Below are 144,179 nucleotides of genomic sequence, written 5' to 3'. Positions count from 1 at the left end.
ATTTTGTAAGACACTGGTAGCAATAAGAATTATATTAGACCGGACTTAGTTGAAAATCCAAAAATTAACGAACATACTTTCTTTGCCAGATCTGCTAATGGCAAAATTAAAATGTCGCAACATACCCTTTTGAATTTCTCAGGAATAGATGACATCCCTTTAAAATTTTACCTACTACCAGTTTTTGACTCATTTGATGCTATATTAGGTAATGACAGTATGAAAAAACTCCGTGCAGTAATTCATACAGCCGAAAATTATTTTATTATTGGAAATGGACAGAAAATTAATATAAAACAACGTACTTCACAGAACGTAAATTATATGGAATTACGAACACAACACTTAAGTGAAAATCAGCGAACATCCCTCAGGAATATTTTTGAACATCATAAACATTTATTCGCAGAATCAGATGAAAAATTAACGTATTCGACTGTTGTAACAGGTGATATAAGAACGAAAAATATGACACCAATATATGCCAAAAGTTACCCATACCCCATGGCATTAAGAAGTGTTGTGGAAGAAGAAGTTAGTCGACTATTAAGAGATGGAATTATAAGACCATCTAGATCTCCATATAACTCCCCAATTTGGGTAGTCCCAAAAAAAGAAGATCATTCAGGGAAAAGGAAATACAGGCTGGTAGTCGACTTCAGAAAACTAAATGCGGTTACAATTGAGGATAAATATCCCATTCCGGAGATTAATGATGTACTTGCCAATTTAGGTGGAAATCAATATTTTACTGTTTTGGACCTTAAAAGCGGATTTCACCAAATTCTCCTGAAAGAGGAGGATAGGGAAAAGACAGCGTTTTCTATTAACAATGGAAAATTCGAATTCACCAGATGGTTTGAAAAACGCTCCATCAACTTTTCAAAGGGCATTAGACGATATATTGCGACAATTCATCGGGAAAATATGTTATGTCTATGTGGACGATATTATTTTTTTCAGCAAAGATGAAAAATCACACTTAGAGCACTTGAAAAGTATATTCGAAACTTTGGAAAGGGCACATATGAAGATACAGTTAGATAAATGCGAATTCTTTAAGCGTGAGGTGGAATTTCTAGGTCTCATCGTGTCGAAAAAAGGAATAAAAACTAATCCAAAAAAAGTGGAAACGATATTGGAATTCAACTATCCAAAGACATTGAAAGAACTACGTTCATTTTTGGGATTGTCAGGTTATTATAGGAGATTCATCAAAGGATACGCAGACATTGCGAAACCACTTACGAATCTTTTACGGGGAGAAAAAAAATCAATAGCAAGTCAGACTAAAATAAATTTGAATGACGCGGCAAGGAAAGCTTTTGATGATCTAAAGAATGCATTAATATCACGGGAAGTCATCAAGTTATTGAAGTCGTATCCCGATTTTAATGTGGAGTTTCAATTAACAACCGATGCATCGAATTTCGCTATTGGTGCTGTACTCTGTCAAGATGATAAGCCGATAACTTTTATATCCAGGTCATTAACAAAAACTGAAGAGAGTTACGCAGTAAACGAAAAAGAAATGCTTGCAATTATATGGGCATTAACTTCACTAAGGAATTACCTTTATGGATCAAAGAAAGTAATTATTTACACCGATCATCAGCCACTTACCTATGCCCTCAGTAATAACAACACTAACTCGAAGATGAAAAGATGGAAATGCATCTTGGAAGAATATAATTACGAACTACGATATAAACCTGGACGAACTAATTTAGTAGCCGATGCTTTATCTAGAAATCATACAGGACTGAACATGGTTCAAGATCAATCAACTCAACATAGTGCCGAGAGTTCAGCAAATAATCTCATACCTAGCGTCGAAACTCCAGTAAATGTATTTAAAAATCAATTATTTATAGGAATTGACGAAACATCTTCATATCAGTTCAAAATAGTTTTCCCAGGATATCATCGTCATATTGTAATGGAGACCGAATACGATGAACAAAAATTGATAAATACTCTGAAAAGAGTCAGTTGTAAATGGAATTAAAACTCCTGAACCTATAATGGGTAAAATTCAAACCATATATGCAAATCATTTCTCCAGTTATAAATGCAGATTTACACAAATGGTAGTTAAGGATATAATCTCCGAGGAAGAACAGGAGAGTATAATTTTGGAAGAACATACAAGGGCACACCGTAACGAGAAAGAAAATAGAACACAAATTTTGGAGAAATATTACTTTCCAGGAATGGCGAAAAAAATTAAGAGGATAATAAAACTATGTCCGACATGTAAAAAAACAAAAATGAACGACATCCAAATAATACAGAATTGGGAGAAACACCCATACCAACTTATCCCGGTCATACCATTCACATCGATATATTTTCAACTGATAAAAAAATGATTTTAACCTCTGTTGATAAGTTCTCAAAGTATGTGCAAGTTAAACCGCTTAGTGGAAAATCAATCGAGGATAAGTTAAGAAAAATAAAATTAGCTTGAAGTTAAGAAAAATAAAATTAGTTTGAAAAATAAAATTAGCTTAAGATCACAAAACTAATAGTTCATTTACCTACCTTTTAAATTATAAATTTGCTGACGTTATGTCTGCAATTAAAATTCAATTTAATAAACCAAATTTGTCAATTTACAAGCTTTATATTTATTAGGAAAAATAAATTTAATGTAAGCAAAATATTGAACAACAGAATTGTAATGTAAGAAGAATAATAAAAATAAATTTCAGTTGCAGTCAAGTACTCAAACAACAAAGTAGTTTAATTTACTTTATCTGGCGCCCAACGTAAAATCGTAATTTAAGTGAACATATTAAAATAAAAATAATTTAAGTATTGAAAATAAATTAAAACAAAACTCAATAAGTGCAAGTGAATCAAAGAAAAACTAAAATTTAAACAACTAGTAAAAAATATAAAAATTTATTAAAAAAAACAGTTTAGAAATAAAAACTAAAAATATAAAAATTTAGTAAAAAAAACAGTTTAGAAATAAAAACTAATAGTTTAATAACATAAAGTAAAGAATATTTTATTAAAAAAAAAAAACATTTCCTTGGAAAATTGTGAAAATATAACTGAAATTTTATTAAAATTTCTGGCAATTAATTAAGTGGCCCAGCAACACCAGTGCTAATTTAACAAAATAAATCCAACAACTATCACCACCACCAACAATAACGCCAGAAGACAACAAAACCAACAAGAAAAACAACAGAAAACAACAAAGCCAACAATAAAAACAACAGAAGACAACAAAGCCAACAATAAAAACAACAGAAGACAACAAAGCCAACAAGAAAAACAACAGAAGACAACAAAATCAACAAGAAACAATTATGATGCTGAAAACAATTATTTTTACGTAAGAATTATCTATAGAATTAAGTAAATAATTTAGATTTAAGCAAAAATATTAAATACTTGCAATAAAGTTAAGGAAAGTTTTAAAATAATTAAATAATATAAAAATTTGTAATCTGTAATGGCAAATCAAAATAACTTAATTCGGCCCCCAATGCTTAATAATCATCCCCCTCAACCACCCCAGGCTCAAAATGCCTTAGTACAAGATCAGGAGGCCAATATCGCAAATATAGTACGTAGAATACTGTTAGAAGAACGAGCTTCTCATAATGAACCAGAACCTAGAGTAGATCAGGGAATAGACCGTAACAATGACCTTACGGACGGATAAAATACCAGACGTAGTAAGATCTCTAAGGGAATTTTCAGGGAACAGGACGGAATTTAGTTCATGAAAAAAAAGTACAGAGAGAAAATTTATGAACCTCTTAAAGGTTCAGCGAAATATTTCGGCATACTTAACGTTATCAGAAATAAAATTGTAGGCGACGCTGACATTGCGCTAGAGAGTTATAACACTCCACTGAACTGGAAAAGTATAATCCAATGCTTGACAGTTCATTACGCAGACCAACGAGACCTCGGTACCCTTGAATACCAATTGATCTCTATGATTCAGGGTAATAATACAGTGCAGGAATTTTATAAGAGGATTTACGGTCATCTATCACTAATTTTGAACAAAATAGCCTGTTTAGATGAAAGTGAAGATGCCATTTATTTGTTGACAAAAAACTATAGGAATAAGGCTCTTGACACGTTTGTCAGAGGCCTAAGAGGCGATTTACCAAGATTACTGGGAATTAGAGAGCCCAAAGACCTACACGAAGCCTTACACTTGTGTTTAAAGTTGGACAACCAACAATTCAGAACACAACAGGCTAACGGCACTAACAGAATCCCGCCTCCAATTCCTCATAAGAAATTTAACAATACTAATCCAAACCAAACATTCTATCCACATTTGGCACACATCCCTCAGCCTTCTATGCCAAGATTTAATATGCATCCACGTAACATTCAAGGACATCAATCCCATAACACAAACGGACAAAATTTCCATAACCCATATCAACAAAATTTCCAAAACTCGTACAGACAAAATTATAATGGAAATTATAATTACCCACAACGACAAAATTTCCATTTACCACCACCAAGACCTAATCAACCAAAACCTTCAGTCCCTATGGACATTGATTCTACTATTTATTCCAAGAAAGTAAATTACATTAATCGTATTTTACCGGACAATAGATTTTCAGGTCTTAGACCTTTACCCCAATCTGCACAATTCAATCAACCTCGCAAGATGCAAAGAATAAATCATATTGAAGTTAACCAAGATCCTATACCTGTCACTGTCAATGAAACATATACATGGGAACCCTCACGTGAGGATGAAGGAATACAGGACTTAACGGACTACTTAGGTGAACATTTCAATGTTTCTGAGGACGAGGAATATACCGAATTGGCGGATATTCATTTTTTAGACTAAGCAATTCAACGTTACCTTATTTTCGGTGTAAAGACCGCAATGGCAAAATATTTAGGTTTTTAATCGACACAGGGTCAAATAAAAATTATATTCAACCTAAATTAATTAAAAATCCAATACCCAATGAAAACATTTTTCAAGCAAACTCCGTTGGTGGGAAGGTAACAATTACCCATCATACATTGATCAATTTATTTGGAGTAAAATCAGAAAACCTAAAATTCTTTCTATTGCCATCACTGAAATCATTCCATGGTATACTAGGTAACGACAGTTTAAAAACGCTAAATGCAATTATTTACACTTCCAAAAATTATATGATAATTAATAACTCTATAAAGGTACACATTAAACAACAACAATCAGAATCCGTAAATAGTCTGAACATCAGAACAAATCACTTGACAAATGAACAGACATTAAAATTGATGAGATTATGTACAACATACTCGTCACTTTTTTCGGAACCAGACGAAAAACTAACATTTACTACGACCGTAAAAGCAGAAATAAGGACATCGACTGACGACCCAATTTATACGAAAAGTTACCCATATCCTTTATCAATGAAAGACGAAGTCGAGAAACAGATTAATGAATTACTCGATCACGGAATAATTAGACCATCCAGGCCCCATCCAGGTAGAAACAAGTGGTTTTCAGTATTAGACCTGAAAAGCGGGTTCCACCAAATACCGCTCAGGGAAAAAGACATTGAGAAAACAGCATTTTCTGTGAATAACGGAAAATATGAATTTCTCCGATTACCATTTGGTTTGAAAAATGCTCCTGCAGCTTTTCAGCGAGCATTAGCTGATATGCTAAGAGAGCATATTGGGAGAATATGTTTCGTCTACATAGACGATATCATAGTCTTTGGTCAAGATGAAAATTCTCATCTAGAAAACATAAAGACCATTTTTGACACCCTACAACGGGCGAATATGAAAATTCAACTGGATAAATGTGAATTCCTTAAGAAGGAAGTAGAATATCTGGGCTTTATCATATCGACAGAAGGGATAAGGACAAATCCTGAAAAAGTCAAAGTTATTCAGGAAATGCCACCTCCAAAAACAATAAAAGAGCTCCGATCATTCTTAGGACTCTCAGGGTTTTATAGGCGCTTCATAAAAGATTATGCGAAGCTTGCAAAACCCCTAACCGTCCTTTTAAGGGGCGAGGAGGGACGCATGTCCAAAAGAGAGTCTGCCAAAATTCCAGTAACATTTGATGATAGGGCCATAGAGGCATTCGCAAAGATAAAAAACTCTCTTTCCTCTGAAGAAGTGATGCTTGCATTCCCTAACTTTGAAAAAGAATTTCACTTAACAACAGATGCATCCAATTATGCTCTTGGAGCAGTCCTCGAGCAGGAGGGTAGACCAATAACGTTCATATCAAGAACTCTAAATAAGGCAGAAGAGCATTATGCCACCAATGAAAAGGAGATGCTCGCAATAGTATGGGCTGTAGTGTGATTAACTGTGCGACCCATACATATTGAACATATGTAGGGTACTTCTCAAAGTCGACACACACAACATAGTTGTTTGGCTATGGGAAAATGCTTAGCCAGCAGAATTCGTACACATGTGTCTCTGATTAAATAAACTTCTTCATATTTCATGGTGGGAAACATGAAATATGAAGAAGCAAAGAATAATCAATGTTAGCTAGAGTTAGTAGAATTTAAGTAAGTAAAATTATCATCATTATTACCATTTAATAAATAATAAATACAAATATTACAAATATTACATGGCGATCCTGGAATCTTCTGATACTACAACATTAAAGACAAAAGTGCTCTAGACAAAAACAATAAATAAAACAAACACACTAGTTTGGAAACGGTTTAAATATTAAAAAAAAAGAAAATGAAACAAAACAAAAATATACACAAATCTCAAAAATAGTTAAAACTTTAAGGAAAATACATTAAAAAAAAAAAAAAAGCCCACCAAATTAACAAGAAAAAACTAAATATAATACAATAAAAAGAAGACATTTTTCTAAAAAAAAAAAAAACCCCAAAAGACTCAAAATAATAAAAGATAATAACAAACAAAAAGGCTTTTTCCACAAAAACAACTTTAAAAGGAAGAGACAACAACTAGAAAATATTACTCTTGCCCTCCCCACACTCTCTTTCGAAGGAAATCAACAAGGAGTAAACACAGCAACCAATGAAAGCCTTAAAATCTTATAAAAACAACAGACAGCTTTTCAACATGTAGAGCCTTAACTACAATAACAAGAATAGCAGAAACAACAACAAAAACAAAAAAGGACATTAGCAGGATTTTCAGCAGCAGAATGAATTCAACTTTAAAATACTTAAATTATTATAAAAACATATTTTATTTTTGTTTAAGATAATTAAGCCTTATTTCAAAAAAAAATATTGTAAATGGAGCGGTGAATAACACCAAATTTTAAGTAATTATAATTATACTAAAACTGCATTACTGCGACACTTACGAGTCCCTCCAGTACTGCATAAATTTAAGGGTTAAACCTAGTTGGGTCTAAAATTGGTTCTGACCCATGGTTGACAGTGCCTGGTACGACGGTACATATGAGTGTACAGTATGCCACGCGGTGCCATCCATCCCCTTAATATAAGCACTAACACGACCCCAGACTACACAACTTATTAACCTTCACGTTACTATCTAGGAATTGTTACCTATCATTTTTAGAAAACTTTGTAAACATTAACGTGAAAAACGAACGCTGACATTTCTTGTATGAACTTATTTTTTTTTTTTTTTTAAATCCTTTTTTTTCTCATCGTGAAGAATCACAACATGGGTAATCACGATTCTAAAATCACAAACCCTAATGCTAATGTGATCAATGAGGTGAAAGTCTCAATAGAATACCCAATAGTATATCTGGGTATCATAATAGGTATCCTAGCGCTACAACTAGTAGTCACATTATACCAATTACATAAAAAATCTCTAAAAAAAAGTTATTTAAGACGGTCTATGGGTGTAGATTTGGACAAAGTCTAAAAATCAAGCTCCAAAGCAATGAATTTTTACATACATAATTTTTATCTTATACCTCGTTCGCTTAATTCTATATTTGAGCCTTATTATATATCATAATTAGCCCATTAACATTTATTAATAATTATGCGTTCCTACCTAAGTCTGAAAAAAATTTTTTTTTGTTTGATTATAGAAATTTACTTACATAATTTCAATTAAAATCTGTCTCATGTTAATTCCCAAAAGGCTAAATGGAATGGGAACAAATTATTTATAAAGCACGACTAATAAAAGAAAGATTCCAAAGGTCTTATAAGTGTATAAACACTGATAGAAACACAAAACAAGAAACTGTGAATAAACACTTTAACATTCTTGTGCAACAATTAGAACTAAGAGTCTTGTTTAATGTCAACTATTCACGACTGACACAGGCTCTTTTTATCTGGACATACGTGAAAAACTACTAAACGTTGCAACACGTAAAGGTCTAAAAATACAAGTACCCTAGAGTATACATGAACAAATAGAGTTTGTACCTCTACCCGAAATTATTGAAGTGAAACAAAATCAAACATCTTCAGTCAAAATGACACAGACAGTAGTTGAATTTCTAAACACAGCCTCTAAACTTATACCAGACTTTGATGGCTCGGCAGAGAACCTTCAAAGCTTTCTGGACGCGTTAAATCTAGTAGGAACTATTAGGGAAAACCATGAGGCCGTGGCAATTCAGCTAGTTAAAACTAAACTACGTGGTACAGCCCGTAACCTAATTTCTGACGAAACAACTCTATCGGAAATAATAGCTAAACTTTCGAATACAGTCAAAGGTGAATCCGTGGATGTGGTAACTGCAAAACTAATGAACGTAAGACAACTGGGCAAGACTGCCACAGCTTACGCCAAGGAGATCGAAGATCTCACTAGGAAATTAGAAACATCCTATATAAAAGACGGATTACCAACCAACGTTGCAACAAAGTACGCTACAAACACAGCAACAAAAGCTATAATAAAAAATGCCTCCAATGACAGAGTAAAACTCATTATGGAGTCAGGAACATTCCATGACCTTAATGAAGTAATGTCAAAATTTATAAGCAGCTGTACCGAAGCTTACGGTCAGCCTAACTCTATTTTAGCATACAGTAGAATTCAAAATAGACCTCCAAGACAAAGACAAAATAGTCAATTTCCCCAGGGATATAATAATAGGTTAAATAATACTAGAAATTCTAATCAAAATAATCCTGGGAATATAAGCCAAAACTATCGCCGAAACAATAGCAATAATAATAATACTGGCAATCATACGGGCAACCGCAACAATAATTATCGCGGTAGAAATCAAAATAATAGAATCAATACAATGGTCACTGAAAATGAATCTGAAAATGATTCGGAAAACGGGCAAGACCCCCAAGATACTCAATAAAGATTTATAATATAAATATCAACTCCTACAGCTATTTGAAACCACGTTCAACAATGAACAACTCTATGTCGACACTTTTAGTAGACACTGGCGCGGACATTTCGGTAATAAAACGCAGTCAAGTTCTTTATGATCCTATAACGGAAAATGAAAAAGTGAACATCAACGGAATAGGACAAGGTTTAATAACCACGATTGGAAAAGTTAAAACCGAACTGCTATTACGAAATATCTCAATTAAACATGAATTTCATGTAGTTGAAGACAACTTTCCGATACTCGGAGACGGAATTATAGGTATGGATTTCATCAGGAAGTATAAATGCATATTGGACTTTAGCGGTGAACAAGACCTATTAATCTTGACCGACGAAGTACCATGTGAATATAATATTACCCTGTATGATTGTCCTGAACATCTCACGATACCTCTCCCAGCGAGATCTGAGGTAATTAGACCAATCAGTTTTGATACTGAAGTAAAAGAAGTGTTTGTACCACAACAAATGCTCCAAAACGGTGTGTTTATAGCAAACACCATAACAACAAAGTCTAACCCTCTAGTGAAAATCATTAACGTAACTGACAGGGATATTATGATACAAAACTGCAAAATTAAAGTTCAAAAACTTAGTGACTATAGAATAGCCAACGTTAGTTCGGAAAATAAAAATAATAACAACAGTGAAAAACTGAAGAAATTATCAAAAAAAATTCCAGATTTCGTAAAAACGGAACTAACACAGTTATGTTCTGAGTTTATGGACATTTTTGCGCTTGAGTCGGATAAAATAACGACCAACAACTTTTATAAACAAAAATTGCGCCTTAATGATAAACAACCAGTTTATATTAAAAATTACCGAACTCCTCACTCTCAAAAGGAGGAAATCAATAAGCAAGTCCAAAAACTGATAGATGACGACATAATAGAACCATCTATATCTGATTATAATAGCCCATTACTTTTGGTGCCTAAGAAAAGCCTACCAGGTAATAATCATAAAAGATGGAGATTAGTAGTTGACTATAGGGGAGTTAACAAAAAATTAATGGCCGATAAGTTCCCATTACCTCGCATAGATGACATATTAGATCAATTAGGTAGAGCAAAATATTTTTCATGCCTAGATCTTATCTCTGGGTTTCATCAAATAGAATTAGAAGACGAATCAAGAGATATCACGTCCTTTTCTACTGATAATGGTTCGTTCAGGTTTAAAAGATTGCCTTACGGACTAAAAGTGGCACCTAACTCATTTCAAAGGATGATGACACTAGCATTTGCTGGATTGTCACCCATCCAAGCTTTTGTGTACATGGATGACTTAATTGTCATCGGATGTTCTACTGCCCATATGATGCAAAATCTTAAAGATGTATTTAACTTGTGTAAAAAGTATAACCTAAAACTGCACCCTGACAAGTGTTTCTTCTTTCGTCAAGAGGTAACGTTTTTGGGTCACAAGTGTACAAACAAGGGTATTTTACCAGATGACGAAAAATTTTCAGTAATTAAAAACTATCTTACACCGAAAAATGCTGATGAAGCTAAACGCTTTATAGCATTCTGCAATTATTATAGGAGATTTATTCCCTATTTCGCAGAATATTCTCGTCATATCACTAGACTATCTAGAAAAAACGTAAAATTTGAATGGACTCATGAATGTGAAAAAGCATTCAACTATTTCAAAACTCAACTTTTGAGCCCACATATTTTGCAATACCCAGATTTTTCAAAACAATTTTGCATAACAACCGATGCAAGTAAATTTGCATGCGGATCTGTTCTAAGCCAAGAAACCAATGGCATGCAAATGCCTATTGCCTTCGCCTCAAAAGCTTTTACAAAAGGCGAATCAAATAAATCAACTATAGAGCAAGAACTTACCGCCATACATTGGGCAATACAATATTTTCGACCATACATCTATGGGAAAAAGTTCTTGATCCGAAGTGATCACAGGCCTCTATCCTATTTATTTTCTTTAAAAAATCCGTCATCTAAATTAATGAGGATGAGACTTGACCTTGAAGAATACGACTTTGTCGTAGAGTATCTTAGGGGAAGAGATAACCATGCGGCAGACGCACTGTCCCGCATTGAATTTAATGATATAAAAAATATAGAAGTCAAAAACGTCTTGAAAGTAACAACCCGACTTCAAGCAAAAAGGAACAATGTCAATAATACCACTGATTCCGACAGCATTCAAGTACCACAGCCGGTTAAATTTAAAGTATATGAGGCAATAAATGCCCAGGAGCACAGTAAAATGCCCATTTTGCATTTCACTCAGGATAAATTAATTATCCTCAAAGGAAAGACAAAACTTTCCGAACATATGTTGAATGAGATAGTTATTAATGGAAATGTCGATTTGGATCACCTCTTTCCAAAGCTTGAAAAAATAGCTAATAATCTTGGTCTCACAACATTAAGACTTTCACTAGGTGATTGTATTTTCAATATCCCGGGAATAAATATAGAATCCTTTAAAAATAAAGGAAATGGTCTCTTAAAAAGATTGACCTTGGTGCTCACACCCAAATTAAAAAAAACAAAACCGCTGAAAATAAACTAGCCATCATGCAAAAATACCACCATGACCCGATTTACGGAGGACACATGGGAATAACTCGAATGACTAGGAAAATAAGACTTCTTTATTACTGGAAAGGCATGACAAGAGACATTACCAAGTATGTCAAACAATGTAAAACATGCCAATTAAATAAGCCCGCTAATAAAGGAAAGGAATCATTTATCATAACTCCAACACCAGTCAAACCTTTTGAGATTGTCATTATAGACACTATAGGACCCTTGCCTAAGTCCAATTCTCAAAACGAGTACGCAATAACTATAATGTGCGACTTAACCAAGTACTTGGTAGCAGTACCGATAAGTAACAAATCTGCAAGATCAGTCGCAAAAGCAATCATGGAGAGTTTCATGTTAATATATGGCCCTATGAAAAAGATCATCACAGATATGGGTACTGAATATATGAATCGAATTCTAATTGAGCTCTGTACTCTGATGAAAGTAGAAAAATTAAACTCTACTCCCTATCATCATGAGACACTAGGTACGGTTGAACGATCACACAGAACCTTTAACGAATATTTACGATCCTATCTTTCAGAAGATAAATCCGATTGGGACGAATGGTTAAAATTCTTTGTGTATTGTTATAATACAACTCCGTCCACAGCACATGAATATTGCCCTTTCGAGTTAGTCTTTGGAAAAATGCCACCAGTTTTCGAACCTTTCAAAGACAATCACTTCACTCCATTGTACAATATAGACTCATATGAAAAGGAAGTCAAATTTAGACTTCAGATTGCACATCGCAGAGCCGCTAGCCTAATAGATAATGCTAAACTAAAAAGGCACCAAGACTCTAACGAAACTGCGAAACCAGTCAGTATTACTCTAAATGACTTAGTGTTAGTGACAAATGAAGCCCGACACAAATTGGAACCCTTATATAAAGGACCCTATAAGGTCATCGGGGTATCCGACAATAACAATGTAGAACTCCAAACTGAAAATGGACAATCATTCTGTGTTCATAAGAACAGAATAAAAAGGTTCTACAATTAAGATATAAAGTTCTTTTATTTCCATAAGAAAAATATTGTTCAAATGGAAATTTATTTGACTATATATAGATATATATTTTTTTTTTCTTTTCTTTTCTGTGTAAGATTTATAAATCAATCTTTCCAAAAAGGGAAGGAATAGAGTAAGATTAAAAAGTTCGAGCTTATATTTATAATTTATAGAATTAAAAATAATATAATTTGTAATTTCAATATTTAAGTTAATTTAATATTTTTTTATATAAATGATTAATTCAATTAATGAACTGTCTTATATTTAACCGTTATTTTATCATTACTTAAAAATTATTAGAATTAGAGTAAATTCAAGACACATGCGTAAAGAATAATCAATGACTTAATATTGATTATTCTTTGGTAAAAAGGGAGGTGTAGTGTGATTAACTGTGCGACCCATACATATTGAACATATGTAGGGTACTTCTCAAAGTCGACACACACAACATAGTTGTTTGGCTATGGGAAAATGCTTAGCCAGCAGAATTCGTACACATGTGTCTCTGATTAAATAAACTTCTTCATATTTCATGATGGGAAACATGAAATATGAAGAAGCAAAGAATAATCAATGTTAGCTAGAGTTAGTAGAATTTAAGTAAGTAAAATTATCATCATTAAGAGGACTTCATTCAAAGAGAACGGACACAGAAGTGTCCGTTCCATTTAATAAATAATAAATACAAATATTACAGGGCTCTCAAATCATTGAGGAATTATTTATATGGTCCAGTATTAGTGAAAATCTTCACTGACCATCAACCTCTGACATATGCTCTTGGGAATAAGAACACCAATAGTAAATTAAAAAGATGGAAAGCCATCTTAGAAGAGTACAATTATGAACTAAAATATAAGACCGGTAGCAGCAATATCGTGGCTGATGCATTGTCAAGACCTCCACAAATTGTTGAAGTGAATTCACTTACAGCCACACAGCACAGTCATGAAAGCTCGGCGCAAAATCTAATCCAGTTCACAGATTCTCCCCTTAACGTCTTTAAGAACCAAATTATAATCTCAAAAGGCGAGTTGCCTTCTTATAACTTTGAGATAATATTCCCCACTTACCACAGACATACAATAGTAGACACAGAGTTTGATAGTGACAAACTAGTAAAAATTCTCAGATCATACTTGAACTCTTTCGTAACTAATGCTATTATGACCGAAGACCAGATCTTAGGGAAAATACAAGAGTTATGGTCAACCTACTTTTTTAAATTTCGCACAAAGTACAGCAGGACAATGGTTAAAGACTTGACATCGGACATAGAACAAGAGACTGAAATTATAAATGAACATAGACGAGCACACAGAAACCCAAAGGAAAACAAACTTCAATTACTTACTAAATTTTACTTTCCGCAAATGCATGCAAAGATAAAGAAAATAGTTAAACAATGCAAAATATGTTGTGAGAACAAATACGACCGTCATCCAAATAACATAGCCTTAGGGAAAACTCCTATTCCACAATATCCAGGACAATACGTACATATAGACATTTACCATACAAACAATAGAGTTATTTTGACCGCAATAGATAAATTTTCCAAGTACGCACAGGCAAGGATAGTCAAGTCGAGAGCAACGGAAGATATAAAACTTCCTTTACAAGAGTTGCTGACTTCTTTCGGTACCCCCGAAAATATTGTTATTGACAACGAAAAATCCCTAAATTCGGCTTCTGTAACCTTTATGTTAGAGAATCAACTTGGAATCAAAATTTACAAAACACCACCTTACACTAGTTCTGTAAATGGTCAGGTAGAACGTTTCCATTCGACTCTAACGGAAATTATGAGGTGTATGAATGCGGAAAAGGTTTATAATTCTTTTGAGGACCTTTTAAACAACTCTTTAAACAAGTACAACCATTCTGTTCATTCTACAATAAATAGAAAACCAATTGAAGTATTTTTCGGTAGGAACAAAGACCCAACATCCTTAAAACAAGACAGACTAAAAATTATACAGTGCTTGACGGAAAAACAGGAAAAAGACTTGGACCATCACAACAAGAAGAAAACTGAAAGAAAGACATATAAGAACAATGACGTAATTTTTGTAAAGAACAACAAAAGACTAGGTAACAAACTGACGCCTAGATACAAAATTGAAACAGTAAAAGAGGACAGAGGAGGAACTATTTTGACAACAACTAACCGTATAGTTCACAAAAATTTAATAAAAAAATAATATTTTGTTTTCCAGATTAATGATAACACTAATTAAAACGGAAGTACAGATTTTGGATTACACGAACGCGCAAATTGTGACAGTAGAGACCGGAATGACAAAACTGGTTGCCGGAGACTTTAAACTAATCCATATAATAGATCTTGGACAATATGAAAGGACAATTGATGAACTCGAAACCATTATAAGACGAGATATAGGGAAGAAAAATAACAGTTATGAATTTTTACTGCATCAAATACAGGTTTTATATGATTTAATTGCTAATTTGAGACCCAGACGCGAATTGAGATCAATAAACGCTTTGGGAACATTATGGAAGTGGGTGGCAGGTTCGACAGACCATGAGGACTTCAAAATAGTAACAGACAGCATGAACAAACTTCTAGAAAACAATGACAAACAAATCGTAATAAATAGAGCAATAGACACAAGAATACAGGAGATAACCAATATAACAAATAGCATAATAAATAACATAGGATCAAACGATGCATTTCAACGTGAAATTGTAAAGGACGTGGAAAGAAAATTGGAGATAGTTAAACATGAACTTACAAATCTTGGGTATTCAATTCAGTGGGCAAAGGCAGGAATTATAAATTCTTTTATTTTATCTGAATACGAACTGAATATGACTAGAAGACATTTCAATGAACTTAATATGCCCTATATAAATCTAATTGAAGCTTTAGAGTTCGGGGAAGTGAAAATAGGGATGAACACAACTACTATCCTCTACATGATTGATTTGCCTATAACAGAAAAAGAAACATGTAAAAGCCTATTTATAAAATCTGTAAAAAATAATTCAAATGTAACAATTAAATTAGATAATGAAAAGTTCATATTATGTAAAAATTCTGTTTTTGAAATTAAAAACCCTTGCAAAATGTTCAATGATATTTCCATTTGTAAGAAACATAATATAGAAGATATTACAGAATCAAATTGTTTACCAAAACTATTACATGGCATGCCATCCAAATGCTCTATAGAAAACCATCAACATCTACCATCAGTAAATGAAAAATCACCTGGAGTAATACTTCTAAACGGTTATAATGGGTCAATATTGGTACAAAATAAGGAAGTCTTATTGCATGGAACCTATATCGTAAATTATCACAACGCCACGATTACCATAGATAAAAAGTCATACGTCAATATGGAAATAACTATGATGAAACCTTTGCCGGCTGTAGTAAAAGCACCAAATACTATAGAAAGATATGAAGAAATGTTATCACTAGAAATGCTCAAAGAACTACACATCAACAACGTTGACGAGATTAAAAAGCTAGTTACAAATCATAAAATTGGCATTGGATTGTTCGGACTTTTAACAATGATATTAATATTTGGCATAATGTTAAAATTGATAAGAAGAAAATCTACTTTGGAAATTAAGACCGACGTAAAGCTGGAAACCCCGGTTGAGGCATCAAGTACTTACACGCATTACCCCTCCAACGCGGACGTTGGAATTTAAGAGGGGAAGAGTTAAGAAAAATAAAATTAGCTTGAAGTTAAGAAAAATAAAATTAGCTTGAAAAATAAAATTAGCTTAAGATCACAAAACTAATAGTTCATTTACCTACCTTTTAAATTATAAATTTGCTGACGTTATGTCTGCAATTAAAATTCAATTTAATAAACCAAATTTGTCAATTTACAAGCTTTATATTTATTAGGAAAAATAAATTTAATGTAAGCAAAATATTGAACAACAGAATTGTAATGTAAGAAGAATAATACAAATAAATTTCAGTTGCAGTCAAGTACTCAAACAACAAAGTAGTTTAATTTACTTTATCTGATATTAGAAGACCACTTAGAGAAATTTTATTTTTCTATGGAGTTCCAAAGAATGTGGTTATGGACAATGAACCTTTATTGAACTCACCCTCGATCTTATTCATGATGAAAGAAGATTTGAAAATAAATATTTTTACCACCCTTTCCTAGAAGTGAACCAAACGGACAAATAGAACGTTTTCATTCTACCTTGTCGGAGATAATCAGGTGTCTTAAGGAAGGAGGAATATCACGAGATTTTGGAGAGCTACTGGTAAGATCAGTAAATGAATACAACCATTCTATTCACAGTACAACGAACAGAAGACCAGTAGACTTATTCTTTGGACGTACAGTTGACTTTTCTCCACAAAACTATGAGACAACAAGACTCTCAAACATTGAACGACTCAAAGCTAAACAGAAAAAGGACCTTGATTACCATAATGGAAACAGAACACCAGCCAATGAATATGTTCCTGAACAATTAGTTTACGTAAAGTGCAACAAGAGACTAGGAACAAAATTAAGTAACCGATTTAAAGAGGAAATAGTAAAGGAAAATCATGGTACGACTATTGTGACGGAAAGTGGTCGTGTTATACATAAATGCCACATCAGAAATTAACATTATTTTGTATTTTATCTCTAGGATAATTTGTTTTTGTACTTATTTTGCAGACTACCCTACATAGCAGTTATAGCAGACATTAACATTCTCGACTACTCTAACGCAAGACTTGTAACGATTCACACTGGAATAGCAAAAAGACAAAATGGAACATTTAAAGTTATACATTCTACTGACATAGATAAATATAAGGATTTGGTTGATCATCTAGATTATCTTCTAAAAACAAATATTACATATAGTCATCCGCTCCGTTCGTTTCTAACACAACAAACGAATGACATAAATGGACTTATTAAATGTCTAAGTCCAAGTAAGGTAAGAAGATCCATTGACTTCATTGGTTCCGCATGGAAGTGGATTGCCGGTACACCTGACAGTCATGATTTTGAGATTTTAAATCAGAAAATGACAAATGTACTGGAAAATAATAATAGACAGTTGATAGTAAATGAACTGACCATTAATAGAATACAAGAGATTTCGAATATCACAAATCAAATATTGAAAGTTAGAAAAGATGATTGGAATAATGAACTATCAATTGAATTGGAACATAAATTAAATTTAATAGAAAAAGAATTGCAAAATATTGAATACGCCATACAATGGGCAAAGGTTAATATTGTAAATTCATTTATTTTTTCCAAAACAGAAATAGAAATTTTAAATAATGTCTTAGTAAATTACAACATACCTATATTTAACGTAGATGAATTGTTAACTTTTGCAAATGTAAAAATTGTGTCGAATGATAAGGAAATTTTGTATATTTTAAGCATCCCAATTACACAAAATGATACTTGTGAAACATATTTAGCAAAACCTATAAAATTTGGTAATTTAATAGATAAAATTGAATTTGATAAAATTTTGAATTGTAATAATGATTTATTTGCCATTAAGGAAAATTGTAAGAAATATAACGATTTAACTATATGTAATAAGAATAATTTAGTATCCTTAAGAGATGATTATTGTATAACTAGCCTATTTAAGAACAGAGTAGGGAACTGTACCCAGGTCAACAGCGAACACGTGGCCACCATAGAGAAAATTGGAAGCAATATGATTTTACTAAACCAAATCTACGGCATGATTACAGCAAATGATGAGGAAATGAAGCTGAATGGAACGTATTTGATAAACTATTTCAATTTAACAATTACGATTGATGGACAAGAATATTTTTCACATGAAATAAGCGGCAGCAAACCACTACCAGCCTTTTTACAACCTAGGGCAATTGGTGACAGAATAGAAGAAGTGCTATCGTTAAAAAGATTACAGAAATTAAATATTGGAAATATTAAAAGATTGGAACTTTTGGAAATAAGAAATAATATACTTACAATGGTAATTGTGATGATCATAATTGCTATTCTTATAATTGCTATTGGTATTAAGATATGGAAAAAAATTAACTATCAAGGAAAGGAAATAAGAGAAGATTCTCCTGAAACAATTCAAACAGCGGATATGAAGAAAACGTCTGAGAAAAAAAAACAGACAAGCATCTATGATCTACAGTCATTTTAAACAATCGGGACGATTGCACTTAAGGAGGGAGGAGTTAACAAAAAATATGTTGAAATATCTAAATGCATAATTAACAAAACTAACGTTTTGTTTAAGGTGTATAAAGTTACAAACTTTGTTCCCATGAGAAATGCTGACGCTATGTCTACAAACAACACGAGCTGCATTTTCAATAATAAAACCTGTGGTGACAAGTTAGGGTAGAACGTAAGAATATTTCACTGTTAATTTGGAACTTGAACAATAAAGACAATTTAGTTGCAGCCGCAACTAAATTAAAAAAAATATTTTTTTAACAGATTTAAATCTGTGTATTTTAATTTATATACTTAGATGCCAATTTTGACACAAATATAGCTTTTATTACAGAAATATTACTGTAAAAACAATTTAACCGCATATAATTAATTGTACCTAATAAATAATAATGGTGCGAAGAAACTTGCAATTGTAACAGATTTAAAATCTTTAAATCTTTGCTTGTTCTATTAGAAAAGATGAGAAACCCTATTTTCACAAATATTTGATTAACTAATATAAAAGTAGCTGGTGGAGGGTATTTAAGATTCGGCTCAGCCGAATATAGCACCAACTTGTTATACTTTTATACTGATGCTTTTGTTTTAAATTGTAATTTATATTGTTAAATATTAGACATAAAATAAATAACCAAATAAATTTTTGGATTTGCTTTTTTACCCTCCAACACCATCAGTGGTGATAGAGGGTATAAATAAGTTTGTCGTTCCGTGTGTAACAGCAAGAAATATTCATTTAAGACCCAACAAAGTATATATATATTCTGGGTCCTTATGAAATTCTGAGTCGATTTAGCTATATCCGTCTGTCCGTCTGCCTAAGACACGCTCACTCAAATTCACCCAAAATATTTATTATTATTCTAAGCAGTTTGGTATTGAAAATCAGCAAAATCGAATCACAACGTAAAAAGTTATGAGTACAAATTTCAGACTACCTCGAAAAAAATTAAGCTTTTTTCCTAATTCTTAACAAGTTTTCTCAGAAACTATCAGAGATATTTCGATGAATTTTGTCACACATTATTTTTTCAAAGCAGTGATCAATTATGTTCCAAATCTTTGCAATCGATCCAATATTTCCCATAGCCCGCATACAAATGTGTATATTCCCGGAAATTAGTTTATCGTAAATAACTCCCTTAAATATACCGGTATCAACACAAAATTTTGTACATGCAAATATAATATGAACAGAAATCATACTATCAACGTAGATCTCAGTCGGTCCACACTATCAGACAAAATAAAGTGCAAAAGTACTCATGCTATATTCTTTCAGCGAAAAATCGGTTAAAGGATTATTGAATATGGAAACTTTTTTCAAAATCATTTAGATTATAACAATGCTACAAAAGTAACAATAAAACTAAATTATTGTACTTAAAATTTTTCTGTATAACATCTAAAATTAAAATAAATACACTTTTTTGTCGGACAAAATGTTCTTCATTATTATTCGCAATCGCCTTCTCTTCCCCTTGCTTTCCCCATATGATAATTTTCAAAAGAAATCACTATTTCATCGCAATTTTTTGATCACTTGTGGTCCAAAATTAATCTATTGGATTTCGGGCGGTGCTCTGAGCAACTTATTCCGATTTTTCAGTGTTTTTTCCTACAGTAATGTTATTTTTTAACTTTATAAAGTGCTTAAGCTTATTATCTTGCCGAAATATAAAGTTGCCCAAGTCCATTTCAAAGGCACTGATCTTAAGATTTGACTGTAATAGGCTCACATAGTGTTCATTGGAGCTTTTTGAATAAATTTCACCTAGGTTCCCCACACCTAATGTTAAAAATTGGACACATACGAAGAGTCAACTGACCCATACCTTCAATCTTTCACTAACATATTTAAAAGCATGAACATTTTTTTCGATTTTAGTATTTAATTTCGTATTTTTTAGCTCAAATTTAGTCCCAGATGAGTCCCAATTGCTACAGAAAATTTTAAAATGTCGACAATGAGTGTGAGTTAAACCCTTCAATATACAATATTTTAAAAACAATACCCCAGGTTTTAAACATTATGGTGGAGGGCTATCGGTATTGTTACATTATTCAACTTTAAGAGCGGGAATCTTAGTGAAAATGGAGTAAGCAATAACAAATGAGCAATTCACGAGCGTATTTAATAAAAATTTTGAAATAAATGCCGTAAAAATGGGTTTGGGAGACTTAATGCCTCAACCGATTCATGACTTCAAACACACGACTAAGGTTAAAAACATTATTGTAAGAAACACAAGTAAGAACTTAAAATCGGGCGAGGCCGACCATATAATACCCTACACCTGTTACCAAAATGAAATGTGATTATGTTTTCATAATAAAGCATTGTAGTTGAATTGTACCTTGCCTCAGATATACTTAAGCCACTTATTGTTGAATAAATTTGTGGACATTTAAGTCAAATTTTGAAGGTGGCTTTGTATAGATGCTATGGTCAAATGAGACCCTATAATTATAAATTCATGAGAGTCATCAAGGCTAGTATAGCACTTGGTTTTGCAGCTTTTTGTTGAGATACGAGTATATTAAACATAATTATGAATTTAAAAGCCCTATTCGTCGGGTTGAGGGCTAGGTGAAATAATAGACCGATGTTAACCATTTTCAATAGGCTTTATCTCCGGTACTATAGAAAATCATGTGCTAATTTAATTGAATTAGCATCAAAATTGCGACCTGTAGTTTGATTACAGGGTTTACAAGCCCTATTCAGGGGTTCAGATGTATGGGTGCTAGGTGAAATAATGAACCGATATTAACCATTTTCAATAGGCTTCGTCCCTGGGACAATAGAAGATCATGTACCAAATTTCATTGAATTATCTTCAAAATTGCGACCTGTAGTTTGATTACAAGGTTTACATGGACGGACGGACATAGCTAAATGGAATCAGAAATTGATTCTAAGCCGATTGGTATACTTTAAGGTGGGTATAGGACCAATATTATTGTGCGTTACAAACATCTGCACAAACCCAATATACCCTCCCCACTAGAGTGGTGTAGGGTATAAAAACACTGAAAAATTTTAATGGCCTGCTCAGAGCATCGCCCTAAATCTAATAGATTAATATTTGACCACCATTGATCAAAAAAATTCCGCTGAATTAGCGAACAAAAACGGATTTCTTTTGAAAATAGTATGGGGGAAAGCAAGGGAAAGTGAAATCGATTGCGAATAACAATGGTTAAAAAAATTACAAAAATGGCTCCATATATACAGATATTCAAATCAGAACCAAAATAGATAAAAAATTTTGATATACATAAAATTAAAATAATGATATATAAAATTTACACTTTATTTTGTCCGACAAAAAAGTGAATTTACTTTAATTTTAAATGTTATACAGAAAAATTTTAGGTGGAATAAATTTGTTTTATTGTTATTTTTTTAGCATTGTATAGAAACTAAATGAATTAAAAAAAATTCCATATTCAATAATCATTTAACAGATTTTTCGATGAAATAATGTAGCAGGAGCACTTTTGCACTTTATTTTGTCCGATAGTGTAGCTCCCATATAAGGTCCACTTCCGAAAATCACCTAAACGCACCTATTTCATTGATAAATAAAGCTATTGTGACAAAATTCGACACAGATATGTTTTGTGTACATACCAATCATTCTATAAAATTTTTAACCGATCGGACCATTATTGTTCTTAGCTCCCATATAAGGCCCACTTCACTTAAAAGCACACATTTAATTGTCAAATAAAGCTATGATAAAATTCGACACAAATATGTTTAGTCTAAATATGAATCACTCGACGAATTTTTTTCCGGATAGGCCCATAATTAATCATAGCTCCCATATAAGGTCAACTTCCGAAAATCATTTAAACGCATATATTTCATAAAATTCTAAAGCTATAAAGATAAAATTCGACTTGAATATGTTTAGTGTACATATAAATCATTCTACCACTTTTTTCCCGGATCGGTAAATTATTGGTAATAGCTCCCATATAAGGCCCATTTCCGAAAGTCACTTAAATGCACATATTGTCAAATAAAGTTATCATGATCAAATTCGACACAACTATTTTTTGTCTTTATATGAATCACTCTACGAATTTTTTTCCGGATAGGCCCATAATTGGTCATAGCTCCCATATAAGGTCCACTTCCGAAAATCACTTAAACGCATATATTTCATAAAATTCTGAAGCTATAAGGATAAAATTCGACTTGAATATCTTTTGTGTACATATAAATCATTCTACCACTTTTTCCCGGATCGGTAAATTATTGGTCATAGCTCCCATATAAGGCCCATTTCCGAAAATCACTTAAATGCACATATTGTCAAATAAAGTTATTATGATAAAATTCGACACAAATATATTTTGTCTTTATATGAATCACTCTGCGAATTTTTTTCCGGATAGGCTCCCATATAAGGTCCACTTACGAAAATCACTCGCATATATTTCTTTGAATAATAAAGCTATCGGGATAAAACACGACTTGAATATGTTTTGTGAGCAAATCACTTAAACGCATATATTTCTTTGAATAATAAAGCTATAGGGATAAAATACGACTTAAATATGTTTTGTGAGCATATAAAACATTCTACGGAATTTTTTCTGGATCGGTCCATAAGTTGTCTTAGCTCCCATATAAGGTTTACTTCTGAAAATCACTTAATACCACTTAATTCGTTATTGAATGATTATATCCGGATAAAGTTCGACATGAATATGTTCAGTGTATAGAGAAATCATTATATTAAAATGTTTTCGAACTGGCCTATTGATATAAATTTTTCTGGACTTAATTAAAATAAGATTGACATATACATTTTTCACTATATATACAAAATTACATGTTTCTTGCTTCAATATTATAGAAAAAAAAGTACCTTTTGGAGAACGAAAAAGTACCAAAAGTTCCCTTTTTATAAGTTCTCACCTAATCCGGGCTCTACATGCTTAATTTCATGATTCTAGGTTCATTATTATAGAAAATTCGAAATGTACCTTTTGTAGAACAAAAAATCCCCTTTTTTGTGTTCTCAATTAATCCGGGCTCTACATATTTAAGTTCAATTTTATAGAAAATTCAAAAAGTACCATTTGTAGAACTAAAAAGTACTAAAAATTCCCCTTTTATAGGTTTTCACTTAATCCAGCCCTACATGCAAAATTTCATGTTTCTAGGTTCAATATTATAGAAAATTCAAAAAGTACCTTTTGTAGAACGAGAAAGTACCTACTATAAAATCCCCTTTTATAGGTTCTTACCTAATCCAGGCCCTAAATACCTAATTTCACGTTTCTAGGGTAAATATTATAGAAAATTCAAAAAGTACCTTTTGAAGAACGAAAAAGCACCAAAAAATCCCTTTTTATAGGTTCTCACCTAATCCAGGCCCTACATACTTAATTTCATGTTTTTAGGTTCAATATTATAGAAAAATCAAAAAGTACTCTTTGAAGAACGCAAAAGTACCAAAAAGTCGTTTTTTATAGGTTCTCACCTAATCCAGGCCCTACTTACTTAATTTCATGTTTCTAGCTTCAATATCACAGAAAAGTCAAAAATCACCGTTTGAAGAACAATATTATAGAAAATTAAAAAGTACCTTTTGAAGAACGAAAAAGCACCAAAAATCCCTTTTTATAGGTTCTCACCTAATCCAGGCCCTACATACTTAATTTCATGTTTTTAGGTTCAATATTATAGAAAAATCAAAAAGTACTCTTTGAAGAACGCAAAAGTACCAAAAATTCGTCTTTTATAGGTTTTCATGTTTCTAGGTTCAATATTATAGAAAAGTCCCCTTTTATGTGTTCTCACCTAATCTGGGATCTACATACTTAATTTCATGTTTCTGGGTTCAATATTATAGAAAATTCAAAAAGTACCGTTTGATGAACAAAAAAGTACCAAAAAAATCCCCTTTTATATGTCCGCACCTAATCCGGGCTCTACATACTAAATTTCATGTTTCTAGCCAATACAACATACTGCTTCGTTCGTAACGTGACGTCATGCTTAGCTTTGTTTTTATAAACAATAAAAAAATGTACCGTATGATTATGTGTTTTGTTGTTGTAGTTTACAATTTCTGTCTGAGCATGAATAAAAAATCTAATTTTTTTATGAAATTTTCAGAGGTTGTCTCGGATTTTTGCTCATATCTATGGACCGATTTTGTTGATTTTAAATAGCGATTTTCTCGAAAGTATGTCTAACAGAACTATTGAAGACTCGGATCTCGCCGATATCTGTGGTCCTTTAACGGACAGACGGACTTATCTTAATCAACTCCGCTACCTATAAGGATCCAGAATATATATATATATATATATATATATATATATATATATATATATATATATATATATATATACAATATATATATATATATATATACTTTATGGGGTCAGTACCACAATTCTGTAATTTTAATTACCGATAACGTAAAGTAATGACAAATATCGGTTGCATTAACGAATTTTCAATTCTCTAACTTTTTAACGACCTTCGAATATTTTAACGACAAAGATCGGAAAAATATGAGAATATCAAAAGTTTTGTATTGAAATATTTTTAAAATATAAAATTATTAACGTGAACTTTTCATTTATCGTTACATTGCCGATACTTTTCGTTAACTAATAATTATGTTTAACGAAAAAAATCGGTGAAATAAAATTCAGAATACCACATAACGACAATTATTGTTAACTTACGAATTTTTACTATTTAACGACAAATTTTTGTAGTTAAAAACTTTTTTTTTAATAAAAAGTTACTGAATTGTGGTACAAAAAATTATATTATAGAAATTACAAATGGAATGATATACTTATATATACCCTTCTGAAAGGTATAAAAAAGTAAATTTTTCAGAAATAATTAGTACTATTTCACAATTTTAATTTCCAATGCCTGATATCAATGATTTTGGTTTTATATTAGCTGTATAACTAATCCGCTAGTTTTTATTTATTATACCCTCCACCACCATCAGTGGTGATAGAGGGTATATATAACTTTGTCATTCTGTGTGTAACACCAAGAAATATTCATCTGAGACCCAACAAAGTATATATATTCTTGGACCTTATGAAATTCTGAGTCGATTTAGCTATGTCCGTCTGTCCGTCCGTCCGTCTGTCCGTCTGTCTGTCTGTATAAAACATTCTCACGTTAACACGAAGCAACAAAAATTAACGAAATTCACCCAAAATATTTATTATTGTCCTAGGCAGTTTGGTATTGAAAATGAGCAAAATTGTTTTTTCCATCGGTCCATAATTGGTCATAGCTCCCATACAAGGTCTCCTCCCGAAAATCAATTAAACGCGCATAACTCATTACTTACATAAGACATCCATATAAAATTTGGTACAAGTATTACTCATCTGCACAGAAATATTATTGTGAAATTGTTTTCCGATCGGTCCATTATTGGTCATAGCTCCCATACAAATCACTTAAACGCGCATAACTCATTACAAAATTAAGATACCCATATACAATTTGGTACATGTATTACTCTCACATACAGAAATTTTACTGAGAATTTCTTTTCTGATCGGTCCATAATTGGTCATAGCTCCCATACACGGTCCCCTCCCGAAAATCACTTAAACGCACATAACTCATTAACAAATTAAGATATCTATATAAAATTTGGTACAAGTATTGTTCATATGCACAAAAATATTACTGTAAAATTTTTTTCCGATCGGTTCATAATTGGTCATAGCTCCCACTCAAGGTCCCCTCCCGAAAATCACTTAAACGCACATAACTCATTACTAAATTAAGATATCCACATAAAATTTGGTACAGGTATTGCTCACATATACAGAAATGTTACTGTGGAATTTTTTTTCCTATCGGTCCATAATTGGTCATAGCTTCCATACAAGGTCCCCTCCCGAAAATCACTTAAACGCACGTCACTCATTACTAAATTAAAATATCCATATATAGTTCGGTACAAGTATTGCTCTCACATACAGAAATATTACTGTGAAATTTTTTTCCGATCGATCCATAATTGGTCATAGCTCCCATACAAGGTCCTCTTTCGAAAATCTCTTAAATGCACATTACTCATTACCAAATAAAGCTATTGATACAAAAATTCTATTTCAAGATTTTTGCACGATCGGTTCATAACACACATTACTTATTACTAAATTATGATATAGATACAAAATTTTACTGAAATATAGCTTTCATGTCCAGAAGTTTTGCTTAAAGAATTTTTTACGATCGGTCTATAATTGGTCATATCTCCCATACTAGGTCCTGCCCCTAAAACCGTATTTAACTAGTTGCATTATCAATTTGTGTAGAAAAAAAATATATATATGTATTTTGAAAATCCTTAAATCTTTCACACACATGCATACATGCAAATTAATAAAAATCGCCAAGCGTTGGTAATGTTCAATAAATCTTGGAATTGTAATAGATTTGAGCTGTTTGAATCTAGGGATTTTTCTATTTAAGATATGAGAAAACTTATTTCTACAAATATTTGATCAATTAGAAAAGTATTAATATAAAAGTAGCTGGTGGAGGGTATTTAAGATTCGGCTCAGCCGAATATAGCACTCTAACTTGTTATTTAATTAAATCTGCTGAATATTCTCAGAAAATAACTATTTTAAAACAGAATCTTTATTAGATCTTAAATGAATGTCTACGATGCCACTTTTGTATGCAGAATAAAAACTACTGAACAAAAATCGCTTCTAAAATAGGGAAAATAATATATTCATATTACATTTTCACTTAAATTCGATTTTTAAATCGGCTGTGGTTCCTTCCTTTAACACCTAAATCTATCTAGAAAATCATTCATATCTCCCCTTAAAATTTCTATTTATATAACTCTTTAAAAAATTACTTTAAATAACTTTCAATTTGATAAAACAATAAAGATCCGTAATCACTCATATTTTCCATACAAATCGAGTTTTATATCAAAAATAAAAAAATTTAAATTTATTGTTAATCGAGATAACAATAAAAATCTATGATCAGGTAAATATGCCATCAAAAAATGATTTTGATATAAATTCGGCTGCCATTTTTCAAATGCAGCTCAAATCTAAAAAACCATGAAGATATGTATTTGACTACTCATTAGAGTGTCCCGAAAGACAGCACTTTTGCAAATCTTATATAGGTAGACCTCTCAAACGATGCATAGAAAGCATTGTTCATATAAAATTTGGATAAATTGATCTTTTGATATCTCTTTATATTTTCAGAAAATTATCAACCAAAAATTCTGCACAACTTTTTCTGTATGTAGCGCCGTATTTATTCTAAGCTTTTCAAATTAAATTAAATTAATTAAATTAAATTAAATTAAATTAAATTAATTAATATTAATTATTAATTAATATTAATTATTAATTAATAATAATATAAAACAGACTGTTTGTTTGTTTGTTTGTTTGTTTGTTTGTGTGTTCGTTTGTTACGCTTTCACGGCAAAACAACTCAACCGATTTACATGAAATTTGGACAGCTCTATTAGCTGTAACCCCAAAAGGAACAATAGGCTATATAAGATCTTGATCGGATGCCACGCCCCTTTTTACGCCCACTTTTTGTAAAACTATTATTACACCAATTTTACAATTACAATATGAAAAACTTCTAAACCGATTAACCTGAAATTTTGCATACCGATAGGTATAAGCTTGGAAAGAACGATAGGCTATATATAAGAACTTAATCCGATGCCACGCCCTTTCTACGCCCGATTTTTATAAAACTATCCTTACCTATATCTTATCCTATAATTATATGAAAGAGAATGTCTGTTTGTTACGCTTTCACGGACAAACTACTGAACCGATTTACATGAAATTAAAACACTAATAGTTCTATTCTAAAGTAGAACAAGACCCTATATAAAATAATGATTTGACGTCACGATTCTTCTTATGCTCACTTTTTTCTATATAATTGTTATACAAAATTTTCATTCGAGACTTACAGAAAACTACTGAACCGATAGGTCTTATCTCAGGATCGCCATGCCCATTATTACACCAGCTTTTTTTAAAACAATCATTAAACCAAATTTACGTTCAGGCATACAAAAAACTACTGATCCGATTTTCATGAAATCTATTATAATGGATGTTGTGGTATGAACAGTACGACACATTACATCTTCAAAACCTATAATATAAATATAATAATAAATATATATGAAACTCTTTTTATACTCTTTCACTACTTAACTAATAAACTTATTTACATAAAATTTGGCGTTTAATAGGTCTAACCTCAGAAGTTAACAAGTTAGAGTGCTATATTCGGCTATGCCGAATCTTAAATACCCTCCACCAGCAAGCTACTTTTTATTAAAAACCATTTAACTATCTTATTATACCCTCCACCACCATCAGTGGTGATAGAGGGTATATATAAGTTTGTCATTCCGTGTGTAACACCAAAAAATATTCATCTTAGACCCAACAAAGTATATATATTCTGGATCCTTATGAAATTCTGAGTCGATTTATCAACCAAAACACTGAGAGTATTCATTGTTTTCCTAAGCAGTTTGGTATTGAAAATCAGCAAAATCGGTTCACAACGTAAAAAGTTATGAGTAAAAATTTCAGACTACCTCAAAAAAATTAAGTTTTTTTCCCCAATTCTTGAGTAGTTTTCTCAGAAACTACCAAAGATAATTCGACAAATTTTGTCACAGATTATTTTGTCCATCTATAGATTATGTTTAAAATTGTAACAATCGATCCCAAATTTCCCATAGCCCCCATACAAAGGTACATATTCCCGGAAATTACTTTATCGTTAATAACTTCCTCAAATATATCGGTATCAACACAAAATTTTGTACATATTGACTTTCTATGGACAGGAATTAAAACTACCGACTTAGATCTGTATCGGTCCACAATTGGTCATAACTCCCATATAAGGTCCACTTTCGAAAATCACTTAAATGAACATATTTTATTGAAAAATAAAGCTATCGGGATAAAATTCGACATGAATATGTTTTGTATATACATAAATCATTCTATGGAATTTTTTTCCGGATCGGTCCATAATTGGTCATTGCTCCCATATAAGGTTCACATCCGAAAATCACTTAAACGAGCATAATTCATAGATAAATAAAGCTATCTGGATAAAATTCGACATGAATGTGTTTTGTGTGTATATGAATTACTCTACGAAATTTGTTCCGGATCGGTCCAAATCCGAAAATCACTCAAATGCGCATAATTCATTGATTAATAAAGCTATCAGGGTAGAACCCGAGGTGAATATGTTCTGTATATAGATATAAATCATTCAGTGAAATTTTTTCCGGATCAGTTCACAATTGGTACTAGCTCCCATATAAGGTCCACATCCTAAAATCGCTTAAACAAGCTAATTCATTGATAAATAAAGCTATAGGGATAAAATTCGATATGAATATGTTTTGTGTATAAATATTAATTATTTTACGAATTTTTTTTTTCGGATCGGTCCATAATTGGTCATAGCTCACATATAAGGTCCACATCCGAAAATCACTTAAATGCGCATAATTCATTGATAAATGAAGCTATCAGGGTAAAACTCGACGTGAATTTGTTTTGTATATGTAAATCATTCGTGAAAAATTTTCACATCGGTCCATAATTGGTTACATTCCATATAAGGAATTTTTTCAGCATCGGTCCATAACTAGCTCCCATATAAGGTTCACTTCTGAAAACCACATAATACCACATAATTTATTATTAAACTCGACATGAGTATGTTCTGTGTATAGATAAATCATTTTGAATTTTTTTTTTCGAATTGGTACATTATTGGTCATAGTTCCCATATAAGTTATTGGCAGGATCGGAACATAATAGGTCGAAGAATAATCGGTCGATATCTGAAAATCACTTAATACAAATGTTTCTTGTCCTAATCAAAATTAGTTGCATACATACATGCATAAATAAGTTACAAAATGATAAATAGTATCTTAATTACGGAAACAAAACATGTGCCGGGTTTACAGTTCTCCATAAGGAAAATAAAGTACTTAGTATGTACTTTAATACTTAAGTAAAATTTATTTCTTTAGTATAAACTATAAATTCGGCCCTATAACATATTTATTTTGGGTTTTAATAAAAAGTAGTTTGCAGGTGGAGGGTATTTAAGATTCGGCAGTGCCGAATATAGCAATCTAACTTGTTTTTTATTTATATACATATGGATTCTGCTACAAAAGAACAGTTAATTGTTTAAGATCGAATCAAGACAAGAGAGCATTCTGCATTGATTAAAGTAAAGCTATGGTTGTTAGATCTTACATCGTTGGCAGTAAAATGTGCAGAAAATGTCTAACAACAGTATCAACTTACAAATTTTGTCTTACAACATTGTCAATAATGCTTGTTTTGACAACGTTGCAAAATAAAAATTAAGTTCACACGATTGTTAGACATTTTCTGCACATTTTACTGACAACGTTGTAAGATCTGACAACCGTGTATCACCGCTTTAATAGTAGTCGGACGGGACAAATCATTTGTACAGGTCCCGTGATTTTCTGGCAGCTCTTAATATATGGGATCTTTTGGTTGTATCAAATACAAATTAGTACCTTGCCTCCATGGTCATTCGAATTTTGCATTGCTTCAGCGGCCGGGCTTCACATACAATTACTGGCGTTTCATATGTGAAATTATTCGATATAAAAAAACTTCTATTTATGGCGTTTAAGACGCTTGCCGCAAATTAAATTTATTTAGAACCAAATCAGTGAGAATAAATGTCACGATATTTATGCTCCAAAATGCCTTATGTGCTATTAAATTTACAAACCATGTGAAAAAGAAGCACCATTCGATGTAAATTCCGCATTTTTTAATTATGCACCAAATAAATAATAATTAAAATCTGTGTTAAATAAAGTGCAGTGTTTTAAAACATCCAAACCATTTTACTCAAAATTGCACTTTTTCTTTTATATAAAACAACCGATTTTAAATCATTCCTACATTTCACTTCATTTTGAATTTGTCAACATTGTGTATATTTAAAAAACAAATTATGGAATCCACTTTCGATCGGAATTAAATTCTGGTATATGTACGAACATTTTATATCATTATAGGTAATAACTTGATTTAAAAATATATACTTGAACAGAGTCATTTACTCCTGTAATGCCCATAAGTTTTACGGCTGTTATTTCTTGAGCATACTGTTAAAGAAAATGTTATGTGTAATAAATCACACATAGGACATTGATACTAATTTCAGATATAAACACCATATCATTTAGCATAACTTTTAAATAATTTTACCATTCCATCTTTAAATTGGTTACGTAGAAATTACAAATACATAAATAAACTATTAGTTGCAAACGTATTTCATTAAAAATCACAATATCAAGTTCAAAGCGTTATCCAGTACAAATTGTTCTCATTACATTTGATAATTTTTTTTTTTTTTTTTAATATTTAACATGATTTACAATATGTCCAGTTTTGATAAATATTACCGTCTCTTTTTGTGGATCTTTTGAATTTTACGTCGTTTTAGAATCATGTCATATAAAGCTTCAAGTCCTTCTTGTAATCCTTCGCCAGTAATAGCACATGCAGGTTGTATATACCAACCCTTGTATTGGGTTGAAATGTTGCTTGTATTACTGCATGACTTTTGTAATATTGTAGAATTATTTATATTTGATGATGTGGCAGATGAAGTCAATTTAGAAATATTGTCATTGTGATGGCTAGTATTATTGGTAATGTTACAGCTGCTGGGTATACTGGATGAGGTTGGAGTACATACTAGTGAGGATGGAGAAGACTGGTGAGTTACTAAATTTGTCTGCAATTCGTGCGTTACTAGCGATTTTTGAGAAGTGTGTTGTTGGTTTGATTTAAGCTGCTGTTGTTGTTGATAATGATAGGAGTCTAGCAGTGAAGTCGATGAATAATTTTTTAATGAGGGCGCTTTATTTTGCATATCATTAATTACGCGGGTGCTTTGTTGATTGGATGGTGACGATGAAGACAGTTTTGAACTGATAACTGAAGAAGATGTATTCCCAACACCAATTTCCCCATAACCGCCGTCTTCTACGTTTTCATTTTCTGTGGCTTTTGTAGTAGCTACAATATTGCCAGTGGAAGAGGAACACGATTTTAGAACCGTACTTATATTGATAGAATTTGGTGTCAGCAGTTCATGTAACCCTAGCAGCTTTTCCAGTTCTTTAGGTTCGCGAGCACCAGGTAAGTCTTGTTTATTAGCCAATATTAGGACTGGAACCCCCTGAAAACACAATATAAAATATTATATAGTTTTTGTATATGACTTGCATTAACAACTAACTTATTCAGTTTTTAATTATAAGGATATAGTTTGCTCTCTTAATTTTAAACGATTGTTATTTTTTTAATTTCAAAATTATATAGTTCGGAATACCAGAAATAAATTATTTAAACCACAGAATTTTTAAAGACGCACAATTTAAACCATACATAAAATTTCTTTAAACGCATTTTTATACACTACACCTTGGGAACAATTAAAGATTGGGGAATATCAAAAATGTTTATAAAATATAGTCAATATAGTCAAACTCGCTTATAACGAAGTCGGTTATAACGAATACTCGGTTATTACGAACAACTTTTTCAGTCTCTATATTTGGTAACTATTTTCATAAAACGAACTACTTTTTCAGTCCCTCAATAAAAATTTCATAAAATTTTCCCCTTTTATAACGAATTTCAAAATTATGTATTGAAATCATATGAAATATTTAGCTTTGTTTAAACAAAAAAACTTAAATTTGTTAAGAAATATACATATAAACAAATGAAACCAATCGCTGTATTATGCAAAGAATATGAAATAAACTATAAAGCAGAGACTGAAAATAACTCGGCCACATAACCAAAGTGTTTGAATTGTGATTTATTTTTGTTTTTTAAAGTAAATCACTCAGAATAACAGTTATAAAATGATTTTTACTTAAATGGTTTAGTATAACCTTTACCAGTCTTGTTTTGTTTTTGTTTATGTTTTTGGCTGATCACTTGAAAGTGGGATATGTTGTTGTTTGCTATGATTTGTGAAGATAGTTTGTGTGTATGTGTGTCCTATTCATGCATTTAAGGGTGACCCTGCAGTTCGACAAAGAGTCAATGCATCCGAAAAAGACCGTGATTTCCACTAACTTCTAACCATCTGGTTGGCTCTAATTCGTCTTTCGTCACGGATGTACTTTGTAAACGAGGGTGAAGATAATCGTCACTTTAGTGTCCCCTTTGTAAGCGAGAGAGGGGACACTTAAAAAGCACTTCGTAACCTACGGGGTGACGATTGACTTCCTCGTAGGACAAGCACATGTTAAAATAGCTAGTCACCTGGACAGTTGGTGGCTTGGTGTAACCCTATGTGGTAGGTTAAATAGGGAGTTCGGGACTGTCCGACCGAACTGCTGGGGATGGCAACACGTCAAAATCTGGTCTAAACTTGTTTATGTGTTAGTAATTTATTCCAGCAATCATTGAGGAAGAAGAAGCATAAATTTCATTTTTATTTAGATTTTGCTACGGCAACATCATTTTTTTACCGCATGGTGATAAAAAAAATGTATGAAAAAATTGTATGCGCTATGTGTCTATACTGTTACGCATACAATTTTTACCATTATTATAGATGTAATTTTTGCTGTAAAAAGCAATTATTTATTTTTTTATTAATGAAAAAATGTTTTATTAAAAAACTGGATATTTTTCTTGGTATATTTCAAGTAAAATTTGGTACTGTGCGAAATTTCCATATTTCCATAATCCATATTTCATTTACCTTGCGGCAAAAAATGTGATGTTGTCTCACCAAAAACTAAATAAAGATGGACTTATACACTGATCCCCAATGTTAATGTATGGTGTAATAGAAAGCATGGGTATATAAACTTCTACCTTACGCAATTTGTAAGTGGTCATGGTTGTTTTAGATCATATCTGTATAGATTTGCACTCGACACTTCACCGCTTTGTCCTAGATGTGTCGAAATAGAGGAGAATGCAGAACATGTGTTCACGATTTAGCTCCGGAAGAGAAGCACTTGAGCAATTATTGGAAAGTAGAGTGTACCCAGACCATAGACTAGACCATAGACTACACTATAGACTAGACTATAGACTAGACTATAGACTAGACTATAGACTAGACTATAGAATAGACTATAGACTAGACTATAGACTAGACTATAGACTAGCCTTTAGACTAGACTATAGACTGGACTATAGACTAAACTATAGACTAGACTATAGATTAGACTATAGACTAGACTATAGACTAGACTATAGACTAGACTATAGACTAGACTATAGACTAGACTATAGACTAGACTATAGACAAGACTATAGACTAGACTATAGACTAGACTATAGACTAGACTATAGACTAAACTATAGACAAAACTATAGACTAGACTATAGACTAGACTATAGACTAGACTATAGACTAGACTATAGACTAGACTATAGACTAGACTATAGACTAGACTATAGACTAGACTATAGACTAGACTATAGACTAGACTATAGACTAGACTATAGACTAGACTATAGACTAGACTATAGACTAGACTACAGACTAGACTATAGACTAGACTATAGAATAGACTATAGACTAGACTATAGACTAGACTACAGACTAGACTATAGACTAGACTATAGACTAGACTATAGACTAGACTATAGACTAGACTATAGACTAGACTATAGACTATACTATAGACTATACTATAGACTAGACTATAGACTAGAATATAGACTAGACTATAAACTAGACTATAGACTAGACTATAGACTAGACTATAGACTAGACTATAGACTAGACTATAGACTAGACTATAGACTAGACTATAGACTAGACTATAGACTAGACTATAGACTAGACTATAGACTAGACTATAGACTAGACTATAGACTAGACTATAGACTAGACTATAGACTAGACTATAGACTAGACTATAGACTAGACTATAGACTAGACTATAGACTACACTATAGACTAGACTATAGACTAGACTATAGACTAGACTATAGACTAGACTATAGACTAGACTATAGACTAGACTATAGACTAGACTATAGACTAGACTATAGACTAGACTATAGACTAGACTATAGACTATACTATACACTAGACTATAGACTAGACTATAGACTACACTATAGACTAGACTATAGACTAGACTATAGACTAGACTATAGACTAGACTATAGACTAGACTATAGACTAGACTATAGACTAGACTAGACTAGACTATAGACTATACTATAACTAGACTATAGACTAGACTATAGACTAGACTATAGACTAGACTAGACTAGACTATAGACTAGACTATAGACTAGACTATGACTAGAACTATAGACTAGAATAGACTAGACTATAGACTAGACTATAGACTAGAGACTATAGACTAGACTAGACTAGACTATAGACTAGACTATAGACTAGACTATAGACTAGACTATAGACTAGACTATAGACTAGACTATAGACTAGACTATAGACTAGACTATAGACTACTATAGACTAGACTATAGACTAGACTATAGACTAGACTATAGACTAGACTATAGACTAGACTATAGACTAGACTATAGACTAGACTATAGACTAGACTATAGACTAGACTATAGACTAGACTATAGACTAGACTATAGACTAGACTATAGACTAGACTATAGACTAGACTATAGACTAGACTATAGACTAGACTATAGACTAGACTATAGACTAGACTATAGACTAGACTATAGACTAGACTATAGACTAGACTATAGACTAGACTATAGACTAGACTATAGACTAGACTATAGACTAGACTATAGACTAGACTATAGACTAGACTATAGACTAGACTATAGACTAGACTATAGACTAGACTATAGACTAGACTATAGACTAGACTATAGACTAGACTATAGACTAGACTATAGACTAGACTATAGACTAGACTATAGACTAGACTATAGACTAGACTATAGACTAGACTATAGACTAGACTATAGACTAGACTATAGACTAGACTATAGACTAGACTATAGACTAGACTATAGACTAGACTATAGACTAGACTATAGACTAGACTATAGACTAGACTAGACTATAGTACTAGACTAATAGACTAGACTATAGACTAGACGATAGACTAGACTATAGACTAGACTATAGACTAGACTATAGACTAGACTATAGAACTAGACTATAGACTAGACTATAGACTAGACTATAGACTAGACTATAGACTAGACTATAGACTAGACTATAGACTAGACTATAGACTAGACTATAGACGAGACTATAGACTAGACTATAGACTAGACTAAGACTAGACTATAGACTAGACTATAGACCTAGACCTATAGACTAGACTATAGACTAGACTATAGACTAGACTATAGACTAGACTATAGACTAGACTATAGACTAGACTATAGACTAACTAGACTATACTATAGACTAGACTATAGACTAGACTATAGACTATACTATAGACTAGACTATAGACTAGACTATAGACTAGACTATAGACTAGACTATAGACTAGACATAGACTAAGACTATAGACTAGACTATAGACTAGAACTATAGACTAGACTATAGACTAGACTACTAGACTAGACTATAGACTAGACTATGACTAGACTAGAGACTAGACTATAGACTAGACTATAGACTAGACTATAGACTAGACTATACTAGACTATAGACTAGACTATAGACTAGACTATAGACTAGACTATAGACTAGACTATAGACTAGACTATAGACTAGACTATAGACTAGACTATAGACTAGACTATAGACTAGACTATAGACTAGACTATAGACTAGACTATAGACTAGACTATAGACTAGACTATAGACTAGACTATAGACTAGACTATAGACTAGACTATAGACTAGACTATAGACTAGACTATAGACTAGACTATAGACTAGACTATAGACTAGACTATAGACTAGACTATAGACTAGACTATAGACTAGACTATAGACTAGACTATAGACTAGACTATAGACTAGACTATAGACTAGACTATAGACTAGACTATAGACTAGACTATAGACTAGACTATAGACTAGACTATAGACTAGACTATAGACTAGACTATAGACTAGACTATAGACTAGACTATAGACTAGACTATAGACTAGACTATAGACTAGACTATAGACTAGACTATAGACTAGACTATAGACTAGACTATAGACTAGACTATAGACTAGACTATAGACTAGACTATAGACTAGACTATAGACTAGACTATAGACTAGACTATAGACTAGACTATAGACTAGACTAGACTAGACTATATACTAGACTATAGACTAGACTATAGACTAGACTATAGACTAGACTATAGACTAGACTATAGACTAGACTATAGACTAGACTATAGACTAGACTATAGACTAGACTATAGACTAGACTATAGACTAGACTATAGACTAGATAGACTAGACTATAGACTAAGACTAGACTATAGACTAGACTATAGACTAGACTATATACTAGACTATAGACTAAACTATAGACTAGACTATAGACTAGACTACAGACTAGACTATAGACTAGACTATAGACTAGACTATAGACTAGACTATTGACTAGACTACAGACTATACTATAGACTAGACTATAGACTAGACTATAGACTAGACTATAGACTAGACTATAGACTAGACTATAGACTAGACTATAGACTAGACTAGACTATAGACTAGACTATAGACTAGACTATAGACTAAACTATAGACTAGACTATAGACTAGACTATATACTAGACTATAGACTAAACTATAGACTAGACTATAGACTATAGACTAGACTATAGACTAGACTATACTAGACTATAGACTACTATAGACTAGACTATAGACTAGACTATAGACTAGACTATAGACTAGACTATAGACTAGACTATAGACTAGACTATAGACTAGACTATAGACTAGACTATAGACTAGACTATAGACTAGACTATAGACTAGACTATAGACTAGACTATAGACTAGACTATAGACTAGACTATAGACTAGACTATAGACTAGACTATAGACTAGACTATAGACTAGACTATAGACTAGACTATAGACTATAGACTAGACTATAGACTAGACTATAGACTAGACTATAGACTAGACTATAGACTAGACTATAGACTAGACTATAGACTAGACTATAGACTAGACTATAGACTAGACTATAGACTAGACTATAGACTAGACTATAGACTAGACTATAGACTAGACTATAGACTAGACTATAGACTAGACTATAGACTAGACTATAGACTAGACTATAGACTAGACTATAGACTAGACTATAGACTAGACTATAGACTAGACTATAGACTAGACTATAGACTAGACTATAGACTAGACTATAGACTAGACTATAGACTAGACTATAGACTAGACTATAGACTAGACTATAGACTAGACTATAGACTAGACTATAGACTAGACTATAGACTAGACTATAGACTAGACTATAGACTAGACTATAGACTAGACTATAGACTAGACTATAGACTAGACTATAGACTAGACTATAGACTAGACTATAGACTAGACTATAGACTAGACTATAGACTAGACTATAGACTAGACTATAGACTAGACTATAGACTAGACTATAGACTAGACTATAGACTAGACTATAGACTAGACTATAGACTAGACTATAGACTAGACTATAGACTAGACTATAGACTAGACTATAGACTAGACTATAGACTAGACTATAGACTAGACTAATAGACTAGACTATAAACTAGACTATAGACTAGACTATAGACTAGACTATAGACTAGACTATAAACTAGACTATAAACTAGACTATAGACTAGACTAGACTATAGCGTCTGTTTCCCCATGTAAGGGGCGGCTGCTATCAGAACTCCTGGCGGTTAGGACAAAAACGCTACGGGTAGGATCCCGGAATAATAAAACAAAAAAAAGTCTGAGAAAGATAATACAGTTACGGTGGGAGTAATGCCCCCAGTACCGGCGGCTTTGGGTAGTGCGCAAGCTGGCTACCAGTCGTCGTCATCCAGCGCCTGCAATGTTACCCCGGTTACTTGGCTGGAGTAGCAGATAATGCTACAAGCAATGAACAACAGACGACGAAAAGACCATCTACTAAAAAATCCGCTAAAAAGAAGAAAACTCCAACAATATCGTTTCCCGATGCAGAAGTGGCATTTCTTAAGCCATCTAATAATACGTTGGCATTACTAGGTGATTTAATTGTCGACTTGATGAAATATGATAAGCCACGTAACGATGTTCATTATGACATTAAAGCGAAAATGATATCAATTAGAGCTACCTTCATTAAAATCTGTAATGAAAGAGAGAATCGTGCCCCCCGAGAATACAACAGTCAAGCTTCCCAAACATCTCCTATTGTCCTTCCCAATATGGAAGATGCGAAGGGAAGTGCTCCTCTAGAATCAGTCAGTCAAGCTTCCCAAACTTCCCCTATTGTATGGAAACGCCGAAAAGGAAGAAACAAAATACACCCAAAAGAAGTGAATGTGTACGTCCACAAAAAGAAAAGGCGATTGAAGCCAAGCCAGAAGATGCTCCAAATACAGAAGGAACGTGGATGGTGGCAGGGAAGAAGAAAAAGAAGAGGCTACGTAGACCAAAACCGGATACTATGATCATATCAGCCAAGGGTGAAGTAACTTATGCGGATATTCTTAAGAAGATCAGAACAGATCCGGATCTAGCTGAACTAGGGAACGAAGTGAGTAAGGTTCGTAGAACCCAAAAAGGAGACCTAATGCTAGAACTAAAAACAGCAAGTTCAAAAAATGCAAGTAGATTCCACGAAAGAATCGAAAAGTGTCTTGAAGGACGCGTTGCAGTAAGAACACACAAAGAGGAAACAATTGTAGAATGCAAAGACTTGGACGATATCACTACGAAACAAGAAATTTCTGATGCCTTCGGAAAAGCATTAGAAATCCCGGATCTTGGAGAGTCATCAGTGAAGTCACTTCGAAAATCATACGGAGGCACCCAGAGTGCAAAAATAAGCCTTCCAGCTGAGGCGGCGAGAAAAGCCCTAGAACTAGGCAAAATAAAAATAGGTTGGTCACTATGTCGCATAAGAGAGACGAGGAACCTTACTTTGTGCTACAGATGCCTCGAATATGGCCATATATCAAAGTCCTGTACAGCAGAAGAAGACAGATCACACAAATGTAGAAAATGCGGAGGCGAAGGACACATATCAAAAGACCTTGTATGGGAGCTATGACCAATTATGGACCGATTGGAAAAAAATTTCACAGTAATATTTCTATACATATGGGCAATACTTATACCAAACTTTATATGGATATCTTAATTTAGTAATGAGGGGACCTTGTATGGGAGCTATGACCAATTATGGACCTATCGGAAAAAATTTTCACAGTAATATTTCTGTGCATATGAGTAATACTTGTACCAAATTTCATATGGATATCTTAATTTAGTAGTGAGTTATGCGCGTTTAAGTGATTTTCGGGAGGGGACCTTGTATGGGAGCTGTGAAAGTTTTTTTGTGGCGGAGCCAAACTGTATACTGTGCAAGTCCTATGGTAGTACTGACCTAAAACATATTGCAGGCAGCTACAGATGTCCTGTTTTTAAGAAGGTGCTAAGTGCCAAGTATAAATGAAGTTAATTCAACTCAACATTAATCACTGTGCAGCAGCCCAGGATCTCCTCATACAGACTATCTGCGAATCTCAAATAGATGTTGCCATAATAAGCGAACAATATAAAGATTTAGAGAAAAATATATGGGAGAAAGATTCATCGGGAAGAGCCGCCGTCTGTGGTAACAAGGCTATTGAAGAGGGGATGAAACATCAATCTGAAGGTTACGCTAGGATTAAAATTTGCGGAATATACGTACATAGCTGCTACATGTCACCAAACTCTAGTCTTCAACAGTTTGAAAATACAATTGAAAATCTAGTGCTAGATGCAAGCCAGCACAAGCCAAGATGTACAGTGGGAAGTGTGTGAGCACTATACCCACAGTGACTATCAGGCAATACTATTTACAGTAAACAAAGGAAATACTCCTAATGTACCTCGAGAAAAATCCATCATTCGCGGTTGGGCAAGCGATAAACTTGACTCAGCAGTCTTTGTAGAAATATTTTCCAACCAAACTATAGAAGAGAGGACTTCCAACGACATGGCCGAGAGAGTAATTAATTCCCTAAAGACGGCATGCGACGCGTCAATGCCAAGAAGAAGACACTGTAACAGAAGAAAACAAAACTACTGGTGGAATGAGGACATAGCAAAGCTAAGGAAAGAATGTTTAAAATGCAGACGTATATACCAAAGGGGAAGATCGCGTCCCTTCTTCGAAAGAAAAAGGGAAGCATATCACCAGGCGAGAATTAACCTACAGAAAGCCATAAATAAAAGTAAATCAGACTCCTTTAAACAACTATGTAACGATGCTGACTCCAATCCCTGGGGCAATGCATATCGCATAGTTATGTCCCGATTGAAGGGGAAAAAATCAGCCCAAGTAACGTGCCCCATATTAATAAAAAAAAATAGTCGCTACGCTTTTTCCGCAGTGAGAACCATTTGTAGACATGTTACCATGCAGTAATATGTCAGAACCATTGCCAGTAACTGAGGACGAGATCTTAAAATTGTGCTCCAAAATCGGTGACAAAAAAGCACCAGGACTGGATAATATTCCAAACAAAGCACTGAAGATTGCATTAAAAACCACGCCACAGCTGTTTGTCTCATTATTTGATAAATGCCTGAGAGATGGTGTGTTTCAATCGCGATGGAAGAAGCAAAAGCTCATCCTGATACCCAAACCCGGGAAAACTTTAGGCGAACCTCAGTCTTATTGACCGATTTGCCTTCTGGATACATTAGGCAAGTGCTTGGAGAGGTTGATATATACCAGAATACTGAACGCTGTAGAGGAATCAATAGGCTTATCAAAGATGCAATACGGCTTCCGAAAAGAGAGATCCACAGTGGACGCAATAAATTTTGTTGTCAACATTGCAAAAAAGGCCATGAGGCAAAAGAAGTGCAAGAAAATACTGCACGATAATAACATTGGACATTAAGAATGCCTTTAACTCGGCTGAATGGTGTAATATAATAACCGCACTGCGCAAACTAAATATTCCGGAGTATCTTATAAAAATGGTTAAAGATTACTTTTCAGACAGAACCCTGTGGTACGAGACGGACAATGGCATCGAGTCCCAAAACATTTCTGCTGGCGTTCCGCAAGGATCGGTCCTAGGCCCGCTACTATGGAACATCATGTACGATGACGTTTTCAGGCTCAATGTTCCGGAAGAGGTACAAATTGTAGGCTTTGCAGACGATGTCGCAGTAGTAGTCCAAGCTCGAAATCAGGAAGAAGTACAGCTTTATGCAAACGAAGCAATTAGATCCATTAAGATTTGGCTGGAAAAATCAAACCTGAAACTAGCAGAACACAAAAAAGAAGCTGTGCTAGTAAGCAGTAGGAGAGCGAAAGAAGTGTTAACGGTCCAAGTTGGAAGAAGTGAAGTAGTCGGTAGGAATCCGACATACCCAAAGGGACTTATAGAAGGTTTCCACCTCCACTATAAAAAAAAAGACTAGACTAGACTAGACTAGACTAGACTAGACTAGACTAGACTAGACTAGACTAGACTAGACTAGACTAGACTAGACTAGACTAGACTAGACTAGTATAGACTAGACTATAGACTAGACTATAGACTAGACTATAGACTAGACTATAGACTAGACTATAGACTAGACTATAGACTAGACTATAGACTAGACTATAGACTAGACTATAGACTAGACTATAGACTAGACTATAGACTAGACTATAGACTAGACTATAGACTAGACTATAGACTAGACTATAGACTAGACTATAGACTAGACTATAGACTAGACTATAGACTAGACTATAGACTAGACTATAGACTAGACTATAGACTAGACTATAGACTAGACTATAGACTAGACTATAGACTAGACTATAGACTAGACTATAGACTAGACTATAGACTAGACTATAGACTAGACTATAGACTAGACTATAGACTAGACTATAGACTAGACTATAGACTAGACTATAGACTAGACTATAGACTAGACTATAGACTAGACTATAGACTAGACTATAGACTAGACTATAGACTAGACTATAGACTAGACTATAGACTAGATAGACTAGACTATAGACTAGACTATAGACTAGACTATAGACTAGACTATAGACTAGACTATAGACTAGGCTATAGACTAGACTATAGACTAGACTATAGACTAGGCTATAGACTAGACTATAGACTAGACAATAGACTAGACAATAGACTAGACTATAGACTTGACTATATTTTGCGTGCAAATACACCTTTAATGTATATAAACATACATTAATAAATTATTTCAATAACAACGAAGCGTCAGCAGAATTTTCAGGCCTATACACGCTAGCATTTGAATCGCAATTCTGCTCTTGACTGCTCTAAACGATTAAAATATATCAAAAAAATAAAGTTTTGCACAAAATACTTAAAAATTTAATAAAACTTAAAAATTCGTTCAGAATCTCAAGGTATTTGAACATTCGAAAGTGAGTAAAATGAATTAAACATGATGTAAGAAATAAACATCGTTAGTGAAACCAATATAAAATTGGCATTTTTAGTGGTTCTAAAGAAATAAAAAAAATACAGTTCTGATCAAAATGTGGTGGATCTGTTTTTTTTTTTATTTTTATAGAGCAGGATACAAGGTAATAAAAAAGGAAAAAAATAATATACTTTTTTTGGGTATTTTTATTCAAACTAAGGTAAAATCAATATTTTTTGCTCAAAATTACGCAATTTCGAAAGGCTGTAAGTCAAGGATTTAGCAAAGAAATGTAAAAAATTTTATGTTTTTGGTTAAATTGAATATTTACAAATTTTAATCAAAAACAAGTTAGAGTGCTATATTCGGCTATGCCGAATCTTAAATACCCTCCACCAGCAAGTTACTTTTTATGCCCTCCACCACCATCAGTGGTGATAGAGGGTATATAACTTTGACATTCCGTGTGTAACGCCAAGAAATATTCATCTGCGACCCAACAAAGTATATATATTCTGGGTCCTTATCAAATTCTGAGTCGATTTAGCTATGTCCGTTCGCCTGTCTGTGTAAAACACGCTCAAGTTAAAACGATACCATGTAAATTAATGAAATTCGACCAAAAGATTCACTACCCAGTAAAAATTGGAGCTTACATGCAAGCAGGTTTGTAAGGGAACGAAGCTATTTTCTCCCTTACAAACCTGCTTCGATAAGGCATGATTTTTATATAGCGAATTCCCACTTGGAAGCATTCCCACTAGAAAGCTTAAATATTATTTAAATACTTCACTTACAATCTGCTTCTCTGTAAGGGATAGTAGTAAGCTTTTAATTTTTTTCAGTTTACATTATAAAAAGGCTTAATAGTAAGCGAATACAGATGCAGTTACTTCCCTTTTTAGCTTCCTAAAGTCTAAAAATTTTTTACTGGGTATTGTCCTAGGCAGTTTGGTATTGAAAATGAGAAAAATCGGAGAAGTTATGAATCAAAATTTAAAATAATTAAAAAAACAGAAAAATTTACACTTTTTTTGCACCTTCTAATGGAATTTTCACAAAAGCTGTGCAATATAATTCCATGATAATCACCACACTTTTGTTTCTCCATGAAAGCTTGACAACGCTTGAAAATAAGCGGAATCGGTTCACAACTTAATATACCTCCCTTACAAAGGTACATGTTTCCGGAAAATGTGTTTATTGTTAATAACTTCTGTCAGAATGCCGATATATTCACAAAATTTTACAAATTAAAGTTTAATATCAATAAAATTTATACAAATTAAAAACTTTCACGATCGGTTTATATTTAGTCACAGCTCCCATACAAGGCCACCAACACGAAAATCAGATATTTATATTTAAATTTACATTATGATATTTATATAAAATTTACCACAAATATTACTTTTGTATACAGAAATGTAACCATAAAAGTTTTTTCCGATGGATCCAAAATTGGTCATAGCTCCCTTACAAGGTGCCCTCCCGAACATCACTTAAACGTACATAACTCATTACTTATACAAAATTTATACAAAATTTGGCACAAATATTACTTTTTTTATACAGAAATGTTACCGTAAAAGTTTTTTCCAATCGGCCCACAATTGGTCATAGCTCCCATACAAGGTCTCAACACGAAAATCACTAAAACGCACATAACTCCTTACCTAATTAAGACATTTATACAAAATTAGGCAAAAATATTACTTCTTTACACAGAAATTTAACTGTAAATTTTTTTCCTATCGGTCCACAATTGATCATAGCTTCCGTACAAGGTTCTCTTCAGATATACACTTTTAAGTGATTTTCGGAAGTGGGCCTTATATGGGAGCTATGACTAATAATGGACCGATCCGAAAAGAAATTTGGTAGAATGATTTGTATGTACACAAAACATATTCAGCTCGAATTTTATCACAAAAGCTTTATTTATCTAACTTGTTATTTATCAATTTATTTTTTATTTTATTTATAAATATGTGCGTTTAGGTGATTTTTGGAAGTGGAATTATATGGGAGCTATGATTAATTGTGGACCGACTGAGATCTACGTTGGTAGTATGATTTATATTCATATTATAGTTGTATGTACATTTTTTTTGTTGATACCGATATATTTGAGTGAGTTATTAACGATAAACGAATTTCCGGGAATATACACCTTTGTATGGGGGCTATGGGAAATATTGGATCAATTGTTATGAGTTTGAACATACTTGATCCCTGGCACAAAAAAATAATGTGTGACAAAATTCATCGAAATATCTTTGGTAGTTTCTGAAAAAACTACTTAAGGATTGGGAAAAAAAACGTTATTTTTTTCGAGGTAGTCTGAAATTTTTACTAAAAACTTTTTACGTCGTGAACCGATTTTACTGATTTTCAATACCAAACTGTACCGGATAATAAAGAATGTTTTTTGAATTTCTATTGCTTCGCTTTAACGTGAGCGTGTTTTACACAGACAGACGGACGGACTATGACTATGCTAAATCGACTCAGAATTTTCAACCGGTTTTAAAACCGGTTTTTTCTGCTTTACTAGTGTCGGTTTTTTCTTAATGTTGATTTTTCGAATATCGAATAACCCGGTTTGTTCACTTTTTAAAACCCGGTTTCGAATACTTTTATTTGCTTTGTATTCAAAGATTATTTAAATGAAATTTTTAAGTAAATAATAATACAGCCCGCCTAAATTTTAAAAATATTCGAGTCGAGGAACTAACGTATATTTTTCTACAGCTCCTTTGGTTAAACTTTTTTGATTTTCCTAATTAATTAAAAAAATTTATTTGTAAAATTGATAACTGTTTGATAAAATTTTATCAATCTTAAGATTATATTCCAATTACCATAATTAATTTACGGCTGAAATTTTATGGAAGTGTTGGAATGCCTATGCAAATTTCCTAAAAAGGCTTTTAAAATAAGCTAGGATTACATAGTACCCTATGTTTAACAGAAGTGTACCACTTTTTTCCTAATTTTTTTATATTAAAGAAATAATGTAAATCAGACGACTAGATCTAAAGTTATAATCTTTTAAACTGTTAAAAATCATTTCGGCCCATGTTTTATTAATCAAATTTAAACATAAACATTAAGTTTTTCAAATTAATATATATTTTTTTATTTATAATGAAAAACCGGTTAACCGGTTTCTACCTATTTAACACTAGCTGCGCGTACCCGGCGTTGCCCGGGTTTCTTCTAAAATAAAGAGAATATTATTCTATCTGTAATGACTATACTTTTTTTAATAGATGTCAAAATTTAGCTTATAACAATAAAATAGTTATTATATTTTTCTGCATTTTGTTTAATACTTAAAGTCAGTTTCTGGACAAAAATGTCCCTTAAAAATTTAAAAATTTAAAATTAGCTTTAATTGGGAAATTTTTACTAATTTGTAGAAACATTTAGGAAACTTTTTTTTGAGAAATTATGCTGAAATCAGCATTCTCAATCACTGGTAGGGAACTAAGGACACTTTCAAATTAGTTGTTTTATTTGTGCAGTTGATTTAAAGAACTGTTCAGTTTAAATACGGTTACACTGTACATTGAATTGTAGTGCCCCCGGTGTATAGAGACAAAAGGCTTCGGGGCGTTTTATTGACTACAAAAATACGTACCATTAAACGTACAAAATTTCAAGCGATTTTCTTTCTTTTTGAAAAAGTACAGGCAATTGAAGAAACTCTGAAACGATTATGAAACATTCTGCACAAAATTATGAAAAATTTGGAAGATTTCAAATTTCTTTAAAAATAACAAAATTAAGTTTTTTTCTGTTCTAAAAAATATGAAGAATCCTTGAATCTTGACAGAGAAAACAAAACAACTTTTTATTTGAAAAACAATTTTGAGTAATTCATTAAAAAGTAAAACCACCGTTTTTATACCCACCATCAAAAAAGATGGGGGTATATTGATTTTGTCATTCCGTGTGTAACACATCGAAATATTGTTCACAGACCCCATAAAGTATATATATTCTGGGACCTCGTAAGATTCTAAGACGATTTAGCTATGTCCGTCTGCCCGTCTGTCTGTTGTTGGCACGATAGCGTCCTCAAAAAAGAGATATTGATTGATATTGATTTATTGATCAGAAATGTTTGGTATTGAATGGGCAAAATTTGTCAACGACTTCACATAGCCCCAATACAAATGTACCCTCGGAATATTGTATAAAGAGCTTCAAACATTCACAAATTCGTTGTTTATGAAGCAAATACCACAAAATTTCGCATAGATCAGTTTTTTGACTTCTTAAATAAAATTCTGAATTATGGCGGATATAGGACCATAATTGGCCCTACCCCCCATATAAGGTCCCCTTTAGAAAATGAATAAAAAGCTGATTACTGGCTTCAAAATACGAATATAGCGATGAAATTCGACACACATAAGTTTCATGCGAGCCAATATCTCTCTACCAAATTTTATGTGAATCGGTCCGTAATTGACCCTACCCCCCATATAAGGTCCACTTCAGAAAATGACTTTAACGCTCATTATTCGCGTAAGAATACGAGTATAGCGAAGAAATTTGGCATAAGTTAGTATCTTAGGAGTCAAAACCTTTCCACCAATTTTTACGTGGATCGGTCCATAATTGACCCTACCCCCATATAAGATCCCCTCCATAAAATTACTTTAACGCTCATTACCGGTTCTATGAAATTTCATATAAGTAAGTTTTATACGAGCCAAAATCTCTCTACCAAATTTTATGTTGTCCATAATTGACCCTACCCCCCATAAAAGGTCGCCTTTAGAAAATGACTTTAACGCTCATTATTGGCGTAAAAATACGAGTGTAGCGAAGAAATTTGACATAAGTAAGTATCTTAGGAGCCAAAATCTTTCCACCAAATTTTATGTGGATCGGTCCATAATTGACCCTACCCCCTATATAAGGTCCCCTCCATAAAATTACTTTAAGGCCCATTACTGACTTCAAAATACGAGTACAGCGATGAAATTCGACACTGATAAGTTCTATAGGAACCGATATGTCTCTACCAATTTTTACGAGGATCAGTCCATAATTACCCCACCTAAAATGACTACAACGCTCATTACTGCTTGGAAATTATACATAAATATGATTTGTATATATACAAATCGTTCTAAGGTCCCCTTAAGAAAATAACTTTAACTGGCTGAAAACACGAATACCCCAATGCTATTCGACATAAACTAATTTTAAGCTAAAATATCTCTACCATATTTTATGAGAATCGGTAGAACTATAAAATTTGAAATAAATAAGGAACTGAAATCTTCCTACCGTCAAATCCGAAATCTTCACTGTCAATTGTTGAACCCCCATTAAGACAACATTATTTATATGGCAGTGATTTGATGGTGGGTATATAAGATTCGGCATAGCCGAATATAACACTCTTACTTGTTTGTCTCATCATTGTTTCTCAAAAATACATCCATTTATATAAAAGTATGTTTAAACATATTATTTTTATTCATTAGCTTTTATGCATCCACACTAAAGTTTTGACTGAATTTAGACACCACTTATTAAATCCGAAGAAATACATGTCAAATAAATGTAATAATTTCACTTTTTAAAATATCCACGTCTTCCTTTAATTAAAAAAATTTTCGGAATTTGTAAATGGTAAATGGAAAATGTGTGCTGAGTTATTCAAAATTATTATTTAATTTGAAGAGCTTAGAATAAATACGGCGCTACATACAGAAAAAGTTGTGCAGAATTTTTGGTTGATAATTTTCTAAAAGTATAAAAAGATATCAAAAGATCAATTTATCCAAATTTTATATGAACAATGCTTTCTAAGCATCGTTTGAGAGGTCTACCTATATAAGATTTGCAAAAGTGCTGTCTTTCGGGATACTCTAATGAGTAGTCAAATACATATCTTCATGGTTTTTTAGATTTGAGCTGCAATTGAAAAATGACAGCCGGATTTATATCAACATAATTTTTTGATGGCATATTTACCTGATCATAGATTTTTATTGTTATCTCGGTTAACAATAAATTTAATTTTTTTATTTTTGATATAAAACTCGATTTGTATGGAAAATATGAGTGATTACGGATCTTTATTGTTTTCCCAAATTGAGAGTTATTTAAAGTAATTTATATAAATAAAGTTATATAAATAGAAATTTTAAGGGGAGATATGAATGATTTTCTAGATAGATTTAGGTGTTATAAAAGAAACCACAGCCAATTTAAAATTCGAATTTTAGTGAAAATGTAATATGAATATATTATTTTCCCTATTTTAGAACGTTTGTTTTGACCCAAGCCTATTGAAAATGGTTAAGATCGGTCCATTATTTCACCTAACCCCCATACAACTGAACCCCCCGAAAAGGGCTTTTGAGCTCATAATTATGTATAATATAAATGTATCTCGATGAAAGTTCGCACAAATAAGTTTTATACAAGCCTTGATGACCTTGCCGAATTTCGAAATGATCGGACTTCATTTGACCCTAGCCCCCACACAAAGCCCCCTTCAGAAAGTGACTTGAATATCCGCAATTCATTTATTAGCACTGTTATTGCAATGAAATTTAGCACAGACAAATATTATATATATTATATAAATACAGATCTATCCAGCCCATTTTATCGGAATCGGTCCACATATGCTCCTATCCCCCATATAAAGCATCTTTTAGAAAATAAGTTTTTCGCCAATAAATTGCTTTTTTGGTCAATTATGGACCGATCTTCATCAAATTTTCTAGAACGATTTTAGTTGAGGCAGTAATGAGCGTCAATGTCATTTTCTGAATTGGACCTTATATGGGGGGTAGGATCAATTATGAACCGATCCTTATAAAATTTTATAAAGCGATTTAAGTTCCTGTAAAATATGTTCATGTCGAATTACATCGCTATAGATGCTTCTTTTAGACAGTTATGAGTCATTTTCTGAAGGGGAACTTATATGGGGGATAGGGTCAATTATGGACAATTTTACAATGATATTAATACCCTTATTCTATAACTTAAACGTTCGTTCTGTTAACGTTCTTAACATGAATTTTTCAATTTTTGTATTCTATAAATATTTTCTGTAAAATGTTATGTTTTTGACATAAAAGTGCTCTGTTAGTAACGAAATGAAGTGTCAATTTCAACGATAGGTTTTTTGTAGTGATAGTTTCTTTAAATGGTAGAAGAAAAGAAATTTTTGCAAATTCAAATATTTAGGGGTAAAAGTGGGTAAAACAGGTCTTATAGTACACGGGTCTTATAGTAAGGGTATTAGAGATACAAGAAAATTTGCATTCATCTGCATCTGCTTCTAAAAAAAGCAGATCGATGTACGGTTAGGATGTAATAATGTGTAAAAAATAAGATTTTGGTACTTTTTTGGCCGTTTATAACATTTTAACTAATAAACGGCTGGACCGATTTTATTGAAACTTTCACAGAGACTTTCTGTATGTCTAGAAGGAATACTGTTTATTTCCAAATTTCAAGTAGGTAGGGTGCTACTTGCACATACATATAAAATAAATAGTAAAAAGTCACATATTTGAGAAATTGCAACTGCAAGAGTCATCAAATTTTGTATGGACAATTTTAAGATAAGATTTTATGAATTTTGACACAGAATTTTGAGAACTCAAGCATAACTCGAACATGTTTGACATCCATGTGAGTTTTTGAGGTAATAATATTCGCGAAAAGTATAAAATAAACGATATTAAAAGAAAAGAAAAAAGTTTTTTCCCAAATGCTAAAAAAATTAATAAAATAATTGTAATAATTTTGACAAACAATTTTTGTTACCGTATTTACTAAAATTGAAAATATATTAACACATCAAACTTTTTTTTAAATTGTTCTAAACTTAAAAAAATTGGGCATCTGGTAATTTTGAATAGTTTATCAAATTCACAAACCAATTTTAAAACTGTTATTTTTATAGAATACAAAATATCCATGTTAACGTTTTTGTTTCTGTACATTTACAGAAACGAACGAAAAATTATAGAATAAGGGTATAAGTTTCCTATAAAATATGTTCGTGTCGAATTTCATCGCTATAGATTCTTCTTTAAAGCAGTTATTAGCGTTAAAGTTATTTTCTGAAGGGGACCTTATATGGGGGCTAGGGTCAATTATGGGCCGATCCTTATAAGATTTTATAATGATATTAATGTTCCTATAAAATATGTTCATGTCTAATTTCATCGCTATAGATGCTTCTTTAAAGCAGTTATTAGCGTTAAAGTCATTTTCTGAAGGGGACCTTATATGGGGGAAGGGTCAATTATGGACCAATCCTTATAACATTTTACAAAGGTATTAAGGTTGCTATAAAATATGTTAATGTCGAATTTCATCGCTATAGCTGCTTCTTTTAGTCAGTTATGAGAGTTAAGTTCATTTTCTGAAGGGGACCTTATATGGGGGCTAGGCGAATTCAAACAAACTGCATGAATATAAAATGTCTGTGCAAAATTTCAGCCCGCTAGCTACTTCCATTTGGACTCTATCGTGTTTTCAACAGACAGACGGACGGACATAGCTAGATCGTCTTAGAATTTAATAAGGATCCAAAATATATATACTTTTATGGGTCTTAGATTAATATTTCGATGTGTTACAAACGGAATGATGGTGGGTATAAAAATAAATCACATTAAATATTTATAACTGGTGTAGGGTATCATATAGTCGGCCAAGCCCGACTATACTTTCTTACTTGTTTTTTTTTATATTTAGCCTAGAAATTTGGTGTTATAGCAGTTATTCTAAAAGTGAACATAAAAATGTGCGAATCATCCAATCAATATCATATAGAGTTTTTTTATACCCTCCACCACCATCAGTGGTGATAGATGGTATATAAAACTTTGTCATTCCGTGTGTAACACCAAGAAATATTCATCTGAGACCCAACAAAGTATATTTATTCTTGATCCTTATGAAATTCTGAGTCGATTTAGCTATGTCTGTTCGTCCGTCTGTCTGTCTGTGTAAAACACAGTTAAAACACGTTAAAACGAAGAAATAAAAATTCACGAAATTCGCCCAAATCATTCCTTATTATCCGGTCCAGTTTGGTATTAAAAATCAGTAAAACCGGTTCACGACGTAAAATGTTATGATTAAAAATTTCAGACTACCTCGAAAAAAATAAAGTTTTTTCCCCAATTCTTAAGTAGTTTTCTCAGAAACTGCCAAAGATATTTCGATGCATTTTGTCACAAATTATTTTTTTGTGCCGGGGATCAAATATGTTCAAACTCGTAATAGTTGATCCAATATTTACCATAGCCCCCATAAAAAGGTGTATATTCCAGGAAATTAGTTTACAGTTAATAACTCCCTCAAATATATCGGTATCAACACAAAATTTTGTACATACAAATATAATATGAATAAAAATCATACTACCAACGTAGATCACAAATGTGTTTCGTCTATATATGACCATAATTGGTCATAGCTCCCATATAGGGTCCACTTCTGAAAATCATTTAAATGCATATGTTTCATATCGGTATAAAATTCAACTTGAATATGTTTTGTATACGTATAAATCATTCTAACAATTTTTCCCCGGATCGGTCCATTATTGGTCATAGCTCCCATATAAGGCTCTCTTCCGAAAATCATTTAAACTCACATATTTCATTGTTAAATAAAGCTATCTTGATAAAATTCGACATAAATATGTTTTGTGTACATACATATGAATCACTCTACGAAATTTTTTGGAGAGGCCCGTAATTGGTCGTAGCTCCTATATGAAGTCAAGTTATCTAAAAATTCGATGTTAAATGGGTTTTAATAAAAAGAAGCTTGCTGGTGGAGGGTATTTAAGATTCGGCATAACCGAATATAGCACTCTAACTTGTTAACTTCTGAGTTCTTCTAAGTTTATTAGTTATGTAGTGAAAGAGTAAAAAAAGAGTTTCATATATATTTATTATAGGTTTTGATGATGTAATGTGTCGTACTCTTCATTCATTACAAAAAGTTGGTGTAAAAAGGGGCGTGGCGTCCGATCCTAATCCTGAGGTCAGACCTATCGGTTCAGTAGTTTTCTGTAAGTCTCGAATTAAAATTTTGTATAACAATTACATATATAGAAAAAAGTGAGCATATGAAGAATCGTGACGTCAAATCATCATTTTATTTAGCATATTGTTCTACATTAGAATAGAACTATTGGTGTTCTAAATTTCATGTAAATCGGTTCAGTAGTATGTCCGTGAAAGCGTAACAAACAGACTTTCTCTTTCATATAATTATAGGTAAGGGTAGTTTTATAAAAAGTGGGCGTAGAAAGGGCGCGGCATCGGATCAAGTTCTTATATATAGCCTATAGTTCTTTCCAAGCTATACCTATCGGTATGCAAAATTTCAGGTTAATCGGTTTAGTAGTTTTTGCATACTGTGATTGCAAAATTGGTGTAATAATAGTTTCACAAAAAGTGGGCGTAAAAAGGGGCGTGGCATCCGATCAAGATTTTATATAGCCTATTGTTCCTTTTGGGGTTAGACCTATTAGCGGTCCAAATTTCATGTAAATCGGTTCAGTAGATTTGCCGTGAAAGCGTAACAAACAAACAGTCTGTTTTGTATATATATAGGATTACGGATCTTTATTTTTTCTCGAATTAAGAGTTATTTAAAGTAAATTTTAAAGAGTTATATAAATACATAGATGTTTTAAGGGGAGATATAAATGATTTTCAAGATGGATTTGTAGATTTAAATCCACGATCGGCAACTCCTATACACTGTGTATTTTGGCCGTTACTAAATTTACACAGACTACTCACACGCATAGAAAACACAATTCAATCTCATATGAGCTGTCATTGAAGGAGGTTGTGTTGTGGCTCGTTTCTTGCTTTTGCAATGAAAACGAACGAAAATATATGAATGCAGGGATAGATAATTCTAATTATTGTTGTACTTTTTTTAGCATCTATACTACATATTAAGTAGTTTTTACAATTATAAACTTTTTTAAATGTTTTTTCTTACAACTAAAGTAGCAAATTACAATAATTTACCAAAATACATATATATACAATTATGTTAAATCTTTTGACTTAATACGTATATATTTTATTAAAAATTTAGTTTAAAAGCTCATATTTTTATTTAAAATAAATATGTGCAAATAAGCCCAAAAAAATATTTGCTACTTTTAAACTAAAAAAATATTAGTTTTGTTTTAGATTAAATTATTTCTAAATTTCAGTTTAACAAGCATTTTTTCGCTCTTATACTTATACAAGTGCAAAATGTGATAGTATATGTCTGCCGATCGCTGATTTAAATTTAAAATTCGAATTTTTGTGAAAAATGTAATATGAATATATTATTTACCCTATTTTAGGAGCGGTTTTTGTTCAGTACTGCATACAAAAGTGACATCGTAGACATTCATTCAAGATCTAATATAGTTAAGTTTGTTTGTTCAGTACTGCATACAATAGTGGCATCGTAGACATTCATTCAAGATATAATATAGTTTATAGTTTTCTCGATCGTAGGAAACTACATCCGATTCTCTTTTAAAATTGTTATTTTCTGAGGATATACAGCAAATTAAAGGTTTTGAAATAAAAACAAGTCAGAGTGCTATATTCGGCTGAGCCGAATCTTAAGTACCCTCCACCAGCTACTTATACATATATTAATACTTTTCTAATTGATCAAATATTTGTAGAAATAAGTTTTCTCATGTCTTGAATAGAAAAAATACAAAGATTTAAAAAGCTTAAATCTATTACAATTCCATGATTTATTGAACATTACAAACACCATTTTCTTTATATTTTTATAGCGCTTAGCGATATTTAGCAATTTGGATGTATGCATGTGTGTAAAAGATTTAAGGATTTTCAAAAAAAAATATATATAATTTTGTTCTACACAAATTGATAATGCAACTAGTTAAATACGGTTAAAGCGCTTTTAGGGGCAGGACATAGTATGGGAGATATGACCAATTATAGACCGATCGTAAAAAATTTTTTAAGCAAAATTTCTGTTCATAAAAGCCATATTTCAGTCAAATTTTGTATCTATATCGTAATTTAATAATAAGTAATGTGTGTTTAAGTGATTTTCTGAAGCGAACCTTGTATGGGACCGACCGCACCTATGTTATGAACCGATCGTGAAAAAATCTTGAAATAGAATTTTTGTATACAAAATTAATATTTGGGCCAAATTTTTTATCAATAGCTTTATTTGGTAATGAGTAATGTGCGTTTAAGAGATTTTCGTAAAAGGACCTTGTATGGGAGCTATGACCAATTATGTATATAAAGACAAAATTTCAAAATTCTGTATCTATATCATTATTTGTTAATGAATATTGTGCATTTAAGTGATTTTCTGGTGGGGACCTAGTATAAGAGCTACGACCAAATATGGACCGATCGTAAAACAATTTTATAGTTTAATTTATGTATATAAGAGCAATATTTTTGCTAAATGTATGGATATCAATATTTTGTAATGAGTTATGTGCGTTTAAGTGATTTTCGGGAGGGAACCTTGTATGGGAGCTATGACCAAAGGTGGACCGATCATGAAAAAATGCTCAAATAACATTTCTGTGTACAAAAGTAGTATTTATACCAAATGTTTTATGGGTATCACTATTTGATAATGAGTTATGTGCCTTTAAGTATTTTTCTGAAAGGGACCTTGGGAGCTATGATCAATTATGGACCGATAGGAAAACAAATTCACAGTAATATTTGTCTGTATATGTGCAATGCTTGTGCTAAACTTTATATAAATATCTTAATTTAGTAATTAGTTATGTGCGTTTAAGTGATTTTCGGAAGGGGACCTTGTATGGGAGCTATAACCAATTATGGACCGATCGGAAAAAAAATTCACAGTTATATTTTCGTGCATATGTGGATATCTTAATTTTGAAATGAGTTATGTGCGTTTAAGTGATTTTCGGGAGGTGACATTTCACAGTAATATTTTTGTGCATATGAGCAATACTTGTACCAAATTTTATGTGGATATCTTAATTTTGTAACGAGTTATATGCGTTTAAGTGATTTTTGGGAGGGGACCTTGTATGGGAGCTATGACCAATTATGGACCGCTAGGAGAAAAATTTCACAGTAATATTTCTGTGCATTATTTTATGTGGATATCTTAATTTTGTAATGAGTTATATGCGTTTAAGTGATTTTTGGGAGGGGACCTTGTATGGGAGCTATGACCAATTATGGACCGCTCGGAGAAAAATTTCACAGTAATATTTCTGTGCATATGAGTAATACTAGTACCAAATTTTATATGGATATCTTAATTTAGTAGTGAGTTATGCGCGTTTAAGTGATTTTCGAACAATTATGACCAATTATGGATCGATGGAACAAAAATTTCAAAGTAATATTTCTGTATGTGAGAGCAATACTTGTACCAAATTTTATATGGATGTCTTAATTTAGTAATGAATTATTTGCGTTTAAGTTATTTTCGGGAGGGGACCTTGTATATTAGCTATGTCCAATTATGGACCGATCCAGAAAATTTTTTCTCTAAATGAATTCTATTCACATAAGATTTTAATTTGTAAAATTTTGTAAAGATTTCGACATTGTGACGGAAGTTATTAACAAAAACCCATTTTCCGGGAATATGTACTTTTGTAAGGGAGGTATATGAAATTGTTGACCGATTCTGGCAATTTTCAGCAGGAGTCAAGCCCTTGTGTAGAAACGAATGTATGGTGATTTTCATGGAATTATTTTGCATAGTTTTCGAGAAAATTACATCAGAATGTGTAAAAAATGCTTATTTTTTTCGAGGTTGTTTCAAATTTTGATTCATAACTTTTCCCGGTGTGAACCGATTTTGCTTATTTTCAATACCAAACTGCCTAGGACAATAATAAATATTTTGGGTGAATTTCGATAATTTTTATTGCTTCGTGTTAACGTGAGAATGTTTTATACAGACAGACAGACAGACGAACGGACATAGCTAAATCGACTCAGAATTTCATAAGGTCCAAGAATATATATACTTTGTTGGGTCTCAGATGAATATTTCTTGGTGTTACACACGGAATGACAAAGTTATATATACCCTCTATCACCACTGATGGTGGTGGATGGTATAATAGTTTGCCGGTGGAAAATATAAGTGATGGGTGTAATATATACAGATCTACAACAATAAAACTTTGATAACAAATTTCCGATTCTGTTTTAAAATAGTTTTTTTTTGAGGATATGCAGCGGGATTTGAAATAAGTATAGTTTTCGCGTGGAAAATATAAGTGATTGGGTATACGAATCCACAACCGAAATTACGCTTTAGATGAAAATCGATTTTTGATAATAAATTAAATTGAATACAGATTTTTATTTTACCTAATCGTAATGTTAGTTAAGGATCTACAAACAATTTAAAGTGTTAAAATTTTTGATTAAAATTTAACTAAATAATAATTCTCATATACTATGGGAATTATATATCATGATCTTTAGCATTATAAATGTAACAAAAAGTGGACGGAAAAAGGTCATTGCATTTCATTAAGATCACAACAGGCCCGAAATTAGTGCTACGGGTGTATTTATTCGGATTTGGTGTATTAAACATTCTCTTCCTCAAACACTGTAAGTTAAAATTTCTTAAAAATCGGTTCATGTTTTTTTATATTTAGCCAAGAAATTTGGTGTTATAGCAGTTATTCAAAAAGTGAACATAAAAATGTGCGTATCATCCAATCAATATCATATAGAGTTTTTTATATCCTCCAGCACCATCAGTGGTGATAGATGGTATATATAACTTTGTCATTTCGTGTGTAACACCAATAAATATTCATCTGAGACCCAACAAAGTATATTTATTCTTGATCCTTATGAAATTCTGAGTCGATTTAGCTATGTCCGTCTGTCTGTCTGTCAGTCTGTGTAAAACACGCTCACATTAAAACGAAGCAATAAAAATTCACGAAATTCACCCAGAACATTCCTTATTATCCGGTCCAGTTTGGTATTAAAAATCAGTAAAACCGGTTCACGACGAAAAAAGTTATGATTACAAATTTCAGACTACCTAGAAAAAAATAATTTTTTTTCCCCAATTATTAAGTGGTTTTCTCAGAAACTACCAAAGATATTTCGATGAATTTTGTCACACATTATTTTTTGTGCCAGGGATCAAGTATGTTCAAACTCATAGCAATTGATCCAATATTTCCCATAGCCCCCATACAAAGGTTAAATTCCCGGATAAAAATTTATCGTTAATAACTCCCTCAAATATATCGGTATCAACACAAAATTGTGTACATACAAATATCATATGCATAGGTAGGTAGGGTAGGATAGGTCGATAGGAGGATGTATACTACATCAAATCCGAAGAAATACACCTAGGCCACTGTCGGGCCTGTTGTGCGCTCCTTATAATGAAAAAAAAAAGTGAAAGAATTATTTTTCAGTGTTCAGAAACTCAGTTTCCTGAACGTAATTCCTAAGAATCTTCCAATCAGTGTTAGTCAGGAATGTTATTTCCGGAATAACATCACTTCCAAGATACTTGGATCTAACTTCGACGAATGCCTGGCAGTGGCAAAGAAAGTGCTCCAGAGTTTCACTGTGCTCTCCACATGCTCTACATTCGTCTGAATCCGCACGTCCAATTTTGCATAGATGTGCTCGTAGTCCTGTGTGTCCACTCAGAATACGTACCATCATACTAACTTCAGACTTGCTCATTTTGAGGAGATTTTTCGTCTTGCTCTCATCAGGGTCACCCCATAGGATCTTCGTGGTTCTACCCACTGTTTCATTATTCCAAGAGGCCTTATGGAATTCTCTCACCCATATTTTTAGTTCAGCTTTTGTTGCGTCGAATGGTTTTGCGTTTGTCAGGTTAACTGCCTCGAGCTCCCTTCCCTTTAAAGCTATTACATTCGCCCTTTCGTTACCGACTACTCCCGAGTGGGCTGGTACTCATATGATGTGAACCTTACCTCTGGGAGAGTATTCAGTTAAAGCTTTCTTACAATCCAATACGGTCTTAGATTTAGTTCTATCGCCTGATATCGCCCTAATTGCCTCGGTAAATATATTAAGCGCTGTGGGCGCCATCTTTATTCTAATCCAATTTACGCATTCCGTTATTGTTCGTACTTCTGCCTGGAAGCTTGTGTTATTATTTGGCCAGTTCGCCTAAAGTAAAGAGCCGTTCGGCTGTAAGCGCCGCCTCATATCTTAAATATGTTTCAATGGGTGGAATATCTAGCAACGTTTCCAGAGCCTTGGTTGAAGTAGTACACATGGCACCACTTATACTCAAGCAGCATGTACGCTGAACTCCCTGTAGTAGTTTGATATTGCACTTTTTGTCTAAAGCAGTCCACCAGATTATTGAAGCATAAGCTGGAATTGGTCTAATTACACTTTTATAAAGACAATTTGTCATAGTAGGACTAAGACCCCATTTCATGCCTTTAGTTCTCCTACATATCGCACAGCACCGATGTGCCTTATTGATCCTATCCTCTATGTGGTGTCTACATTTTAATTTCCAGTCGAGGATTACACCTAAGTACTTAACTTTGTCTGTCACTGGTATCTTCTTGCCCAGGAAGCAAGGTTCAGTATATGTAGAAATTGTTGTCTTTCTTGTGAAAAGACAGATTTCCGTTTTTGCCGGGTTAACATTGAGGCCTCTCGGTTGAGCCCAGCTCAAGGCTGTATTCAGAGCCACCTCAGCTCTTCTACACAAGTAATTTGGATCCTTTCCCTTTAAAAGTATTACGACATCGTCTTCATAGCAGACAGGTCTAAATCCTTTCTCAGTTAGGGTCCTTAGGAGGCTATTAATCGTGGTAACCCAGAGTAAATGTGACAAAATGCCACCCTGTGGTATACCGCGAAATACCTTTTTCCCGATAGTTATATCGTACATCTCGCAGCTTATCCATCTGTTCCTTAGCATGTGGTTGATCCAGTTACGGAGCACCCGGTCAACATAAAACTGGTCTAGGGAGTGGATAAGGGTATCAGTGTGCACGTTATTGAAGGCGCCTTCGATGTCAATGCATACCGCCAGTGTATACAGTTTGCTATCAAAGGATGCACCTATGTAGTGGACAACTTCGTTTAAAGCGGTTTCCACCGATCGTCCCTTTACATAAGCATGCTGCTTAAATTTAAGGTCTTTGTCGGGTATACTGCTTTTCACCATACTATCAACTATCCGTTCCAAGGTTTTAAGTAGGAAGGACGTAAGACTTATCGGTCGATAAGACTTAGGTGTCGAATAGCTAGGTTTCCCTGGTTTAGGTATAAATATTACCCTTGCATCCTGCCATTTAATGGGGGTATATGTGAATTTCAAGCATGCAGTGAATATCTGAGACAGATGTACGGAAACCAGTCCCGCCTCCATCTGTAAGAGTGCCGGGAAAACGCCATCCGGCCCTGCAGCTTTATAGGGAGCGAAGCTCTTGATTGCCTCTTTAACCATATCAGATGTAATTACAATTTCCGTGTTAGCCTCCCCTTCCTCCAATATCGGTTCATCTATGTTATTCGATATACCGGGTGGAAAATGAGAGTCTATTAGGAGTTTCATTGTCTCCTCCATATCCTCCAGCCCGTATCATCGACCATAGATTCTGGTTGGACATGAGTTTTGGATAGGAATTTTTTTATCTTCGATGCGTCATTTACGCTGTCTACCTGTTCACAGAAAATTTTCCATGAGTCTCGTTTGGCTTTACGAACAATTTTTTTTATATTCACCAAGTTTACTACGATACTCATCCCAGTATACTGCGGTCTTTTTACGCCGTGCCGGTTAAATAGTTTGCGAAGAGTCTTACCAAGGATCCGGATCTCCCCGGTTACCCAGGGTTTCTCCTGGGCAGATCTCCGCTCTCGCAGAGGGCAGCTGTCCTCGAACGATTCAACCAAGGCACTTGTGAGCATTTCTACTTTGGCGTATATGTCCTCTTTATTTCGACATTGAAAAGTGGTCTGACTTAAACGGTTCTTTAATAAGGAACCGAACATTGTCCAATTAGTTTTAGACTTATTCCGAAACATTATCGGCTTTGGTGGCGGCCGTAGTATTTTGAATCTTATGTACCGATGGTCAGAAAAGGAGTGCTCGTCCGAAACTCTCCAATCCTGAATTTCGTTTATAAGCTCTTCTGAACATATAGTTATATCTAATACTTCTTCTCTGATTCTATTGACGAAGGTAGCTTTATTACCTAAGTTCGATGTGATCAAGTCTTTAGTATTAAGGAAATTCATAAGGGCTTGTCCCCTGCGATTGGTGTTTGTACTACCCCAAGCTACATGGTGGGAGTTGGCATCACAACCTATTACAATTTTCTTATTTTGCCTTTGTGCCTCTTCGACTAGTTTCATCAGCTCCGACGTTATTGGTAGTGTCGGAGTATCGAAAGGCAGGTAAACAGATGCAAGGTATATGTTGCACGCCCTTGCTTCAGTACCGATGTGGATAATCCTGTTGAGAGGAGAAAACATAAATTCTTGTGACATAAGATACATGTTCTCGGTCGAGACCCTGTATCAGCGTAGAAAAGTTGGAAATTTACGTGATTTAATCCAGAAACCTTGTTGCGAATCGTCCAAGGTTCCTGGATTAAAGCTATATGTATCTTACCTGTGTTAATTTTAGCCATCAGAGCGTTGGTAGCTGTCTCGCTCCGATGGAGGTTTATTTGGATAACTTCAATCATTGTCATCCATTTAAACTGTCTTCCAACGAGCTAGTGATCACATCCCCGCTCGTTGGATTTGACTCCTCCGGGTAACCTAAAGTGGCTATTGATGCAGTGGGTACCATTGATGGCACTGCGGTGTCCTTATCAGGCATAGGAAGAGCAGTCTTTTTAATCGACACTTTCCCAATTTTGGACAGCACTGCTGTTCTGTCTTCTGGCGAGTGAGTGATTTCCTCCTCGCTTTTAGGATTTGACTCCTCAAAATTACCAGTACTTGCTAATGGTGCTTTGGGTACCGTCTTAGGTGTTTTAGTGTCCTTATCGGGGCCGGTATTGACATCCCTTTCAATCCCCAATTTTGGAAAGGGCAGCTGCACCTTCTTTTGGCGAGTTAGTGGTATCTTCCTCGCTTTTAGGATTTGACTCCTTAACGTTATCAGTAGTTGCTACTGGTGCTGTGGTCTTAGGTATTTTAGTGTCCTTTTCGAGGCTTGTTGTAACAGCCCTTCCAATCGGCACCTTCCCAATTTTAAATATGACAGCTTTAGAAGCGAAGTAAGCCCTACCTTTATTCTTGGCAAGACCAGCCATAGATTTCTGGTCGATACCTATTACAAATAAAGTTCCCTCAGGTTCTTCTTTCCTGTAAAAGACGTCCCATTTTTCCACGGCCAGCTCAGCCTTTTATGTAGACAGTGGACTTTAAGAGCACCGGAGGCTCGCCCTTCTTTGCCAGTCCCAGCTTAGCGCCGTCCCAGGGAGGAGGGATACTTTCCACCAAGTTCTTTAGGGTGCTCACACATTGGTGAGATGCCAACCTCATCAACATCACGCCCATTCTGAACTCGCAGCTCACGCTCTCTATTGGTTGTTGGCCCTTTGAAGCGATTGCGTGGTCCACTATCTTACTGTTCACCAGATCTTCTACCTTACTCTGTTGGTCTATTGAAATTTTGCCTGTCGGATTACCGGCATCGTAAACTGCATAACAGAGATCGTCCCGGTGTCTTCTTTTGGCAACTTTGGCGTAAGATGGCGGCTCTTTTCCTTTTCCACTGTCAAGCCTATCTTTCCTCGCTTTTCGGGGCTTCTTTTGAGATACCCTTACCTTCGAGGTTGATTTCGCCGACGTCGTCGTCTTCGGGATATCTATCTTGGCGTTGTCACCCTTACTCTCAGTATTCTGACTTGAGGTCCCTTTGAGTAAAGTATGGCTTGGCTTCGACTGTGTATTAGAAGACGGAGAGAGATCCTCTTTGCCTCAGATCTTGTGAGAGAGTCCGATTTTTTCCTTTGGAGTGTCGTTGGATTGACTAACTATGATTTCCTGAAGCATCTTTTTCAGCTTCCTCCTCTGTGCTCCAGATAGTCTTTTCTTAGTAATAGGTAGTTTAGCTATGCTATCACTCACCTGTTTCACCATTTGCCCTACTTCATCCTTTTTGGGATTTGCTATAATGGTGTTGTTATTATCTTCTGAGGATTCAGAGTCGGAACCCTCACCTATATTTAAAGGCTGAGGTAGCTTAGAGCTCTCTCCGAGTACATCCTTCTCTTTCACCCCTATTTTTTTTTTTTTGCTAATGACATGCTGTACACTTGACGCATTGTCCGCCACGGAGGCCAAGGTACCCACCCCCATAGTAGTACCCACCTCGTTAGTAGATTTTGAATAGAAATCATACTACCAACGTAGATCTCAGTCGGTCATAGCTCCCATGTAAGGTCCACTTCCAAAAATCACCTAAACACAAATATTTCATTGACAAATAAGGCTTTTGTGATAAAATTCGATCTGAATAGGTTTTGTGTACATACAAATCATTCTACCAAATTTCTTTTTGGATCGGTCCATTATTAGTCATAGCTCCAATATAAGGCCCACTTCCGGAAATAACTTAAACGCACATATTTAATTATCAAATTAAGGTATCTTGATAAAAGTCGACACATATATGTTTCGTCGACTATATATGAATCACTCTACGAAATTTTTTTCGGATAAGACCATAATTGGTCATAGCTCCCATATAGGGTCCATTTAAACTCACATATTTCATTGTTAAATAAAGCTATCTTGATAAAATTCGACACAAATATGTTTTGTGTACATACATATGAATCATTCTACGAAATTTTTCTGGAGAGGCCCGTAATTGGTCGTAGCTCCTATATGAAGTCAAGTTATCTAAAAATTAGATAGTTAAATGGATTTTAATAAAAAGTAGCTTGCTTGTGGAGGGTATTTAAGATTCGGCATAGCCGAATATAGCACTCTAATTCGTTAACTTCTGCGGTTAGACCTATTAAATGCCAAATTTTATGTAAATAAGTTTATTAGTTATGTAGTGAAAGAGTAAAAAAAGAGTTTCATATATATTTGTTATTATATATAGGTTTTGAAGATGTAATGCGTCGTACTGTACATTCCACAACATTCATTATAACAGATTTCATGAAAATCGGATCAGTAGTTTTTAGTATGCCTGAACGTAAATTTGGTTTAATAATTGTTTTACAAAAAGTTGGTGTAAAAAGGGCCGTGGCATCCGATCCTGATCCTGAGATCAGACCTATCCGTTCAGTAGTTTTCTGTAAGTCTCGAATTAAAATTTTGTATAACAATTATATAGAAAAAAGTGAGCATAAGAAGAATCATGACGTCAAATCATCATTTTATTTAGCCTATTGTTCTACTTTAGAATAGAATATTAGTGTTCTACATTTCATGTAAATCGGTTCAGTAGTTTGTTTGTGCGTGAAAGCGTAACAAACTTTCTCTTTCATATACTTATAGGATAAAAAAGGTAAGGATAGTTTTATAAAAAGTGGGCGTAGAAAGGGGCATGGCATCGGATCAAGTTCTTATATATAGCCTATAGTTCTTTCTAAGCTTATACCTATCGGTATGCAAAATTTCAGGTTAATCGGTTTAGTAGTTTTTGCATATTGTGATTGCAAAATTGATGTAATAATAGTTTTACAAAAAGTGGGCGTAAAAAGGGGCGTGGCATCCGATCAAGATCTTATATAGCCTATTGTTCCTTTTGGGGTTAGACCTATTAGCTGTCCGAATCTCATCTCAATCTCCAAATTTCATGTGAATCGGTTCAGTAGTTTTGCCGTGAAACCGTAACAAACAAACACACAAACAAACAAACAGTCTGTTTTATATATATATAGGATTAACACACTGTCAAGCACAACAAAAGGCATGCACATCTAAATGTTAAATGAAATAATTGTTGATTATTTGAAAAACAATAACAAAATGTATAGCAATCATAAATTGATCATCCTGGTGTTTAAAATATGATGGTTTTAAAAACTTATTTTGTGATCATATTTCGAGCAGTTGGAAGATCAAAAATTGTTTCTTGTGTAATTGTTTTTGTTTACAATGGAATAGCAACACTTACACTTAAAAATGACTCAAAAACGATTCAAAAATGAGTCGAAACTGATTAGAAAATGGGCTCAGGAAAGACTCTTTTAGAAGAGTTGGCAAAAAATTTTGTGTGGCCTAAAATAAGTTGATATAATTCTCATTTCGTTTATAAAATTAAATGTATAGTTATTTCAATTTGTGTGATACTTATAAAGTCGATTTTCTGTCAAGGAAATTTAAATTATATTATGCTTTAATTATAATAATTTTATATGTTTAATGATCTTCTACGGAAGATAGTTGGGTGACTAATCACTAAACTAAGTCTAAATAATTCCGATTAATGTTTAAAATCTGATTTATTTGAAAAACAAGTTTGAGTGCTATATTCGGCTATGCCGAATCTTAATACCCTCCACCAGCAAGCTGCTTTTTTATAAAACCCATTTAACTATCTAAGTTTTAGATAACTTGGCAAAATTTTTGTTTCCGTATTGAGGGTACTAACATTTATGCGTATGTCAAACTAATTTTAATTAGGTCGAGAAAAATTTATATTAATAGGACAGTTTGAAAACATTTTAATATAATGATTTATCTGTACATAGAACATACTCGTTTTGAACTTTATCTGGATATAATCATTTAATTACGAGTTAAGTGGTATTAAGTGATTTTCAGAAGTATACCTTATATGGGAGCTAAGACAACCTATGGACCGATCCGGAAAAAAATTCCGTAGAATGATTTATATATCAAAATACACATTTATGTCGAATGTGTAGTGACCAATTGCATATAATGATTTATATGCCAAAAAAAAATCAAGTCGAATTTTACTGCAGCTATGACCTTACACAAAACATATTTGTGTCGCATTTTATCAAGATATCTTTATTTGATAATGAAATGTGTGTGTTTAAGTGATTTTTTTGAAGTGGACCTTATATATGAGCTATCACCATATATGGACCAATCCGGAAAAACTTTGGTAGAATGATTTATATGCTCACAAAACATATTCAAGTCGTACTTTATCCCGATAGCTTTATTATTCAAAGAAGTATATGCGTTTAAGTGGTTTTCGTAAGTGGACCCTCTATGGGAGCCTATCCGGAAAAAATTTCGTAGAGTGATTCATATAAAGACAAAACATATTTGTGTCGAATTTTATCAAGATAGCTTTATTTGACAATGAAATATGTGATTTTCGGAAGTGGGCCTTATATGGGAGCTATGACCAATAATGGACCGATCCGTAAAAAATTTTGTAGAATGATTTGTATGTACACAAAATATATTTAACTCGAATTTCATCACAATAGCTTTATAATTCAATGAAATATGTGCGTTTAGGTGATTTTCGGAAGTGGTCCTTAATGGGAGCTATGACCAATTGTGAACCGACTGAGATCTACGTCAGTAGTATGATTTCTGTTCATATTATATATGCATATACAAACTTCAAAAGAATTATGAAAAAATTTTAATTTTTTTCGAGGTTGTCTGAAATTTTTACTCATAACTATTTACGTTGTGAACCGATTTTGCTGCTTTTCAATACCAAACTGCTTAGAATAACAATAAATATTTTGGGTGAATTTGGTTGATTTCCTTTGCTTAGTTTTAACGTGAGCGTGTTTTACACAGACAGACATACATACGGACAAAGCTAAATCGACTTAGAATTTCATAAGGGCCCAGAAGGTGGTGGAGGGTATAACAAAACAAAATGTACAGCAATCACAAATAGGTCTTCCAGGTGTTCGAAATTTGATTGTTTATAAATTTAGTTTGTAGTTACATTTCGAGCAGTCGGAAAATCGAAAAGTGTTGTCTGTTGTATTGTATTTGTCTGTAACAAACATAAAAATTTCTCAGAAAAGTCTCAAAAATTAATATAATATGATTCGAAAATAATTATAAAACGACCAGTAAGTCGGCTCATTAATGACTCGAAAAAGATTAAAAAATGAGTCAGAACTGATCAGAAGTGGGGCTCATAAAATACTCGTTTAGAAGAGTCGCGGGTAGGGTACCATTTTCTCCCGACGAATGTATCATTTATGATCAGAAAATGAGCGCATATATGATCATTTTAATCGTGCAGAAGAGTCATAAATGACTCGAATGTGATCAAAAATTTCAAAAAATGCTAGCTGTCTCATGTACTTATTCTTTGAAAAGTTTATTGTGTGCAATAAAATGAGTGTTTATTACTTTAAAACCGCGATCGTCAGACATATACTACCATATTTTGCACTTGTATAAGTGTAAGAGCGAAAAAAAACAAGAAATGAGAAATAGTTGTACTCTCATCTTCACAATAAGGCATGCGTGGAAAACTGAAATTTAGAAATATGTAATATGTAATATTAATCTATAACAAAACTAATATTTTTTTTATTTTAAAAGTAGCAAATATTTTTGGGCTTATTTGCACATATTTATTTTAAATATTGAAATAGAAATAAATAAAAACTAAGTTTTTAATGAATTATATACCCATTAAGGGTAAAGATTTAACATAATTACATATATATTTAGGTAAATATTTGTTATTTGCTACTAAAGTTGTAAGAAAAAACATTTAAAAAGTTTATAATTCTGAAAACTACTTAATATGTAGTGTAGATGCTAAAAAAAGTACACGATAATAAGAATTATCTATCCCTGCATTAATATATTTTCGTTCATTTTCATTGCAAAAGCAAGAAACCAGCGACAACACAACCTCCTTCAATGACAGCTCATATGAGACTGAATTGTGTTTTCTATGCGTGTGAGTAGTCTGTGTAAATTTTGTAACTGGCAAAATACACTGTGTATAGGAGTTGCCGATCGTGGCTTTAAAATAATATCGTTGAAAAGTGATGTTAAAATCTATAGAACTAAATGAATTTAGGTAAATTTATGTTAAGGAGTTCATTCATATACATAAACGATATGATAAGTTGTATTATATATGAACATTAAGGGGCCTCGTTTGTATAAAGTAAAAATAAGGTGTCAATGTTCCCAACTAAAATTAAAGTTTAATTGATTCTAACCCAGCAAAAACTAGGTAATGGGTTGTACTTCCATAACCACTTACTTTTCAGTGACTACTACCTACCGCCTGCAGTACTTAGAAGTACTCTAGTAATGACTTTCGTATAATCTGATATAGAAGTACTTTATTTTTGGCTTTGCCATTTTGTTTGCACATTTTATTTAATTGCGTGTTAGGAATTGTGTTTTACAACAAAGAAAACAAAATTAGATTTGTATGTGAAAACCATTATTTGACGCACAATAAAATAGCTAAGCAGTGGTGCAGTGAGTAGAACATTTGACTAACAAACCAAAGTCCTTGGTTCGTATTCTAGCTTTTCATTATTAAACAAGTTAAAGTGCTATATTCGGCAAAGCCGAATCTTATATACTCTCCACCAGCTACTTTTATATTAATACTTTTTTAATTGATCAAATATTTGTAGAAATAAGTTTTCTAATGTCTTAAATAGAAAAACCCCAAGATTTAAACAGCTTAAATCTGTTACAATTGCAAGATTTATTTATTACAAACTCCATTTTCTTTTATATTTTTAAAGCGCCTTAAGATATGATTCAGCGATATTTAATAATTTGTGTGAAAGATTTAAGGAAATTAAAATTTTCGGGTCAGGAACTAGTATGGGAGATATGACCAATTATGAACCGATCGTAAAAAAGTCTTTAAGTACCATTTCTGTATATAAAGGGTATATTTCAGTCAAATTTTGTATCTATATCGTAATTTAGTAATAAGTAATATGTGTTTGACTGATTTTCGGAAGGGAACCTTGTATGGGACCGCACAGTGGTATAGGAAAAAAAAAAGAGGGAAATAATTCGGTAACTTCTAAACGGTTAATCCGATTTTAATGAAATTTGGTATGCACAAAGAGGAGGTGTTATCGAGTTTAGGTTTTGAATTTGGACCTTATAGGCCAACCAGGGGCCCGGCGGGGGGTCCTCAAATTAGGACACCTCGGCTATGTTAAATTTTTAAAACGATCCTATTTCTTCATTTGAGTTCCGATTTAAAAAAAATTTCGTATATAGAATCTCCTCATCGAGCACTATAAAAAATGTCGTCATAGCAGTAAATTATCTCTTATAGTTTAGGAGATATTCGCATTTGAAAATTAAAATTTTAAAATTTTTACCGTTCTTACTTTAGTTTTTTGATAATAGCGGGTCCAAATATTCCCGATTTTCGCCATTTCTTTTTTTATTCGCTTAACAACAAGTTTATATATCATGCAGTGAAAGAATTATGTAAAAATCATGACTGAGTCCAAAGTTATAGGCATTTTAATTTAAAAAATTAAAAAAGGCGATTTTTTGCCATTTTTTTGGGAAAAAAGTATCTTTTTCTTTTTAAGTTATCTAAAAAGTTTCTAAGAAGATGTATATAGAATTTATACTTTTTGAAAAGCTGACTTTACATAAAATACGATAAATGAAACAAAACCTAAAAATTTTTGATACCGAGGGGACCAGGTCCATCCAAAAAACCCTATTTTTTTATAGAAAATTCAATTTTGAGCAAAAATTCTCAAATCGCATAGTCGATATCAAATTATAGTGACCTGTTTTATATGACCCAATATGTTCTTAATCATTTTGTAACGGGTTTCGATAACCCCGCCCCTGGTATGGATATAATAGGCAAAAAACCAAAAAATCCCATTTTTGGGATTTTTTAAAACTTTTTTGGGAATTCCGGGATTTCTAATAAGAAAATTCGAACTTTTTATTTAATTTTAGATTTTGAGTAAAAAAATCTACCTAACTGTAAAATTTCATCAAAAAATATTCATAAATAAAATTTTTATTGCAATTTGAAAAATTTGTATCTTCGCAAAAACTGAATAAAAAACATTTTTTAATTTTTTTAAAAAAAGTATTCCGCGAATTTTTTAATTTTCAAAAATTATATACAGTTTTGAAAAATTACCTTTCCATTGATATATAACATGCCTACCTAATGTTTTTTAAGTGACAAATTAATTAGGGAAAACTCAACATCTTTTAGAAAATTTACCTAGCACTATTATTTTCATCCATAACGTTAACTCTTAAATTTGTTACATATATTAAAAAATTTTCAGGTATTATTTTTTAAACTGTAATGATTTTTACCCCTATAGGTCACTTTAATAGGTAGCTTATTAAAGTGACCTATTGAGGAAAAATTCATTACATAAGGATACGTTAGACATATTAGGTAGAATATCATAACCCTTTAAAAAATAATTTAATTTAAGTACCTGTAATTAATATATAAGACAGGTTTATATCTGTTTGTAATTATTTGTAATTTTCTAACCATGGCGATCGTACTAAAAAAAAATGATTTGTGCTCCATTTTATTTGAACACTCTTCAGCTCCTTTTCAAGATAAAGTGAACTTCTTATTGAAATATATTGAAACTGCACATAAAAATAAAGTGGATAAAACTGATATATGTAAAATTGAAAATTTTATAAAATCAGTTGATATAAAACTGAAGAGTGTTCGGTATTCCATTGCTAAATTTCGATCGAAATTTTCTGATTGGCTGGATGAATGTGTAGAAGTTGCTATTTGCGTATCAACTGTTGGTGCTCCCTGTAAGCAGTATGAGGATTTGAGCTCAAAAACTAAGAGGAAAAGGTTATCAACTTCACTAGAAACCTTATCTAACGAAGAAGTTTCGGACACTTTTAAAGCAATGTTAAGAAAAGAAAAACAGCCTTTGGATGCCATAAAAATTGCAAATATTCTTCCAACCGCATCACCAAGACGACTGAAAAGAATTGTAAAGAGTATACCCACACCATCATCTGATACAACGTTCACTGAGGAAGAAGCTATTGCGCTTATGTTGCAGCTGGGATTAAGTCGTGATAACTACATAACGTTAAGAAAGGCGCTATCTGAAAAAGGAGTGGATGTTTTACCATCATATGACAAAATAAATGAAAAGAAGAAAAGCATTATACCACCTCCTATTGAAATAACTGATCGGAAGGCTGTTATTGGACTCGGCGCTCTACTCGAAAATACTGCTTTAAGGATTGCTTCTGACTTTTCTTCAGACCAACTAAAAAAAATAAATTCTTGTGATCTTCAACTCATTTGTAAGTGGGGATGTGATGGATTATCAGCACTCTCGGAATATAAACAAATCAACACAAGTGAATCATCTTCCGAGTATAAAAGTGTATTTATGGCATCGCTAGTTCCATTAAGAATTCGAAAGTATGCTGACAGCGATTCTCCATCAACCAGTTTCGATGATATTTGGAAGAATTCGACTCCAGGATCCAAAGCTTTTTGTAGGCCAATAAGCTTTGAGTATATAAAGGAATCCAAAACAACAACGCAAGATTTGATAAATCGTATTGAAGCAGAAATTAAAAACTTGGAACCTATAACAATCGAAATAGAAAATTATTCGTTTAACATGTCCTATGATTTAAAACTTACAATGATTGATGGGAAAGTTGGAAATGCCATTACAGGAACATCATCTACTTGGTACTGCTACATATGTGGTGATAAAAAATCAGAATTTTCGAATATTTCCAAGCAAAGATCAATAAATGAGGAAACATTACAATTTGGAATATCCCCCCTACATGCTCGCATACGATTTCTGGAACATTTTCTACATTTAGCATATGATTTAAAGTACAGAAGCATACCGGAAAATGCAAACAAAAGTGCAAATAACAATAAGGAGTTAATGGAAATGAGAGCCAGTGAGAAACGAAGAATTCAAGAGGAATTTAAAAAGCGGATGGGATTAAATATTGATAAACCACTCACAGGATATGGAAGCACAAACGATGGTAATACCGCTAGACGTTTTTTTAAACATTTTGAAACTACTTCCGAAATAACCGGAATTAGTATGGATTTACTGCAAAAGGTCAATATTATTCTAATGGCGATAAATAGCAAGCATAAAGTGAACGCAACAAAATTTGGAGAGTATTCTACAAAAGTTTCTAAATTACTTTTGGAATTATATCCCTGGAAAGAAATGACACCTACAGTTCACAAGATATTATGTCATGGAAAGGTCATCATAGAACATAATATTCTGCCTTTAGGAGAGCTTACAGAAGAACCCCAAGAATCGAGGAATAGAGACTTTAAGCATATTCATCAGTTTAGCTCAAGGAAGTGTTCTAGGCAGTCTCAAAATGAAGATATTTTTAATAATCTGATTCTATCTTCTGATCCTGTTTTATCTACTATAAGGAAACGTTGGATTTGCTACAAAACGTTAGCATTTGAAAATATTCATGAATTTAAAGATTTACTTTATCTTTTAGATATGGACTACTGTGATACCGATTATTTTACAAAATTATATTAATTTATAAAAAAAAAAATAAATAAAGACTATTTTTATATAAAATAAATACTTGTTAATTTTTTTTAGGGATAAAGAATAAAAGATTAATCGTAAAAAGTGGCTGTAAAAATTCATAAAAATTTAGGTAGTAAAACATGCCTAACAAATGTATGGATGAAAATAATAGTACTAGGTAAATTCTCTAAAAGATGTTGAGTTTTCCCTAATTAATTTGTCACTTAAAAAACATTAGGTAGGCATGTTATATATCAATGGAAAGGTAATTTTGTCTATTTTTCAAAACTGTATATAATAAATTAAAAAATTCGCGGAATACTTTTTTAAAAAAAATTAAAAAATGTTTTTTATTCAGTTTTTGCGAAGATACAAATTTTTCAAATTGCAATAAAAATTTTATTTATGAATATTTTTTGATGAAATTTTACAGTTAGGTAGATTTTTTTACTCAAAATCCAAAATTAAATAAAAATTTCGAATTTTCTTATTAGAAATCCCGGAATTCCCAAAAAAGTTTTAAAAAATCCCAAAAATGGGATTTTTTGGTTTTTTGCCTATTATATCCATACCAGGGGCGGGGTTATCGAAACCCGTTACAAAATGATTAAGAACATATTGGGTCATATAAAACAGGTCACTATAATTTGATATCGACTATGCGATTTGAGAATTTTTGCTCAAAATTGAATTTTATATAAAAAATAGGGTTTTTTTGGATGGATCTGGTCCCCTCGGTATCAAAAATTTTTAGGTTTTGTTTCATTTATCGTATTTTATTTTTTCAAAAAGTATAAATTCTATATACATCTTCTTAGAAACTTTTTAGATAACTTAAAAAGAAAAAGATACTTTTTTCCCCAAAAAATGGCAAAAAATCGCCTTTTTTAATTTTTTAAATTAAAATGCCTATAACTTTGGACTCAGTCATGATTTTTACATAATTCTTTCACTGCTTGATATATAGACTTGTTGTTAAGCGAATAAAAAAAAATGGCGAAAATCGGGAATATTTGGACCCGCTATTATCAAAAAACTAAAGTAAGGACGGTAAAAATTTTAAAATTTTAATTTTCAAATGCGAATTTTTTATAGTGCTCGATGAGAAGATTCTATATACGAAATTTTTTTTAAATCGGAACTCAAATGAAGAAATAAGATCGTTTTAAAAATTTAACATAGCCGAGGTGTCCTAGTTTGAGGACCCCCCGCCGGGCCCCTGGTTGGCCTATAAGGTCCAAATTCAAAACCTAAACTCGACAACACCTCCTTTTTGTGCATACCAAATTTCATTAAAATCGGATTAACCGTTTAGAAGTTACCGAATTATTTCCCTCTTTTTTTTTTCCTATACCACTGTGGACCGATCGCACCCATATTATGAACCGATCGCGAAAAAATCTTAAAATATAATTTTTGTATACAAAACTAAAATTTGTGCAAAATTTTGTATCAATAGCTTTATTTGGTAATGAGTAATGTGCGTTTAAGAGATTTTCGTAGGAGGACCTTGTATGGAGCTATGACCAATTATGATCCGATCGTAAAATAGTCCACAGTAACATTAATGTATATAAAGACAAAGTGTTGGCTAAATTCTTTATCTATATCATTATTTGGTAATGAATATTGTTCATACAATAGATTTTCTGGAGGTGACCTTGTATGGGAGCTATGACCGTATATGGACCGATCGTGAATAAATTTTAAGGTGTGATTTATATATATAAGAGCAATATTTGTGCTAAATGTATCGATATCAATATTTAGTAATGAGTTATGTGCGTTTAAGTAATTTTCGGAAGGGAACCTTGTATGGGAGCTATGACCAATTATTTTCATGCAATTATATTAGGTACATAGTTTTCGTGAAAATTACATCGGAATGTGTAAAAACTGCTTATTTTTTTCAGAGTTGTTTTTAATTTTGATTCATAACTTTTCCCGATGTGAACCGATTTTGCTCATTTTCAATACCAAACTGCCGAGGATAATAGTAAATATTTTGGTGAATTTCGTAAATTTTTGTTGCTTCGTATTAACGTGAGAATGTTTTATACAGACAGACAGACATACGGACGGACAGACGGACATAGCTAGATAGACTCAGAATTTCATAAGGTCCAAGAATATATACTTTGTTGGGTCTCAGATGAATATTTCTTGGTGTTACACACGGAATGACAAAGTTATATATACCCTCTATCACCACTGCTGGTGGTGGAGGGTATAAAAACAAAAAGAAAATGTCGTTTGTAATGTTCAATAAATCTTGCAATTGTAACAGATTTAAGCTGTTTCAATCTTGGGATTTAGAACATGAAAAATCTTATTTCTACAAATATTTGATCAATTAAAAAAGTATTAACATAAAAGTAGCTGGTGGAGGGTATTTAAAATTCGGCTCAGCCGAATATAGCACTCTTATTGCTTATAATCAGCTCTTATGCCCCTGTAAAAGGACCTTAAAGTTTAAAGGAGATAAGTTGTTATTTCGGTCTTGGCAACCAATTTGGAAACAGGCGACCAAATTTCTGATCGAAAGATCAATTAGAGGAGCATCTATTCGAACTTGGTGTGCGAAATTGGAGAAGAAATTTATTTCACGTTTGGCTTAAGATCCAAATGGATTGTAAAATAAATATTATGAATTTAATGCAATTGTAATATTTGCCAATAAAGAAAGAAGATATCTCTCTGTACTTATTTATCTTTTACCTCGTAGAAGGATTTATGCAATAAATACGTAGTGCTTATTTTGACGATCAGAAACGCTGTAAATAAATCGGAACTTAATGAGATTCTAATGATGCAAAAAATAGAATTTTTGTATGTTATCAAAAAAGTGTGAACCATATATCGATTTTAAACATTTATTTTTTAATTTTGTTAAAAAAAATGTTTTTGTGTATAAAAACCATTAGTGAACGCTCAATAAAATAACTAAGCAGTTACTTTGTGAGTACAATAGCGGATCAAACCCTAATCGAATATCGAAAATTGAAATCGAAATTGCTTTTTATACCCTTCACCTTCGTGAGAAGGGTATATACATACATATAAGTTTGTCATTCCGTTTGTAATTTCCATAACATAGTTTTCCGACCCTATAAAGTATATATGTATATTCTGAATCCTTATAGATAGCGGAGTCGATTAAGCCATGTCCGTTTGTGTTTCTGTTGAAATCTGTTTTCTGAAGACCCCAGATATCTTCGGGATCCAAATCTTCAATAATTCTGTCATACATGCTTTCGAGATGTTTCCTATTTAAATTCAGCAAAATCCGTCCATAAATAACGGAGATATAAGCAAAAATCCGAGACAACCTCTGAAAATTTCATCAAAAAAAGGAAAGTTTTTACATGCTTTGATAAATAAACAACACTGCTTATTGGAAAAATATTTTTGTTTGGATGTATGATGGTTTCATTGCGTTATGTATTTTGTTTTTTTGTGTATTTTAAAATTGGTTGGTATTTTTGAATGTATGTATGGATGTGTGTATGTTGGTTTCATAGCGTTGTGTATTTTGTTTTTGTTTTTTTTTATTTTGTATTTTGTTTCATATGTTTGTATGTCTGTCAATTTCATTGCATTGTGTATTTTTTGTGTTTTATTTCGTTTAGCGTTGTTGTTGTTTCTTTTGTTTTGCATTGGTAAAGTAATGAAAGAGTTGGGAAAATTAAATAAATTGAAATTTTATAAAATTAATATTTTTTTATAATAAGATTCAGCAAAGGCGAATATAGACTTCTTACTTGTTTCAGATATATTTGAAAGTACTTTATTCGAAGAGTTCTAGCCATTTTAATTGCTTTAAAGTCCTTTATATTTAAAAACAATATAATACTGTTTAAGGTAAGCACTATAGGCAAATTGTTGAAATAATTCTTTGGACCAAGAAAATAGTATAAATTGTAGTAATACATAAGTTTAAACCAGAAAAGATCAAGAAAAAATAAGAAATAACAGCTTTTTGGAGCAAGAAATAGAGGGCACAATCCGAAATAGAGACCATGTTCCAAACAAGAAAAAACAACACCATACCATTACGTATCTGCCAACATGTTCAATGATATTCATAATACATTGGGGACAAAATCTAGTGTTGGAACGTTACGTACAGCTATGCGGATCATATCAGAATTAAATAAATGGAATTTTTTATATCTGACCACAAAATATTTCGATTCCTGCTCAAGGGTAGATTTCAAATGTTCTTCGGGAAATTTTGTTTTTTTACTTCAGGATCTTTAAAGTACCATATAATACTTTTCTACTAATTTTATCCTTTAAATTATTTTTATACGTGAGATATTTTACTATTAATCTTGCAACATATAAGTTAAGGGTGCACACAAAAGTGTCATCCTTTGCATGACTCAGAATTTTTCGCTTCAAAAAAGTTGTAATTTTTCATTATTTCTCTATATTTTTTGGCTTAAACTTATATTTTACAGCAGCTTCTTTCATTTTCTTGGATCATTTCAGGAATTTGTATATAGCCCTTACCTAGATCAAGGTGTGTTTTTATAGTTTTTCTGCTGTCTCGCCTGCATGTTTGCCTCTGCCCCTTTTTGGACTCAAAATTATATTTTTTTAATAAGATTGTTTTTAGAATTATAATAAAAAGCCTTAAACTTACTGTTTAAGTGAGTTTGTTGCGAGCTGCATTTTGGTAATTGCTCCTTTTAATGAATAATACTATTTTTAACAACGTTAGAATCTAATGCCAGTTTTATACATCTTTGCTGGAAGATTCTAACGAGTAAACCGTTAACGGTACTTAAATATTGTTTGTCACCAAATTAAGCTTGTTCGTTTTACACAGTATTAAGATATTGCTTGTGCTTGTCGTAGACAACATGTCTACGACAAGCACTACGCGCACTTATCTTTACACAAGAAACCTATAAACGTACGAGGTAATCTTTTGGTTTTTAATAATAAAGAGATCTACGTCTCATAAAATTTGAAATTTATTTTGTTTTATTTCATATACAAAAATTTGGACAAATTGGATTGATGCCAAACATTTGGTCCTAGCGAACCGGATTCCTGAATTGAGTACTGGATTTTGTTGGCATCTTTTGAAGTCCATCTTTCTCAACAATACAGTCCACTGGCAATATATTTATTATTTATTTCCACGAAATAATAAGTGAACGTAAATATATTTTGTGAGCAAACGTGAAGTGATAAAAAACTCGGTTGTTTTAACGCGCACACATACACGAAGTTCTTTTGGTATTTTTTTCGTCATTTTTACTTTTAATATTTAATATCCTTTAATTAACTTTTTGGAAATTTTACTTTCTTTTTTGCTCCGGCTGACAATAAATTAAAGTTATTTTTTATTTTCAATTAATTAGTGTTTTTATATTTTCTTTTTACAGATTTACACCTGTAAATATAAAAACAAAATACATACACTCAAACCTCGTTTAATGCGATTAATTCGTTTCGCAAAAAAGCGCATAATTCAAATTCGCACAAAACGATACACTAGCTTCATACAAAATCCACTAATTGGGTTTTAGATAAAAAAGCGCATATTTTCAAATTATTCCCTTAAAAGTCAAACAAAATCGCATATAAAAAATCAACAAAAATTTAATTCTTTACTGAAACCATAAAAAATAAAGAAAAATAAAGGAAACAAACAACAAAATAATACCAATTCCTAATAATGAAGAAAATATACAACATTTCTTAAAAATAAAACTTAATATTTCTTCATGTACAAACCGAACCGGAATTGGTAAAAAATCAGTAGTACTTTGTTGATCACTTTTTTTTTTGGATGTATGTGGACCAAAATTTTCCTCAAAATCATTTTTGCAAAGAAAAATTTTAGAATTTTGAAACCGCACTAATTCAAATTCGCATAAAACGAAGTTTGAGTGTATACAGTTAATTCTTGTTCTTCCATTATATTGGTCACCCTACGGTCGGTCAGTTTAGCTATTGTCACGTTTGTTGATTGACATTTAAAACTAATTATAATATTTTTGTCGTGAATTAGTTCTGATTTTTTATTTCCTTACATTTTATTAAATTTTTGAATATTAAACATGTCTGTTACGCCGCAAAACGAATTTATTAGAGCATCGGATGCTCATGTTACTTTCGGCGCGATGTTTAATGATTTAGGTGAGGAAATTCATAGAGATACAAGGCGAGGAAATAAGACGATTGTCCCCAGTGAATCTAGTGATGTAGATGTGGCAGCGTCTAAATATCAGACCACATATATGGCTTATTTTCAATGTTTAGGCTCTATTAATCAGAAAATGGACATATTTAAACATGATTCTTCAACGGTAAATTTGAATTCCGGTAATTCAGAACACAATCTGACTCTACGCCCTTGTGATGCAGACACATTCAGTGGGGATTATGTTTCTTGGCCAACCTTTAGAAATTTATTTACGGCAATTTGTATAAATAGCACGCGGCTTAGTAATATAGAACGACTTTGCCATTTAATACATAAAACCGAGGGTGAAGCTAAAGATATCGTAATTAATGAAACGAGGAGTTAATAGTTACTTTACTGCTCTTTCTATATATAAAGTGCCCACTGATAATTGGAACCCAATTATCATTTTCATATGTATTCAGCGTCTTCCTAAATCTACAGTGATTTTATGGGAGCAGGGTGTAAAGGACAAATCAGTGTTGTCTACTTGGCATGATTTTGATAACTTTCTGACGGAAAGAATTCAAACATTGCAATGTCTTCACGACAATCTCTTCTGAAGTGGAATCTTCAAAAAATTCTTACAACGCTACTTCCACTAAAATGTCGTGTATCGTGAGTTCTAACCAGTCCCATTATTTGCAAAATTGTCTAAGTTTAAAAATGGATAGAATTTCTACCGTAAACAAATTTAACTGCTGTTCTAATTGCCTTTCGAGGACACATAATATCAGCAGTTGTAAATTTAATAGTAATTGTTTTATTTGCAATAATCGCATCATTCTATGCTTCATATTCAGCATACGGAAATGCCTTCTGTTTCTACTGAACGGAATTCAGACGCGGTTCTACGACCCACTAACTTGCCACAAAATTCTCAACCGCCGACTACGACGAATAATACCGTCAAACCGTCAAGTATTTCATACTCATCATAATCAGTCCGTACTCTTATGGACAGCGTCCGTTAATATATTACATAATAACAAAAAGTATCAGGTTCGTGCTTTAATTGATCCGGGTTCGGAATGTTCGTTTATCACAGACCGATTACGGGAAAGATTTAACATTTCCGCGCGATCTTCGAATGTTGAATGAATTAAGTGTTTGTGTGAATGAATTAATTGTTACAATATGCTTGAGATATTGCAAGGTGGCCGGCAATATTTAAGTGAGTTTGTTGCGAGCTGCATTTTGGTAATTGCTCCTTTTAATGAATAATACTATTTTTAACAACGTTAGAATCTAATTCCAGTTTTATACATCTTTGCTGAAAGATTCTAACGAGTAAACCGTTAACGGTACTTAAATATTGTTTGCCACCAAATTAAGCATGATATTGCCTACGACAAGCACTAGGTGCACTTATCTTTACACAAAAAACATACACTATCGGACAAAATAAAGTGCAAAAGTACTCATGCTATATTCTTTCAGCGAAAAATCGGTTAAATGATTATTGAATATGGACATTTTTTTCAAAATCATTTAGTTTATATACAATGCTACAAAAATAATAATAAAACTAAATTATTGTACTTAAAATTTTTCTGTATAACATCTAAAATTAAAATAAATTCACTTTTTTGTCGGACAAAATAAACTGTAAATTTTATATATCATTATTTAAATTTCTTGTATATCAAATTTTTATCTATTTTGGTTCTGATTTAATTAATTTTTAATTATGTTCTTCATTATTATTCGCAATAGTCTTCCCTTCCCCTTGCTTTCCCCATATGATAATTTTCAAAAGAAATCCGTTTTTGATCACTATTTCATCGGAATTTTTTGATCAATTGTGGTCCAAAATTAATCTATTCGTTTTAGGACGGTGCTCTGAGCAACTTATTCCGATTTTTCAGTGATTTTTCCTACAGTAATGTTATTTTTTAACTTTATCAAGCTTATTATCTTGCCGAAATATAAAGTTGCCCAATTCCATTTCGAAGGCACTGATCTTAAGATTTGACTGTAATATGATCACATGGTGTTCATTGGAGCTTTTTGAATAAATTTCACCTAGGTTCCTCACACCTAACGTTAAAAATTGGACACATACGAAGAGTCAACTGACCCATACCTTCTCTCACCAACATATTTAAAAGCATGAAATTTTTTTTCGATTTTAGTATTTAATGTTGTATTTTTTAGCTCAAATTTACGTAGTTGGTCAGTGAGTCCCAATTTCTACTGAAAATTTTAATATGTCGACAATGAGTGTGAGTTAAGCCCTTCAATATATAAAATTTTAAAAACAATACCTCAGGTTTTAAACATTATGGTGGAGGGCTATCGGTATTGTTACATTATTCAACTTTAAGAGCGGGAATCTTAGTGAAAATGGAGTAAGCAATAACAAATGAGCAATTCGCGAGCGTATTTAATAAAAATTTTGAAATAAATGCCGAAAAAATGGGTTTGGGAGACTTAATGCCTCAACCGATTCATGACATCAAACACACGACTAAGGTTAAAAACATTACTGTAAGAAAAACAAGTAATAGTGTTATATTCGGCTATGCCGAATCTTATATACCCACCATCAATCCTCGTTTGACTCGAATGAAAATTACTTATGTAGAATCATCTTTATACTCGTATTTTTTAGGCCAGTTATAAGCGTTAAAGTAATTTTCTGAAGGGGACCTTGTATAGTGGGGTAGGGTTAATTATGGGTCGATCCTCATAAAATTTGGTAGACAGAATTTGGTTCGTATTAAATTTATTTGTGTCGAATTTCATCGCTACTCTCGTATTTTTAAGCTATTAATGAGCGTTGCTGTCACTTTCTGAAGGGGACTTTATATGGGGGGTAGGGTCAATCATGGACCGATCCTCATAAAATTTTGCATAGTGATTTTTGATCATAAGAAACTTACTTATGTCGAATCTCATCGCTATATTCGTATTTTTAAACAAGTTATGGCTGTTAAAGCTGCTTTTCGAGGGGCCACTTGTATGGGGGCTATCCGAAAACGTGGACCGATATTGCCCATTTTCAATACCAAACAAACCTTGCCTATAAGAAATATTTATGTGAAATTTCAACCCTCTAGCTCTTTCCATTGGGACTCTATCGTGCTTTCAACAGACAGACAGACATGGCTAGATCGTCTTAGAATTTAATGAAGAACCAGAAATATATATACTTTTGTGGGTCTATGACCAATATTTCGATATGTTACAAACGGAATGACAAAATTAATATACCCCCCATCTTTTTTGATGGTGGGTATCAAAAAAAAAATATTTTATTTCAATTCTTAAACCGAGAGCCTCAATTATGAACCGATACTCATAAAATTTTGTACATTCAGGGCTATACTCGTATTTTAAATAAGGAACACTCGTAGTTTATTAGCCAAAACTCTTTCCTGAAGGGAACATTTTGTGTATTACCGACACATTCCGCATGAAATTCGGAGCGTATTTCATAACCGTATTTCATAACTCATATTTTTAAGTTCAAGTAATTTTCTGAAGGGGACCTTATATGGGCGGTAGGGTAAATTATATACCGATCCTCCCTAAATTTGGTGGAGAGATTAAACTTATGTGCGTCAATTTTCGTCACATTCATATTTTTAAGCCAGTAATGAGCATTGTAGTTATTTGTAGAGGAGGCCTTATATGGGGGAAGGGTCATTTATGGGCCGATCCAAAAAAATTGGTACAGAGGTTTTGGCTCGTAAGAAACTTACGTGTGTAGCATTTCATCGCTTTACTCGTATTTTTAAGACAGTAGTAAGCGTTTAAGCTATTTCCTGAAGTGGACCCAATAGGGGGAGTAGGGCCAATTATGGACCTATTCACATAAAAATTATTAACAAGATTTTGGCTCGCGAGGAACTTAATTGTGTAAAATTTTATTGCTATATTCGTATTTTTTAGCCAGTAATGAGCGTTAAAGTCATTTTCAGAAGGGGACCTTATATGGGGGATAGGGTCATTTATGGGCCGATCTTAAAAAAAATTCGTAGAGCGATTTTGGTTCGTAAGAAACTTACTTATACCGAATTTCATCGCTATACTCGCATTTTTGGACCAGTAATGAGTGTTAAAGTAATTTTCTAAAGGAGACCTTATATGGGGGGTAGGGTCAATTATGGACCGATCCTCAAAAAATTTGGTAGAAAGATTTTGGCTTACATGAAACTTATTTATGTCGAATTTCATCGCTATACTTGCATTTTGGGGCCAGTAATGAGTGTTAAAGTCATTTTCAGGAGTGGACCTTTATGGGCCGATCCTAAAAAAATTGGTTAAAAGGTTTTGGTTCGTAAGAAACTTACTTATACTGAATTTCATCGCTATACTCGAATTTTTGGGCTAGTAATGAGTGTTAAAGTCATTTTCTAAAGGGACCTTACATGGGGGGTAGGGTCATTTCTGGACCGATCCTAAAAAAATTTTGTAGAGATATTTTGGTTCGTAAGAAACATACTTATACCGAATTTCATCGCTATACTTGCATTTTGGGACCAGTAATGAGTGTTAAAGTAATTTTCAGAAAGGGACCTTATATGGGGGGTAGGGTCATTTATGGGCCGATCCTCAAAAAATTTGATAGAAAGATTTTGGTTCATATGAAACTTATTTATGTCGAATTTCATCGCTATACTTGTACTTCTAAATCAGTTATGCCCGTTAAAGCTGTTTTTTGGGGGTCCACTTGTATGGGGGCAATCCGAAAAAGTGGACCGATATTGCCCATTTTCAATACCAAACAAACCTTAACAATAAAGAATATTTATGCAAAATTTCAACCGTTTAGCTCCTCTCGTGTGGTCTCTATCGTGATTTCAACAGACAGACGGACGGACGGACATGGCTAGATCGTCTTAGAATTTAATAAGGAGCCGAAATATATATACTTTTATGGGTCTATGACCAATATTTCGATGTGTTACAAACGGAATGACAAAATCAATATACCCCCCATCTTTTTTGATGGTGGGTATAAAAACACTGAAAAATTTGAATGACCTGCTCAGAGCATCGCCCTAAATCTAATAGATTAATATTTGACCACAATTGATTAACAAATTCTGCTGAAATAGCGAACAAAAACGGATTTGAAAATAATAGCATGGGGGAAAGCAAGGGAAAGTGAAAGCGATTGCGAATAATAATGGTAAAAAATTACAAAAATGGCTTGAGTAGATCCAGATATTCAAATCATAACCAAAATAGATAAAAAAATTTAATATAAATAAAATTAAAAATTTACACTGTATTATGTCCGACAAAAAAGTTAATTTACTTTAATTTTAAATGTTATACAGAAAAATTTTAGGTGGAATAAATTTGTTTTATGATGAAATAATGTAGCATGAGCACTTTTGCGCTTTATTTTGTCCGATAGTGTACATACGATATTTTTGCAAACTGGTTCTCTTTTTGTCATATATTTAATTTAAAATTACATTAAAATTACGAATAGCGACGCGTAAATTTTTGCAAAAATAATGGTTTTATGTTCATAACAGATCAATAAAAAATTTCAGTTAGTTTTTAAAACTCTATTCTTTGTAGGAGAGATTATAGGTGGAGAGGAAATTTGAACATGATGATATTTTATTGAACCTCACTGTACGTTTCAAACACCACTTGCCAGAAAGTCCTACATGATTTATTGGGACTGACTGTCGAGAGTTTTAACGTGAGCACCTGCCCTGACGGCCTTACCTCACGGTGGTCTTTTTCATCCACTGGGTAGACTTGAGAACGGTCTACCATCGCCCCTTTGCTCTTCAATGAAGAACTCAGGTGGCAAATTTCGTACATTGGCTTTGACCGGTCCATGCACAAGTACTTCGCTGGAGTACTCGAGCTATCTAATCTCTTGCCAAAGTAGTCACGTTGGGGAAAGACAGGTGTCATGAGCAAGCTCAATCTACCCCGACATAATGTCGCCCAACCACACTACTATGGCTCTGTTGATTCGGCAACAGCACCTAGAGACGTAACCGGTTTACCGAAGCACGATCCATCAATAAGCCGTAGACATTGTTCTTACTCACAGTGACACGCTGTGGTAATTCTGATATGAACAGAGTTTACTCTGAACATATCTGGACAAGGAAGGAAAATTTAATGGTATCACTTGTATATGATACCTTTCATCCATCATCATTCAATCCAGCACACTTCTCATTTATCCAACACATTCATAAGAGAAAAACATACGACATACTCATTTAGATATACGGGTGGACGAGGCCCGCATACCTCTACATTCATCCCGTATCATATACAATTGACACCAACCCATTTCCAACGCTTAGTCCCACAGTCACTCCTCTGAAAAAGTAAAATTTTTGACATCTCAAAATTCACCCACTTTGTTTCTTATTTGTTATAGAAATATTCTGTGCTCATAAATATATATCAGATATATATTTGTTTATTATTTGCTATGCTATGTAGATTCAAATATTGCAGTTTTTATAAAATGCAGTCTTTTCTTAGCATCATTTTTGAACTGATCGTAGTAGCAAACAATAAAATATCTTTATTTTTCTCTTTTTTTACTGAATAGTACAAGATATGTATTAGCTTCAACGCAAATATGTGTTTAATTAAAATGTTTTTAGTGTGAAAAAATTGTGGTCGAAAATATGTTATTTGTGTAATAAATAGTTTGGATAGTCAGACATTTAGTGTAACTTTCAAATGAGATTCCCGCGGATTCCCGTATACTGTTTTATTGTATATTTATATGTATAACTAGCTAAAACCCGCCGTGCTTTGCTACTCCTGTCGATATAAAATAAAAAATACTCAAAATATATTGAAATACATTTTTTGTTTAGGAAAATTTTATTAATATTTGTTTGTCACTCTCCAAAACCATAATATTTTTTACCCAGATTTTGAAATTTTGAAGTAAAAAGTAGCATATAGTTCCTTCCAGACGTACAGGAAGACACTATGAAAATTAATCGCTCCAGCCGTTTAGCTGTCTATAAAGGCCAAAACAAACAAAAAATAAATAAACGTACAAACACACACGCAAAGAAAAAACATGGTTGTACATTTTCATTGCGATCAAAATATTTTCCTAAATGTCTCATATGACTATTACAATAAAACCTTAATTTATATAACCATTTAACATGTCATATTATAAAATTACATGATCCTCAATTATGAAATTTATTTTATTTTTCTACCAAACATTTGAAATTACTCCTATAAAAATTAATTTATTTTTCAAATTTGTAAACATATTTTAATTAAAATTTACTCTTTTAGAGAGTAAACAGTGTGTGTGTTCTCAAATTAATTTAATATTAAAAATAAAAATTAAATAAGAACAAAATATATGTTGTTAAAGGTAAGTATAAATGTGAATTTAGAATAGCAATTGCGTTTCCTATTCCTTTCATTTGTTTAGTTAAATATACTTAAAAGGGCACCTTTTCTTATTTGAAGAAAAAAAATTAGATGTATATTTGAGTTTAATTGACATTTTTACTGTGACGTCATTGTTAAAACAAAAAAAGTTGAAGTTCAAACATGTATTGCTTACTGTTTCTATGTATTTTCAATAATAAACTTTCAATATTTATACGAATCATTTAATTTTTGAAGGTACAACATCATTGTTGAATATGCCATTTTTCTCTCTAAAACGCCACAGAGCGTCATTTGATAATAAGAACTTGAAGATTAAAGAAGTGTAAGAAACAAGTAATTGAAATTAAAATAAAAAAACTAATTGAATTAAAAAAAAATACATTTTCTTATAAAACTATGTGAGTGTAAAATATGTATAAAAAGTGATTATTTAATTAATAAAGTATAAGAAATTTTCTATTTTTACATATTTTATAATTTTTCTTTTTAATTGTTGTAAACATATCTTTTTTGTGAAATGTCACAAAATTATTTTTTTTAATATCCATAGTCAACGAGTAATTCTAATTTGGATATATTTTTCGTGTCCGCAGAACAAAAGAATCGTATACCAGACTCTACACCGTTTGATCACCTGTAATCAGTTTTTAGCAGAAGTACCACTTAACTAGGAATAGGTATATCGACATTACAAATGTTAGCAGATCTTCCATCAATATATGTAAGTAATAATGTACGTATAAATTACGTAATTAAAATCATATTGATTTTTCTAGGATATTCTTCAATTTATACTAGCTGATGGAAAATTGTAATTTTGATTTATTGTTATTTTAATTAAAATTATTTTTTGTTGGTAATAAAATGATTCCCTTAAATATTTGATGTTATTAATGGGGATAATATAATGGTAAATTAAAGAACAAATTATGGTATTGTAGGAATCATATTATAATTGTTATAGGAACAATAATATGTTAACTTATGACAACCTACAAGAATCATATTATGATCTCCAAAGTGAAGTATTTTATATGGTTGTCCTAATTATAATTCCAAACATTAATGATAGTTTCAGTTTATGGTAGCCCTAACCATATTTCTTCTTTGCTTGCACATTCATTTTTATACATATAGATACATTTAAGAGGTACCAAACCCCCCATTTTTCTCATAAATATTCACGTGGATGTTAAAGGTCCTTGTGGAAAATTACGATTAAGATTCTATCTCCAATAGTTTCCCAGATCAACGACGGGGGAGGTACCACGCCCCCTTTTGCTAGTCCGCCCATTTTTTGTCCTAAACATTCAATTTGATACTAAAGTTCCTCCGAAAAAAAATGAGGAATCTAGTTGTTATATTTTCTCAGATATTCTAATTTAAGATTTTCTTTATATATATAGCTAGGCTGCCCATTTTATTCTCATGTGTTCATATGGATGTGAAAGTTTGAGGACTGTAATATTTTGTAAATTTATGCATATGAATAGGAATAAGAAATAATTATTTAGAAATAATATACATAAATATCAATAAATCAATAAAATACTTTAAATATCAAACTTTCTTTGTCTTATTACTTTATGGTTTTGGATAGTGACAAACAAATATTAATAAAATGTTCCTAAACAAAAAATGTATTTCAATATATTTTGAATATTTTTTATTTTATATCGACAGGAGTAGCAAAGTACGCCGGGTTTTAGCTATATCCATATATCTCATATGGGAGGTACCACGCCCCCTTTTTCTAGTCCGCCCATTTTTTGTCCTAAACATTCAATTTGATACTAAAGTTCCTTCGAAAAAAATGGGGACTCTAGTTGTTATATTTTCTCAGATATACAAATTTAAGATTTTCTTTATATGGGAGGTGCCACGCCCACTATAGCTATGCTGCCCATTTTATTCTCATTTGTTCATATGGATGCATACAAAATTTGAGGACTGTAGCTCTAGCAGTTTCTGATATATGCGACTTTTAATACTTATTTTGTATGTGGCCGTTGCACGTCGCCCACTTAAAATATTGAAGTAAAAGTAGCCTATAGTTCCTTTGAGACATACAGGAAGAGACTGTGAAAATTTCAGAAAAATCGGTTCAGCCGTTTAGCTGTTTATAAAGTCCAAACATACAAACACACATTCATTTTTATATATATATAGATGTCCACATTAGAAGGAAAAAAGATTTGCTCTTAATACCTGCAAATATATTTTCTAGATGCAAATATAGATTACATATCCATAAGTCGGGGAGAGCTTTGTAAAATGTGCGAAACGTCGAAATGGAAAACAATAAATGAGATTCCCGCGGATAATGTTTTATTGTATATTTATATGTATAATGTCCACTGTAGAAGGAAAAAAGATTTGCTGCTAATACCTGCAAATACATTTTCTAGATGCAAATATAGATTACACATCCATAACTCGGGGAGAGTTTTGTAAAATGTGCGGAATGTCGAAATGGAAAGCAAAAAAAATCCGTAGAATAATTTATATGCTCACAAAATATATTCAAGTCGTATTTTATCCCGATAGCTTTATTATTCAAAGAAATATATGCATTTAAGTGATTTGCTCACAAAACATATTCAAGACGTATTTTATCCCGATAGCTTTATTATTCAAAGAAATACAATGAACTCGCGGTAAAGTGAACATCCAATATAATGAACTATCCACTAATGTGAAAACTCAGTTTTTTATAGGGGCGCTCTAAATAGTGAACAAAGTTTAATGGCTCTAAATAATGAACAATTTTTTTTTTTAATTTTAGGGATTTTTTAATTTGTAGAAGCATTTATTTTTAATGTTGGGAATCCCCGAATTAATAAACGCCATAGTATGCCATTATTTTAAAGGTATTTAATGCTAGTAGCTTTATGTAACTTGTTGCGGTAGGTTCGTGAATTTATTTTTAAAATTAGTGATGTCTAAAAACAGTCGAAAGTTTTTATTCTTAAATGAAAAATGCGAAATTTTGGAATATTTAAAAAAAATGATCGAGTGTTACAGTGTTAAGTAAAAAGTATAAAGTTGCAAAATCAACGATATGTTTAATAAAAAAAATAAAAAAGATAATATTTTAAAATATGTGAACAATACTTTAATGGACGCAAAACATTACGATCTTCAGAGCTTCCAAAAATGGAAAAATAGTTTATTTGTATGCGGAAAAAAAACCTCCCTGTAAGTGGGTTGATGTTGAAAGAGAAAGCCAAACAAATTCACAAAAACATAAGTGAAAACGGAAATGACTTCAATGCTAGCGATGGGTGGCTACAAAAATTTAAAAAGAGATACGGAATTCGGCTCCTTCAGATAAGCGGTGAAAAACTTTATGAGCAATCTCAGTTCGTAAATCCTTTTAAAATTAAATTGAAAGCTAAGATAGAAGATTTGGGTTTATCCAATGATCAGTTGTATAATGCCGATGTGTCTGGTCTATATTGGAAACTTCTCCCACAAAAGACATATGTAACGTCATTGGAGAAAAGCGCTCCAGATGCAAAAATGGAAAAGCAAAAGAATAACATTTTTATGCTGTGCAAATGCGTCAGGATATCATAAAGTAAAACTTTTAGTAATAGGAAAATCGAAGAATACCTATCTGTCCCGTAAACTACAGAAATTCAAAGTCTGCTTGGATGACTTCTTCCATTTTTAGAGAATGGTTTCACAACTGTTTTGTGCCAGAGGTAATTCTTACTGTTTTATTTTTCATTAAGGTGACAGATTTTTTAAAGAAGAAACGATTACCAGTAAAAGCTTTACTCCTAATAGATAATGCCCCATCCCATCCACCAGAATCCGACCTTAAATCCGAGGATGGTTCCATAGAACCTATGTTCATGCCTCCAAATGTAACGGCTCTAATCCAGCCAATGGATCAAAATGCTATTAGAATCACCAAACTTCATAATGGGAACAGTCTTCTGGCAACAATTATTGCAAAAGAGGGGGATTTGCTTGAATCGATGAAAAAAATCACACTTAAAGAAGGAGTTTCTATTCTAGGGGCATCCTGGAACCGATTTGGTAAAGAAACTTTATCTAACTGTTGGAAAAATATTTTGAATATGGTAAATGATGAAGACGATCCTAAATTTAATGTTCCCTTGAGCGTTTTAAAAGAAAAGTGGCAATCAGAGGTTAGATCTTTAGAAAATACTGCTGCAGATCTTCTACAGACATTGCGCCTTCAGGTAGTATTTACTGCTGTAAACATTAGAGATTGGATCAATAATCCTTGTGAGGACGTCACGCCATTTAATGAAAATTATTTAAATGAAGAGTCCGACGATGATGACGACTGTTTTATTGAAGCGCCTGAAAACAACATTAAAGCCAAAGAAGCTGTCGAAATTCTTAACAAAGCTGTCCAATGGGCTGAATTTCAAACGGTCGATCAAACTGACATTAAAGTATTGAAAAAAATCAGGGAATTGCCGGTAAATAAGCTGGTCGAACAAAAGAAAAAACAGAAAATAATAACCGATTATTTCCATATTTAATTATATATGTATGTTTCTTTTTTCATTGTAAATTTTATTTATTTTTTTTTTTTTTTTTTTTTTTTGTCGTAATATTTTGTTTGTTTTTTATGTACATACTATACGTATGTACTCTTTATAAAATGGATTTTTAAAAACTTTTTATGTTCAAATAAATTACAAAAATTTTTTTTAGTAATCTTTGCATTTTCATTCCTTGCAGAAATGATTTTTAGAAAGAATAACTTAGTAATATATATAAAAAAATCACAATCGAAAATGTGAACAATTTCGAAAATATGAACTACCCCGACATTAATTAGTTCACATTATCGAGAGTTCACTGTATATGCGTTTAAGTGATTTTCGTAAGTGGACCTTATATGGGAGTTATGACCAATAATTTACCGATACGGGAAAAAATTGGTAGAATGATTTATATGTACACTAAACATATTCAAGTCAAATTTTATCCTTATAGCTTTAGAATTTTATGAAATATATTCGTTTAAATGATTTTCGGAAGTGGGAGTTATGATTAATTATGGGCCTATCCGGAAAAAAATTCGTCGAGTGATTCATATTTAGACAAAACATATTTGTGTCGAATTTCATCATAGCTTTATTTGACAATTAAATGTGTGCTTTTAATTGATTTTCTGAAGTGGGCCTTATATGGGAGCTATGACCAATAATGGTCCGATCGGTAAAAAATTTTATAGAATGATTTGTATGTACACAAAACATATCTGTGTCGAATTTTGTCACAATAGCTTTCTTTATCAATTAAATATGTGCGTTTAGGTGATTTTCGGATAGGAGCTATGATTTTATATAGGAGCTATGACCAATTGTGGATCGACTGAGATCTATGTTGATAGTATGATTTCTGTTCATATTATATTTGCATGTACAAAATTTTGTGTTGATACCGATATATTTTATATGGCAACCCAGCCTGAGTAGACGTATTTTTTTGCAGCTGGTCTTTATTTGCTTCTTAAAATAAAATTTAATAGTATTTTTATTTAATAAATTTACTTAATTAGCAGTCATCGACTAACAGCCGACGGTTACACAAGTGCTTTTGATCGATTACAATTTCTCTTTAAAAATCGTTTACAAATCATTTACATTATCTTACCTCTACTCTCTCTCTCTCTCGAGAAAATACTAGTGAAATAAAATAACTATTTACAATAAATAAAAACGTAGACGACCCTCCCCTTTGGGGAATAGGTTTAGCCTTCTGGACGAAACCTTAAAAAGACCGAACAAAAAAAGAAAATCTAATTCAAGCGCAGAAATTTTTCCAACAATTAAGGAAAAAATGCGGGAGCTGATCCTAAATATGTTGCCATTAAATCAACAAACGAAAAAAAACCAATAACTTCATTCAGCCATGGGGATCACTCTGCTTCGTCCAATAATTGCCCAAAATATTTACAACAAAAAGAAACACTTAAAATTAAAACACAAAATAATTGCAGTCTTGGAGAAGCAAAGAGAATTTATAACCAACGGTTCCCCAACCAACAAAAAACAACTTATGCTAAAATAACAAAGTCCAATGATAATAACAAAAATCAAAACCTTGAAGAAAGTACAATAATTGTTAACACTACTAAATCTGAAACAACAGAACAAAACAACACAACAACACAGTCGAAAAAACTCTCAAACTCCGAAAACCAACCAATTCTCAACCAACAAAATCTACCAAAACATCTCACCAAATAATCGATTTATCTGAATCAATAAATACAGTTAAAACTTCAAACCAAAATTCCACCACAAAACCAACTCTCTCAACATTAAAAAATGTATCGAACAAAACATCAATACAAACTCCCACTATAAAACCAACTCTCTCTACATTAAAAAATAACTCAAACTCTCAAGTAGATCTTTTACCTAGAGAAAAGGGTAATAAGTAAACATCATGGGTATTCACGCTCTTTTTTAAACAATTATAAACTCACAATTTCGTTCTGTAAATATTAAATATGGCTAATTTTACAATAATACAATGGTACATGAATGTATTCATCAACAATTTCAATGAACTTCAACTATTAATAAAAGAGCGCAATCCTGATTTTATATCTATACAGGAAACTCACTTTAAACACAATTATAATCCCATACCCCCAAAAGGGTATACTTCTTATTTCTATAATATCCCTTCTAACACTACCTCAAAACAAGGTATATGTGTTCTGATAAAAAACAATATCCCCCATAAACATATATCCATAAATTCATCACTGCAGACAATAATAATTGAAATACATCTAAAAATTAAATTTACTGTAATATCACTATACATTCCACCTACCCAACCTTTTTCCCAGCAGGACCTTATGATTATATTTAATTCTGTTTCCCTACCAAAATTAGTTATTGACGATTTCAACTCCAGGAATTCTTCATGGGGCTCACCATCTAATAACCACAATAGTTGTACACTAGAAAATGCTATTTTATCCAGCGATTTATATGTACTAAATGATGGTCGCCCAACTCACCTTTCTACTCACGGAACTCTTACTCACGTCGATGTATCCTTCTGTTCACCAACTTTGTTAAATTTAATCTCATGGGATATTTTGAATGAAATGTACAGTAGTGATCATTTCCCCATTATCATCACAATACAATTAGGAAACAACGGGAAAAAACAAACTTTAGGCGTAAATTTTTGACAAATTTTGCTGACTGGTATAAATTTTCAATTACAGTTGATTCTGAATTACAAAAAAGACCGGAGTCCTTAAACATTAATAAAGAAGCATCACTTATAACAATGGTTATAAAAGTAGCTGCAAACGTTTCAATACCACAATCGTCTACAAGGATAATCAAAAATGTACCTTGGTGGAATTCCCTATTATCTTCCCTACGTAATAATAAAATAAACGCCTGGAAAAAATTTAAAAGAAATCCCACCACTACAAACCTTTTAACATATAAAAAAGAAAACTCTATCTTTCGAAGAGAAATAAAAAAACAAAAAAGATCTAGTTTTGAAGATTTTACTAACACTATAAATAGAAATTCAAAAATTGGAGATATTTGGAACAAAATTCATCGACTTTCCAATAATGACACCAACAAAAAAATTCTTGCTATTGAATATAATAACCAAATCATAACAGATTCATCTTTAATAGCTATGTCGTTTGCTAATAAATGGTCTGAATACTCTTCCGATCAAAGTTTTTCCCAATTGTTTATACATTCAAAAAACACGACTCGCAACACTAACTCAAGTAATAGAATTAACGCTGATGCTTCCTTAATAGAAAAGGATATAACTCTTGTGGAATTACAAAGTTGTTTATCAAAGGTAAAAGGATACACTCCTGGTTTTGATCGTATTTCCTATATAATGATAAAAAATATTAGTCCTGATGCGAGGAATCGATTATTGCAATTATATAATAACATATTTCACACTAGCATGATACCTACTGACTGGAAGATTGCATCTATTATCCCTATTCCTAATCTGGATATTAAATCATACAGGCCTATTTCGTTATTACCTTGCGTTAGTAAAATACTCGAAAAGATTATTGCGTCACGTTTATATTGGTATACTGAGAAAAATCGCTTAATTTCACGTAACCAAGTTGCATTTAAAGCAGGTAGAGGTTGCACAGATGCTCTTTTACATATCGACTTCTATGTCAATAAAGCTCTTTCCTCCCGAAATCATGTATCAATTCTCTCTATCGACTTTGAAAAAGCGTTCGACAGAATCGGAGCTCACATCATTCTGGATATTCTCAATAAATGAGGGTTGGACCAAAAATCTTTAACTATGTAAAATCATATTTAAGCAATCGTAAAATTCGGGTAAGAATAAACGGAATATACTCAGCAATACGTCCACTATACAATGGTATTCCTCAAGGCTCACCACTCTCCGTCATGTTATTTTCTATCGCATTTAGCGAAATTAACAAAATAATTAATAATTATAAAAACCTTGATCACTGTATTTACGCTGATGATTTATACATCTTCTGTAAAAAGAATAGTAACTCTGAAGCTAATAACATATTGCAAAATGTATTCAACAAAATTAATGACTGGTGTTCAATATCTGAAGCCAAAATTTCTACGGAAAAGACCAAAAAATTACATATTTGCAGGAAAAAAGTTTGTGACAACCAATCCTATAATATAAATTTAGAAAGCACTGCTGTTGAAAATGTCGATAAATTAAAAATTCTAGGTATTATTTTCTCCAAAAATTATTCCTGGAAAGAAAAGTATTTGTCACTAAAAAGATCACTTACTGAAAGAGTAAATTTAATTGCGTATCTATCAAGTAAAAGAAGCTGTATACATATAAATACCCTAACGTATATTACTAGAACTCTGATTTTCAGCAAAATTGATTACGGTCGTTTTCTAACTGGAAACACACCAAAATCTAATATCAACATCATAAAAGGTCTATATCATCGTGCTATAAGATCAACCATATTTGCATTTCGTACTACGCCTCTAAAACACATATTTGCAGAGTCTGGATTACCTTCAATTGAAGATCGTATTCAGGAGATCCAATCTAAACTAATTACAAAGCTAATCTTTACCAACAACTCAATAATTGATGAAGATGTTCGTAAACATGCAACGGCAAAAACAATATATAGATACAGATCAGCTATACACGAAATATATCAATTGGCTATTTCACTTAACATAAATATAATAACAAAAACCACAACAAGCAAATACCCATCCTGGTTTTTCAATAATGTATCATGCGACATATCACTATCTAAGTTTGTGAAACAATCCACCTCAAATGACGTCTTTCTAAAACTATATTTGGAGAAACAACATTATCTTCTAATTGAAGGATGGAACTTCTTGTTTACAGATGGATCAAAAAGCACAAATGATTCAACATCATATGCTGTTATTGGTTATAGTGATGATAAAATTATAAGTTTAAAAAATCTTCCCAATTTCACATCAATTTTTGTAGCTGAGGCCGTAGCTATATTAAATGCAATCTATATTGCAAGCAAAATGGAATTTAAGACAGTTATATGTACTGATAGTCTATCGGTGGTTAAGTCAATATGTAACACAACCTCATTCAAATGGAAAATTATTAATGAAATCCGTGATCTCTTAATAAAGTATGGGCACAAAGTTAAAATTTTGTGGATCCCAGGTCATGCAGACATAAAAGGCAACATAAAAGCTGATGAAGCAGCAAAATTTGCTAATGTGGCTCCTATAGTTATGGAGTACAGAATGGAAAGGACAGACATCCGCAATATCAATATGACTACATTCGTAAAAAACAAATCATATCATGGTGCGGTTATTATCATCCCCACTATAAAGAACTCAACATAAATTATGTCCCACCCCAATATTCCACCAATGTAAAAAAACATCAAATTCAAATCTTTTGCCGTCTCCGTCTTGGACATACTACTGTTACACACAACCATATCCTTCGAAATGAACCTGCTCCCTCCTGCAACAAATGTGGACTTCTTCTCAACATCAATCATATCCTGTCTGAATGTGCCTATTATCAACCTCTAGGAAATAATATTTTCGGAAACAATCACGCCAAAAAACTGTTGGAAATACCAAATAAGGATAATATAAAAAAAATCAGCTATTTCATTAAAAAAATGAATATAATCATTTGATCCTTCATCATCATGCTTCTTAATCTTTTGGTTCTTCATCATATACCTTAAAGTAATAAACAATGTATAAATGTTATAATAATGTAATTATTTTATATAATAATGTTCATCAAAGAGCTGATGGCCTTAGTTGCTAATGCTCCTAAATTTTTAACATATTAGATTCTGTAATTTACTTATAATTCTAATAAATAATAATAATAATAATAATAATAATAATAATAATAATAATAATAATAATAATAATAATAAAATTTACTTAATTATTTGCTGTGTTAATTGGAATTGTTCAACTACATATTTGAGTAAATAAAAGTTTGGCTGAGTTTAACTCAATAAATAAATATCCTGATAAGTTGCTGCTGCTGTTATTAGTTCTGTTCTACATTTATATTTTGTTGTTGTTTGACTTTGCTTTTACATACTTTTGCTGCCATTTTATACACAGATTTTTTATATTTTTTATATCAAGTAAAAGAAGCTGTATACATATAAATACCCTAACGTATATTACTAGAACTCTGATTTTCAGCAAAATTGAGTACGGTCGTTTTCTAACTGGAAACACACCAAAATCTAATATCAACATCATAAAAGGTCTATATCATCGTGCTATAAGATCAACCATATTTGCATTTCGTACTACGCCTCTAAAACACATATTTGCAGAGTCTGGATTACCTTCAATTGAAGATCGTATTCAGGAGATCAAATCTAAACTAATTACAAAGCTAATCTTTACCAACAACTCAATAATTGATGAAGATGTTCGTAAACATGCAACGGCAAAAACAATATATAGATACAGATCAGCTATACACGAAATATATCAATTGGCTATTTCACTTAACATAAATATAATAACAAAAACCACAACAAGCAAATACCCATCCTGGTTTTTCAATAATGTATCATGCGACATATCACTATCTAAGTTTGTGAAACAATCCACCTCAAATGACGTCTTTCTAAAACTATATTTGGAGAAACAACATTATCTTCTAATTGAAGGATGGAACTTCTTGTTTACAGATGGATCAAAAAGCACAAATGATTCAACATCATATGCTGTTATTGGTTATAGTGATGATAAAATTATAAGTTTAAAAAATCTTCCCAATTTCACATCAATTTTTGTAGCTGAGGCCGCAGCTATATTAAATGCAATCTATATTGCAAGCAAAATGGAATTTAAGACAGTTATATGTACTGATAGTCTATCGGTGGTTAAGTCAATATGTAACACAACCTCATTCAAATGGAAAATTATTAATGAAATCCGTGATCTCTTAATAAAGTATGGGCACAAAGTTAAAATTTTGTGGATCCCAGGTCATGCAGACATAAAAGGCAACATAAAAGCTGATGAAGCAGCAAAATTTGCTAATGTGGCTCCTATAGTTATGGAGTACAGAATGGAAAGGACAGACATCCGCAATATCAATATGACTACATTCGTAAAAAACAAATCATATCATGGTGCGGTTATTATCATCCCCACTATAAAGAACTCAACATAAATTATGTCCCACCCCAATATTCCACCAATGTAAAAAAACATCAAATTCAAATCTTTTGCCGTCTCCGTCTTGGACATACTACTGTTACACACAACCATATCCTTCGAAATGAACCTGCTCCCTCCTGCAACAAATGTGGACTTCTTCTCAACATCAATCATATCCTGTCTGAATGTGCCTATTATCAACCTCTAAGAAATAATATTTTCGGAAACAATCACGCCAAAAAACTGTTGGAAATACCAAATAAGGATAATATAAAAAAAATCAGCTATTTCATTAAAAAAATGAATATAATCATTTGATCCTTCATCATCATGCTTCTTAATCTTTTGGTTCTTCATCATATACCTTAAAGTAATAAACAATGTATAAATGTTATAATAATGTAATTATTTTATATAATAATGTTCATCAAAGAGCTGATGGCCTTAGTTGCTAATGCTCCTAAATTTTTAACATATTAGATTCTGTAAGATACACTGAAAGTATTGAAGGAAATAAAGTCAATTGTTTTCTTGTGTGACAAATGTGGTTCTAATCATACATTAGGGTTACATGAGATGGAAAAGAGGCTACGAGATGAAATTGTTGTCATTGACAGGAAAATTGAAAGTTATATGCAAAGAAAGGAGGACAATTTTGATAATCTTAAGAGAACTTTCTCCGAAGCCATACATGATTTTAAACTGGAGATGTCATCCTATCGTGAAGAGCTTCAATCTGATATTATCAGTTGTAGCAAGCTTATAAGACAGGTAGATGTGTCAACTAGTTCCAAAATTGCTGCTCTTGAAGATGAAAATAATGTACTTCATAAACGACTCAACCGTGCTGATATAGTTGTAGTTGGTTTACCTGCAGGCTTGGAAGATTTATTGGCTGTTGTGATTAAAATTTGTTCACATTATGTTCATATGTTTCTCGTAATGATATTAATCATGTTTGCTATATGCACAATCGAAAGGCTATGCTTGTGAAATTTAATAGCGTACATCTAAGGGATGGTTTAATGAAAGAGTATTTCAAAACTCGTTTGCTAAAAGTGATGTTGTGGGTGGAGACGTGGATATTCGTGTTTATCTAAACGACAATTTTTCGCCTGCTGCAGCTAAACTGAACTTAATGTGTTGTCGTTTACTTAGCTTGAAGATTATTTCAAAATTCAAGATTCTTAATGCAGATAAGGTAAAGGCAAAATTGACTCTTTCGGATGGCGACAATGTTACTTATGACACTTATGAATGTGCTGCTCTACTGAATTCTAATGTTGCAGATGAATAGAAGTTTTTTGCATTTTGTTGTTTTATGTAGATGCTTATTAGCGTATGTATTTATATTATTCCATTACTTTTTTTATATAATCAAATTTGTTATTGTTAATAATTTTATTTTTAATTTATTATATTTGAATTTAAAAATGTTCAAGTATATTTGTAGTTGTTGAGCAAATGATTATTTTATACAAATGTGTGAAATTTTATATGAAGCTCTTTTGTTGTATAACGGTTTTTTTCTCATTGGACTATAACGATTTTTTCCATTTGGTAAAAGAAACTGTCAAAAGATTTGTATTTAACATTTTTTTAATTATTCTTTCTCCTTTATTTTTTTCTATATCAAATAGAGTTTTCACTAAAAGGGGTTTTACACTACAATACTTTGTATTCTTATCAGAGTTTCATTGTCTTTAACACAAAATCAATTTTCTCGTCGAAATATATTGAGTAATTTTCATTCATGTATTATGAAAATGTTTTTTTTTTTTTGGTTTATTTTCGTTTTCAAACGGCTGTTATGGTGAAAATTAGAATAAAATTTAAATTCAGAAGAAAACTATAAATAAATATAAATAAATTATGTGTTTCATAAAATACATATTTCGAAGAATTTTCAAAAGCTCTATACATTTAAATTACGGAATAATACTTTGTAATATTACAAAAGTACATAGTGTGGAGCACCCTTATGAACTTAATAATGGGATTTTGTATAGATAATTGTTATTTGTTCTACAAGTACATTAGTTTTGCTAATGAATAATTATAGTTTCTGAAACATTTTTAATCGTATTGATTATAATTTAACTGTTCTAGTTACTTTATATCTTACTATATTTTAAAATTATTTACTATTTCTTGATCTCATATTTGCTTTAGACCGGCTGTTAGCCAATTTTTATTTAATTTACAAGTTCAAAAAACCAAGCCCTTGGGGCCAAATATGGCTTACATACTACTCCATAACAATACTTTCCAAAGTTATTTAAATAATGTAAATTGTGACAGAATAATAAAAGTTAAAGTGTGATATACATATATAAATTATAAAATAATTGTTGAAACGAATGTAGCGATAACAAAAAAAAATTATTATTTTTGAGTAATGAATTATGAATTATAATAATTAAGCATTATGTTCATTAAAATGTTTAAATATTTTTTTCTTAAAAATCTGATTAGAGTAAGACAAATTTTTAATTTCCCTAGGTAGCGTATTCCACACTCTCGAAACTCTCACTTGAAATGACTTTTCATATACTGCAGATGCAATGTGGGGAAATATTAATTGAGGATTCCTCAACGATTTAGAAAATTTAAAAGTGTCAGCGATGTATATAGGACAATTATTCTTGATAATCTTATAAAAGAGTAATAAAATTCTTGTATCTACTAAATTTTCAAATGGAAACCTGATAAATCTTGACACATATTCAGATATGTGATCCCTCACCCGCAATCTGTAAACATACCTAACAATACGGTTAAATGTTAAGTGTAGTCGTCTAAACGTTAGTGCATTAGTTCCACTACAAATCTCGATGCCGTAAAGCAAAAGGGACATTAGGAGAGAGCTAGCTATGCATTTCCTTATATTAGATGTTAAATATAAGTCCAAAGACCACAAACGCCTCAAGGTGCAATTTACACGGGCACATACATAATCTATGTGTTTTGAAAAATTTAACATATCATCTATAATAATTCCTAAACACTTCATATCAGATACAAAATTCAGTCCTACACCACCCAACTGTATATTCAACTCATTGGAGTTAAATCCAAAACAAATAGCTTTTGTTTTATGAGGGTTTATTTCAAATCCATTTCCACTCATCCAACCTATAACATTATCAAGGTAGAACTGAATATTGGCTTTCAAGACATCAATAAAATATCTTTCAGCGGTAAATAACATTTGAATATCATCTGCGTATGAAAAAATTTTAACGGAGTTATCATCTACTATATTCAATAAATCATTTAGATACTGCATAAAATATAAAGGGCCTATAACGGACCCTTGCGGGACACCACTTGTAACCTCCAAGGTACCGGAATCTCTACCTCCCAAAGATACAAACTGAGATCTTCTATGTAAATAGGAGTAAGTGAGTTTACAGGCAGATAAAGAGAAATTAAAAGTATTATATAGCTTCATGATTAAATTTGAGTGAATTAGTTTATCAAAGGCTTTTGACAGGTCCAATGATAGCAAAACACTACATTTCATATTATTAAGGTTGCTCCTTATGGAATCAGTTACATTTATTAAAAGAGTAGTAGTACTGTAATTCTGTCGGAAACCTGATTGATTCACATGAAGAAGATTATGATTATTAATATAGTACATCATTTGATCCTTAATAATATATTCAAATATCTTTGAAAGAATAGGAATCACTGATATTGGTCGTAAATTCTCCAGCAAGCTAGAGTTCCCATCTTTCTTTACTGGAACTACCCGTGAACATTTCCAAGCTTTGGGGAATTCAGAGGTCATAATTGTGGTATTAATTAAATGTGTAAGTAGGGTAGATATATAAGGAAATATAATTTTAATGAACTTAAGATTAATACCATCATATCCAGCTGCATTAGATTTAATTTTGTGTAGAGCATCATATACGTCAGATTCATCTATTGCATGAAAAGAAAATGAGTTTACTCCAGCAAAATGTAAATTATTAACATGAAAAGTTGTATCTTCTTTCAATTGATTAGATATAAAATATTTATTAACAAAATCAGGATCTAAGTCCGTAACTTCTTCATCTGCATCAATACACCCATTCTTTCTAAGGAAATTCCACATTTGTTTTGTATTTAGACCCTCTAAAAGAAGTGCATGTGCTTTTCTTTTAGCATTTCTGATAATTGTCTTTGTTTTATTCCTTATTTTACAATATATTTTCCAATTCTCTGGGCTGTGGTTTTCCATAAATGCCTTATATGCTAGGTCACGAATTGAAATGAAGTACCTAATTTCCCTAGATTTAAACCATGTGTTATCACTCAACTTTCTAATTCTCTTGCGAACCGTTGGTACAAGCTCATGTAAGGTGTTTATGTATGACATTAGGGTGTCTATTTGAATATTTACATCATTTGTCTGAAATATTTGTGAGTTATCAGATAAGGAGGCTACTTGCTCTAGAGTTAACTATTTAGTGTATTTAGGTATGTTTAATACTTTATTGTTAATAATTTTTAATCATAATTTACTTTATTTTTTTAAGTTTCCCTACCTAATGTTTTGTAAATATTTCGATGTTTTCTGATGTTGATATTGGTCCGTTGATTAATGGTAGTACTCACCTGAAGAATATTTTGCATCCTTACATAAATAAATTTAAGGTCGCACATTTAAACTGTCAAAGCATTAGACCTTCGGCTAATTCTTCAAAATTTGATGAGTTCAAATTTCTTCTAAGTGGATCACTTTTAGATATCTTTGCAATTTCTGAAACTTGGCTAAAACCACACATTTCAACTCGTTCAGTTCATGTCCATGGTTATACCTTCTGTCGTAATGATCGCCTTGGTTCGAGAGGTGGTGGTGTTGGTATATTTGTATTTGGTATATTTGTGAATCTTTATTTTTAGAAATTTGCTTTAATGGTCAGAAAATTATATTTGGTGTAAATATTGATATTTTTGAGTCTGAGCATTTTCAGCTACTCTCCACTATTCCCATGTGATTATTGTTGGTGATTTCAATTATAATTTATTTGTTGCCTCGATCTGGGTTTGAGTATTAAACATAACTGTAAGCCTACTCATTTTGGTTTATTGGTTCATTTATTTAACTCTGTCTTTATGACATCTAAGTTTCCTACTTTCCTACATACTTCCTGCACTTTCTAAAGTAATGGAACACCTTTTAAAGGACCAAATTTCGTCAGGGTTACAATACCACTTCACTTCTTCTAGATTTGACTGATTCAATCAGAGAGGATATTAACAATGTTAAATTTAGTGTACTTATCTTATTAGATCTATCGAAAGCATTCAATTCTATTAATTTTCGAAAAATTATTGAAAAGCTTAGAGTTGAGTTCGATTTTTCTATGACGGCCTGTAAACTTATACTTTCCTATCTTTGTGGAAAATTTCAGTATGTCAGTCTTAATGGTGTCGATTCAAGTTTATTACGCGTTCATTCGGGTGTTCCTCAGGGTTCGGTTCTGGGACCGGTGTTGTTCAATATGTATGTTAATGATCTCCCTTCTCATGTTAGTACGAGTATATGCAAAACATTTCTGTATGCGGATGATGTTGCCCTGCTTTTCAGTTGTAGTCGTGATTTGAGTGACGTTTTACGTTCTAATATAGACTTTTGTCTTCGTATTATCTCTGAATGGACTGTTAATAATTGTTTATCAATTAATCCTTTGAAATCGAAGGCGATTGCTTTCAGTCCGTTTAATAGATTTAATATAAATTTTGATATTTTTATTAGTGGTGTGAGAATTGAGTTTGTTGAGCAAATTATTTTGGATAAAAGGCTTGATTTCAGTTCATACATTGGTAATACAGTTTCCAGAATTTAGCAAACAATGCGGAAGATTATTGCTACAAATGTGTATTATCCTCCTCAAATTTTTAAAATGTAGTTTCTTTGATTTCGTTAAACTTCGATGTTTGACTATTTTCCATAAGATAATTAAATCTGAGAGACCGCAACTCTTGTTTGATGGATTTATTTTCAGTAGATCAACTAGGAGACCTCAAGTTTTGGTGCCTAGAATTGTTAATTTATTCTATGTAAGATCTTTTTAGTACGAATTGCTCACTGGTGGAATTCATTGCCGTTGGAACTGCGTCTTTTCTCTCACTCTAATAATGTGTTCCGGCTTAAACTTTTGAACCTATTCATGAGCAATTAGCTGTCTTAGTCAATAAATAATTTTTTTCTTTACTTTACTGCTTTTCCTTTTATAATGAAAGAGAGTATTGCAAGTAAATCTAAATAGGTCAGTGTTACTATTAATTTAGACCGTTATTATTTTTATTTAAATACTAGTGCTTTTTAATATTTTTCCTTACTATTATTTGCATTAGGTTTGTGGAACTCTTAAAAGAATTTGTAAGTTGTAATTAAATTTTATTTTTTAATATTTGCAACACTTTGTATTTTATGTTAAGTTTATATACTTAGGTGTTATGGCTTAATAGTACGTAAGATTGGCCTTATAGGCTTTGTATTACTTCAATGAATAAATAAAATAAATAAATATTCGAGGGAGTTATTAACAATAAACTAATTTCCGGGAATATATACCTTTGTATGCGGGCTATGGGAAATATTGGATCGATTTCAAAGATTTTAAACATAATTGATCACTGCTTTGAAAAAATAATGTGTGACAAAATTCATGGACATATCTTTGGTAGTTTCTGAGAAAACTTGTTAAGAATTAGGAACAAAACGTAATTTTTTTTGAGGTAGTCTGAAATTTTTACTCATAACTTTTTACGTTGTGATCCGATTTTGCTGATTTTCAATACCAAACTGCTTAGGATAATAATAATTATTTTGGGTGAATTTAGTTGATTTCCTTTGTTTAGTTTTAAAGTGAGCGTGTATTTGGCAGACAGAAGGACAGACGGATATAGCTAAATAGACTCAGAATTTCATAAGGACCCAGAATATTTATACTTTGTTGGGTCTTAAATGAATATTTCTTGGTGTTACACACGGTACGACAAACTTATATATACAGCTGTGGTCAGCTAATTGGAAACGCTCTCTTTATATTACAGCTTGACATGATTTGTATAATATTATGAAAATATTATGTTAGATTTTCAGTTCGAAACTCATGTATTTTATAAATTGATGTTGTTATAATAAAATGAAATGCATTTTGTTGTGGAACATTTCTTAATTCCTTTTCAATTTTGAATTTGGTGAAAATCGCCCAAAGATACATCAAAGAAATTGCGACAACTAATTAGAAACGACAATTTTTTATTAAAATTTTTTTAAGTTAAATCTAATTTTGATAAAAAATTTAATTGTACTTTGGTAAATATTATTATTAATTTAATTTATAAGAAATTTTACATCATTATTTTTAGGACTAATAATGAAAATAGAACAAAGAAATATTCCTTCCCTGGGTAGATCCATTTTTGAACTTCATAAAGCTTGTAAATCGTAAAAAGATATAGGAGAACAGCCCTTTTGTTCAAAAACATATATTTTTGATCGTTTATAGCATTTTAAGAAATATGACACTGATACTAACGCTCTACGTCAAAAATTTTCCAGAAAAACATCAGCCCACCCCCAAACCGGATGATAATACGAATCTCTAAAGTTGGCCCAAAGGAATCATCCACGGGCATCCAGCGGTAAATTTGAGAAAAATTAGATATAACGTTATCTTAGCCAACTATTTCACGATGTTTGGTGGAATCGGGGCATATTGGAAGAGAATCGCGAAGGAAACCTTTAGCAGCTAAAGTTTAAAGAATTTGCCATATCTCATTCGAAAATCTGCCACACCTTTTACCATTTATTGTACCTTGTATATTGAGGTATAATACGATTAATCTCTGTTTCAAAGCTCCGAAGTAAATAATTCCACTGATTAACCGTCTAATTTTGATAAGATCAGGTCAATTCAACACGATATTTCATATACAAGAGATATTGCAAATTCTTTGAATTTTAGTTGGAAAAGGTTTCTTCCGCCCTTTCTCAAGATGCCCCGATTCCGTCAAAAATCGCGAAATAGTTGGCTTAGATAACGTTATATCTAATTTTTCTCAAATTTACCGATGGATGCCCGTGGATGATTCCTTTGGGCCAGCTTTAGAGATTTGTCTTATTATCCGGTTTGGGATGGGCTGATATTTTTTCGGAAAATTTTTCACGTGGAGCGTTAGTATCAGTGTCATATTTCTTAAAATGCTATAAACGATTAAAAATATATTTTTTTGAACAATAGGGCTCTTCTCCTATATCCCTTTAAGATTTACAAGCTTTATGATGTTCAAAAATAGATCTACCCAAGGAAAGAGAATTTCTTTGGCCTATTTTCATTCTTAGCCTAAAAATAATGATGTAAAATTTCTTATAAATTAGAAACAATATATACCCAAATGCAATTACATTTTTTATCAATTATTATTAACTTAAAAAAAATTTTAATAAAATATGGCCGTTTCCAATTAGTTGTCGCAATTTCTTTGATTTAGCTTTGGGCGATTTTCAACAAATTTAAAATTGAAAAGTAAATAAGAAATGTTCCACAACAAAATGCATTCCATTTTATTATAACAACATCAATTTATAAAATACATGTGTTTCGAACAAAAAATCTAACGTAATATTTTCATAATTTTATACAAATCACGTCAAGCAGTAATATAACGAGAGCGTTTCCAATTAGCTGACCACAGCTGTATACTCTATCACCACTGATGGTGGTGGAGGGTATAAAAAGCAAATCCAAAAATGTCTTTTGTGATTTATTTTATGTCTAATATTTTATTTATTTTTATTTTATTTATTTATTTGTGTATTTTATTTAACAATTTAACAATTTTTTTATACTTTGATTATAGATTTAGGGCCTTATTCATAAGCGAATTTTTGTTTTAAAAGGGTTTGTAAATCAAATTTTTTATAGAAATTTTGTTTTGTAAAACTTTTACAGGGTAAATGTTGCTTATGAATAAAGGGATTAATTTATTTTATTACTGTATTATAGAGTTATTCAGTAGAATTGTTTAACTATAGATGGCCTTTTAGGCTCGGTTATAACGTTCAATAAATAAATAAATAAACAATATAAATTACAATTTAAAACAAAAGCATCAGTATAGAAGTATAACAAGTTAGAGTGCTATATTCGGCTGAGCCGAATCTCCACCAGCTACTTTTATATTAATAAACTTTTAGTTAATCAAATATTTGTGGAAATAGGGTTTCTCATCTTTTCTAATAGAACAAGCAAAGATTTAAAGATTTTAAATCTGTTACAATTGCAAGTTTTTGCGCAGCATTATAATTTATTAGGTACAATTAATTATATACGGTTAAATTGTTTTTACAGTGATATTTCTGTAAATAAAAGCTATATTTCTAAAAAAAAAAAATTGTATCTAAGTATATATATAGATATTTGATAATAAGTGATGTGCATTCAAGTGATTTTCAGAAGAGGCTTTGTATGGGACCGATCGGACCCATATTATGGACCGATTGTGAAAAAAATTTAAAACAACATTTTGTATACAAAAGTAATGTCTGTGTTTAATTTGGCATGGATATCATTATTTGCTATGAGTAATGTGAATTTAAGTGATATCTGAGACGGGACCTTATATGGGAGCTATGACCGAATATGGACCGATCGTGAATTTTTTTTTTTAATAAAATGTTGGTAAACTAAATTAATATTTGTGCCAAATTTTGTAAGGATATCATTATTTGGTAATGAGATTTTAAATCTGTTACAATTGCAAGTTTTTTCGCAGCATTATAATTTATTAGGTACAATTAATTATATACTGTTAAATTGTTTTTACAGTAATATTTCTGTAAATAAAAGCTATATTTCTCTCAAAATTTGTATCTAAGTATATACAGTGAACTCGCGGTAATGTGAACATCCAATATAATGAACTATCCACTAATGTGAACACTCAGTTTTTTATATGGGCGCTCTAAATAGTAAACAAAGTTTAATGGCTCTAAATAGTGAACAATATTTTTTATTTTTAGGGATTTTTTAATTAGTAGAAGCATTTATTTTTATTGTTGGGAATCACCGAATTAATAAATACCATAGTATGCCATTATTTTAAAGGTATTTAATGCTAGTAGCTTTATGTAACTTGTTGCGGTAGGTTCGTGAATTTATTTTTAAAATTAGTGATGTCTAAAAACAGTCGAAAGTCTTTATCCTTAAATGAAAAATGCGAAATTTTGGAATATTTAAAAAAGGATCTAGTGTCACAGTGTTAAGTAAAAAGTATAAAGTTGCAAAATCAACGATATGTTCAATAAAAAAAAACAAAAAAGATAATATTTTAAAATGTGTGAACAATACGTTTTATAGACCCGGAAAACGCAAAACATTACGACCTTCAGAGTTTATTGTATGCGGAATAAAAACCTCCCTGTAAGTGGGTTGATGTTGAAAGAGAAAGCCAAACAAATTCACAAAAACATAAGTGAAAACGGAAATGACTTCAATGCTAGCGATGGGTGGCTACAAAAATTTAAAAAGAGATACGGAATTCGGCTCCTTCAGATAAGCGGTGAAAAACTTTATGAGCAATCTCAGTTCGTAAATCCTTTTAAAATTAAATTGAAAGCTAAGATAGAAGATTTGGGTTTATCCAATGATCAGTTGTATAATGCCGATGTGTCTGGTCTATATTGGAAACTTCTCCCACAAAAGACATATGTAACGTCATTGGAGAAAAGCGCTCCAGATGCAAAAATGGAAAAGCAAAAGAATAACATTTTTATGCTGTGCAAATGCGTCAGGATATCATAAAGTAAAACTTTTAGTAATAGGAAAATCGAAGAATCCCTATCTGTCCCGTAAACTACAGAAATTCAAAGTCTGCTTGGATGACTTCTTCCATTTTTAGAGAATGGTTTCACAACTGTTTTGTGCCAGAGGTAATTCTTACTGTTTTATTTTTCATTAAGGTGACAGATTTTTTAAAGAAGAAACGATTACCAGTAAAAGCTTTACTCCTAATAGATAATGCCCCATCCCATCCACCAGAATCCGACCTTAAATCCGAGGATGGTTCCATAGAACCTATGTTCATGCCTCCAAATGTAACGGCTCTAATCCAGCCAATGGATCAAAATGCTATTAGAATCACCAAACTTCATTATAGGAACAGTCTTCTGGCAACAATTATTGCAAAAGAGGGGGATTTGCTTGAATCGATGAAAAAAATCACACTTAAAGAAGGAGTTTCTATTCTAGAGGCATCCTGGAACCGAGTTGGTAAAGAAACTTTATCTAACTGTTGGAAAAATATTTTGAATATGGTAAATGATGAAGACGATCCTAAATTTAATGTTCCCTTGAGCGTTTTAAAAGAAAAGTGGCAATCAGAGGTTAGATCTTTAGAAAATATTGCTGCAGATCTTCTACAGACATTGCGCCTTCAGGAAGTATTTACTGCTGTAAACATTAGAGATTGGATCAATAATCCTTGTGAGGACGTCACGCCATTTGATGAAAATTATTTAAATGAAGAGTCCGACGATGATGACGACTGTTTTATTGAAGCGCCTGAAAACAACATTAAAGCCAAAGAAGCTGTCGAAATTCTTAACAAAGCTGTCCAATGGGCTGAATTTCAAACGGTCGATCAAACTGACATTAAAGTATTGAAAAAAATCAGGGAATTGCCGGTAAATAAGCTGGTCGAACAAAAGAAAAAACAGAAAATAATAACCGATTATTTCCATATTTAATTATATATGTATGTTTCTTTTTTCATTGTAAATTTTATTTATTTTTTTTTTTTTTTTTTTTTTTGTCGTAATATTTTGTTTGTTTTTTATGTACATACTATACGTATGTACTCTTTATAAAATGGATTTTTAAAAACTTTTTATGTTCAAATAAATTACAAAAATTTTTTTTAGTAATCTTTGCATTTTCATTCCTTGCAGAAATGATTTTTAGAAAGAATAACTTAGTAATATATATAAAAAAATCACAATCGAAAATGTGAACAATTTCGAAAATATGAACTACCCCGACATTAATTAGTTCACATTATCGAGAGTTCACTGTATATAGCTATTTGATAAAAAGTGATGTGCATTAAAGTGATTTTCAGAAGAGGCTTTGTATGGGACCGATCGGACCCATATTATGGACCGATCGTATGGATGACCAACTTTTATATACCCTCTATCACCACTGATGGTTGTGGAGGGTATAAAAAACACATATGGAGGGTATAAAAAACACATATGAAAACTTTCAAGTTTTTCATTTTAATATATGCGCAAATGAAGTCTTCACTCCAAAAATGATCAAAATAGGTTCAAGGACCTCTAAATGTATAATTCCGTCAAACTTTCATTATTTAAACAAAACAAAAATTATGAGTTTCTTTGGGAAGTGTTCATTTTAGAAATTAATTTGAAACCCTATTTTCTATTCCCTTTATACTACGTTAGGATTTATCTAACTACTTCTTTTTTCATCTTTGAAAAAGTGTAGAGATAAATTCTAACTAGTAAAACCGCTAACGGTATAAAGTAATTCGCAACTAGTTGCATAGTTTTTTTTTGTTTTTTAAAACACTTGTTAAGTGAACGCCATTACAACCACTTGGTTTAGTGCACAACCCCTTTTGAGAATCTTTAAGGTAAATATAAATTTAATAAATAAACTTTTTTTATTGAAAAAACTTAACTTTCTTGTCTTTTTATTTCTTTTTTTTGCACACACAAAAACATTTGGTCCGATCGAGCCGGATTTTTGAAGCCGGATTATTTGAAGCACTCAAATTAATTTCTTGTGTATTTGGTTTCTTTAAGATCGCCATCTTTTCTTCGAAAGAAAAAAAAAACCACCACCATTTCATCCACCAACATTAATAAAAAAAATTTTGGATTTTTAAGGTGCGTAATCTTTGAATTTGAGTGATTTTATTACAAAGAAATTTAAAGTGCATATAAAAGAATAAATATAAAAGAAAGACAAAAGAACAAGTCTTGTTTATTAAATTTATATTCACACATACACAGAAAGCTTTCTTGTGTATTATTGTGATTGATTGCTTTGCCAACTGCCTTTTTTTGTTTGACATTAGTGACTACCTTTTTGTCAGTGCTTAATATATCTACCGTGCATTTGTTTACATAAACGGACAGACATAGTGAAGATAAAATAAAATTAAAAGAAAATTTTTAAGAAAGTGCGAAAAATAAATTTAATAAAATCGGGTGTGAAAAAATATTAATTAAATAATAAAAATAAAATATAACAATAAATATAATAACAAATAAAACAAAGAAGAAGTGAAATAAATAAAGAAATTTATGTTTATGTACCTTGTACATAATCTTTATATACATACATACAATTATCTGCTTCTTCTTCCGTTTTGAGTTGTTACCCTACGGTCGGTCAGTTTGACTAATATTAAATTTGGTTATTATTTAAATATTTTTTCAGTTTTTAATAAAATTTGTATCAAATTTGCAATTTTTATTAAATTATTTGTTTCCTTTGTGCAATTTAAATACGTTACGTAATAATAAATCGTGATAAATTGAAGTCTTTTAAATAAAGATAAAATTAAATTGAATTAAATTATTAAATTTATTTTATTTAATCGCATTTATATTAAAATAACTATGTCTGTGCCTGCTCTTGCTCTCTTTATTAGAGCTTCTGATGCTCTCATAAGCTTTGAAGCTAATATGAACAGTCTTAGGGAAGAAAGACTCACTGTTTTTAGCTTAGAGGTTCATTCCGATGAATTGAAGGTTTTAATGAACGAGGTTAAGTCAACCTATCAGACATATCTAGACTATTTAGCTACTTCGGACACAACAGAACCTGATGATATAGATGTCGTATCATCAAAGTATCAGGCGACTTATAATGCATTCGTTAACTGTTTATCGAATATTAAAGAACGATTGCACACCTATGCCCAAACTCAAAAGACTAGTGATTCTCCAGTAGTTAGCCAGAACAATACGGAAACTCACCATAGTTTAGTAGTACCGCCCTGTGATGTTGAGACCTTTGACGGAGATTATCTCTCTTGGCCCGCTTTTAGGGATCTATTTACTGTGTTATACGTAAATAATACTCGTCTCACCAACATAGAAAGGATGTGTCATCTTATACGTAAGACTAGTGGTGATGCAAAGGAAATAGTAGCTAAATATCCTATTTCGCATTTAGGATTTGACATGGCGTGGAATAGCCTTAGGGCTGCTTACGAAAATCCACGTATGTTGGTTAACAACCAACTTAAATCTCTTTTTAATCTTCCTATTATTGAAAAGGAAACTTCTGAAGGTCTCAAGACCATACAAAGAGGTATAAACAGTTGTCTTTCGGCCTTATCAATATATAATGTTTCGACGGAAAATTGGGATCCGATAATTGTTTTCCTTTGTGTTCAACGACTACCCGATAACTCTGTTACCTTATGGGAACAAAGTATAAAAGACAAATTCGTATTGTCTGTTTGGAAAGATCTGGATGCATTTCTGACAGAAAGAATTCAGACCTTAGAATGTCTACGTGACATTAGGGAAGTCCCACAATCTAAAAAATTATCGACTCCAAAGGTGAAGGCGCACCATGCCACTTCATCTTCTTCCCTTTCTTGCATTTTATGCAAGAATCAAAGCCATTTTCTGCGGGATTGTAAGAGATTTAAAAAACTTTCGGTAATGGACAGATTCTCGACTATTAAGAAACATCACTATTGCATTAATTGTTTGTCACGAAATCATGAAGTGAAAGATTGTAAGAGTCTGCATTGTTGTTCTATTTGTAAAAAGAAGCACAATACTATGTTACATAGAAATGTGCCTACTTCAGAGGATTCAAATGGAAGTTCTAGAACTTCTAATTCGGGTCCGAGCACAAGTGCTATATCACAAGCTGCTCTATCTATACCCACAGATTCTTCTCAAGTAGCAACATCTAACAGCTCTAACACCTCAGCTCCTATTAATAGACAGGCGTTTTATACTTCGCAAAACCAAACCGTATTGTTAGGAACAGCGATGGTGAATATTCATCACCAGGGTATGACGTACCCAGCTCGTGCTCTCATTGACCCTGCTTCGCAATCATCGTTTATTTCCGAAAGAGTACAGAATCGTTTAAGAATTTTGACGCAATCGACGAATGCTCAAATATCTGGTATCAACCAGGCGAATTCTGTAATATCAAGGAAATCGTGTTCCATTTATATTGGCACGCCCTTGGACTCTTCAATTGTTTTGAGTACAGTAGCTCTCGTTTTGCCAACGATCTCTGGTGATTTACCCTCATTTGTTATATCGAATGAGTATCGAAATGATTTGCCAAATATACGTTTGGCAGATACTAACTTATTTGATTCTAAACCAGTAGATCTACTCTTAGGGGCAGATTTATATCCACGAATTATAATGGGTTCAGTTAGAAAGGTTTTAGGGACATTAGTGGCTCAGAAAACTATTTTCGGCTGGATTATTACTGGTCCAGTTCCTCAGTCTTCAATTCAGGTATACAGCACTAGAGTTGAATTTTCTGAAGAAGATAATATAAATAGTACCTTACTTAGATTTTGGGAAATAGAGGAACCTCCTAAACGGAAACTTATGTCAGCACATGATCGTATGTGTGAGGACAATTATAAGAAAACTACTCGTAGGGATTCTACTGGTAGATATGTGGTAACATTACCATTTAAACCTGAATTTCCCGAGACGTTAACTTTAGGTCAGTCTAAACAGAATGTTAGGGCGCAATTTATACGGACAGAATCCTCTCTCTTGAGAAATCCTGTCATCAAGAATATGTATGATGACGTCGTTAAGGAATATTTAACTTTAGACCATATGCGTCCAGTTAAAGACTCTCCTTCATCTTCTTGCTACCTGCCTCATCATCCAGTTATAAAATTGGACAGAAAGACCACAAAATTACGTGTGGTTTTCAATGCGTCGAATAAAACGTCTAACGGCAACAGTCTTAACGATTGTTTATTTGTGGGACCCACATTACAGGCAGATCTCGTTCTCCTGATTTTACGTTGGCGCTTTTTTAGGTTTGTGTTTAATTGTGATATAACACAAATGTATAGGCAGATTAGACTTGATAGTTCTCATACTCCATTTCAACGAATTTTGTTTCGTGATTCTCCGACGGAGGAAATTCAAGAGTATGAGTTACAGACTGTTACCTTCGGTGTTAATTGTGCACCTTATCTTGCCATTCGTACCTTGGTACAATTGGCTGAAGATTCCGAAGCAGAGTACCCTCTAGCGGCGAAAATACTTCGGAAATGTATGTACGTCGATGACGTATTAACTGGGACTCACGAGATCTCAACCGCTTTGATCGCTCGCGATCAACTTATAGCGGCTTTAGCATCAGCGGGTTTTGTTCTTAGGAAATGGACTTCGAATGAGAAAGCCATCCTATCTGGTATACCCGTTGAGCATTTAGTAGATGCCAAACTATTGACATTTATTGAGTCAAGTAGCTCAAAAACTCTTGGGTTACGGTGGAATGCTCATGCGGACTCTTTTTATTTTAATGTGGATCGTATTTCGATGCGATCAAGTCACACGAAAAGGGAGGTACTATCTATAATAGCTAGATTATTTGACCCTGTTGGATGGTTAGGACCAGTCATTATTGTCGCTAAGATGATAATGCAGAAGGTTTGGCAAGACCAGATAGATTGGGACGCAGCTCTTAAGCCCGCTACTGAAGCCGAATGGCAAAAATTTGCTGCTTCATATCATGAAGTAAACGACATCCAGATTCCTAGATGGGTTAATTATATACCTAATTCTACAGTGGAGCTTCACGTCTTTTCAGATGCATCTGAAAAAGCTTATGCAGGGGTAATTTACGCTAGAGTCGAAAGACCTAATGGCGAAATTTATACCCATCTGTTAACTGCTAAAACGAAAGTAGCTCCCATCAAATCAATTTCTCTACCACGACTTGAACTCTGTGGTGCACTTCTTGCGACGGATCTTTTAAAATCCGTATTATTCGAAATTGACATCCCATTATGTCAAATATATTGTTGGACTGATTCTACAATCGTCCTTGCTTGGCTGAAAAAGGACCCTTGTTAATGGGCAACCTTTGTAGCCAACAGAGTTTGTAAAATTCAGGAAGTGGTCGGAAGACATAATTGGCACCATGTCAAATCTGACGACAACCCAGCAGACTTGGGAAGTCGGGGTATCTCACCCTCTGATTTGATACAGAACAATCTATGGTGGCATGGTCCAAATTGGCTTCGGGAAAAAAGCACTACCTGGAATCTAGGAAATTTGGCTTTATTAGATACGGACTTAGAGGCTCGTGCTTCATTTTTTTCGAATTATGAGGACATTCTTGAGAGATTTTCTTCTCTTGATAGGGCAATTCGAGTGTTAGCCTATGTATTTAGATTTTTCTATAAAACTCACTCGGCTCATAAAAATCAGAATTCCTTTGAGTCTACCATCGTGACAAACATTGAGGTTAAGAAAGTAAAACTACGATTGGCCATTTTGGCTCAAAAGGTAAATTTTGTCGAAGAATACCAATGTCTTTTGGATAAAAGACCACTATCTTCGAAAAGTCCTTTATTGACTTTGAATCCATTTCTGGATAATGAGGGTGTTATGAGACTTAATGGTCGTTTGACAAAATCACCTTCATTAGTCTATACCGAACGGCATCCCATATAGTTGCCATATTCTTGTCGCTTTACCCGTCTTTTGATTGAGTTCGTACATACGATTTCTATCCACGGTGGAAATCAGTTAATGCTCAGGATCTTAAGGATCGAATATTGGGTACCTCGACTGAAAACACTAGTTCGTGCTGTTATTAATCGGTGCAAAGGGTGTATTCTTGACCGTAAGCGCACCTGTACCCAAATAATGGCAGCATTACCCCCCGAACGAACTCAGATAGGCCGACCGTTTACGACAACTGGAGTCGACTTTGCTGGGCCTTTTGACATAAGAAACTTAAATAGTAGATCGTGTCAAACTTTAAAGGCCTATGTTTGTATTTTTGTCTGTTTTGCGACTAAGGCCATCCATTTAGAAGTCACTTCAGATTTATCAACTGATAGATTCTTGGCCGCTTTTAATCGATTTATATCGAGACGAGGTTGTCCCACTACTATGTTCTCTGACAACGGAACGAACTTTGTGGGAGCTTCGCGTGAACTGGAAAGGGATTTTAGAACATTTTTGTCAGAAAGTCGTGCTCGGATGTGTTCCACTTACGGTATTAATGGACTAACTTGGCGATTTATTCCAGCAGGCGCTCCTCATATGGGAGGCCTATGGGAAGCGGGAGTTCGAAGTTTTAAACTTCATTTCCGTAAAGAAGCTAAGTCCGTGAAATATACCTTTGAGGAACTATCGACGGTTCTCGCAAGAATTGAGGCTTGTCTTAATTCGAGACCGTTGTGTCCAATGAGTGATGATCCGAATGAGCCAGTAGCTCTTACTCCTGGTCATTTTTTGATCGGATCACCAATACTAGCTCCCCCGGAGCCTTCTATATATGAATCCTCAATCAGTCTCATAAATAGATATATGAAAGTCAAAGCGCTATCCCATCACTTCTGTCGACGATGGAAGGAAGAATATCTATCAAATCTTCATAAAAGATATAAATGGAAATACCCTGAACGAGACTTATCTGTAGGTGACTTAGTAGTTATAAAAAATGAACAAATGTCTCCGACTTCCTGGAAACTAGGTAGAGTTGTTAAAACTTATCCGGGAAGTGATGAACATGTTCGCGTCGCTGACATACGAACAGAAAATGGCATAATAAAGCGACCAATCACAAAATTAGTCGTTTTGACTAATGAAACATTATAAAATTAAAAATATTAAATAACTTTCCTTGTTCCTAGTACCATGGACGCTTTAACCATTGCGATGGAAGATGCTCTCTTGGAGTCGGACAAGGAAGTGATGGAGGTAGAGGACCAGGGATCTAAGGATACTCCAGTGCCGGATCCAGTACCTGTTTCAATAACTGTTCCAGTAACTGCTCCAGTAACTGCTCCAGTAACTGCTCCAGTACCTGCTCCAGTACCTGCTCCAATACCATCTCCAGCCCCTACTCCAACACTTGCTGTGGCATCTGCTTCGGTACCTGCTTCAGCACCAGAGTTGCTTACATTAAAGGTCGCTTCGGTTGAGAATTCTTCTGAATCTACCGATCCAGACCCGGCAGCAGCTCCCACAACCGCAAAGGCGTCAAATGTGGAATCCTCGGGCTCGAATGTGTGTAAGCAATGTAAAGGAAGACACCCGCTGTATAGGTGCGCTAGTTTCCGAAAGTTGTCTCACGAAAAGAAGCTCAGATTTGTCGTTCTACATCGACATTGCTACCGTTGTTTATCAACAAAACACCTGGCTAATGAGTGCAAGTCGTTGGTGAAGTGCAACATATGCCACGACAATCACCACTCTCTTTTGCACTCACCAGGAAAAGGTCAAAAGAAGAAAGACGCGAAACCTAAACCCCATACTTCAGCGCAGTCAAAAGCGAAATCGATTCCCTATCCCGTCCAGGCTTCTAATGTGCCATTAAGACATGCTATTAACCTGTCTCCGACCTTAAAGGTAAATTTGTTGATAGGCAACCGTCGAATTTTGGTCCGAGCGGTTTTAGACTTGTGTTGTCCGATGTCTTATGTTTGTGAGTCCCTAGTCCAGCAGCTTAGGCTGCCTGTCTCGTCTGCGAACGGCGTTAATATATGTCGTTTGACTATCGGCTCAATATACGCGCCTCACCCTCAACTAACGTTGTCTGCAACAGTGAGGAAAATGGTCGGTATTCGTACTCCACCGGAAAATATTTCCAACGACATTTTAACTTTATTTGACGGGATTCAGTTAGCTGATCCCACATTTAATCAGTCGGGACAGGTCGCGTTGGTTTTAAGGCCAGAACTAAGTGCTTCCATTATTAAAGGAAAAATCCATTCTAGCCCGGGTCTTCCACTTGCCCAATACACATTATTTGGATGGGTCATTTCCGGCCAATCCCCTTATTAAGAAAATAAAGCCATATTAAATTGACCTGTGAATGTTATTTATTCATGGGAACAGTCGAGAGACTGAAAAAATCCACCTGTGGGACTTCGGTTCTATGGGGAAAGTCGAGAGACTTCTTAAAAATCCACCTGTGGGACTTCGGTTCTATGGGGAAAGTCGAGGGACTTCTTAAAAATCCACCTGCGGGACTTCGGTTCTGTGGGGAAAGTCGAGAGACTTCTTAAAAATCTACCCAGGTCCTTTGACCTTTCGTCGATATTTTTAAAATTTGAAAAAAAAAAATAATAATTATGAAAAAAAAAAAAATTGAAAAGAAAACATAATATAAATAGATATATAATAATGGAAAAAAATGTATATATGTATAAGTTTATCCTAGATTTATTAACCTTTATTTCTCATTTGTTGTTGCAACTAACTTCGTCGTTGCAAGGTGGCCGGCAATGTTCATTTTAGAAATTAATTTGAAACCCTATTTTCTATTCCCTTTATACTACGTTAGGATTTATCTAACTACTTCTTTTTTCATCTTTGAAAAAGTGTAGAGATAAATTCTAACTAGTAAAACCGCTAACGGTATAAAGTAATTCGCAACTAGTTGCATAGTTTTTTTTTTTGTTTTTTAAAACACTTGTTAAGTGAACGCCATTACAACCACTTGGTTTAGTGCACAACCCCTTTTGAGAATCTTTAAGGTAAATATAAATTTAATAAATAAACTTTTTTTATTGAAAAAACTTAACTTTCTTGTCTTTTTATTTCTTTTTTTGCACACACAAAAACAGGAAGTGCCACGCCCACTTCACCCATAACGCCCATTTTTGGCACAAAGAAGATTTTTATCAAGAAATACAAAATTCCAAAATTTCATGCTTCTAGCTGCTTCCAAAAAGAAGTCATGAATTTTTTCCAGCTAGATTGGCTTTTGGCAACACTGTGTTCGAAACTTAAGCCATTTTTTTATCTTCTTATGAATATTATTAGTTACTAGTGTAGTTCGCAATGAATCCCAATCGAATTTTAAGCTATTCGCCACCTGCAATGTTTTCTAAAACTGCGAGTTCCTACCAAGCGCTTCAGAACGCCGAACAGCATTTCTAAGGGATTTGAGTCAGGAGATTTTGATGGGCAATCATAGAATTTGGGTCATATTACCCGATAACTACTCTTAGATTATCTTTGCCAAAGGTTTTGGTTCATTATTATGCTGAAAATCGCAATAAAGTAAGTTGTTCTGTTCGGTGTACTCAATCATATGATTCATTTTGTTGGCCTCCCAGAAAGAAAAACAGTCTAACTTTGTCATCAGGACTAACTCTTCTCTTCAAAAAACATGGCCACAGCCTTAAATTATTGCTCTCCATTCTTTATTGTACCTTTACTAAAAGGTATCTTATAATATTTCGTTCAGCCTTTGAGCCTCGCATACTTTGTCTGAAATTAAGAAGGAAAATGTGGACCCGTTTGTAAATAAAACTGGTTTTTATTAGTCTTGCATAATCTATTTCAATAGTCTACCTAAAATTGTACAAAATTTGTGAAAAAATCGAATTTATTTAAGTAAACTTAAAAGTAAAGTCCCACGTCAATGCGGGATTCATATGCGGTTCGTACATTAAAGACTAAAAAAGCATGGAGGTCAAACAACTAAGGTTGTGGTGAAGATTTTTGATGAGTAGAGTAAGTCCTGATATTGAAATACAAATAAAATTGGACTGTTTTACTTTCTGGGACATTTTTGGCCAACAAAATGAATCTATGATTAAGTACATTGGACAGAACAACTTACTTTATTGCGATTTTAAGCATGATAATGAACCAAAACCTTTGGCAAGTGTGATCTAAGAGTAGTTATCGGGTAATGGGACTCAAATTCTTTAATTGCTCATTAAAATCTCCTAACACAAATCCCTTAGAGATACTGTTCGGCGTTTTGAAGCGCTGGGTTGGAACTCGCAGTTTTAGAAAACAATGCAGCTGGCGAATGGCTTAAAATCCGATTGGGATTCATTGCGAACTACACTAGTAACTAATCTATTCCATAAAGGTGTTTAGAACTCAAAAGGACCACAGATTTTCATAAGATAAAAATGTTGCTTAATTTTCGAACATCAATTTATGGAGTTAATTCAGTTATTATATTTTTTTGTAACACACAGCGAAATGGAATTAAACTTTTGTTGTTATTATAATGTAGTCACATAAAATTATACAAATCAATTACATAATTTTGAATAAATCAATTAAAATAGAAAATATAGCACATTGTATGTAATGCCAAAAATAGTTGCTTAGGTTTCGAACAATACTGTACAGTGAATCAATTAAGTAATTTGCCTATGTAAAATTTTATAAATTTTAAGAAAAAACTTTGTGTTTGTTGTGTTTTTTAAAGAATATCTTATATTTTAATTTTCTACCAAAAAAAAGTAAAAACGTGATATTAACTAAAGAGATTTTTGATAAAATGTAAACGTATTGTTAATTTTTTAGGTCAATAAAGTATTTTAATTTATTTATGTTTTTTGCTTATTTTTTTAATATTGCTATATAATTTTCTACAATTTTACAGTTAGTGGTACGACTAAATTTGGACATTTCTTTAACCGATTTATAATCCTATATACCTATAAGAATTTATCAATATTTGACTTAACATGAAATCTATCGTTTCTTTGATTTTATATCGAAAATAATAAGTAATTTTGAAAAGGATACATGATATACTAGAAAATCAGTGGATTTGGACCTAGAAAAAATGTTTGTTTAGTGGGGTATAAAACTACATATTATAACAAAATAATCTGGGTTTTTGGTCATTTTGTATTGATAAACAAAAACTTCATTACTGAAACCCCATCTATTTTGGGGAGTACTATGTGAATTTTATTTAGAATTGTATAATATTGATTCTTATTCAATAAAGCTAACGCTAAGTACCATCCAAGCCACTCTAAGTATGGGGATATCACCGTATACCACTATTACATGCTAAAATCTTGATTTTCTACCTCATATTTTGAATGCTTTATTTAAATAAAATAAAATACAGTAGGCGTAGTTGGATCTGGATAGTTATTCTAGATTTGGGTTCTAACTATATATAAGTGTATGTTTTAGCTGAAAAATATTGCTTTTGTGGATTTTAGTTGATGAGAACCGCCTCTATTTGTAAATATCTAAATTAAGTATATTTCCTGTACCACACGATAGTTCACTTTATATTGTTTCCAAGCATCATAAGGTCTGTTGAGAGGTCTAAATTTAAACATAATGTTCTTGTTCAAGTTCGATTTATGGTTTACACTTGTTTTGATAACATATGCAAATACTATTTTTTGCAACGTTAGAATCTTATTAAGCTCCGCTTTATTTACAACTTTGTTGGAAAATTCTAACGAGTAAACCGTTAACGGTACCTAAATATTGTTTGCCACCAATCTACGTTTTGTAAATTAAAAAACACTTCTTTTCTGATCGTCAACATAAGCACTACGTGCTCTTGGCGTTATTGCTTCTACGAGGTAAAATAATAATAATAAATAAATACAGAGAGATCTACGTCTCATTAAATTTGCAAATATTTTGTTTTATTTTCATAAAATCTTGGGAAATTGTGGTGGAGCTGAACATTTGGTCCTAGCGAACCGGATTTTTTGTGTATCATATACGGATTTTTGGCATCTTCACTCCATCATCCCTTGGAAAACATACAGTCCACCGAAGATATATTTTTTATTAATTTTTACGAAATTTCTACGAAATAAGGTACGTAAATATATTTCAATTGTGAGCAAGTGATAAAAAATTCTATAGTTGTTTCGCGATCACACACACATATTTTTTGTGATTTTTCAATTGGTTTAACTTGTTGTATTTGTGGATATTTTGCACTAATTTTAACTTTAATTTATATCAAAAAATATTTAAATTCTTTTGATCTTACGGACAATAATTTAAAGCGATATTGTTGATCTTATTTTATTATAAATTAGTATTTCATTACATTTCTTTTGTGCGTTTGTTTGTTTACAGATTTACATCTGTAAATTCTACCAACAAAATACATTACGGTGTATTCTTGTTCTTCCCTTATATTGGGTACCCTACGGTCGGTCAGTTTGACTATTATCAAGTTTGTTGATATAAATTTTGTAGTCAATTCGTAGTTTAATATCGAGTTATTAATTCATCTATTTTTATTACAATTTTTAAATATTAAAAATGTCGGTCACGTCACTAAATGCGTTTATTAGAGCATCGGATGCTCTCGTTGCATACCGCGTGAGGTTTGATAATTTAGATGATGAATTGCATGACGTTTTTAAGTTGGAGATTCGGAAACGGGAGTTAGAAAGACTTTGGGACAAAGTTAATTCGACGTACGAAGTATGTCTTAACACTCTAGAGTCTAGTGAATTTAAAGTGGTAGCGGAAAAATATCAAGCCACATCTTATGAATATATTGAATGTGGAGGATCTATTTCTAAGAAAATAAGAACATTGGAATCCGCTTCAAAAACTAATGAACCTCCAACAGCGAATTTGAATTCCGATAATTCAGAGCATAATCTGACGCTCCCTCCATGCGATATCGACTCTTTCGTAGGGGATTATGTTTCATGGCCCGCTTTTAGGGATTTATTTACCGCAATTTACATTAATAGCTCGCGGCTTAGCAATATAGAACGTCTTTGCCATTTAATACGGAAAACCGAGGGTGAAGCTAAAACAATCGTTTCAAGATATCCATTAAATAATAATAGTTTTGAGTTAGCCTGGCGCGATTTAAGGAATGCATATGAGAATCCTCGTATGTTGGTGCATAACCAACTAAAGCTTTTATTTAGTCTTCCTGCCTTTGACAAGGAGTCGATCACAGCACTCAAAACCTTACAGAGCGGAATCGATAGTTTTTTTACGGCACTTTCTATTTATAATGTGCCCACAGATAATTGGGACCCAATTATCGTGTTTATGTGTATTCAACGTCTACCTAGTTCAACAATTATTTTATGGGAACAGGGCATTAAGGACAAATTAAGTTTATCTTCATGGAAAGATTTAGATAATTTTCTGAAGGAAAGAATTCTGACTTTGCAATGTCTTCAAGAAATTAAAGGTACAAACTCCACTAATATGGAATCTTCATTGCAATCTCACAATTCTTCCGTTAAAATTTCTTGTATTCTATGTCCTAATCAGTCCCACTACTTGCGAAATTGTCGTCGTTTTAAAAGTCTTTCAATATCTGATAGAATTTCAACAGTGAATGAGCATAACTTCTGCACTAATTGTCTTTCGAGGACACATACTGCCAGAAGTTGCAAAATAAATAATAATTGTTATATATGCAATAATCGACATCACTCGATGCTTCATTTACAACATTTAGAAAATTCTGTGGTTGAAAGACCGTTTCTACGGAACAGAACTCTGGTGCGGTTCTACGACCTACTAATTCCCACTACCAACAATCACATACGTCCAATAATGTAACGTCCAATTCACATGTATTCCATACTAGTCAAAACCAGTCTGTTCTATTAGGCACAGCTACGGTAAATATAATTCATAATAACAATAAGCATCAGGTCCGCGCTTTAATTGATTCGGGTTCGGAATGCTCTTACATTTCTGAACGATTACGGAAAAGGTTAAAACTTCCCACGCATTCTGCACACGCTCAAGTTTCTGGCATCAATAATGTAGTTATTGGAGTTTCTAAATATTGTCCTGTGGAAATTGGTTCCGATTTAGACTCTTCAGTAAACCTTAGTACAAACGCATTTGTTTTACCAAAAATTTCAGGAAATTTGCCTTCAACTTCCGTAAATATCGATATTAAAAAGTTATTGCCAAATCTTCGTTTGGCGGATTCTAATCTTTTAGATAGTAGGCCTGTAGATATTCTTATTGGTGCGGATTTATATCATCGTATAATTTTACCGGAAGTACAGCAAAATATATTAGGGTCATTATTGGCACAAAAAACTGTATTTGGCTGGATTCTGACAGGACCAGCCAATCCTAGGGACTTTGAATCACATATCGCAAATTTACAATACACTACGTGGTCTAACGCTTCTTAACGTTTGTTTGAATATCACTTAAAATGCTCACAAGAATATATTTACGTCTACTTTAATATACATACTAAATTTAAATACACCACTTTGTGGTTGGGTCATTTATGACCATGCCCCTCTTTAAGGGGCCCAGTTCATGGTCTGCTTAAAACCATTCTCCATTTGAGAGCAGTATGTAGTCTGCGGAAAACTACATCCCATAGGCTTTGTCCTATGGGAACCCTTTTTCTACGAACCCAGTTCATGGTCTGCTTTAAAACCATTCTCCCTTTGAGAGCAGTATGTAGTCTGCGGAAAACTACATCCCATAGGCTTTGTTCTATGGGAACCATTATTTTACCAGCCCAGTCTGGTGTGATACCTTTGATCACTTGTTTTATAAAAAAAAAAAAAAAAAATATTAACAAAAAAAAAAAAAAAAAACAATAAATTTATAGATATAGATCTCAATGTTAATTGCAACACTCTTTAGTGTTGCAAGGTGGCCGGCAATGTTCAAGTTCGATTTATGGTTTACACTTGTTTTGATAACATATGCAAATACTATTTTTTGCAACGTTAGAATCTTATTAAGCTCCGCTTTATTTACAACTTTGTTGGAAAATTCTAACGAGTAAACCGTTAACGGTACCTAAATATTGTTTGCCACCAATCTACGTTTTGTAAATTAAAAAACACTTCTTTTCTGATCGTCAACATAAGCACTACGTGCTCTTGGCGTTATTGCTTCTACGAGGTAAAATAATAATAATAAATAAATACAGAGAGATCTACGTCTCATTAAATTTGCAAATATTTTGTTTTATTTTCATAATAAAATACAACAACAAATGCACCAAAATTTGTATTTTAATTTTTTTTTTTGGTTTTCTCATTCTACACAATCTCTATTTTCAATTGGAAAACATAAATTGACTTTTTACCCGTTTTTTTTTTTTTTTTTTTTTGAATTTTACTTATGAACAAAATACAAAATTCTCTTAAAAAGAGGTAGACAAAAAACTTAACTTCAATGACAAAACTTTAATGTTCCTTATATCTCTTCTTCTTCAAATCTAGACCGTTTACACTTCTTATTTTTGACATTTAGGAAGATTTAATTTTTTTTTTTTTTTGGAAAATTTACTAGAATTTCATTTAGAATAAAAAATAGATATTTTAATATTACATTACCTTCTATTTTAAATTAGCTTTTCATTCATGTTTTCCAATTTATTAAAATTTTGTCGAAATTTTTATTTTTCTTTGTTTGTTTTGTTTCTATTTCTATTTTTACTAGACTTCGAGTAGATTTTGCCGAAATCTACTAGTAGATTTTGTGTGAAAAGTCTAGTTAAAATCAACTAGATTTGTTCGAAATCTCATAAGTACTAGATTTGGCTGTAGTGTAAATGGGGTATTAGGTTAAAATTAAAGTACTATCCTAAAATATAGTAAACTGCAAGCTGTTTAGTAACAGTTTTTAACCACATATTTGGACATAAAAAATTAAAAAAGTCAACTATCCAATGTTCCGGGAACTTGATTAAAGTTATTATAATTATTTTAACAAATAAGCTAATATATATTCCTGCTCACAAAATAAACATTTTAGTTAAAAATTTAAAATTTTACTTGATTATCCGGACATTTTGCAGTACGCATAAGTTCCATTTTTGCTTCTTCCATTCTCTCAACATCAACAGAATCTACCACAAACAGTATTCCATCCGTGCACCTAAAAATAGAACATAAACGTAAACTTAAACACTAATACGTGAGGAGAACAAAATATATGCACTGTGTATGTAATTATTTAATTTTACCGTGTATAACTTCTCCATAAAGGTCTCAGTTTTTCCTGTCCTCCCACGTCCCACACTAGAAATTGCACTCCTTTCGCTTTACCAACCATGCCTTGGACTTTTTCACAGTTAAAACCAATTGTGGGAACAGTATTTAAATATTGGTCAAATTTTAGTCTGTACAAAGCAGTAGTTTTTCCAGCAGAATCAAGACCCAACATTACAACATGTAATGTGCCCTATACATACAAATACTTTAATGAACTTAATTTTCACATTAAAACATAAGAGATTTTTATTAGGTATAACAATGCATTTCGTATTAGTTGAAAATGTGTGTATATTGTATGTAATCAGACGTTTACTTTACCTGCGATGGTAAGGCATCCAGGAAATTACCATTTTTTCCCATTGTTGTACCCATTTTATGTCCAAAGAGTACAAATATTTAAAGGTTCCACATAAAAATTTTATTCACTTGAAAGAATTACCCATTTTGATGCTTAAAAAATCGACAACCATCAACAATTAACAATTTTGTTTTACAATTAGAACTGTAGTCGCAATTATGATAGCAAACGCATATACAAACACTCCAATCCATATATGATTAGTAGAATTATTAATATTTATACATTAATATATAACATTATGCATTTTATTAATAACTGGAATGCATTTTCTTTTTTTAATAATTTATATCTATAACACTATAAATATTTGATAATTAAATAGTATATTTTTTATTTAAAATTGAAGTATTTCTAATAAAAATTGTGATACTTTATAAAATAGAGATGTTAAATTTACGAATACTTGGTTATTTTCTTTTCAATAAAAAATAATTGGTAGTTAGTAGCGCTACCAGATTGTTAAATGTTTTTAAATACTCATTTTGATAACACCTAATAGCCCACTTATACTACAACGAAATCAATATATATCTGTGGAAATCATGTAGAACTTTACGATTGATTTATTGATAGCAAGACTTTAATTTAAAATTATATAGAACTAAATGCAACTAAGAAGGATATTAATTAATATTTATATGTAGCAAGAAATTTGGAAATTAAAAACCTAATTATATTTCGCTTAGCATACAATTTTGATTTATTATACCCTTCACCTTCGTGAGAAGGGTATATATAAGTTTGCCATTCCGATTGTAATTTCCAAAATATAATTTTCCGACCCTATAAAGTATATATATTCTGAATCCTTATAGATAGCGGAGTCGATTAATCTATGTCCGTCTATCTGTCTGTCCGTCTGTTGAAATCAGTTTTCTGTGGACACCAGATATCTTCGGGACCCAAATCTTCAATAATTCTATGAGACATGCTTTCCAGAAGTTTCCTATTTAAAATCAGCAAAATCCGTCCATAAACAACGGAGATATAAGCAAAAATCCGATACAACCTCTGAAAATTTCATAAAAAAGGAATTTTTTGGCATGCTATGATAAACAATCAACAACCAACTGGTTTTTTCATTGCATGTTTTTTTTTTTTTTTTTTTTTTTTTGAGTATTTCGTTTCATATGTTTGGATGGCTGAGTGTTTCATTGCCTTGTGTATATTGTTTTTGTTTCTTGGTGTATTCAGTTTCGTATGTTTGGATGTCTATTGGTTTCATTGCGTTGTGTATATTGCTTTTGTTTTTTTTTTGTGTATTTCGTTTCGTATGTTGGGATGTCTATACCCAGCAGTTCGATAAAGAGTCAATGCATACGTAAAAGACAGTCATTTACACTAATGTGTAACCATATGGTTGACCCTAATTTCTATATAATAGGTTATTCGTCACCAACGTACTCTTCGTAAACGAGAGCGAAGACAATCGTCACTTTACTGTACCCTAGGTAAACGAGTGCGGGGACACTTAAAAATTGTTTTCTTCCATTGTACTTCAGAATGTAGATATTTTGCACATCTATTGGAGACACTTTTTTCATTTTCCACTAAAATTTAACCTTCTGGTTGTAACCTATTTGAAAGTTTTTGGTCATTAGTCACGAATGTACTCTTTGTAATCTAAAGCGAAGACAATCGCCAGTTTACTGTACACCAAGTAAGCAAGAGAGTGAACAGTCGTCACTTTACTGTCCCCCGAGTAAACGAGAGAGGAGACACTTGAAAAAAACTTAAGAATTGAATGTGAAGAGAAAAAGAAAAAAAAATGATCAGTTTTGTCTTAGCGCAAAGAACGCAACATGAACAGTTATACTATTTCATCACTTTTTAAGTTATTTGATTTTATTTTAGTTGGCTTTAAGAAGATGTTTAAGAAAGTTCTCGCGAAAAATTTTGTTATGTGAATTTTAAAATAGGAATTTTTTGAAGTAAATTAAAAAATAGTAAAAGTCATGATATTTAAATAAGAAATATTTACAATTTGGGAAAATGAATTTATTAAAGATGAGATTAAAACAAAAATTTTTCGCAGAAATTAGACGAGAATTAATCTTTCTTTAACATAACAAATTCTATTCTTTCAGAGTCATTTTTGTGTATTAATGGATTCCAAAGTTTAAAAGTCCGATTTTACTGAAGATACAAATGAGCAGCAATAATAAAAATATTTATTTCAATATCTATTTAATCTGGAAATAAAAGTATTTTTTTAAAGTGTTTTTTATTTTTCATAAGTTTTCAGCGTTATACTTCGACGGACCGGATATTTAACCCTACTGCAATACCTGTCCATTGGACAAGCTACATGGGGACACTTGACTTTCCCATAGGACACGTCAATAGCTAGTAGAGTGACTGACTCCCAAGAACCAATTTGGAGATTACCATACATTGACTACTTTTGACTACCTCTTGAAAGTCTCAATGTAGACTTTAGAGTGACGTTTGACTTCTTCGTAGGACAAGCCCATGTTAAAATGGTTGGTCACATGGGTAGTCGGGTGGCTAGAGGCTACCATAAGTGGTATGTCAAGTGGTTAGTTCGGGACTGTCCCGCCGAACTGCTGGTTAGGTTTTACTGCCTTGTGTATTTTGTGTGTTTATTTCATTTAGCGTTGTTGTTGTTCATTTTGTTTTGCTATAATTATGATATAGTGGAGAAAATGAAATAAATTAAAATTTTATAAAATTGATATTTTTTAAATACACTATGGTGAAGGGTATATAAGATTCGGCACAGACAAATATATCACTCTTACTTTTTTTCCTATTTTAGTACATATTATAATTTTTTTTAGAAATCTATTTAAAATTCAACTATGCCATGTTCTCCCGACCAGTTGAATTACTGGCTCCGCTCCGAATTACTATTGCGAATTAACTCATTTTCATGATACAATTAATAAGGTAGCCTAGTCCGCACAGATGATCATCAGCTGTTACAATCTTATCTGTCAGAATTCCTGTTTGTTTATATTAAAAAAAATTCGCAAAATTTGTAAAAAATTTCAATGGTCAATGGGATTAAATGTCTTTGTAGTACTTCTGTCTTGATAAAATAAGAAAATCTCTTGCCCCGCATACGTTCCAAATCAGTACCCCGTTTCTGTAACTTTTAGTGAGAAGTTCTCACATCGAGAAGTGTGAAACAAAAAATTCCATCGTTTCTCGATTTGTGAGTAAAAAGTGTTTCTGTAACTTAACGTGAGAAGATCACCCAATTTACACGATGATTTTTTTCATGTTTGCCCAGACGTCTGTTTTCATGTTTGTCGATGATTGGTGGTGAGCGGGGTAGAGAAGAATGGGGGGTAAGAAAACAAACATGATTTGGATTTTCATGATTGTTTTTGACATTCCTCTTTAAACTCATTCGTACTGTTGATATTATGCTTATGTAAAAAAATAATTATGTCTTTTTTTTTACATGAAAACATTAAAATTTGCATTAAAAAAATACTATAGCGTGTTATTAAAATTTTTTAAATCAAATTAAATGGTTTTTATGTTTAAAATTTCATTTTGGGTTTATTACGAATAAGTAATTAAAAAGGATTATACAATTAAACATCAAAAAAAGACATGCATAGTTGCATGTAAAAAATCACCGTATAAATGTTCATGATTTTTTGGAAGATTCTCAAAAGAGAATTGGAAAAAACAGACGTCTGAAAAGTCTTCATGTAAATTGCGCCGATGTTACACGAATTACGTTTTTATTGGAAATTTCCAATAAAACAGCTGTCAAAAACATACAAATTAAAAGAAGAAAACAAAAATTGCGGAACAAATTTATAAACGAAGAATAAATAAACAAAAAATATAGAAATTAAATGAAAATTGTTCGAAAAGCTGAAAATCAGCAAAATGTGTGTGGAAGAAACAAGTTATGTTGTTGTAGTAAAAAAGAGCGAATAATATGGGAACAAATTATGTATGTGTGATTGTATAGCCGTAGGTTTTATGATGGTGAGACAAAGCAAAAGTGGGAAAGTATATGGAATATATTGTCTACCTTTTTATTTAAATGTGTATGTTTTTTATCTGTAGTTATGTATGTACATATGTATGTAACCTTCAAACATTTAGAAGACAAAACTATTGCACATGTATGTATGTATGTATGTATGTATGTATGTATGTATGTATGTATGTATGTATGTATGTATGTATGTATGTATGTATGTATGTATGTATGTATGTATGTATGTATGTATGTATGTATGTATGTATGTATGTATGTATGTATGTATGTATGTATGTAATGTATGTATTTATGTATGATGTATGTTATTTGTATGTATGTATGTATGGTATGTATGTATGTATGTATGTATGTATGTATGTAGTATGTATGATGTATGTATGTATGTATGTATGTATGTATGTATGTATTGTCTGTATGATGTATGTCTGTATGTATGTATGTAGTATGTATTGTATGTATGTATGTATGTATTAGTATGTATGTATGTATGTATGTTGTATGTATGTATGTCTGTTGTATGTATGTATGTATGTATGTATGTATGTCTCTAGGGTATGTATGTATTTATGTATGTATGTATGTATGTATGTATGTATGATGTATGTATGTATGTATGTATGATGTATGTATGTATGTAGTATGTATGTATGTATGTATGTATGTATGTAGGTATGTATGGATGTATGTCATGTATGCTATGTATGTAGTATGTATGTATTGTATGTATGTCTGTATGTATGTATGTATGTATGTATGTATGTATGTATGTATGCTATGTATGTATGTATTATGTATGTATGTATGTATGTATGTATGTATGTATGTATGTATGTATGTATGTATGTATGTATGTATGTAGTAGTATGTATGTATGTATGTATTATGTATGTATGTATGTATGTATGGATGTAGTATGTATGTATGTATGTATGTATGTATGAGTATGTATGTGATATATGTATGTATGTACAAAGTGTCTACTACTTCGCGCAATTAATGTAAGTACATAATGTATGTGCGTGCATAATTTTAATGGGAAACTTATTTGGTTATGTCATATTATATATAATTGATTATGTCCTTTAAATTTACATTTTTTTCATTTACAAAATTATAAAACTCGCGATTAACTCGTTTTGACTCGAATCGCGAGCGAGTTCTATTTTACGATCTTTAAATTTTCAACTCTTATCGCGAGTTGAAAAATAGATTTCTTCGCGGGAAAATGAATTATTTAAATCGCTCGAATTAAACTCGCTCGCGAGCGAATTGAATTCGATCGCTATCTGTACCCTGATTTCTAGGCATTGCACGTTTAATTAATTTTATATATTAAAAGTTAAAAAGTAGTGTAGTTTTTTTATTCGCCGCATACAGTTTTTTTTTGACAGATGGGATTATTTTACAATAACAAATCGCCTGTTGTTTTTGTATTGTTGTAGAGACGAGCAAGGCGAATTCAGATAAGGTGGTGTTATTCAATTATTTTTTTCTTCACTTGCAAGATATATTAATTATAAGGTACTGTTATCAGAACAGCTGATCGTTTTTTGCTATTATGTTAATTTTTCGCAGTGGTGTATAATTAATGTCAATCTTTGTTCACATTTTGTAAATGTCAAACTTTGTTTTTATTTTGTTAATGTCAAACTGGTTTCATTTTGTACATGTGAATTTTGTGATTAAAGTGAAATTGTGTGATTAGGGTATATTTTTGTGTTTTTAATCTTTAAAAGTTTAAACATCAAAATAAATTATAAACAGACTCAAATTTATAAAAAATTTTTGTTTAATATAAATTTGCTTTGATTTATTTGTCAGCTGTTTTTGAAATTATTCCCTTACAGCCAATTCGCCATCAAGTGCAGGCACAATGTCAAACTACATATAAACAAATGTAACCAATTCGCTTGGTATTCTGAATTCGCCGATGACACTAACTTATAAAATTAATTTGACCTGTTCACTTGGCTGGTACGCACTGATGTCAGAGTTTGTTATTGTTTTCATTTTTATATATAAAAATTTCCGTTAAAACAGAGAAAAACTTCGTTAGAATTTTGAATAATTTATGAAAAAATCTGAAAATACCAAGCATTTTGTAAACAAATATTTTTCTTATACATATAAATAATGAATAATTGGTACGCATATACAAACTTGATATAACAATATTTTTTCTGTTAAATGTTAACAAATTAAACAATATTGTTTTATATTTTATATTTACACATTGTAGTTAACGCGATCAACCAAAAAATCTGTTCCGGAACATTTTATATAAAGAACCCACATGAGGTATGTATTTATTGAACCGGCGGCAGCTGTCTTCTACGTTATGGCCAATTTTTCAGTTCTAAAAAAAATTTAATAAATTGTTGTATATTTACATTGTGTATATAATGTGATAAACTAACAAAATTCTGTTCCCGAACACTTTTTATAACAAAATCCATATGAGGTATTTACCCTTCCGGCGGCTGCTGACTACAACGTGTAAATCATAAAAATTACGCCGCCGGAGTAGAATTTTTCATTTACAACAAAGATTCTTTCATTCGGTATATAATTTTTCCATAAATTTGTATGTTTATTTTGTTACGAACCGGTTGTAAGGCGAGTTTTCCCACTAACTGGCATGACTGACCTCAGGAGGTTCCAACCCTTTCTCACCAAACTCGTATTCTACACGAAACAAAAAGGTATTCAAATCACAAAACAAAACTTACATAATCTGAACCACATTAACCACGTTTCCTTTACAGAGATAGATGTTGTCCTCTGTATCTGCCCTCCCAACCTTGTCGCTGACGGATCCAATGAATTCTCTTTTTAGCGACCCGAAACCCACCTGACCCTTTTAACCACTTACCGGTCTATCATCGCCATTACCTTTACTTAATTAGACCAACATTGTAAGTATTAATTTCAATTCATAATATACAATTTTATTAGATAATAAAAGAAACTTAATATATAACTTAAACCTAAACACATACAAAAACCTAATAATTTGAACGAATCACTGTATTTCTTGTTAACTTTTTCAATAATATTTCTAATCTTTTACCGCATAAACTCTTTCTCTATATATCTTATATTTTCAATTTTTTTGTTTCAGGGCTTAAGTTTCTACTTCCTTAATTCGGATTCTGACGTTTCTATAGTCTACAACTAAAGGAGCTCCCTGAGTTATATGTTATATACCTTGACACTTTTAAAAGGCTTCTCTTTACGCGCTCTTCTTAAGCTGTGGTAAATAATTCTAAGATATATATAAGTATTTCTTTCTAATTCTTGTTTTTTTATCTTTTTCTTTTCCGGTATTACCGAAAGTTTCACGTGATTCAAACAAAAAGACACAAAACTACCGGACACTATCACGGTTTACAAAATTATTTTTTTCACGATTTCACAACTACCTTAATTTATCTTAAATCTATTTAATTTCTTTTTCTCTTATTTTAAAAATTATTTCCGGACTCTTTCTACTTTTAATAGTTGGTTCTAAATCTCTTGTTTGTTTGTAACTGGCCTTCTATATGACAAGTTTAAAATTTCTTTCATTAATAACCCAGCAAAAAAAGTGTGGAAAAAGATGTGGAATTTTCATCACAACTAGTAACCCGAAGTGCTTCAAATTCAGGTGAAAAACCTATGAATTTTACATTAGCGTGTCATTGGAGGGATGTTGTTCATTTTTGACAACTTTGAACTACATCTAATCTTATCTTTAGAAGCTGTAAAAATCCGATATTTGTACGTCAAAAATAAACCACATTCTTTCAATGAAACGCTTATGTAAATTTCATCAAAATTTGAAGTACTTCGAATATTTTGTTTGTAGTGACTTTTCTACATCTCTTTTCTCATTTTTAACTGTGTTTTAATTTATAAGTATATGTTTGGTTTATAAAAGCGAAAAGTATGCAATCGCATTTTTAGATGTGATTAAGTTGTCGTTTGTAAAGTATGACATCAATTATTTTTTGCTGGGTAATATAATAATACTTAAGGAAGATTTTGTATGACTTTTATGTTGGTTAAATTAAGTGAGCTATATAATTGTTATTATTCCATACACTAAATACGTTTTTTAATAAATATTTAAATATAAAAATGTAAAATTTGTCACCAATTCCTTTTTCTTTAGTGATTAAAATGTTTCCTTTTTATTTGGATCATTTTTAACAACTTTTTTCTTAGCTTTCTTAGCTATTACTGCACTATTCCGCAAATTATTTAAAAGGAATAAATAAAAATTGTTACCTGGCTAATTACTTGGATGGCAGACTTTCCAGTATTGCGGTCCTTCTTTCTTGTAAATTAGCCAGCTATAAAGGATTAACAAAATCATTTTTACTCCTACACACTATGCTATATTTCTATAAAAACTTACGTTTTTATTATTGTTGTTCAAATAAGTTTATAATTATTTGATCCTCTAGGATTATTTTAAGGACATTAAATTTATCGATTTATTGTTCACTAAATCTCAGACTACAGTCCTTTTCTTTTTCCTTATCTTCAAAAAAATTTTCTTCCTTTTTTTTATTTATTAAATTTACTTTTTCTTAAAACACTTTTGCACACTCACTTAACTTTTCTTTCACCAACTGTGTTATTTTCATTTCTATCGTGAGCTTAAATACCCTATTTTTGTCTTCCCCTACATTTATGTAAATATAATTTCCCGCAAATTTCATTCTCCTAAAATTCTGCTACATAAGGTATTTATTTACATATTTCCCCCACTCATCATGTCGTAGCCTTTTTCTGTCCGCCGATCATGTAAACCGCGCTATTTGTTTTTATTACATTATATAATTTACCGCGGCATAATTTTACTATATATAATTAATTTATTTCTTTTCTATTTATTTTTATATTTGGCGGATTTTTCCTACTTGGCAGACTTTTCTTACTTATTTGCACGGCCAAATAAGTAATTCAAGCTTAAACTCCCCCAATCAAGGCGCTTTCCCTATTTTCTATGCATTCCTACCGCCTTATGTACTAGGAGCTCATAATTTTTAGCAGTAGTATTTTCATTCAATTATTTTTAATTTTTTTACTACAAAAAAATACACATTCCCATGTCTGCATGAATGAAATACACCCCTACACTTTTACGATATACGTTGCGTTGCCAATACTTTTACTACTTTTGACATTTGAGCAACCCTGTTTTCATTAATTCTGACAACAGCTGGACGGACAAGCACATGGAGGTAAGTATTTCGGTAAATTTTTTTATTTTTAATTTGTATTTTTCTTTCGTTTTCAGCATAAAAATAAAAGAAGAACTACTGGATATAATAAGAGCAACAAAATACGAGAACTAAACAAAGATACAAACGAAAATCAAAAATTACAACATAAAAACAAAACTAATAAACTAACATACTAACAAAAAAAAACCAGAAAAACCAAAACAAAATTAACCAAAATACTAACATGAAAACAAATTAACCACTGGGACTCGGGCAGGAGGTAGTGCCTCCATTGGCCGTAAGCCCCTCCCCACTAAATAGTCAGATAATACACCGGGGCTCGGGCAGGAGGTGGTGTCTCCATTGGCCGTAAGCCCCTCTCCATTGATTTCAAAACAGGGAGTAGAGGCAATTTTGATTTTCTGGCCTCCTCCCGACCGTTTCCCTAAGGTCCACCCACGCAAAAATTTTTTTTTTTGGGTGGCCAGATGATAAAACCGTCGGTGCGGTGAGGTATACCGCAATAAAACTCCGGGGTCGCTGTTGACTAGCAGAGGGATCGGTGTGCGGTAACATACCGAACAAGCCCAACGCGGGGAACGCCCATGACCCTGAAGAAGAGTCTAGTCTGAAGAGATAACCGGGCAATTAATATGGTAAGTAGAAATATACTTCAAGATAACTTAAGAGTTCTTTTAATTAATATTCTTTTATTTTCAGGAAACTTCGCGACATTGTCTGATTGTGTTCGATGATGCTGAAATATTGAAATTGAGGTTACTGTAACGATATTAGGCAAGAGTACTCTTACAAATTTTTTTCTTGTTTAAAGAAAGAAAATTGTAGAGACAAACCCATTGGAATTCAAATAAGTAATATTTCTTATTACTGGTGCTTTGCCAGTAGTGCACAACGTGGTGCTAAATTTAAACGAACGCCTACAAAAAGGATCTTTGAGGCAGGTAAATCTAAGCTTATAAGGGCTGCGTCAATTTAAACTTCGGGTTACGCCTCTACTCTTTTTCTTTATATAAGATGAAGTTGCCTAGTATTCGTCACACATCTCTTCAAACCTTTAGAGAAGAAAAGATTGAGAGATGATTTAACTCTCAACACATTTCAATCATCATTTCACAGGAAGTATAATCTGTGTAACAAATCGTGTAAATAAGAATTTTTACTTTGTGATTTTTTTTCCAGATTTAACAAAAATTTCTTGGACTGGCACAACATAGAAGAATATTGCACATGCCCTAAATCTAAACTAAATGTTGGAAAAAATCAACAAAATAATTTCTCTAATTTACACTAAATTGTATCACAGGTTGGATTGTTGTATTGTGGTTTCCTTACTCTATATTGCACTATTTCTGGTGAGTTGAATCAACATTATATAATTATTTTACTCTTAAACTATAAGGTACTTATGTAAATATATATCACAGATATCTTATTTATTTGTCAGTCAATTTTAGGATCTAAAAAGCAAAGTAATAATTGTGTTTTGTAATATTTAGTTAAATTGTTTGTATAATTGATCTTTGCTTATGTCCTAATATTGCACTTTTTCTCTTTGGTTGATTTTCTTATATTTTGATATCTTTTACATGATATATACCTAGTGTTTTCCCTTGTAGCGTTTCTAATTCGTACATATTGTTACCGACAGGTCGGACTACTCTACATTTAAAAAATTTTCTACAAAATTTCGCGATTCGGTTCTGCGCAAAGTCGCTTAAGACAGTGTTTCGACGATAGACTTCTTGCCCTGGGACGAAAGTAACCACTCGAGCTCTTTGATTATATCTTTTCGCACTTTTTTCGTAGGCTTTTTAGGTTTATTTTAATTTGTTGTCTAATGATTTCCAACTTGTCGTTTCGATCCACCTCTAAGATTTGATGGTCAGTTAGAGATTCTAATTTTCGGCTAAGTTTATATTCTGCTCCACTAGAGAACATATGGTATCCGAAAAGAGCAAAGAAAGGTGTAAACCCAGTAGCAGAGTGGACAGCTGTTCTCAGTGAGCATTCTATATCCGATAGGTATAGGTCCCAATCTCTGTGGTCGTCTTTTAGATAAGCCCTTATTGCTGACAAAACTGATTGGTTGACTCTTTCGCTTGCGTTGCTTTGTGGCGAGTATACTGCAGTTTTTATATGTTTGATTTTGTATGTTTTTATTAAATTTTCAAAACTTTTTGAAATGATTTCGGGAACTCCGAACTTATGGAAAATCTCATGCACTAGGAATTCTATGACATTACTTGCAGACGCTTCTTTCATCACTTTTAGGAAAGTGAATTTAGTAAAATGATCTACCACTATGAATATATAACAGTTTCCGTTTTTGGACCTTGGGTATTTTCCCATAAAGTCAACATATAGTTTTTTTACCATCGTCAACTTTTAGATCTGGAAGTTGATGACTATTTTCTTGGACATATTTTCTCAGATCCAAGTACTCTTCACTTTCGAATTCCGCTGTTTCGAAATCGAATATTTCCTCCATATTTAGCTCTTCTACGTGTTCATGGTCTGGTAACCTGGATAGCATGTCAGCTACAACGTTTTCCGATCCTTTTCTGTGCATTATTTCGAAATCGAATGCTTGAAGCTGAAGAGACCATCGGGCTAATCTACCAGTTAAGTCCTTGAGTGACTTTAACCATTTCAGGCTCGCGTGATCAGTCACTATAGTAAACGGCATCATCTCAACATATGGCCGGAACTTTCTGACGGCCATCACCGCTGCTAGGCATTCCTTCTACGTCACACTATAATTTCTTTGGCAGTTGTTTAGTTTTTGTGAGAAGAATGCTATTGGATGTTCTTCCTCATTACCATTGAGCTGAAACAATACAGCACCAATACCATAATCACTAGCGTCACATTGGATGTAAAACCGCTTGGCGAAGTCTGCATGTCGTAAGACAGGAGCTGATGTTAGGGCTTTTTCAAATCCTCGAAAGATTGAATCGCTTCGGGAGTCATTTGGAACATCGGACTTTTTTTGAGGGTATCCGTTAAGGGAGCTGATATCGTAGAGAAGTCCTTTATAAATCTGCGATACCAGCCGGCTGTGCCTAAAAAGCTTCGGACATCTCTTGCGGATTTCGGGATCGGGATTTCTCGCATGACTTTCACTTTTTCGGGATCTGTCCTCAACATTCCACTGCCTATTATAAAGCCGAGGTATTTCAAAGTTTTGAAGCTAAACTGTGATTTTTTAAGCCTATTGTAAGGTTTGCATCTTTAAGACACTGTGCAACTTCTTTTAATAGTTCCAGATGTTTTTGAAAACTATCGGAAATGGCCAGGAGGCCGTCTAAGTAGACGAAGACTTTTTCTTTCAGCCTTTGTGGAATTACTTTGTCCATTAGGCGACAAAGTCTTTGCACCCCGTTGCAGAGACCGAACGGCATTACGCGAAATTGGTAGAGCGGTCGACCTGCTATGGTAAACGCTGTGTATGGCTTACTCTCTTCTAGTTCAATTTGCCAAAAGGCAAATTTTAAGTCTACACTACTAATGAAATAAGTCTCGTCTATTCGGCTTAGGATACCATCTATACATTGCAAGGGATATGCATTCTTGACTGTAAGTTTATTTAGTTTCCTAGCATCTAAACAAAACCTATTCTTTCCAGGTTTCCTTACTATTGTTGTTCTATTACTCCAGGGACTTTCATGTGGTCAATTTCCTTGTAGACAATTTCCTGAACTGCTGGGGATATCGGGTAATGTCTATCTTTTACTGGTTCTGCACCGTCTATTAGTTTAATGGAGTGTTTTTCTAAAGACGTGCATCCTAAACCAAGTTTCTCAAACGTAGGAAACATATCAACTATTTCTGAGAGTTGTTTTTGTTGCATTTCATTTAGTTCATGCGGACCGATTTTGTGATTTTCAGTTTTGAAGGTTTCAATAACTCTTTCTATGTTCAATTCGTCAACGCCGACGATTTCCGGAGCGAGTTGGAATATTTTCCAAAAATCGATCCCCAAATACGCTGGTTGTTCTAAATCTTGACATAGATAAAGAGTTATTCTACCTGTCCTATCACTATATTTAACGTCTACTATTATTTTACCTAATAATTTTTGTTTTTGTCCACTAGCTGTTGTTATTAAGGAGTATATGGGTATTATTGGAATATCTAACTCATTGACTAGTTCTCGACATACTTTTCCTAAAATGCTAACTGAAGTACCAGTATCCAGAAGGCCTTGCAAATTGACATTACCAATCGAAAACTCAGCATATGGTCTGGGGTCAGAAGATTTCTCATCAGCAGTTTTAATTGCTTCTATGGTAAGTTTTCTATTTCGTTTTCTTTCTGCGAATTTTTCTCTTAACATTTTAATCCTTCTAGATATTGTTGGACGACGGATGGAGATTTCGGAGTCAAAGATTCTATTTCGGACGGATTCATAGTTTTTTTGACGTTCTTCGAGAGTGTAGAAATGTCTTTGCTGGGGTAAGAATTTGTTGAATTTTTTTTGCTTCTTGTATTAAATTTATTTTTATTGTTCTTGTAGATGTCCCTGCGGGTTGTGGGTTGAACGATGGTCCCAGCTCTCCCTTCGTTCCTGGAAAAATTTCGATTGCGGCAATTGGCACAATTAGGGGCTATGACATTAGATTTTCCACAACTATAGCAGAAAATTGATCTTTCTTCTGCTGGGAAATCCATGAACATGTGTCCATTTTGGCGACAGTTCCAGCATAGTAATGTTTGCCTTGGAGTGGAATTGCTGGCATTAACGAGTCTAACTGCCGCTACTTCATCAAAAGTTTCTTCACGAAAAGGTTGAGTTTCTTGATCCTCATATAGCTCACTAATTTGGTACCTGTTCGCTACTGCTGGCTGTTGACGAAAGTCTCTTTTAAGGAAAGTTTTTTCGGCATCTAGACAACTCATCCTTAACTCTTCCACCGAAGAAACTGTCATCGGGTAAACTATTCTGCCGATATTCTGTCCAAGATTTTTCTTAATCATTTTTATCATTTCAGCCTCGGTCATAGAGATGCTAAGACGAGATCTAAATTGAGTCATGGCAAAAAAGAACGCATCGATCGATTCTCTTGACAATTGTCTTCTTTCAACCATATCTCTCATCAGTTCAAAGCTAGACCTGATTGCTTGGTACTGCTTTAGCAAGGCCGATTTTAATGTTGACCATTCTGTGACGTAATTGGTTTGTATAAACAAATAAACAACCAATACCATTTTTCAGCAGCTCCTTTGACTAAAAGATGGAAATTATCTAAAACCTCCTTCCAGGATACACCATATTGGCTTTGCAGTCGTTCTAAACCGAACACGAAGTCTTCGACAGCTAATTTGTTGTTGTCCCCATCTAATTCTAATCCCATTTATCGATCTGTTATAGCTTCTTGTCTCCTCACTGGCTATGGATGTGGCTCTTGATGACGGAGCTGAGGGAAGTTGAATTTCTGAGGCGTCGACTTGCATGTTTCCATCACTGGAATTTCTGGATACGCTTGCTTCTTCTAGTTTGCGGTTTTCCTGCTGAGTTTGTTGTACCACTATGCTTAATCTGCTGACTGTTGATGTCAATTCGGCCATGGTCTTCTTAATCTCGGATAACTGTGAGTTAACACCTTGTTGAACTAAAAGATCTGTAGATCGCGGCTTGTGTCGGATTAGGAGTGCTAGACATGATGGTATGGGACATATCTCAAATCTGTTCATTAGGCTTATTACTTTGAGCCATATCGATTTCAGTTTTAGGTTTAGACTGAGTTTTAGGAGTATTAGGTTTTGGGACTTTTTGCAATACGTGAGGTGAAGATCGGTTTAAATCAAATTGCACTTGTCTATATCTGTTTCTTGATTTAGTATTAGGAGGACTGTTGCTCATGATAATTTCAGAAGAAAGTTATCATCTAATTACTTTAGATCTTATTATGCAATTCGAATGTAAAATTTTACTCAATTTAATGCACTCACGGAAATTAATAGGCCAAAAATTATATGAAAAAAGGAATTATTTAGGAAATTGGTGAAATAATTTGAAAATATAAGTTATAGATAAATGAATACATAGAAAAATATTATTATCACAAAATAAATATATAAATAACAAATCAAATAACTACTAAATGCTATAAAAATATAAATAAGATAAACTAAATCGTACTATACTGGTGAATAAATGAAATACACAAAAGATTAATTAAATAAATAATAATAATGATAATAATTAGACTAATTAATATACTAATAAGAATCAAAATAACTAATAAATAAGGTAAACTAACGAATTAATAAACTACAATCAAAATAAATGAATAATGTAGATGGAAAATAAACAAGATAAAGATTAATTATGAATATGAACAAATTTTTTTTTTATAAACTCTCAAATTGAATTTGTATTAATATTAAATTTTTCAGGTTTTGGCAATGATAAATGGATGGGTGTGTTAAGGCGGTTGCTATTTTGAATATTCTTAATGTGGTTGGCTAATTTAAAGTGGTTTCAAATCATATTTTCCTGTATGATCAATCGGCTACATCATTATATTATCATCTGATGTGACAACGACTGTTACGGATATTATCTGATACAACTAACCTCGTATACTTAGTTGTAACGAGAGGCTATCAGACAATATACCGTTTCTATACATTTTAATAATTTGAAAAAAAGAAAACAAAACCTTAAGGTAATTCGGAAATATTTCGCCACACAATTAAAGATAACTCGTATTTACTTTAAGCTGCAGCGATTTATCCCGGTAAGTATTCTATAATCGGTTAAATACTGTTGATTTTTACTCATATACAACACTCTTATTCAATCTGATTTAGGCGGCTATATGATAAACATTTCAACGTTTCTCGAGATCTTTTGGGCTATTTACTACACTATCTGTGCTATTTTTACATGTGTCGATGTTCATACATGTTT

At 32.3% G+C, this 144,179-nt stretch overlaps 2 protein-coding genes and 1 long non-coding RNA gene across 7 annotated transcripts; 2 read left to right on the top strand and 1 right to left on the bottom strand.

The window, feature by feature from the left end:
• Nucleotides 1–32,529: 32,529 nt before the first annotated feature.
• On the bottom strand, nucleotides 32,530–128,431 carry LOC119606673 (ADP-ribosylation factor-like protein 4A). Of its 2 annotated transcripts, none has more exons than XM_037960229.1 (4): nucleotides 127,996–128,431; nucleotides 127,647–127,879; nucleotides 127,456–127,558; nucleotides 32,530–33,461 (listed from the first exon to the last, which is right to left on the bottom strand). In XM_037960229.1, the coding sequence occupies exons 2-4, from the start codon at nucleotides 127,844–127,846 to the stop codon at nucleotides 32,676–32,678; spliced, it is 1,089 nt and encodes a 362-aa protein (XP_037816157.1). In that variant the 5' UTR covers nucleotides 127,847–127,879; nucleotides 127,996–128,431; the 3' UTR covers nucleotides 32,530–32,675. The 2 variants fall into 2 exon arrangements, with proteins under 2 accessions (XP_037816157.1, XP_037816156.1); XM_037960228.1 differs by having other exon boundaries at nucleotides 127,647–127,864; nucleotides 127,996–128,429.
• On the top strand, nucleotides 110,765–111,844 carry LOC119606674 (jerky protein homolog-like). The gene has a single exon (XM_037960230.1). It carries the CDS (start codon nucleotides 110,765–110,767, stop codon nucleotides 111,431–111,433), a length of 669 nt encoding a protein of 222 aa, XP_037816158.1. The 3' UTR covers nucleotides 111,434–111,844.
• A 3,312-nt stretch (nucleotides 128,432–131,743) lies between the features above and the next one.
• LOC119606672 lies at nucleotides 131,744–144,179 on the top strand. 4 transcript variants are annotated; one of them, XR_005231674.1, is made up of 15 exons: nucleotides 131,744–132,010; nucleotides 134,269–134,731; nucleotides 134,795–134,944; nucleotides 135,151–135,284; nucleotides 135,366–137,898; nucleotides 137,963–138,204; nucleotides 138,278–138,382; nucleotides 138,443–138,615; nucleotides 141,359–141,552; nucleotides 141,614–141,718; nucleotides 141,780–142,195; nucleotides 142,255–142,439; nucleotides 142,526–142,854; nucleotides 143,663–144,006; nucleotides 144,080–144,179. It is a non-coding gene; the product is annotated as an uncharacterized LOC119606672 (long non-coding RNA). The 4 variants fall into 4 exon arrangements; XR_005231672.1 differs by having other exon boundaries at nucleotides 138,278–138,615; XR_005231673.1 differs by having other exon boundaries at nucleotides 137,963–138,382.

This window comes from Lucilia sericata, unplaced genomic scaffold (genome assembly GCF_015586225.1).
Source record: "Lucilia sericata isolate MDLA Ls3-8-SP2 unplaced genomic scaffold, ASM1558622v1 Contig000611F_arrow, whole genome shotgun sequence".
In the NCBI taxonomy this organism is placed as follows: Eukaryota; Metazoa; Arthropoda; class Insecta; order Diptera; family Calliphoridae; genus Lucilia; species Lucilia sericata.
This window is presented reverse-complemented; position numbering and strand designations above follow the sequence as displayed.

What these genes read in the sequence shown, in the direction of transcription:
- LOC119606674 (XM_037960230.1), top strand. Translation starts at nt 110,765, where the DNA reads ATGTTCATGCCTCCAAATGTAACGGCTCTAATCCAGCCAATGGATCAA.
- LOC119606673 (XM_037960228.1), bottom strand. Translation starts at nt 128,049, where the DNA reads ATGGGTACAACAATGGGAAAAAATGGTAATTTCCTGGATGCCTTACCA. An exon ending in TGGATGCCTTACCATCGCAG is followed by an intron (nt 127,865 to 127,995) that starts GTAAAGTAAACG and finishes TTGTATGTATAG; the next exon opens with GGCACATTACATGTTGTAAT. An exon ending in CAAAATGTCCGGATAATCAA is followed by an intron (nt 33,462 to 127,455) that starts GTAAAATTTTAA and finishes TTGTGTTTTCAG; the next exon opens with GGGGTTCCAGTCCTAATATT.